The sequence below is a fragment of the Peromyscus californicus genome, unplaced genomic scaffold (genome assembly GCF_007827085.1).
Source record: "Peromyscus californicus insignis strain IS unplaced genomic scaffold, ASM782708v3 Scaffold_4__1_contigs__length_199733344, whole genome shotgun sequence".
NCBI classification, from domain to species: domain Eukaryota; kingdom Metazoa; phylum Chordata; class Mammalia; order Rodentia; family Cricetidae; genus Peromyscus; species Peromyscus californicus.
This window is the reverse complement of record NW_026294562.1, coordinates 22,953,458-23,070,116: the sequence shown is the minus strand read 5'-3', so window position 1 is coordinate 23,070,116 and position 116,659 is coordinate 22,953,458. Positions and strand designations below refer to the sequence as shown.

Below are 116,659 nucleotides of genomic sequence, written 5' to 3'. Positions count from 1 at the left end.
CATTGTGCCAATGGCTAGATATATTTATGCACCACCATGGTCATGCATATCTAAAATATTTCTTTGCTGTATTAAACATTTGGACATATTTTGCTCAACAATATAAACCTTACAGCTCCTTATTTTACTCTTTGGCCATTTATAAAACTAAGATAACAAAAAAAACTATCACTCACACATTTGGAATCAGAAAATATACGTTAAGCTTTTAGCTGAAGAAAGTTGTTTTTTTTTTCAGTGTTATGTAGTTCAATTGTGAAAGACCTTTTTTTCAAGGTAATGGGCCAGATAGAACTGTCAGTGTCTCACTGTTCATAGCTGGAAGAATTTAGAAATCAAAGTGACCATGTAATGGGCATATTTACTTCCCTGGCTTTACCATACATTCTTAAAGAAAAGTATAGACTTCTCCCTGTCTCACCAGTGCTGATGTAAACCTAGATAAGCACAATAGTCTATAGAGACAATAACAATAATTGACATCAACAAAACCTCACCAAACAGCACACCCAAGTAGGCACCAAGTATTCAAATGCCTGAGTCTAACCTCACTTGTAACTTAACCCACCTCTTGCATTTGACACCCTTCCTTTTACAAAAGCTTTCAGTTTAATTATGTCCATCACAATTTCTTGACTATGCACTGTGGCATTATACTGATAGATCATAATCACTACCATTCACAGTAAACATGAATCTAGTTAATAATTATATCATCATTGTATTAACATAGAAGTCAGAAAAGTTTGCTCAAGTTTTGTAATCTGGTTCAAAGACTACAAAAATAGCTGCAAAGGGAGCTAAGAAAACTTTGATAACCCAAGATTGTGGTTATCCTCATTATTTACAATGACGCAAGCAATATTTTGTTGCCCAAATCTTATTGCTCTAAAATCCCAAAGGATGTATTTGAATGAAACAGTCTCAGTAGATTTCTTTTCATGCCTGTAGTAATACTTGTTCTGGCACATTTCTAAGTCAGTATGATGCTTTGGACCAACATTTCCTTTTATAGAATATAAGAATCAAAGAAAACTTAGGGAGAGATGGGTGTCTGTGCTCACCTGGTCTACATTTTGCTTTTTTTTTTTTTTATTTTGCAATACAATTCAGTTCTACATATCAGCCATGGATTCCCTTGTTCTCCCCCCTCCCACCCCCCTCACCTTCCCCCAGCCCACCCCCCATTCCCACCTCCTCCAGGGCAAAGCCTCCCCCAAGGACTGAGATCAACCTGGTAGACTCAGTCCAGGCAGGTCCAGTCCCCTCCTCCCAGGCCGAGCCAAGCGACCCTGCATAGGCCCCAGGTTTCAAACAGCCAACTCATGCAATGAGCACAGGACCCGGTCCCACTGCCTGGATGCCTCCCAAACAGATCAAGCCAATCAACTGTCTCACCCATTCAGAGGGCCTGATCCAGTGGGGACCCCTCAGCCATTGGTTCATAGTTCATGTGTTTCCATTCGTTTGGCTATTTGTCCCTGTGCTTTATCCAACCTTGGTCTCAACAATTCTCGCTCATATAAACCCTCCTCTTTCGGAAGCTAATTGGACTCCGGGAGCTCCACCCGGGGCCTAGCCCGTGGATCTCTGCATCCAGATCCCTCAGTCATTGGATGGGGTTTCTAGCATGACAATTAGGGTGTTTGGCCATCCCATCATCAGAGTAAGGTCAGTTTGGACTGTCTCTCGACCATTGCCAGCAGTCTGTTGTGGGGGTATCTTTGTGGATTTCTGTGGGCCTCTCTAGCACCCTGCTTCTTCCTATTCTCATGTGGTCTTCATTTACCATGGTCTCCTATTCCTTCTTCTCCCTCTCTGTTGTTGATCCACCTGGGATCTCCTGATGCCCCAAGCTCTCTTTCCCTTGTCCCTCACCCTTCATTACCCCCACTCATGTCCAGGCTGTTCATGTAGATCTTACTAGTACATATTCATTACATGATTGACTGTATTTCATAATGCCATTTTTATTCAAGTATATTATGACTGTGACATTAAACACCCCTTTTTTGCCATGGTGGTGCCTCTTTATTCTGACTCCTAGTCATATTTCTCTTCTGAAATAGACCCTCTTCTATATCTAAGAAATAGCTCTCACTCAAAGGAATAAAAAGAAAGAGTTTATTCTGGAGCCAAATGTGAGGGACCATGACTGGGAAAACTGGGATGTTTCCACCAATACCTTGTTCCAACATGGGAACAATTTCAAAGAAAATCATAACGGAATACATTTGTCAAATTGTCTTTGGAAGCATTAGTTAAGGCGATTATTATGGAGAAATCTCAGGAACAGGCCTCAGATACTATCTGACATTCTTAGTATTTTTAGTTGGTAGAAGCTAGGGATCTGTTTATACATTCAAAAAGATTGCCTAGTAGTCACAAAGATGAAAGGCCATATAAAGAGTTGGGAAAAATGGTTGCAAAGGAAGCTGAGAAGGTCTGAGGTCATTTGATTATAGACTTGCAACATTCTAGACTCTTCATAACACTGAAGTTCTCTTTTTCTGAAAACATACATTTACTAAACAAACTTGGACTCAATATTATTATTTTATCACTTGGACAGCAGAATATTTTTCCCTAGGGCAAATGTAGATATATAAATAGTTATAAACAAAAATCACAGTGATTTTTTTTTCAGTTGTGCAACAGGATTAGAAAATAAGAAGAGAAAAACAGACTTTTTCATTGCACATGATAATTTCAGGTGAGCCAGCAGGTGCTCCGCAGTGTGGGGAGGTGGGCACACTTGCATAGTTCATGTGGCATCTGTTACCACAGATGTCCTATGGTGAGGCCCCACATTCTGAGAAGAGCTGAGGTCACCAAGGAGGTTTGGGCCTGATCTGTGTGGTCCAGGAGGGCCACAAAGACTCCTGCTCACTTCCCCTCAGTCACATAGGTAATGGTATATATTACATAAGCAACCAGAGCAAACCTCCCTGCCACCCTGAAATGACAGTGTGTAGTGGGATGCAAGGTTTTGAGGTTTGCAAGGCAGATTTGATGGGAGTGTGTCAGTTCTAATCAGTCAGTCAGCCTTCATGATTACCTCTACTTTCAAGGAAGTAGCACTCATGAAGAGAATCCTCTAGAGAGATACCTCTGTGGCATGCTGGGCTCTGACAACAAAAATAAAGAAAATAGTTGTATTACCACTATCATAAGTATCTACCTTGCTTTAACCCATAGAGAAATTTGAATCCAACATTTTAAAAATGAAAAGAAGAGGGAAGAGTAGAAGGAATGCAAAGACTTGATCAAATATTTCAGAGGTATGTTCTGAATTAGGTGTGTTTTGTGTTTGTGATTAATACTTTTAACATTTTATGAATCTGTGCTACAATGGTTGGTAATTTGTGACTTATTCAGATAGCTTTTCAAAGAGTGTCCAAAAAGGTTCCCCAGTGGTCGTATTCCCACAGACACCCGATTTGATTAGGCATCCTTGGACCAAGTTCAAGAACTAAAGGAGCCAAGTGAGAATCCATAATGTCCAACTGAGGTATAATAAAAAGAAAAGTTACATTCAAGATGTAAAGATCAAGGCTTCTCTCCATCACATCTACTTCCCTATAGTTATCCAGGATCAGTGGATACATTCGGGAGAAGGTGAAGTCAATGCCTTGGACTCTAAACCAGTACTGAGCTAGGCATGAAAACACTCCATTGCCCCATTCCCTTTGCGCGTCTGCATATTTACCTTCTGGAATACCATTGACCTACCAGCCATGGACTGTCACCACCACCCTTCCCAACTCCCTATGACCTGAAGAGAGAGGAAAACTCTACCTCTTGGGTGGAGCTAACAGAGAATCTTCCCTTGTTTTTGGTGTTTGCCACAATTCAATGAGATATAACAGACAGGTAATGATGTCCCTGTGCTTAGGGCAGAGCTTACAGATGGAGCCTCTTGAACTGCCATAGAGTCATGTGGGAACCTTTGTAGCCATGGGACAAACACACCTTACATCAATGACAGATTTTTTTGTGGTTACAAAATTACAACGTGTCTGAACCGTGTGTTGGTGGAGAACAAACTCTCCACAGGACTTCCCACACCATTCAGCCTCCAAAGCCAGAAAGCAAAATTTAACACACACATACTTTGTGGGGAAAGAAATAGCAGGTAGCAACAGAATGTATTATGAATGCCTGGCAGTTGTTCCTTTGTGGTTATTCTTCCAAGAGCCAGGCAGAATCCTACAGAGCCTGTCCATAAACTAGTGGCTGCAGAAAAGTTATGTGGAGACTACAATAACCCTAGAAGACAGATCACCCTCTGCATACACTCTTCCAGCTCATTCTGAACCACATATTGCTTATGGATTAGGACAAACCCGTGCTTGGGTCATTATTCTCCTGGTAGAATAGCTAAAGCACATAGTAAAGGACTGTCAGCAAATCTGGACATCAAGTGTGCACCAGGTAGTTCTGAAATATTAGATGATGGAAGTCTTCAGGAAAAGATAATCAAAACCACAGGAGATATCACCTTCTCATAGTACTGCTGTCTACTATTAAAAAGATGACAGAGAACAAGTGCTGGTGAGCTATGGAGAATAAGCATACACTGTTGCAGTAATGTTAACTATCACTGTCACAATGGAGAGCAGCCTAGAAATTCCTCAGAAATTACAACCAGAACTGCTCTATTGCCAGCAGTTCTAATGCTGTTATGTACCTACAGACAATAAAATCGGTGTATGGAAGAGACTCTACACTCCTGTGTGTATTGTGACACTTTTCACTAGAGAGTAGGAATGCAAGGGGCTTAAGTGTAAATCTACTACTGACAGATAGAGAAACTATGGTGCATCAATGATAGAGATCTGTGCTGTCATTCAGATTTAATCTCACTCATGCTGTGGGTGGAAATGAAAAGTGTCATGGTGAAGGAAGGAAGCCAGGCACAGAAAGACAAGTTTCACAACTACTCTCCTGTAGAATGAAAAGTTGAAAGTTGAAAGAGTGCAAATGTGTTGGCATAGACATACATGGAGGGTTTACAGAGAGGAAAAGAATAAGTGAAATGTTGTAATTATATTCTAATTTCAAAAAATAAAAAAGTATTTTTTAAAGTTGATGTTAATAAAAATTTAGAGTAAAAGTATAGTTAACTGAATTTTGAGAGAATAGAGGGAAGGCTCTGGAAAAGTTAATAATTAAGAGCTGCAAAGAGGTTTTCAAATGTTTGTGATAAAGTTACTGTATAATTACAAACAAGAAGAAACATTTTTCACTGTTTCACTGTAAATAAACACTAAACATTTGAGATGGAAATTTTAACTTTTTTTTTTATGTGTATGTTTGTTTGCCTGCTTGTCCATATGCTCACTATATTCATGCAATACTATGAGGGGCCAGAAGAGGGTGTAGGGTTCCTTGGTATAGGAAAAACAGGCAATTGTGAGCAGTCATGTGGGCCAAGCAGTCATAGAAAGATCAAATAGAACTCTAAAGGATATGCTAAATAAACAGAAAAGGATAACAAACCCACCTGAAATAGATTACATAATGCCCTATTAACTTTGAATTTTCTCAATGCTAATGAGAATGGGACAACTGCTGTGGAGAGACACTGGATAATAGAAAAAAACTATAGAATTAAATCAGCCTATATACTTTAAAGATGTGCTCACCTCAGAATGGAAATAAGGATATGTGTTACATTGGGGTTGAGGGTTTGCTTTTGTTTCTGTAGGAGAAGATAAACTATGGATACCATCAAAATTGATAAAGGTTCAATTTGAACAAGACAGACCTCTTAATTAGAAGAGGTGATAGTTCATCAACTAGTATGACCATCTAATTTAAACTAACTTATTACTACTAACAAATGCTTCTCATTTAATCAGATACAACTTACCAAAAGGGAACCTCCCCAAATTTAGGCTTGGGGAAAAGTTTTTGGTTTTGTCTTTCAGGAGGATGAAGACTAAGGAATCTGGAGAACACTGGACAAATGAGACACCTGAAGAAAAAGGACAAATGATCTAGAAAAAATGTCCCAAGAGAAAGAGTAAATTGGCCTATTGATATATCACATACAACATTTCATAAGTCTTCCTAAATGTTTGTTTCTGCTCTTCTCTACAAACACTTAACACAAATGGTCTTTTTGTAAAAGTCCTAGTTCAATTAAAAATTAAAACTGGCTTTGGAGTTGGAGAATGGCTCTCTCCTTCTCTAAACCCAAGCATGTTGTTAAAAGAAAAATGCAAAATCTTTGTATTATGTCAGAAGAAAGAGCCATCTGATATGGGCCAGATGAAAACAAAAAAATTAAGGGACTATTCTATTGCCACTAATCTCAATTCTTTAGTTCTATTTTGATTTTTTAAACTCTTTTTAAGGTATGATTTTTATATCAAAATTTATAAGATTAATGTATACATATTTTAAATGTTTGTTATGATATTAGTGGTCATATAAATGCTAAAAATTCTAGAAAAAGGCTTCATTTAGCTGCCTATACATGTTTTTGTGTTGGAGTCTCTATCAGTTTTCTTCAGGGAATCATGACCAGGCCTAATAGTGAATTTGAAGTGTCCAGAAAGATGATGGGCCCCACATGGAAAATAATAATACCTCTAAGGTGACAAACATCACCAAAAATCAACTTTGGACTACAAACTGCTCAGAACAATTTCAAGATGGTTAGCTGAAATGATCCAGCTTCACAGACTCCTTGAACAATGACTTGAGCTAAGCCCTGCACTTTCACATTATTCGGAGACTGGACAACAAATGCTACAGCTACCACTTCGGAACTTAATAATTAACTCAAAAATTTTCATTTCAAGATTCCCTAAAGATGCCTTTGCCCACAAATAGCAGGAAGTAATTTTAAGAACATGACACCCTTATTCCCAAGAGTTGGTATGGGTGGTTTTTATCTTTCAATGGGTTTTGGGTTTGGGATAGTTGTCATTGTTTAGGATGGTTGGTTACAAGTTGTTATTGTTAATGGTCAGAAAAGAGGCTAAGTAAAGGAGATTAAAGGTTCTTGTTTGAAAAAAAAGAAAAGAAAAGAAAAGTAAAGAGGATATATATGAGGTAGATTATTGAATCTACTCTGAAAAAAAGAGATATAGAAATGATAGAATAAAGGGTAGATTATTGAATCTAATCTAAAAAGAAAAAAGAGAGGATATAGATATGATATAGATAAAAGGTAGATTATTGAATCTACTTTTAAAAGGCAACTAGTAGTTTTAAACACTTTTCATTGGATTGGAGTTTTATATTTTGATACAAATTATATATATATATATATATATATATATATATATATTGAGATTGATATTGTTAGAAAATGCTGTATGTATATTTCTAGCCTTGCTAAGATATTGTACCTATACAGTTCATTTAACAATGTAATGCAATTTGCTAATCCTTGAATGTTGTTATTACCAACTATTAGGATATAAAGAAATGAAAGTTAGTAGTTAGACATTACAATCGAACTTGTAGTCATATTAGGTATGTTTTCAAGGTCAAGCAGAGATATATTTTAGACAGGTCATTTTCAAACCCTTCAGAGATCTACAGAATATGGCATTTAAAATGTTTTAATAACACAGGGTTTTCTTTTTTTTTATGACCATGAGACATGTCTGCTCCTGGCAGCACCAATCTATTTCAGAGAAGATATGGGCATTGAAGAAAATGCATATGGAGTTAACTTTCATTGTGTCAAAATTTAGCCACTGGGCAACAAAGTGCCCTCACATCAGCTGCTGACAGTATGCTATACAAAATGGACAAACAGAACACAAAACAAAGGACTACCAATCCTTGCCAAGATATGTGTGGTTGCAGCTTTGGAAACAGGTGTCCCCTGAGGACAGGACAATATGGCAACATTGCTGAAGTGGGTTTGCAATCCGGAAAAGGTAGAGTGCCCCTTTCTTTGAAGGTAGCTGAACAGGCAGTGTACTGATGGCTTCTGGTGTGCAATGGAACAGTAGCTGAAACAGTTATTCTTGAAGGAGTAACTAGGCTGATGGAGTCTAACCTCTCCATGGTAGACTGGCATTTAATAAAGGAGATGAAGCCACCGACAAGCTGAGAAGAGCAGGCAGCCAAATTCCAAAAACACCAGCAATTTCCAGAATTTAAAATCCTGAATCATGATATGACACTGGCGGAATTCAAGTTTATCTGGTACATGAACTACTCACACTGAATGTGAGGTCAAGCTCTAGGCCTGGTGTACATCCTACTTCCCAAATGAATCTGTCAGATACGCTAAGCCTGTAGGCCAAAGATGATGCCCCAACGTGAAGAGAAACCTCAGGTGACTGTCCAGGCAGCTGGCTGTTTCTGTCATAACTCATTTTTTAGAAGTTGCTTGTTTGCACTTCCTGTTTTACTACGTAATATTATTTCCTTCTCAGGTCTCTCAGGGAGTTGAAGATTAGCTAGTTATAGTTACAGTTTTTCTTATTAAGAAATTCAGAAAAGAAACTCACTAAGAGGTATTAAATATGTAAGTTTGAAAGACATCATAGGATAGTTTTCTGTTGGTAATATAAGTTAGGATAAAAAGTGAATTAGGTAAATTTTGGACTCACCAAAATAGGATAGATAATGGAATATTTTCTCTGAATTTGTCAAATACAAATGGACTAGACATTGTTGATGTATTTATTGCTTGTATATATTGTACATAATTATTGTACATATTGTATATAGTTTTTCTTAGTTATAACTTTTTAATTTGTTTTAGACAAAAAAGGGGAAATGTGGTGATATTTTATTTGTATGTTAATAAATAAAGCTTGCCTGGAGATCAGGGGGAAAAGGCCAGTCATTTTAAGTCAACAAGAAGTCAGGCAGCACACACCCTTAATCCCTTAGCAGGCAGAATCTCTGTGTGTTCAAGGCCCCACTAAGGAACAGAGACAAGCGTGGTGACACACGCCTTTAATCCCAGTACCAGCCATAGAGTTCTGGAGGTCTGTACAGACAGACAGAAAGTGACAGAGCTGTGTAGGAAGAGGAAGTGAGGTAGCTGGGCTAAGAGAGCCATTGAGAGAGCAGAACATCAAAGCAACAAAGGCATGGGTAGACAGGAAGTAACTTGCATTTGGAAGCTAAAGAGTTGATGAGGTAAAGTTGGCTTGTGATTTTCCCTATTTCCCTGATCTAAGGTTTTCACTCCAATATTTGGCTCTATGTTTTTTTTATTTAATAAGACCATTTAGAAATTCATTTACAGTGACTGCATATTCACTGTGGTGGGTTATGGACACTACACCAATCCAAACCAGAGGAGTAGTGTCATTTGGGAGACTCCCACTATAAATGCCTTCTCTATATGCAGTGGCATGGCATGACATACAGGATATACCTTGCACATATAGAGATGCCTCAAAAAGTCTGATTGACAAGAGAAAAAATATTATAATTCTTGAAATTAGCACATATAGCATTGGGTTGTGAACAGGTTGTATTATCAGTTATGAAGCTTTTGTTGTGGGTTATAAATCATGCACTTGAGGAGCTGTAATTCCTGAAAGAACTTGCCTGCATCAGGGAGGATTATGATAGGGAAAGGCATGCAGATCTTATCTACGATGTGAACCTCCAACTTGTCTGGAAAAGCTGAGTATGGAAGAATGAGGTAGATATGTTGGTTTTTTTATTTCATATTGGTGGGATTTAAAGAAAACTGTGTACAAATTTCACCTCTGTCAAAGAGACCATACTGGGACCCCCAAAGCTTGGAATATATGGGCAGAATCAGGAGTTAAAAAGGAAGTAAATGGTGTAAATGCAACAGAATATAGTCCTCAGGCATGATATCTAATGCAGGAAAAGGAAAGTCTATGATTTAGCATATAGGGGATGTAATAACAGCCCAATATCAGAAACTAATATTTAGAAAATACATATGAACTGCTTGAAGTTGGAAAGACGTTCAAAGAAATGAAATAACCTGTCACAGTCTAGCTCCCAAGACTATGTGACATGGAGATAGTGAACGGGATCAGTCTGTGTGCCAAGGAAGTAGAAAAAACCAAGGAATATAACTATATACCTCTTCTTCAAACAAAGGCTGCATAAGCTGAGGTGGTAGGAGGAAAATCAGTCCTTGATTGACTGAGTCAAAAGAATCATTAGTAACACTTATTTATAACTGGTAGTAGTCCACAAGAGAGAATTTGTGTACTGGTTACTTTTCATTGTCAAGATGACACAAATTTGAGTCTCTTGGAAAGAGGAAACCTCAGCTAAGTGAATTGGCTTGCAGCCATGCCTGTGAGGAATTGTCTTGATTACTTAGTGACACAGAGTTCCCAGATCATTGTAGCCAGCACCATCTCTAGGCAGATGGACCTGGGCTGTATAAAACTTCTAGCTAATGATGAACCAGTGAGGAAGTTACTAAGCAGTATTGCTCCATGATCTCTGCTTCAATTCCTGTCTCCATGTTCCTTCCCTGACTTTTATGGACTGCTACCTGGAAGTGTAAGCTAAAATAAACTTTTTCCTCCTCAAAGTTGTGATGGTCATGGTGTTTATTATAGCAACAGAAATAAAACTCCAAGCAGACAATAAAGGAAAGACAGTCATTGCAGGAGAGCTGAGCATGGGAAAGCCATGGTTTGGTGTCCAGTTTACCAAGCCAGATAGTATTATGTTCACAAGAGAATTAAGAAAGATTTTTCACCAAATAAGAATCTTTGTAGTAGTACAGGGCTTTAGTGGCTTGCTATGTTCATAGTAGATGAGATCTTTATGTGGTAGGAGAGGCCCTCACAGACCTGAATAGGTATAATTGGAACATAAATTGCATTTCTAAAGTGCAAAAGCAAAAAAAGGGTAATGAGAAAAGAATAGACCAGTCAAAAGGGGTATGTTACGGTTACTTGAAGGCAATGTATCATGCTATGTGTTGAGCTGGTGTTTCTAAGGGGATAAATGACAGAAAGCTGAATGCTGTGTTAGTGGAAGTCTTTCAAGACTTACCACCAATTCATGGAAGACAAGCATGATAAAATAGTCCAGATATAAAGACTAAGCTCTACCTAGGTGTGGGATGTTATCAACCTATAATATATAGTGTACATTTCTCCCCTGTAACTAAGTAGTGAAGACTGTTCAACAAGTCAAAAGCCCCTGAAGCAGAAATCTGTGTTCTATGAAATAGCCAGAAGGATCTTGGAGAAATATTGCAGATCATGAAGAACTTAATAAGGAAAAAGCCTCATCGATGCTGCTGCACCAAACATTGCTTTTTTGACTGAAAAATGGATACAAATCATGGGACATTTGCATTATGTTTTTGTTAATGTTTCTTTGAACCCAACCCCTTAGCTCATCAAGACCCATTAGTATTTTCTTAGAGTAGATAGTAGTAGGTCTTTAGAAATACGTTAAAGGATTTTTAACATTGTGATAAGCTTTGAATGCCTTGTAGATTTGTAAATTATTTAGAAGAACAGCAAAAACAGCAATTGTAGATCTTACATGAAGAAATCATACCTGGGTTGAAGTAGACATAAGGCTGTAAGATAATTTCCCAGTGTCAAAGATACATTACTTTATGTTACATCCCCAAGAATGATTGACTAAGGAAGTCTATGAAATCCCCCAGACATAAGGTTATTGCCACTGGTGTTGGCTGTGTGCTAGATGGTAAGACCCTATTTCTGAAAGCACCTCACATTTTTGGTACATGATGTGCAGAAATCTGATTGGAAGTGAGCTGGAAGTTTCTTCCTTTCTGGGCAGTTTTTATACTATTTGAAAGTACCAGACAGGCTTTTGGTGGAAAGCTGTCATCAATAATCATATTCAGTTATGGACCCCATGTGTGTCACCCCACCATACCAATTGATTTACTATATCATACCAATTGATATAATAATGAAGTGACTATTGTGAGTGCAACTAACTGCTTTCTGATAGGGTGTAAGGACTACTACACAGGAAGTAATTTACATTTGACTGTGTAAGCCAGGTCCTTCATCTGCTGCTTGGAAGACAGGTGGTAGGTCATGTCCGAAAGACAGCATTTTGCAACCTCTGTCTCAACACCTTGACTTGAATTTTTTGTGGGGTTTTGTTTTTGTGCTGAGACTTGTGCACTTGGTGTTAGCTGGGTGGATGCAAATGTGGGCTTGGAGTTGTGATCTTGGGTAACCTTTACCTGTCAGTGCTATGAGCTTAGGGGAGAGCTGGAGTGTTGGCCAGCATCTGTGTTTCTGAGGAACCCTCTCCTATCAGTACTGGGGGATAAGAAGAATGCAGAAGGGTGGGCCAAAGGCTCAGGGTATGGGGACCCTTCACCTAGGGATACTTTGGACTTGACGAACAGTGAAATTTCATTGTCTGTTTATAATAGGCAACAGTACTATGAAGAGTTAATATACCTCATTGTGGTTTTGATTAGTTCTTCTTCTATTTGTTTAACATTATTGTCTCACAGCACATGGTACCTTGTATTTATACTTGCCACAAGACTGAACTCTACAATAGACTGTTTCTACATTACCACTCGAGTGTGATCTAAAGCTGGTTTGTGTAATTACACAGTTGGTGGCCTATATTTCAGCATGAAATAGGATACTTAAAGAGGTAGAGGAACCTGAAAAAGAAAAAAAGATTATTGTTACTGTTGGAGATGAGAGAGCAAGTTGGCAATACTAGGATGTAGCTGAAGTTTTCCTGGTCCTGTCCGGCTCCCATGGCCCTGTGGCTTCTTGGACCCAAGTAAACACACAGAGGCTTATATTAATTAAAACTGGCCATTAGCTCAGGCCAACTATTGACTAGCTCTTACACTTAAATTAAACCATAATTCTTATTTATGGCTTAGCTTGGTACCTTTTCTCAGTTCTGCCTTCACATCTTGCTTACTCTGTGTCTGGCTGGTGACTCCTGACTCAGCCTTCCTGTTCCCAGAATTCTCCTCTCTGCTTATACTGCCTATGCTATACTTCCTGCCTGGCTACTGGCCAGTCAGCATTTTATTTATCAACCAAATCAGAGCAACACACATTCACAGCATACAGAAAGACATCCCCAGCACTAGGATGTACTACTAACACTGAAGACTTGAAGACATCACATACTTGAGCTATAGAACAAGGAGAAACTAGCATAATAATGATCTAGTAACTTTATCTCTGTTGCTCAAGGTTCTATACAAGCTGCAAGAGGAGAAAAGTAATCAATCTTATTCAACTGTGTATTATGCTGTGAGCTATAATAATGACTGCTTGGAAAGATGTGTCTACTGGTAAACAGTGGCACAAATGTTATGTGAATGTATGTTGTGTTTGGATTTAAGGGCCCCTTTGCTGTGGAATGGTCTGTATGTCACATGTGTTGCTGATTGGTCAATGAATAAATCACTGATTGGCAGTGGCCAGGCAGGAAGTATAGGCGGGACTAACAGAGAGGAAAATTGAGAGAACAGGAAGCTGGGGAGAAGAGACACTGCCAGCCGCCATCAGGATAAGGAAGATGTAAAGTACCGGTAAGCCACAAGCCACGTGGCAAGGTATAGATTAATAGAAATGGATTAATTTAAGCTGTAAGAACAGTTAGCAAGAAGCCTGCCACGGCCATACAGTTTGTAACCAATATAAGTCTCTGTGTTTACTTGATCGGGTTTAAGCGGCTTGGGACTGGCGGGTGAGAGAGATTTGTCCTGACTGTGGGCCAGGCAGGAAAACTCTAGCAACAAATGGCGCCCAACGTGGGGCGAAGAGATTCCACCTAAAAACTGAGAAAAAAAAAAAGATTCTAAAACGGAGCTAAAAACAGTTCCTAATTGTTTCTCTCAAATGAGCGGCAGCTGCCGGTTTGAGCTACTGGCGGGTTGCTGGCGTGCGCGCTCGACCTGCAGTATGACGGGAATGAGGCCTCTGCAAGTGGCACATTAAGCTACATTGTGGATTTAGCCTTTGCTAGTACAAAACAAAAGAGGTTTCTGGGCTACACGCTGCTTGGATAAAAGCATAGACCCACGATAGCTCCCAGAGCTGGCGAAAAACTACAGTACCGCCCGCCATGTTGGGAAGCTGAGGTGGGCGGAGCCAGCAGCCACAGCTGCTGCAGCTTAAAGCAACAGATTCACAATAAGACAGATTCAGATGTAATAGTTTAAAATGTGTGTAAAATATACGTAGGCTTAAAAGAGACAAAAAAAGGTGATATATACAATATAGAAACAAATACATGGTTTTAAAAAATAAAGTCTTTAAAGAGACAGTAAAATTAATATAAAAAATAAGCCACGTAGAAATGACTATTACACAGAGAGTCTGAATTGTGTTGTCTTTGGGATTCTTAACTACAGAGAGATATTTGATTGTAAAGGAAGCTGAGTTAAACCAGTACGCATATTTTAAAGATACTTTGACTTCAAAATTTGGATGTAAGGATATGTTGCTTTGAAAAAGAGTCTCTTTTGTTTCCACAGAAAGCAAGAGGCTATGGATTTGTTCCAGAGTAAGATACATCAGGTTTGACCAGCCAAGACCCCCTGAAAGGTCTCCGATGACACCATGGCCCAGATGATCCAACATCCAGAACCGTTTTAAGGCAACTGGCTCAGACGAATACACCCTCATGGACTACTCCATAATCCTAAAATGTTCTTTGTGTCCCCATAAGATACAGCGCCCCCCTCCAGCAGGAAGTAGTAAGAGAAGCTACGCCCAAATTCCCAAATATACCAAGCTGACTTTAGAGATGTGTAAAGGTTAAAACCTTCCTTTTTAAGAAAAGAAAAGGGGAAGTGCTGTGGAATGGTCTGTATGTCACATGTGTTGCTGATTGGTCAATGAATAAATCACTGATTGGCAGTGGCCAGGCAGGAAGTATAGGCGGGACTAACAGAGAGGAAAATTGAGAGAACAGGAAGCTGGGGAGAAGAGACACTGCCAGCCGCCATCAGGATAAGGAAGATGTAAAGTACCGGTAAGCCACAAGCCACGTGGCAAGGTATAGATTAATAGAAATGGATTAATTTAAGCTGTAAGAACAGTTAGCAAGAAGCCTGCCACGGCCATACAGTTTGTAACCAATATAAGTCTCTGTGTTTACTTGATCGGGTTTAAGCGGCTTGGGACTGGCGGGTGAGAGAGATTTGTCCTGACTGTGGGCCAGGCAGGAAAACTCTAGCAACACACCTTCAGAAGATGGAATCATTACTCAGCACACCTGTTAGTGCTAAGAACCTGTGACATGTTCATAGGCCCTCTGGGAGAATCCACTACTATTACTCTGCTAATGGGACATAGTATTAAGCCAATTCCTAACAAATTCTCATTATACCATAATTAAGTGAATCTCTCAACCCTAGTCATAGAAACTTCTTTTTGCACTAGATTTCAGTCTATACAGAGAAACATAACTGGTGAAAACACAGAGAATTTTTGACTGTGGGGTGCTCATCCCTAAATGAGACATCCATATCACACACACACATACACCTGCCAAGGCTCAGTTATCGATAGGTAACAGTGGGCAGAAATAGTGTAAGAGCTAGGGGTAGTAGACAACTACAATGAAACAGTGTTTTCCTGACACTATAAAGCAGTGACACATATGAACTCAGAGCAGTAGGAATAACATACATAAGACCTGACCAAGTTCAAGCCAGACAAAAATCTCAACTTGGAGGTGGGCAATGGACATGAAGCCCCACCCCTAGCTGAGAAGCTAGTAATTGCTAGCTTCTGGTGGAGGGATAGTTTTCTTTAAGGGTGTGGCCCCTCGTAGGTGTGACACACTACAGTTGATTGTCACATACCCAAGCCTTGATAGACAGCACTAATGGGAACCTATGGGTTAAAAATCCCAACACCATGAATGAGGACACAAAGTTGGATCTGTTTGGAATAAAGAGCAGATCTAGGAGAAGATGGGAAAAGAGGATAAGTATCATCCAATTATGTATGAAAATTTAAAATATATTTTTAAAAAGAGGGTAGTCTAGTCTCTCGGTTGGAGTAGTCACCAATCTGTGGTCAGATACTTTATGATTTTGCCTGGTAATAGACACAATAAATATGATGGGACCAACATTAACAGGCCCCAGACCTTAGCACAACTCACTTTATGATGGAAGTACCATTCAGACCATAAAACTCAGCACATAGACAGCACCACCTGCCAAAATAAAAACAAAGACCTAATCCATCAAGGGCCAAGTTCTAGGAAAGTATCTAAATGGACTAACTTTGCTTTTTGGCTTTTGTAGTTCCTCTTTTTGGCAACTGTTTTTGTTAACTGAAGTGTGTCAACCTAGTATATGCATTCTGTGCTTAAAATACTCACCCTGAGGAATGCTTGTAACTACCCTGGGATCCCAAACACCCAGTGTAGTCACTGGCTGGCTAATGAAGACCTGTTTCTATTGGCTCAAACTAATGTCTGAGCTGTCTTCTCTGGTGGATACTCTACAACAGTAATCTTTTATGTTACAACTTGGCACCCACTTCCCACTTTCTCCTCTAAAGGCAGTTACTGTGTATTGTGCTTCCTGAGGTTGGGGGAGGGATGGGGTTGGCAGCCCATTTGAAACCAATGCTGATGTTGTAACCCAACCTGAACCCTTAGGTCAGACCAGCTGAGAGACCAGCTCAGCACTGAGGAAGGACCAAGGCTATGCTGCTTGTGTGGTGATTACCTCTGAGGTTGATGTATAGCTCAAGATTTGAGCAGTCAGCCACAGTGATTCTCATGGGAAATACAAGAGGTTGGGGCACAGGTCTCTGTTCCACAGGCTCTGTCCCCAGCTAGAACTCTGGGCATAGAATCCATTAGGATTTTACCCTGTTAATATTTACCAACTTTCAATATAGTTCCGACATAACCCCTGTGCCTTCTAGTCTAGCCTACGTCCAGTAAATGTTTATTGCTTTGTTTATTTTCCTTGGGATTTTATGTCAACATGAGTAAGACAATAAATTCTTCTTACAGGGCAAGAAGACTTTGTGTAACTAAAGGTGTAAAGACCATTAAAATCAGACTTTTCTGACCTCCATGTAAAGAAGAGATGATCTAATTATTAACTAGATTCTAAAGATCATTAAAATCAGACTTTTCTGACCTCCACATAAACCAAAGATGATCTAATTATTAACTAGATTCTAAAGATCATTAAAATCAGACTTTTCTGACCTCCATGTTAAAAATTACTTTTTAAAATTATTTTATTAATTTAATTATTTTATTAATTATTTACTAAAGTCTTGCTTTGATTGTCACTGAGTAAATTCAATATTGAATCACAGTACACAGTCAAAGCTAATGGGTTCATTAGAACTGAAAGTCTTTATAGAGGGAAAAGGTTGGGATGAGCCTCAAACCCTGGCTCTACTGCCAGTAGTCTCTGTCTTACCAAAGCACTGAATCTCCAAGGCTCAGCTTTATATCCCTAGAGGGAATAATTTTGGCTTAGACATAGAAACATAGAAAGAATCAGAAGAGATACGGGTGTGAGCATTCCATGAAAATTCACAGAATCTGTATAATATGATTTCTGAAATATTATATAAATTAGCCTTAAAAGACAATTTTCTAGGTTAGTAAAGTGTAGGAATATCCGCTTAGTCAATTTAGAGCAAATATGAAGACATCTCTGCAAATTAAGCCCTTTGTTTTTGATTTGCCATTATAACTAAAATAATACATATCATTTCACTAATATTTGAATCTTTATGATAACTTTGTCCTTGAGTTCCATTCTGCACTCTCTGGTCATTTTATACTATGATTTCAAACATCTCTAAGTATCCATAATTTATTAAAGTCACACAATTTGCTCTGTATTTACCTTCCTTATTGTATAGTAAATATTTTTTTCTCTTTTTATACTTAACAGTTTGAGAATTGTGATGAAAAGTTTATGTCAACTGAACACAAGCTGGTCATCTGAATGGAGGGAACCTCAGTTGAGAAAATATCTCTGAAAGGTCTGGGTGTAGGCATATTCCAAATTAGTGATTGATGGAGGATGGTCCATCCCATTTTAGGAGATGTTGTCCCTGGGCTGGTGGTCCTGGGTTTTATGAGAAAGCAGCCTGAGCAAGCCATGATGACCAAACCTCCATATCCTCTGCATCAGCTCCTGTTTCCAGAATCTGATCCTGACCTACTTGTGTTTCTGTTCTGATTTCTTTAAATGATGAACAGTGATGTAGAAGTATAAGACAAGTAAACCCTTTCCTCTCCAATTTGCTTTTGGTCATGGTGTTTCATCACAGCAATAGTAACCCTAATTTAGACGAGAATGAAAGCTACAGGACAACTTCTCCAGTGGAGACTACAAAGTCAAGAACCCACAGTTCCTACTTTCTGTGTAATTATTTAATGTTGTTTTCTGTGCTCAGTTTACCAAACTAGATTCACCTCTGGAGTGAAATGAGGAGGACAATACCAATATATTTTTTAAAAAAGTTGTATGGCTGGTACCTTGTTGTTGTTTTCATGGGACTCCTAATAATAGGGGTGGTTGTGTCTGTGACTCTTGCCTTGGGAGTTTTGGAACTCTTCCCCCTGTCGGGTTGCCTTGTCCAGCCTTGTCTTATTGTAAATTTTTGTCATGTTTGGCTATCATCTGTTGGAGGCCTGCTCTTTTCTGAAGAGGAAAGCAGATGGGGAGTGAACTAGGGGAGAGGAAAGATGAGGGAGCTGAGAGGAGAGGAGGGAGGGAAACTGTGTCCAGGATGTATGGTATGAGACAAGAACCTATTTTCAATAATAAAAAAGTAATCTAAAAAAAGATAACAACTATGGCCATCAGAAAATCTCATTGAGCTCTATTTTTTTATTCTTCTATGAACTATGTGACAGTTCTCTGTCTTGTCACCATTGAACAAGTAATAATCTTGGTTTCCCATGACTGTGTTGTACAGTGTATAGGGAAAAGGGGCTGGCTAACGAAACCCACCCTGACCATGGAGTCCAGAATTATGGAAGGATGACTCAGATAAGGCCAGTGAGAGAAACATAGTTTAGCTCAGATCAGAGCCATCTCTGGCCCTGTCCAACTGACTTGTGAAACCAACCAATCGCAGAGCATGACAGCAGAATCCTGGCCCTAAGGCCCGGGACCAGGGAAGAAACACTGCCTGTGTTTGGGACCTGAGCCAGAATAATGAACACTTTATCTCTAAACCCAGAACTAAGGAAATATGCCCTGACTCTGAAACTAGTACCAAAATAACACTCTTGGCCCCTAGAATCAGAGTCAGTCAAAGAAAAGTGCCCTGGCCTTAGAGGTAGTGTTAAAAAGCCAAGAAAGGCCAGAGAAAGAAACACAGTTTGGACCTGAAATCAGGGCCATCTCTGACCCTTGCCCACCAAACTGGCCAATCCCTGGGCAGAAAAAAACTAACCAATCACAGTTGACTCCACCCCCTGGACATCCTATATAAACTGCCCTACCTGATCAGTTGTGAGCTGTTCTCTCCACCCTGGTAGAGGCAGCTACTCTCCTGGACTCCTCCTTCCCTAATAAATCTCTTTTGAGAAAGAGGTTTGGGTGAAGACCTTCATTCACTGGTGCACAGAAGAACCTTGCTTGGACATCCCATAATGGTTTGAACAAGGGGGAGCTGAACAGAAGAACCTTGCTAAGACATCCCATAGTGGATTGAGCAAGGGGGAGCTGAATAGAAGAACCTTGCTAAGACATCCCATAGTGGATTGAGCAAGGGGGAGCTGAATAGAAGAACCCTGCTAAGACATCCCGTAGTGGACTGAGCAAGAGAGAGCTGGTAACACTGAGCCAGAGATTGCAGCTCTCCAGGAGAGGAGCAGGATTGCTATATCCTGCAGAGAGACCATTCTCCATCACACCAGGTATAGCCTGACTTTCCTGAAGGGTCAAGAGACCCTTCCTTGCTGAAGCAGTTCCAGGCCTGACTCTCCTGAGAAGTTAGAAAACCTTCCTTTCCAAGGTTGGGCTGCTTCTTTGCAGTCCCAGTCAACAGAGCTGTGCTAAACAGCTCTAGGTGTCCAGGACACCTTCAGGGCAGAGCTGTTGTTCTGAGCAGCTCAAGGTGTCCCGGGTACCTCGTCCTCCAGGGCTGAACTGTCTCTTTGCAGTTGCAGCCATCACAGCTGTGCCACACAGCCCAAGGTGTTGCCTGACTCCCCAGGTAGTCAGGACACCAAACCCACAGAGTTGCAAAACTTACCTTTTGCAACCAGTTTACTAACATTTTTGGTGCAGCTTACTAACATTTTGGTGCTGAAACCTGGGATAGACTCCCTTGGTACCTGTGCTCTCCCCTATGGTCTGAGCCACACTAGGACTCTATCTCTCATCTCCAGTTCATCTGCAACAGACCAAACTTCCGGCTCCCCCATTGCTCAGCATTCCCTCCAACAGTGGCAATTAGCTGAGTTCCCCTTTTGGTCAGTGTAAACGTTTCCCTGGGTCTGAGGAAGTGACGGCTGAGTGTCCGGCACCCTTCTAGTACTTTAGTGGAGGTACCCCCAGTCATGGTCTTTAAAGCTACAGCTGGCCCTCTTCACCTGACCCCCCCCCCCCCATCCTCAGAGCTACAGTCAGGCAGTCTTAAGCATCCCTTCCTGTGCTCTCCCATCTTCCCACAAGAGGAGCCACGAAAGTTTCCCTTTTTAGCCCTTTCCTCTGGATGAGTCCTTCCCCCTAGAGCTCGGTTTTCTCTTGCCCTCTCGCTTCTACTGAAGCCCTGGTACTAGACACCCGAGTCTCTCTGTTAGCTTAGCCAGGTTAAGCTGGACCCCCATTGAGTTGGGTGAGGACCCTCTGAATGGCTTGGTCCCTGGCCAGTCCTCCCTGAGTCAGGGGATGCCTGTGACCACAGGCTGCAGTGACTGATTCCCTCCCCTCTCATCCATGGGAACCCTTCACTCCATACCCTCTTGGAATGCCTCCTAGAAAATCTCAAGCCTTTACACCTAGAACCTAATTTGAAAGGCCCTAAACTTGTTCATCTGTGCAATAAAGTTTGGTCTCATTATCCTTTAGATAATCAATCTAAATGGCCATATAACAGCACACTAGATCCCAATATTGTACAGGACCTTTACAACTATTGTGAGTGACTGGGGAGATGGAAAGAGACCCTATATGTAAAAGCCTTCTCTTACCTTTCCTCCAAGCCTTCTCTCTGTGCCTCCTGTTCCCCCACCCAGCTATTGCTAGCTATGAAGTCAGAACAGGATGAAACAATTTCTTTTGAACCAGCTAATGAGCCTCCGTCATATAAACTGAAGCCAAAGTCCACAGCTTCCTTTCTTCCAGTCCCTTCAGTTTCCCTTTCTTCCTCCTCAGAAACAGGTCATCCACCAGGTCAACTCTCCCTGGCACCCATTTTCAATTCATCAGCAGCCCCTAGTCCTGCTACTCATTCCCGCTCTACCTCCTATACCTCCCCGATCTACACCAGCCCCAGTTCTCCCTTTGTGAGAGGTTGCTGGGGTGGATGGTTTAGTCAGAGTAAATGTCCCCCTCTCATGATCTGAGCTCTTCCAAATAGAAAAAAGGTTAGGGTCCTATACTGCCAATTCTTCCACTTTTATTAAAGAATTCCAGTACATTACCCAGTCCTATGACCTTACCTTTCACTATGTCTATAAGATCCTTACCAACAATCTCCTCCCAGAAGAATGGGTGAGTATGGGATCAGGCTAGGGTCCATGCAGATGAACTCCATCAAACAGATAACCCCTCCCAGTGGGAGCTAGGGCAGTCCCAGACCAGGAGCCTGAATGGGATTACAATAACCCAGGAGACATCCTACCTAGGAATAGGTTTGTAACCTGCCTCCTAGCTGGTCTCCACAAGGCTGCCATTAAGGCAGTAAATTATGAAAAAGTCCAAGAGGTCATACGGGAGAAAAATGAAAATCTATCTCAATTCCTAAACCGCCTTACAAAGGCCCTCTTATAATATACCAACTTGGATCCTGAGACCCCTGATAGAAAACAACTTCCTATGACTTATTTCTTCTCTCAGAGTTTCCCAGATATTAAGGCAAAACTTAAATGTCTAGAGAAAGGACCTCTGACTCCACAAGCAGAATCCTTAACAGTAGCCTTTAAGGTATATCATGGAAGGGATGAAAAGACCCATAAACAAAAATACGTGATGATGGCTAAAGCTTCTCAGTGGGCAAAAGCAGAAACCCAAGCCCCCTGGCCTCCAAAGCCCCACCAATCTGTACGTTTTTGTTACAGATGTGGCCAGGAAGGCCACTGGGCATGGGCCTGTCCAAACACTCATAAACCATCAGGACCATGTCCAAGGTGCCATCAAGAAAGACATTGGAGTGTAGACTTCCTCCATACTAGGGACACACGTATATCAAGCCCAGACTGCCCTCCAGCCAGCCTCTTGGGTCTGGCAATGGATGACTGATGGGGCCTGGTGTCCCTTGGCCAGACCACTGCCATTTCTGATAAGGAGCCTTGGGTAGTCATCACAGTATCAGGGAGATCCATCTCCTTCTTCCTGGATACCAGGGCCACCTTTTCAGTCCTGACAAAATTTTGGGGGCCCACCTTACCCTCTTGTTCCTCTATTGTTGGAGTAGGGGGGCAATCTTACCAAGTTCAGCAAAACCCACCACTTAGCTGTATTTTTAGGGGTATTCCCCTCACCCATTCTTTCCTAGTGATACCAACCTGTCCTGTTCCCTTGCTAGGAATGGACTTTCTCACCAAAATGGGAACCTCTATTTCCTTTGCTCCCATGATCAGACTAAGCCCAGGGGCATCAGGCATTCCTCTCCCTCTTCTCCTTCAAACCACATCTGATACCCCTTTTCCTCCACCATCCTCACAGGTAGATCCCAAGGTGTGGGACACCCACAACCCTTCTATAGCCAAACATCAATCCCCTGTCATCATCCAACTGCAAAATCCAACCAAATATATAACGAGGGCCTAATACTCACTTTCTCTCCAAAGCCGTAGGGGACTTAAGCCCCTTATTTCTGACCTGCTAAGAAAAATCTTTTGCATCCCATCTTGTCTCCTTTTAACACTCCTACACCCAATGGAGCCTACTGCTTGGTTCAGAACCTCCAACTTATTAACTCAGCAGTAGTTCCCCTTCACCCTGTAGTACCCAATCCCTATACTCTCCTCTCCAGTATCCCCTCAGAAACCTCCCATTTCTCAGCTGTAGACCTCAAGGATGCCTTTTTTCTATTTCCCTGGACCCCCAGTCACAAAATATCTTTGCCTTCACATGGACTGACCAGATACCTACATCTTTACCCAAATCACTTGAACTGTCCTGCCCCAAGGATTCTGTGACAGCCCACATTTATTTGGCCAGGCTTTAGCTTCTGACTTACTCTCCTTGTCTCTTCCTAAATCAAAAATCATACAATATATAGATGATCTTCTCCTTTGTAGTCCATCCCTGCAGATCAGCCAGCAGACACCTCTACCTTATTAAACTTTTTGTCCAGTCAAGGATACAGGGTTTCACCCTCTAAAGTTCAGCTGTCCACTCCTCAGGTTACATATCTAAGATTAGTCATTACTCCAACTCATAAGGCCATAACCTTAGATAGAAAGCACTTAATCCATTCACTCACAGTTCCTACAACAAAGGATGAAATTCTATCTTTTCTAGGAATGGCAGGCTTCCTACGCTCTTGGATTCCTTCCTTCTCTCTTCTTTCTCATCCCTTATATAAAACAGCCCTTGACCACTCACATGAACCTCTTCTAGCCCCTGTTACCAAGCCATTTCATAAGCTTCAACAAGCCCTTATCCAGGCTCCAGCCCTTCACTTTCCAGACTTAACCCACCCCTTCTCCCTCTATGTTATGGAAAAGGAAGGATATGCCCTTCGGGTGATGGGTCATCACCTGGGAACTTCCTTTGCACCTGTTGCATACCTGTCAAAAAAACTTCTTATATGCGAGTCAAAGAAGTTAACATTTGGGTCACCCATTACTGTCCTTTCTCCTCATCACCTGTCACACCTTTTATCATACAAGGGCCTTCAAACATTACCTCCCTTCCGATTTCTCTCTCTTCAGGTAGCATTGGTAGAGAACACAACACTGACTTTTCAACCAATGTCCACCTCTTAACATTCCAAATCTTCTTCCCCCACCAGTCCTGGAATACTCCCCATCGCATTCATGCATTGAAACTCTAGAAGAGTTACTACCTTATCCAATACATATATAGGAAGGAGCATTACCTCAAGACACCTATACATGTATACAGATGGCAGTTCCTTCCTATATGAAGGAGTACGTAAAGCAGGATATGCAATCGTTTCAGACACTATAGTTATTGAAGCACAGCCTATTCCAGCTCACACCACAAATCAGCAGGCTGAATTAATAGCTCTAACACATGCTTGTCAATTAGCAAAGGGACAATCCCTAAATTTATATACAGATTCCAAATATGCTTTCCATATTCTCTTATCACATGCAGCTATTTTGAAAGAGCAGGGACTATTAATGACAAAAGGAGTATCCATAACCAATTAAGAACAAATCATGGCCATATTAGAGGCTTCTCATTTTCCCACAGTCATAGGAATTGTCCACTGTCGATCACACCAAACAAACAATCCCATTATTTCCAAGGGAAATAACCAAGCTGATGAGGAAGCTAGAGCAGCAGCTCTAGGAAGCTTGGATTCCTCTCACCCACCATGATATACTCTCATCTTACAACCCACCTCTTCATTAACATCCCCAGATACTCAACAAATTTTGTCCTATATCCACCAGATCTTTCACCCCAATACCCAGGCTCTGTCTCGCTTTATCAAAACTTATCTACAGCCTACTTCTGAGGATCTGTCCTTTCTAAAGAATATCACAGCTTCATGTAAAATTTGCCCTACCTCTGGGCATTGGATCCTACCATTTCCCCACTCACCAAGCCAGAGGATCCTTCCCTGGATCAGATTGGCAGCTCAATTTTACTCATATGCCCACAATTAGATGGTTCAGATACCTTTTAGTACTAGTAGACACATTCTCAAGATGGATAGAAGCCTTTCCTACCACTAATAAAAGGTCACAGACAGTTTCCCTTTCAAGGAAATTATTCCTCACTTTGGAGTTCCTACCTCCCTTCAATCAGATAATGGCCCTGAATTCACTTCTCAAGTCTCTCAAACTCTAGCTAAAGTCCTTAATATCCCATGGCATTTCCATATCCCTTACCATCCCCAGTCTTCAGGCAAAGTTGAATGAACTAATTGTTCCCTCAAAAACATTTTTACCAAACTCTCCCAAGAGCTTCATGATTGGATAAAGCTCCTACCATTGGCTCTCTTGCGATTAAAGGTCCTTCCCAAAAAAAACCCTCCTCATCTCCCCTTTTGAGCTCATGTATGGATGGCCAATTATGCCCCCTGGTCTCATGTCTCAACCATCACCTTTCCCTGATCATTTGCTTACTCCTTTGTTTTACTATCTCTGCACCTTTCTTTGGAATTTCACCCAGCATCATTTGCCTCAGCCTCTCCCCCTTCCCTCTCCAATTAACATTGGGGACCTAGTTCTCCTCTCTCCTCTGGGACACAATTCCCCTGCTCTTGCTCCAAAATGGACAGGTCCCCTCAGGGTAATCTTTACTACCCTTATTGCTGCTAATATTGCATTCACCTTTCCCATCTCAAGCCATTTATACCACCAACACAAGATGATCTTTTGATCCCAACATGACCTAGCCCTCTTAAGTTTCAGAGGATACCAAATTCGAACAGCCTATCTCTGATCTTAGAAGAATGAAGCCACATTCATCTGTCAAGATTCAAGCCCAACTCTATCAGGTCATGCCCCACCTCTTCTTATTCTGTTTCTTTCTACCCACCCCTATCACTAGTGAACTCTACATTTGGAGATTTGAGGCTCAGGAAACATATGCCCAGAAGTTTAACCAGACCACTCATGTGGTAGGGTTTGGGGACTGCTCACCTGCAGGTTGTCAAAAAGAGGTACTTGTCACTATAACACCAAAATTGATTGCTAGAAGTCCTGTCCCCTATGCTTATTTCCTCTATGATCAAACTAAAGAGTACTGTAAACACTGGTCAGGAAACTATGGAAGTTGCCCTTATTGGTCTTGTAAAAGACATTATGCACATTGAAGAAAACACTCCTCTTTTTATGAAGAATGGGGAATCTTTTACATCTGGATTAAGGACCCATGGCACCACAGATGGGACATGGGAGTCTTAGGTAATTCTCTTTGGCAAATAGTTCTATAGGACTGGTGGATTTTGTAGAGGAAATACTGCCTTTATTTTTCATATTGTTTGCATTTTTGCAGTATTATCTGAGCATGTTGACTTCTTTTGTTAGTTCTATGTCTGATATGGACAGAACAGGTTTGGATTGAATACAGAACATGTGGGGTAGGGTGGGCCTAAAGGTTGGAAATGACTTAGATGGAATGCAGTCAGATGGACACATAAAGATCAGCTGATATAAGCCTGGCAATGGTGGCACTTGCCTTTGATCCCAGCATTTGGGAGGTAGAGTCAGGCAGATCTCTATGAGTTCAAGGCCAGGCTGGGCTAAAGAGTGAGTTCCAGGAAAGGCACCAAAGCTACACAGAGAAATCCTGTCTCAAAAAACAAAAATAAAAAAACAAAAAAAGATCAGCTGATATGAAGAAAATGTGTCCTTGTCCAAGTTCGGTGTTAAGGTGTAGCTCTGAGGTTGTAGAGTGTGTATGCAGAAGATGATCAGGCTGAATTAACCTGTTCAACACTGGAGCAAGATATACAGGATATGGTTGAACATGGAGGCTGGAAAGGCTCAAGGGGCCTGTAGGTTGAGGGCAGATGAAGAGTGTGTTTTGGCCAGTGCCTGAAAGTTTGGATTCACACATAAGGAGTGTCTATACTAAATCAGGATACATGGTTTCAGAAGTGTGCAGACATGACCAGCTTTCATGTGGATGCTGGGAATCTGAACTCAGATATCATTCTTGTGCCATAAGTGCTTTCAGCTGCTAAACTGTCTACATAGTTCACTAATAAACATCAAAGAATTCATAAAAGTTAAGAATATAATGATATATGAAAATGGGTAAATTAACCAAAGACACATTATAACTATGACAAAATTTATGATTTTTATATGCATATGTACATAAATGTACATGTGATTTAAAAGGAATAGAAAGGATAAACAATGTGAAAGCCAGTCAAGAAATGCCACATATGCATAATAAAACACAGATATAAAGATCAGAGACAAAATGGGGAAAAATAGTTGAGGCCCACAAAATATTCAGGCATGATTGTTTTATATATTTTTTTAATTTTTAAAATTTATTTTATAATTTAATTTTACATATCAGCCACGGATTCCCCTATTCTCCCTCCTCCAGCTTCCCCCCTAAACTCCCCCCAGCTCATCCCCCCAGTTCCCATCTCCTCCAGGGCAAGGACTCCCCTGGGGATTCAGCTCACCCTGGTAGATTCAATCGAGGCAGGTCCAGTCCCCTCCTCCATTCGCCCAGGCTGGGCAAAGTGTCCCTGCATAGACCCCAGGTTCCAAACAGCCAGCTCATGCACTGAGGACAGGTCCTGGTCCCATTGCCTGGGGGCCTCCCAAACTGTTCAAGTTAATCAACTGTCTCACTTATCCAGAGGACCTGATCCAGTTGGGGGCTCCTTAGCTATTGGTTCATAGTTCATGTGTTTCCACTAGTTTGGCTATTTGTCCCTGTACTTTTTCCAATCACAGTCTCAACAATTCTTGCTCATACAATCCCTCCTCTTTCTTGACAATTGGACTCCCGGAGCTCCACCTGTGGCATGGCCGTGGGTCTCTGCATTCAATTCCATCAGTCATTGGATGAGAGTTCTAGCATGACAGGGTGTTTGGGCATCCGATCACCAGAGTAGATCAGTTCAGGCTTTCTCTGGACCATTGCCAGTAGTCAATTGTGGAGGTATCTTTGTGAATTTCTGGGGACCTCTCTAGCACTTTGCTTCTTCCTATTCCAATGGGGTCTTCATTTATCATGGTCTCTTTTTCCTTGTTATCCCTCTCTGTTCTTGATCCAGCTGGGAACTCCCTCTCCAGGACCTCTTGAAACTGAGAAGCTTTTGTAGAGCAAAGGTCACAGTCAACAAGACAAAGCAACAGCCTACAGAATGGGAAAAGATCTTCACCAACCCCACATCTGACAGAGGGCTGATATCCAGAATATATAAAGAACTCAAGAAACTAAACATCAAAATGCCCAACAGTCCAATTAAGAAATGGGCTATAGAGCTAAACAGAGAATTCTCAACAGAGGAAGTTCAAATGGCTAAAAGACATTTAAGGAAATGCTCAACATTCCTAATCATCAGGGAAATGCAAATCAAAATGACTCTGAGATATTACCTTACACCTGTCAGAATGGCTAAGATAAAAAAAAAAGACAGATTATGCTGGAGAGGATGTGGAGCAAGGAGAACTCTCCTCCACTGCTGGTGGGAATGCAAGCTTGTACTGCCACTTTAGAAATCAATATGACTCTTTCTTAGAAAATTGGTCATCAATCTCCCCCAAGACCCAGCTAAACAAATCTGGTGCATATACCCAAGGAATGCTCAATCATACCAAAAGGACACATGCTCAGCTATTTTCATAGCAGCATTATTTGTAATAGCCAGAACCTGGAAACAAACAACCTAGATGCCCTTCAACTGAAGAATGGATAAAGAAAATGTGGTGCATATACACAATGGAGTACTACTTAGCACAGAAAAACAATGATATCATGAGGTTTGCAGGCAAATGGATGGAACTAGAAAATATCATTCTGGGTGAGGTAACCCAGACTTAGAAGGATAAACATGGTATGTACTCACTCATAAGTGGATACTAGATATAAAGCAAAGGATAATCAGACAACAACCTACAACTCCAGAGAAGCTAACTAACAAGGAAGACCCAAAGAAGGACACATGGATCACCATGGGAAGGGGAAATAGATAAAATCTCCATGAGTAAAATGGGGATGAGGGGTTGGCAATGGAGTATAGGGGATAGGGGATGAGAACATAAAAGAATGGGATGATTGAACTGGAACAGGGATGGAGGAGGAAAGCAATGAAAGAGATAACATGATAGAGGGAGATATCATGGGATAGAGATAAACCCAGGGCTAGGGAAATTGCTAGGAATCCCCAAGGATGATCCTAGCTTGGACTACTAGAAATAGTGGAGAGGGTGCCTGAACTGAACTGGCTTACCACAGTGATCAGATTGGTGAATAATACCCTAACTGTCATCACAGAGCTTTTCTCCAGTGACTGATGGAGGCAGATGCAGACAGAGATCCACAGCCAAACACCAGGCAGAGCTCCAGGAGTCCAGTCAAAGAGAGAGAAGAGAGATTCTATGAGCAAGTGCATCAAGATCATGATGGGGAAACCTACAGAGACGACCAAACCAAACTAGAGAGAACTCATGAAAGTTGGATCAATGGCTGTGGAACCTACATGGAACTGGACTAGGCCCTCTGGATGGCGGTTGTGTAGCTTGATCTGCTTGGGGGCCCCCTGGCGGTAGCATCAGAATCCATCCCTGGTGCATGAGGGGGCTTTTTGGAGTCCACTACCTATGATAGGACACCTCCTGTAGTCTTCAGGCAGGGGGAAGGCTTGGACTTGACTCTACTAGATGTGCCTCCCCATGGGAGGTCTTGCCTTCTTGTGGGTGGAAGTAGAGGGTGGTTTGGGAGGGGGAACCAGAGGAGGTAGTAAGAGGGAAGAGGGGGATCTTTGATTGATGTGTAAAATAAATGAAAAATATTTTTAATAAAAAAATTAAAAATGCCTGAAGAATAGCAAAATAAATTATTTGCACTCTAGAAATATATGCTCAGCTATGTTCATAACAGCATTGTTTGTAATAGCCAGAACATGGAAACAACTTAGATGCCCTTCAACTGAAGAATGGATAAACAAAATGTGGTACATATTCACAATGGAATACTACTCAGCAGAGAAAAACAATGACATCATGAGGTTTGCAGACAAATGGATGGATCTAGAAAAAATCATCCTGAGTGAGGTAACCCAGACTCAGAAAGACAAACATGGTATGTACTCACTCATAGGAGGATACTAGATGTGGAACAAGGATGACTGGACTGCTACTCACATCACCAGGGAGGCTACCTGGAAAACAGGACCCCAAGAAAGACACGGGGATCGCGCAATGACAGAGAAATGGAAGTGATCTACATGAACAGCCTGGACCTGAGTTGGGGTAATGAAGGGCGAGGGTCGAGGGAAAGAGAGCTTGGGGGAGTGGGAGATCCCAGCTGGATCAACAACAGAGAGGGAGAACAAGGAATAGGAGACCATGGTAAATGAAGACCACATGAGAATAGGAAGAAGCAAAGTGCTAGAGAGGCCCACAGAGATCCACAAAGATACCCCCACAACAGACTGCTGGCAATGGTTGAGAGACAGCCCGAACTGACCTACTCTGGTGAAGGGATGGCCAAACACCCTAATTGTCGTGCTAGAAACCCCATCCAACTACTGAGGGATCTGGATGCAGAGATCCACGGCCAGGCCCCGGGTGGATCTCTGGGAGTCCAATTAGCTTCCGAAAGAGGAGGGTTTATATGAGCGAGAATTGTTGAGACCAAGGTTGGATAAAGCACAGGGACAAATAGCCAAACGAATGGAAACACATGAACTATGAACCAATGGCTGAGGGGTCCCCAACTGGATCAGGCCCTCTGAATGGGTGAGACAGTTGATTGGCTTTATCTGTTTGGGAGGCATCCAGGCAGTGGGACCGGGTCCTGTGCTCATTGCATGAGTTGGCTGTTTGAAACCTGGGGCCTATGCAGGGTCGCTTGGCTCGGCCTGGGAGGAGGGGACTGGACCTACCTGGACTGCGTCTACCAGGTTGATCAGTCCGCAGGGGAGGCTTTGCCCTGGAGGAGGTGGGAATGGGGGGTGGGCTGGGGGAAGGTGAGGGGGGCCGGAGGGGGGAGAACAAGGGAATCTGTGGCTGATATGTAGAACTGAATTGTATTGCAAAATAAAAATAAAAAAATGTAATGTAAAAAAAAAGAAATATATGCTCAGCAAACATCAAGATAAATAATAAAAACAATGTCAAGAAAATCACTTCTTTAATTGCTAAATTTCTTAAGAGACAGAACTAATATGATATAGGTAGAAGCATAGGTTGATAGACAGACGTAGGAAAGAGACAAAATACATAGATATATGAGAGATAATAGATAGATATATAAATGATAGATAGATGAGAGTTAATTTATCAAAGCAATTGTTTCACATGGTCTTAGAAATGAGAATTTCCTCTGTAATCTGATTGCAATAAGAATACTCAGGAAAACAGGTAGCAAGTTTGAATTCAAGTTTAGAGGCCTGAGAATAGTGCAGTAAAGTGTGTAGCATATCTTTACTAGAAAAATATATAACATTATAGTATATTATTGAGTATTTTTGCTCATTTTTAAAGAGCCACATTTTGTATACCACATGAATCTTTATATAGATTGAATAGCATGTCTGAATGTATTCTTATGCACTAATGTATGTGCAAACCTATCTCTGCAGTAGGCCCCAAGGTAAGAACTTACCAATGCCAGATAAAGTGGCTCCTTTGAGACTAAGACAGGAAGAGATAATCTGTACTGTCACTTCTCAGTTGATTATTTGTAATGCAGTGGGAAGGGAATGTAGCATCTAGAAATTATAGAAATGTGACTCTTCCTGGGACCATTATTCTTTTGGGAAGAGAAAAGACACATATAGAGCATATGGTTAGCAATAGAAAATGAAAATGCATGTTTAGGTCTAACCTGGGAACATCAAGTCAAAAGCATGTTTAAAACTTTATCTTTTATTGAAAATAGCAGCAAAGCAGGGCATGACCTGACCCTGCATGTGTATTCGTCCCTATGACTTGTCTTCTACAGGGTGGAGCTATTCCTGAACACTGTTTATTTGTTTCAAATACAAATACTTCCAGTGACTTTAAGTGATGCTCAGGCAGAGAGCTTTGGTACCACCTTCCTCTTCACATTCTGTTTTACACATATGTATGTGGGTGTGTAAATGTGTGTACATAATCTATTACATGTATGTGAGAGAATGTATATACATATACATACACATATGTGGAAGTCAGAGGTGAACCTTGGGTATTGTTTCTCAGGAGATGACAAGCTTGTTTTCTGAGATAGTGTATCCCACCAGGACACAAGTCTCACTAATTAGACTGGGTTGGGTTTCCAGCAAGCTCCCAGGATCTCTTGTTCTGTCTTCCCAGTGTTGGTATAACAAGTACACACCACAATGCCTGGTCATTATATATATATGCCACAGACTGGATTTAAATCTTCTGGTTTGTGTGGCAAGTACTTTAATGAATGAAATATCTCTCTAGCACCCTAGTTTGAATTCTCTATGCTTCACGATATGTAGACCAACGTGATGTGTTGGAAACTCTGTTTTCTTTCATTTTTTTTATATGAATAGTAAGCAAGTCTAAAAACAGGTATGCAAATCAAATATATTTATTATTGAAAACTTGCAGAAGAAAAATGACCATGAATTATCTTACTATATTAGTTATTTTACAAGGAAGTTCCTTTTTAACTCAAGACCAGATACACACTAGCACAAGGGATAATAACACTGTTGCAGAGGATAGAAAATAGCAATATATTTGTGCAGTGACTCCAGAAATTGCAGTGATTGACAGGTGTTTCCTGTGTCTTGACAGAATGGGAATACATGAGAGGGGAGGAAGGACAACCATGAGAGGTGGATGAAGGTCTAGAGGTGATTGCAGAAAACAACACAGCCTGGACCAGAAAGTCTGATCTTCTTTAGACAGGAATGAAGCAGATCTTGTAAGGGGGTGGCAGAGAGGCTAATCCATTGGCCACTGGGGTAATATTGATGTCCTTAGTGTGGAGCAATGATTTCAGCTTAAAGTTCTGTAAAATGGTTGTCAGGAACAGAAACAGCTCCATGCGTGCCAGGCCCTCTCCTACACAAATCCGTTTTCCTAGGGGGGAAAAAGTCAAAGAAGATTACTATTCTCATTAGTAAATGTGAGGATCACTGTGCTTGTAACTGACACAGGAGACTATGAATGAAGGGTAAGTCATTGGATGGGTGTGTGGATGGATGGCTGCATGAAAGGACAACTAATTAGGCAAAAATTAGTTGTGGTTATTCACATCTGCAATCAGACTGCCTAGGAGACTGAGGAAGAGGGATTCTGTGTTCATTATCACAAATAACAAAACCAGGGACAGAAACTGCATATCCAAAGGCAGCATACATACTGCAGGTGTGAACTCAATATTCATTGTTCTCATCATGAATGAGAAGGAACAGTGTTTCCGATCATCTTTGCAGAATATCCTGCCATACCTATAGTGTTTCCATCATCTCATGATGATCTTGAAGTTCCTGGAATTCTGAACTGCGTAAAAATGCTCTTATCTAATGGTTCATGAACTTCCTTTAAGGATACATGATTTCTTCTAATTCTCCATTACCAATGCCCTTTGAGGCAGCTAGGAAGTCATTTATTAGAATGTTGCTCCATTTTTGCCTTAATATATAAGGTTTGAGAGATATATATGTCCTGATTTATCCCCAAACCCCAGAGATCTGGGTGTCTTTCTCATTGTCCTAGTTCAACTGAAATATAAGTATTGTTCATTCACGCATTTACCAAATACACTTGAGACTCTTTGGTAATTTTCTGTATTTTTTGGAGACTTGTAATTGTATACTTGAGCATGGAGGTGAGTGACACAGCAAAAAAGACATGTTTTAAATTTAAAATGATATAAATTATGATGTCTCCATTTTCATGGTGAGTGAAGTGTAAATGAATTTTTGTTTCTTTGGTATTTCTGTAATGTAGCTAAAGGAAGATTAAACACACTCTACTCTTCAGCTTTCTCAGCTTTGAACAATGGATGAACAGTCAAAGACTCAGTTTCATAGCCTGACAGGAAAGAAATCTCTTTATCATGACATTGCATGGACACTGAGAGTCATACTCCTGATCATTACACGTCTACTGGCCATTAGGGTACCACTTGTATTTGGAAGGTTTCCTGTGTCCTTCCTGGTCCTAAAGCTGCTCAGACCCAAATAAACACACAGAGGCTTATATTATTTTCAAACTATGGTCACAGCAGACTTCTTGCTAGCTAGTGCTTATATCTTAAATTAATCCATAATTCTTATCTGTGTTTAGCCATGTGACTTGGTACCTTTTCTCAGTTTTTCTTTGTCATCTTGCTTCTTCTGTGTATAGCTGGAGACTTTTGACTCAGCTTCCCTCTTCCCAGAATTCTCCTTGTCTGCTTATACTTCCTGTCTGGCTACTGGCCAATCAGCATTTTATTTATCAACCAATCAGAGAAACACACATTCACAGCATACAGAAAGACATTCCACAGCAGCCACTGTGTAAGTGTCCACAGATTCTCATGTCACTGAGCCATGGAAATGAGTTTCTATTACCTATTGAGAAAGGCATGAAGTAGTCACTTTTCTTAAAGTTTCCATTCTTATCTAGAAAGTGTCCAGGGTCAAATACCTCTGGGTTGGGGAATTCCTTGCTGTCATGCAGCACTGATGACAGTGATGTTATCACCGTTGTTCCCTATAACAACACACAGAGAGAAATCAAGTTACAAAGAAATCATAGAGCTAAAACACATTAAAAAATAACCTAGTTCACACTCTGCTCAATAGTGAAGGTTAAATGCAAAGATCAATGGGGATATTTCAACACACAGAGCACATAATCAGCAGGGAAGAGGTCGAGGCAAGGCACAGTGGTGTGGTTAAAGTGCCATGCAGTGAGATTTCACATGAGTACTTGGACTAAACCTTCCTAGTCTCTCCTTCCTGTCCTTCAGATTGGACTTATGCTTCTCTGTCCACCAGCTGCTCTAGCTTATCACATCTATCTACATACTCCTCACATGAATCAGGTTCAAGATGGAATAACTCATTGAGTTTTTTATGGAATGGGAGATGGTTCATTGAGTACATTAGGGAAGATTTGGAAAGACAAATGCCACTCCTTTTTTTCATTTACAGAATCTATCTCTGTATTTGTATAAGGAGGTAAATGCAGAGCTGTGTGCCAGAGTAGAGGTGTGCAGTCTTGTATGTAATCTATTTATCTATACGAATGCACAGACACAAACACAGAAATACATATATGTATATGTATCAGAAAAGTAGGATGAGGACTCTTTGGGAGAAGGAAAGAAAGGAATGGAATCAGGAGGAGAGGGAAAAACATAAAATTAAACAAATTAAGATTAAAGTAAGATGATCTGATGGCAGCTAAATCAACAAATCTTCTGAAGATACACAGAAACTGCTGGGAGCTGGTGCTGGCAAGTTCTCTTTAACTAGTACACAAACTAACCTCATATCCTTTCAAAGTTTTTAGGAATGTGCTTTACAAAGCTCTTACAAGGATGGCCCATATATTATAATGTAGCTTAACTAAATATATTTAAAGTTTTAAAGCTAAAAAGAATATTATTGACATATATAAATTGTGTGAAAATTAAGTGTTAGTGCCAATAGGAATTGAAGGTATTATATTCATAACCAATTGTTTACATGTTGTCCATGATTGCTTCTCTGCTACAAGGACATAGTTTCTGAAGGCAGAACACAATTCCCTTGGCCTAGAAAGTCTTAAATCTACCAGAACAATAACGGCAAATATCATTGGTTCCTCCTTATCCTATCAATGGCTCCAGCCTGTTCAAAGAAATCACTTACCCTACTTGTCAGAAGGGAGAATCACCTGTGAAGTCATGCTTATTTCTCTACCAGGTTTTTCATAAAGGAAAAAAAATGGAATATTTTACTTGACTAGATTCAAAAGGGACCAGTCATATCATGATCCAGCAGCAGAGGGATAAAGGGAAATAAATTTAGCTGATATAACACTTGCCTCAAACTAGGCTCTAAACCCAAGGAAGCTAATAGAAGATATGTGCTGTGGTATGTCTTTCTGTATTCTGTGTGTATGTGTGGCTCTAAATAAAGCTGTTTTAGCCTATGGCAAGAAATCTTACAGCCAGGTGGGAAATCCAAGCAGAGATAATGAGAGAGGAAAGGCAGAGTTGAGGAGACACCAGCCACGGAAAAAGGAGCAACAAAATGCCAGCAGACTGGTAACACCATGGCCAAATGGCAACACATAGATTAATAGGAATAGATTAAGATGAAAGTGTTAGCTAGCCAGAAGCTAAAGCCATAGGCCATACAGTTTGTAATTAATATAAATCTCTGAGCAATTATTTTATAAGTGGTACTGGACCACTGATGGGAGAGATTCGTCCAGACTGTGAGGCTGAGCAGGACCAGAGAAACTTCTGGCTACAGAAATATCACTCTTTTCTTGTCCTTTGTTTTATTTACTATTTAGGTGGGTCTAAGGACATAAACAAGTTATGTATATTAGCCATTGACCTCAACAATCTTACCTCAGTAGTGTCCTGCAGTCAGAGCAGACTGGCAACATAATCCATATACTAAGTCTGTTATCACACAGCAAAATCCACTGCCACTGGCAAAGTTAGTTCTATCATCTCCACATGATATTAGTAACAGGAACCTAACCAATATCTTTTTGTCCCAACCCCACCCCCAAAAAATACAGGACTGCCCAGTAGAGAGCAACTTAATCCTTTCTGGATGATGTTATCACTACAAAAATTCTTCATTTTTCATCTGTAATATCTGGTAACTAATGATCAGTTTTTAATGTCTTTAAAGTAACTGGCAACTGAAATGAACTATGTACATACAAATCCACATCTGGGAACATTTTAACTTAGTTTTATGCAAATATCTCTGTTTTAATACAAAAAATTTAAAAATTTTAAGGAAGAAAACTTATGGGCTGAAATTTCTTTATATAGAAGTATAACACAACTCTTAAAAGGTCTTATTAATAAAAAAACTTCAGAGCCAGAGATTGGGGTAAAATCTGAAAGATGAGAGAAACAGAGCAAGCCACAGTCAATCCTGTTTTCAGAAATCCTCAGTCTAAAGCCTCTGAGTCATTACCCTGGAGAGTCTCAGTTGAACTGCTCTTAGTTCCTATCTCCTCTCACCTTACATACCCTTATCCACCCAGCCATGTCACTTTCTGAGATTAAAGGCATATGTGCTTTCCAAGCAAAAGCAGGAGATCTCAAATACTGGATTAAAGGATTTTGCCGCAGCTGCCTGACTCTGTTCCCAGTGTGGCCTTGAACTCACAGAGATCCAAATGGATCTCTGCCTCCCAAGTGATTGGACTAAGGGTGTGTGCCACCACTGTCTTGCCTCTATGTCTAATCTAGTGGATGTCTCTGTCCTCTGATCCCCAGATAAGTTTATTAGGGTACACAATATATTGGGGTATACAATATATCACCACATTTCCCCTTTTCTGTCTAAAATAATAAAAGGTTATAACTAATATAAGAAAAACTATATACAATAAGTACAAGTATATACAATATATACAGTCAAGAATTATATTAACAATGTCCAGTCCATAAACATTTGACATTTTCAAACAAAAAAATCCATTATTCATCCTATTTTGGTGAGTCCAAAATGTTGTACCTATTTCACTTTCTATCCCAACATGTATTACCAACACAAAACTGTCTTTTGATGTCTTTCAAGCTTATACACTTTACACTTCTTAGTGAGTTTCTGTTCTGAATTTGTTAACAAGGAAAACTATAACTATCTAATCTACAACTCCCTCAGAGACCCGAGAAGGCAATAATAAGTAAACAGGAAGTGCAAACAAACGACTTCCAAAAAATTTGAGAAATGACAGAAACAGCTGGCTGTCTGGACACTCACCCAAGATTTCTCTGCAATGTTGGGGCATGCATCTTCAGCCTACAGGCCTAGCACATCTGACAGACTCATCTGTGAAGCAGGATTTTCTAAAGAGCCTTTCTACCTTGTCTTAGCAAGGATTGACAGTCCTTTCTTTTGTGTTCTGCTTGTCTATTTTGGATAGCATACTGTCAGCAGTTAAGGTAAGGGCACTTTCTTGTCTAGTAGCTAACTTTTGCCACAAATCAAGTAAACTCCATGGGGGGTTTCTTCAGTGCCCATTATCTTCTCTGAAGTAGATTGGTGCTGCCTGAAGCAGACATTTCTCATTGTCATAAAAAAAAGAATCTGCAGTGGTTCACAGGTGTGGTACAGAAATCCACATGAGAGACAGGCCCGGCGGAGGCAGGGACGCCTTTAATCCCAACACCGGGGGAAGAAGCTATCTCCATGGGACAGAACCAGAACGGATCTGAACACTCTGTCTGAGGCCAACCCAGGGCCCAGCTGCTGATCCTGTGAAAACCAACAACTTGGAGGTGTTGGTGAGACTACCCTGCTCAGCTGAAATCCATCCAGGAGAGGATTCAGATCCCTACAGTTTGAAGTCTGAGGAAACAAGATCAGCTGAGGAGGAGTTGACGAATGAGCAAAACGTGACCTGAGAACACAGAAGAAGGTGCCACCCAGCCACCGAACAAGATCACCAGAATTATAAGTATATACTTCACTGACTGAGATCAGCTGCTCACAAAGAAACAGCCCAACAGCACCAATCTAACCAAGAACTCCTAGTGAACCAAGACTAAAAATTAGAACAAGAGAGGCACTTTCAGACACAGACATGGCCCTGCACTGAGCAGAGGAAGAGATGAGTAGACACCAGTGTAAAAATACAGGCAACAACATAAAGACCTATATGACAACATCAAAACCTAGTGATTCTACACCTGCAAGACCTGAACATACCAAGACAGATGAAACAGAAGAAATCAATCCTAAAAATGACTTTAAGAAGATGATAGAGGCCCTTAAAGAAGAAATAAAAGATTCCCTTAAAGAGGAAATAAAAAATTCCCTTAAAAAGGAAATGAAAAACTCCATTAAAGAGGAATTAAAAGATTCCCTTAAAGAAATGGAAGAAAAAATGAACAAAAAATGGAAGAAATCAAAGAAAGCCAAGAAAAAGCAATTAAATAGAGGAAAGAAACATTCCAAGATCTGAAAAATGAATTTGAGAAAATAAAGAAAACACATGCTAAGGGAATGCTAGAAATAGAAATCCTGACTAAACGAACAGGAACTACAGAAACAAGCATAACCAACTGAATGCAAGAGATGGAACAGAAAATCTCTGACACTGAAGACCCAATAGAGAAAATAGATGCATCAGTCAAAGAAAACACTAAAGACAAAAAAGTCATAACACAAAACGTCCAAGAAATTTGGGACACCATGAAAAGACCAAACCTAAGAATAATAGGGATAGAAGAAGGAGAAGAATACCAACTCAAAGGCACAGAAAATATATTCAACAAAATCATAGAAGAAAACTTTCCTAACCTAAAGAAAGAAATACCTATGAAGATACAAGAAGCTTACAGAACACCAAATAGTCTGGATTCTAAAAAAAGTCCCCTCCCCACATAATAATCAAAACACTAAACACACAGAACAAAGAAAAAATATTAAGAGCCGCAAAGGAAAAAGGCCAAGTAACATATAAAGGCAAACCCATCAGAATAACACCAGACTTCTCAATAGAGACTATGAAAGCTAGAAGGTCCTGGACAAATCTTATGCAGACATTAAGAGACCATGGATGCCAACCCAGACTATTATACCCAGCAAAACTCTCAATCACCATAGGTGGAGTAAACGAAATATTCCATGATAAAACCAGATTTAATCAATACCTGTCCACAAACCCAGCCCTACAGAAAGCACTAGTAGGGAAAATCCAACCCAAAGAAGCCAAACACATCCATGAAAACTCAGGCAATAGATAATCCCACACCAACATACACCAAAAAAGGACAACACAACACAACCACAAAAAATAACAAGAAATAACAATCACTGGTCATTAATATCCATCAGTATCAATGGTCTCAACTCACCTATAAAAGACACAGGCTAACAGAATGGATAAGAAAACAGGACCCATCCATCTGCTGCATACAAGAAGTTCACCTTAGCTTCAAAGACAGACACTAACTCAAAGTAAAGGGCTGGGAAAAGGCCTTCTAAGCAAATGGACCTAAGAAACAAGCTGGTGTAGCTATCCTAATATCTAATAAAATAGACTTCAAACTAAAATCAATCAAAAGATACCAGGATGGACATTACATATTTATCACAGGAAAAATCCACCAAGATGAAGTCTCAAATTTAAACATTTATGCCCCAAATACAAAAGCACCCACATTCATAAAAGAAACACTACTAGGGCTTAAAACGCACATCAAACCCCACACATTAGTAGTGGGGGATTTCAACACCCCACTTTCACCAAAAGACAGATCTACCAGACTGAAACTTAACAAAGAAATAAAGGACCTAACAGATGTTATGACTCAAATGGACTTAATAGATATCTACAGAACATTCCATCCTAACACAAAAGAATATACCTTCTCAGCACCCCATGGAACCTTCTCAAAAATTGACCACATGCTTGGCCACGAAACAAATCTCAACAGATACAAAAAAATTGGAATAACCTCCTGTATCTTATCGGACCACCATGCCTCAAAGTTAGACTTCAACAACAACAAAAATTATAGAAAGCCTACAAACTCATGGAAACTGGATAATGCCCACCTGAAACATCAATGGGTCAAGGAAGAAATAAAGAAAGAAATTAAAGATTTCCTAGAATTCAATGAAAATGAAAGTACAACATACCCAAACTTATGGGACACTATGAAAGCAGTGCTAAGAGGAAAATTCATAGCTCTAAATGCACACATAAAGAAGATGGAGCAATCCCATACCAATGAATTAACAGCACAACTGAAAGCTCTAGAACAAAAAGAAACAAACTCACCCAGGAGAAATAGACACCAGGAAATAATCAAATTGAGGGCTGAAATCAACGAAATAGAAAACAAGAGAACAATACAAAAAAATCAATGAAACAAAGAGTTGGTTCTTTGAAAAAAATCAGCAAGATAGACAAACCCCTAGCCAAATTAACCAAAAGGCAAAGAGAGAGCACCCAAATTAACAAAATCAGAAATGAAAAGGGAGACATAACAACAGACAATGAGGAAATCCAGAGAATCATCAGATAATACTTCAAAAACCTGTACTCCACAAAAATGGAAAACCAGGAAGAAATGCACAATTTTCTGGACAAATACCACATACCAAAATTAAATCAAGACCAGATAAACCATCTAAATAGATAAATAACCCCAAAAGAAATAGAAACAGTCATCAAAAGTCTCCCAACCAAAAAAAGCCCAGGACCAGATGGTTTCATTGCAGAATTCTACCAGACTTTCAAAGAAGAACTAATACCAATACTCTTCAAATTGTTTCACACAATAGAAACAGAAGGAACATTACCAAACTCTTTTTTATGAGGCTACAATTACCCTGATACCCAAACCACACAAAGATGCAACAAAGAAAGAGAACTACAGACCAATCTCCCTCATAAACATTAATGCAAAAATACTCAACAAAATATTGGCAAACCGAATCCAAGAATACATTAAAAAAATTACCCATCATGACCAAGTAGAATTCATCCCAGTGATGCAAGGATGGTTTAACATACAAAAATCTGTCAATGTAATACACCATATAAAGAAACTGAAAGAAAAAAAAAACACATGATCATCTCATTAGATGCTGAAAAAGCCTTTGACAAAATCCAACACCCCTTCATGATAAAGGTCTTAATAAGATCAGGAATACAAGGAACATTCCTAAACATAATAAAGGCAATTTATAGCAAGCCAACAGCAAACATCAAATTAAATGGAGAGAAACTCAAAGCAATACCACTAAATTCAGGAACAAGACAAGGCTGTCCACTCTTCCCATATTTATTCAATATAGTACTAGAAGTTCTAGCTAGAGCAATAAGACAACAAAAGGAGATCAAAGGGATACAAATTGGAAAGGAAGAAGTCAAACTTTCACTATTTGCAGATGATATGATAGTATACATAAGTGACCCCCAAAACTCTACCAGGGAACTCCTACAGCTGATAAACTCCTTCAGTAAAGTGGTAGGATACAAGATCAACTCAAAAAAATCAGTAGCCCTCCTATACACAAATGATAAAAGGGCTGAGAAAGAAGTCAGAGAAACATCACCCTTTTCAATAGCCACAAATAATATAAAATACCTTGGGATAACACTAACTAAACAAGTGAAGGATCTTTTTGATAAGAACTTTAAATCTCTAAAGAAAGAAATTGAAGAAGATAACAGAAAATGGAAGGATCTCCCATGCTCATGGATAGGTAGGATTAACATAGTAAAAAATGGCAATCTTATCAAAAGCAATCTACAGATTCATCGCAATCCCCATCAAAATCCCAACACAATTCTTCACAGACTTGGAAAGAAAAATACTCAACTTCATATGGAAAACCAAAAGACCCAGGATAGCTAAAAGAATCCTATCCTATAAAGCAACCTTTGGAGGCATCACCATCCCTGACCTCAAACTCTACTATAGAGCTATAGTAATAAAAACAGCTTGGTACTGGTATAAAAACCAACATACAGACCAATGGAATCGAGTTGAAGACTCTGACATTAATCCATGCACATATGAACACCTGGTTTTTAACAAAGAAGCCAAAACTATAGAATGGAAAAAAGAAAGTATCTTCAACAAATGGTGCTGGCATAACTCTATGTCAATATATAAAAGATTACAAATAGATCCATATCTGTCACCATGCACAAAACTCAAGTCCAAGTGGATCAAGGACCTCAACATAAATCCAGTTACACTAAACTTAATAGAAAAGAAAGTAGGAAGTACTCTTGAATGCATTGGCACCAGAGACCATTTCCTAAATATAACACCAACAGCATAGACCCTGAGCACAACAATTAACAAATGAGACCACTCGAAATTGAGAAGCTTTTGCAGGGCGAAAGACACGGTCAATAAGACAAAAAGACAGCCAACAGAATGGGAAAAGATCTTCATCAACCCCACATCTGACAGAGTATTGATCTCCATGGTATATAAAGAACTCAAGAAACTAGACATCAAAATACTAAACAATCCAATTAAAAAATGGACTAAAGAGTTAAACAGAGAATTCACAAAACAAGAATCACAAATGGCTGAAAGACATTTAAAGAAATGCTCAACATCCTTAATCATCAGAGAAATGCAAATCAAAACAACTCTGTCAGAATGGCTATGATCAAAAACACCAATGACAGTCAATGTTGGAGAGGATGTGGAGCAAAGGGAACACTCCTCCACTGTTGGTGGGAATGCAAACTTGTACAACCACTGTGGAAATCAGTATGGCGGTTTCTCAGAAAATCAGGAATCAAACTACTTCAAGACCCAGCCATACCACTCTTGGGCATATACCCAAGGAATGCTGATTCATACCATAAAGATACATGCTCAACTATGTTCATAGCAGCACTATTTGTAATAGCCAGAACCTGGAAACAACCTAGATACCAGTCAAATGAATGGATGAAGAAAATGAGGTACATATACACAATGGAGTACTACTCAGCAGAGAAAAACAATGAAAGCATGAAATTTGCATGCAAATGGATGGAAGTAGAAAAAATCATCCCGAGTGAGGTAACCCAAACCCAGAAAGACAAACATGGTATGTACTCACTCATAAGTGGATTCTAGATATAAAATAAAGAACAATCAGACTACAACCCACAGGAAAAAAAATCTATGTTATCAAAATATCTTAAATGCTATATTCTGTAGATCTCTGTAGTGTTTGAAGATGACATATCTATCTAAAATATATTGCTGTTTGACCTTGAAAACATACCTAACACGACTACAAGGTTGATTGTAATGACTAACCACTAACTTCCATTTCTTTATATCCTAATTAGTTTGTGACAATAACTTTCAAGGACTAGCAATTTGCATTACTTTGTTAAATAAACTGTATAGGTACAATACCTTGAACAAGATTAAAAATATATGTACACTATTTTCTAAAAAAAATCAATCTCAAATTTGTATCAATAAACAGAATTTGCATACAATATACCAAAATCTAAGTGAATGTAAAATATTTAAAACTAGTAGTTGCTTTCTAAAAGTAGATTCAATAATCTACTTTTTATCTTATCATATCCATATTCTCTCTTTTTTGAAGTAGATTCAATAATCTACCCTTTATTCTATCATTTCTACATCTTTTTTGAGAGTAGATTCAATAATCTACCTTTTATCTTATCATATCTATATCCTCTTTTTTTCTCTTCAGAGTACTAAATTCAATAATCTAATCTTTATTCATCATTTCTATATCATTTTAGAGTAGACTGAATAATCTACTCTTATCTATATCCCCTTTTTTCCTTTTCTTTTTCTTTTCTAACAAGACCTTCAATCTAATTTCCTTTGTTTATCTTTTTTTCCTGACCATTAACAATTAACAACTTTTAACTATGTTAACAATTAACATTAACAAATAATCAACCATCTTAAACAATGACAATTATCCATAACCCATTGAATGACCAAAAACCATCCGCCCCACCTCTTGGAAATGTGGGTGTCGTGTTCTTAAAATTACTTCCTGCTGTCTGGGGTGAAGGCATCTTTTAGCAATCCTGAAAAAATTATTTTTGGGTTAGTTGCCAAGTCCTGGGAGAGTTAGCTGTATCATTTGTCCAGTCTCTACATAATGGGAAAGTGCAGGGCTTGTCTCAAGCTCTTGCTCATGTAGTCTGTGAGGCTGGTTCATCTCAGCTAGCCATCTCAAAATTGTCTTGAAGAGTTTGTAGTCCAAAGAAGATCTTTGAGTGGTGTTTCAGCGTAGTGGTATTATCATCATCCTGATTGAATCGTCATTGCAGCTATCTCAGCCAGCCATCTTGAAATTGTATTGAGCAGTTTGTAGTCCAAAGCTGATCTTCAGGTGGTGTTTACTCTGTGGTTTGGAGCAATACCAATTGTATCTGTGGCAAAATCATGTCTCAGTCAGTCCTTAGTTTGCAATACAACAGGTTCCATTCCTCTTCATCAAGATATTCTTTGATTTCCAATATCTGTGAGCAATAGCTGGCTTTCCTTGGGTACTAATAATCTGCACATGAAGATGGGCAAGACTGCTTGCTGTCGACAGAGTGAATTTGACCATCCCTTGCACCGTAACTGTGTATTTATTCAAGTAATCAAAAACGGTTCCATGCTCATGGTAATCCAACATCAGCCACAGCTGAGTCCATGTGCCATTGTCTTTGCTGTCTGCTGCTATAAAGCCTAGGATGTTTTCGTGGTGTGACATCACAGTCTGATAAATCTCTGCCTCTCAGAAACACAAATGCTCTTCCCTAGAAGAGAATATCTTCACAGCAACTTCTTCTTCCTGACTCTTGCTTCACCAAGCTTCTCCAAACCGACCTTTGCCAATGCTTTCTTATAATACAATGGTACTGGCAATTGTTCTTTGAAAAAGCAGAGGTAAACCCTTCATCCCTGGTAGCAGCATCGCTGCCACCACCAACACTATAAGAAGCAGCTAGCAATGCAGAGCAGCAGCTACAGCCTCCATGATCCTGCTGCCACTGTTTGTGGCCCAGCCTAGTCCCGGTTGCAGTTTCTCCTCAGAAAGCCTCCCATGTTGGCCTCAAACTTGGCATCCTCCTGCTTCCACCTCCTTCAGCAAATCCTGCCTGAGTGTACCACCACAACCAGTTGCATGCAGCTTGGGCCTGAGTTAAGGACTACAAGGCCAAAGGCAAGTGGCTTTTTTGTGAATTTGTGCCACAAAGCAATGTGAGATAGAGAAAATACAATGTACATATGTGTTTATAACATATATAGTCAGTGATCAAAGGGTAAACGATACATAGAACAATTTAATGGGTGCAGAGAACAATCTTGAAAATAATGTCCAGATTTTTGTGAATAAAAGTCATCTCAAAGTAAATTTCTGTGGGTCATGCTCACACATAATTGACTCCACAATAAAGTATCTCTTATAGCACTACAAGAATCAGGCCAAAAATTTTCATCTGAGCTACACAACTATCAGTGTATTCCAAAAACATCAAACTTGATAGGGAGATATTAAATTTATAATTCTTCATCCTAATCAGAAATGAGATAAGTGGTACCCATTGCACCTGGGTCTATTCATCATTATGCTGCAATTCACCAAAATGAAGAGAAACTATGACCACAAGAATATGAAGAGTACATAGAAAAGTATTATTCCACATAACAACTTCAAATTCCACATACATTTAAAGATACCTCATTAGAAATAATAAAATTCACATGTCTAGATAAAAATAAGACCAATGAAACAATTACATCAACTGTTTCCATTAAGCAGATAGAAAGAATAGCAGAGGCAGTAGAGAAATAATAACAAAGACATTTACCCAGATATATCTGTACCTGCAGAAGATTTGCCCTCCAGATCGTGAAGCAGTATAAGGCACCAGCAGCACCAGGTGACACAGAGGACTGGAACTGCACTGTGATCTGGGGGCATCAGGAGCACAGAGGTGCAGCAGAGAAGAGACAAGCTTACCTTGGGGATGAGGTAGTTCCTGAACTTAGTGTCACAGGTCACTGCATGGGGCAGGTTGTTGGGGAGGAGGTCAATGAATCTCTGGACCTCATGAATCATGGCATCTGTGTAGGGCATGTGGCTCCTGTCCTGCATGCAGGGGCTGCGGTGTCTGCCAACCACATGATTAATCTCTTCCTGGACTTTAGCTGGTTGGTCACAATGAGAAATGAGGGAATTGGACAAAAGTGACATGTTTGGCATAATGGTAGGTCATACACATCATAATATAAGTGTTTCAAAAGTGTTATAAATGTGCATTTTTCATTCAGAAATAAAAGTATTTATTCATGTATTTATAAAGAAATGCTGTGTTGTGGATTCATATCATCATTCTATATAGATATTATAAATAAGCATATACTTATTATTTAGTAGACATAACAGCATATAAGATATAAGTAATTAAAAGTATCAAATAAAACTAAATATAATTAGTCAACATGCTTTAGTCTGTGGTAAAGAACATTAGAAGTCAGATGTTAGATCTGTATCTAAGTACAATATTTTATTACATTCACATTCATATGTGTATATATGAACATGTGTGTTGCATGTGTACAATTTGAAAGATTCTTCTTTTTGGTTCCCACACCCAGTAATGAACTAGTTCAACCTCTTTAGATATTTCTGAAATATATTCATATTTGTAAAAGTTTCTTATATGCCCCCATATGTTCAACATTTATGACTTTCCCATATAGGAGATGAAAATTTCAGTTACATCTACATCATCTACATAAACAAATACATACTAAACACACACACACACACACACACACACACACACACACACAAACACACATGCATACTCCCTCTTCCCCCTCACTTCATTAACAATATCATATTAGAACCTCATGAAACTGAAAAACTGTACGGCAAAAGATACCATCATTAGGACAAAACAACAGGCTACAGAGAAAGACTTTTACCAACTGCACATCCAATTGATGGATACGATCCAAAATATATAAAGAATTCAAAAAATGAGATATCAAGAAAACCCATAACCCAACTAATAAATGGGGTACAGATCTAAGCTGAGAATTCTCAAAAGATTAAACTCAAATTGCTGAGAAAAACTTAAAGAAACTTAGAAAAATGTTAAAAACCTTAGTCATCAGGGAAATGCAAATCAAAACTACTTTGAGATTTCATCTTACACCCCTCAGAATGGTAAAGATCAATTTTTTTAAAAAGTGAAAGCTCACACTGCCAAAGAAGTAGTGCAAGAAGACACTTATGCATTGTTGGTGGGAGTGCAAACCTGTACAGCCACTATGGATATCAGTGTGACAGTGCATCAGGAAGAAGAGAATCTACCTCAAGATACAGCTGCACCACTCTTGGGCTTACACCTGACAGTTGTTCCAGCCTGTCACAGAAACACTTGCTCAACAATGTTCATTGCTGCTTTATTCATAATAGGCAGAAATTGGAAACAAAGTTGATGTCCCTAAACAGGAGAATAGACTTTTTTTTTTTTTTTTGGTTTTTCAAGACAGGGTTTCTCTGTGTAGCTTTGTGCCTTTCCTGGAACTCACTTGGTAGTCCAGGCTGGCCTCGAACTCACAGAGATCCGCCTGGCTCTGCCTCCCGAGTGCTGGGATTAAAGGCGTGCACCACCACCGCCCGGCTAAAGAAATTTTTTTTTTTTTTTTTGGTTTTTTCGAGACAAGGTTTCTCTGTGTAGCTTTGTGCCTTTCCTGGAACTCACTTGGTAGCCCAGGCTGGCCTCGAACTCAGATCCGCCGGCCTCTGCCTCCCGAGTGCTGGGATTAAAGGCGTGCACCACCACCGCCCGGCGAGAATAGACTTTTTTAAATGGGGTACATTTTTACATTGGAGTGTAACTCCGCCATTAATAGAAATCATGAAATTCTCAGGTAAATGGATGGGACTAGAAAAAAAAATGACCCTGAATGATGTAATCCAGACTCAGAAAGACAAATATGGTACCCATTCATTTACACGTGAATATTATCTGTTAAATCAATGATAACCAAGCTACAATCTGTAGAACCACAGTGGTTAGATGTAAAGTAAGGGACTATGGAGGACAGATAGATCTTGTTAGGACGGGAGATAGAATAGATAGTTATGGATATATTGGGTTGACACTTGAGTGGGGAGAGGATACAGGGACAAGGGATGTAATACAGGAAAAGAGAGATAAAATTCAGGGCCATTTGAGGGATAGTATGGAACCTTAATACAGTAGAAAAACTTTATATATATATATATATATATATAAAGGTGATCTAAATGATATCACCAAGAGCCCCGACTGAACATCCCTTGTCACCAAAATGAATCTTCCAGTACCAGGGTTAGGTTACATCTAATTGAATTGTTGTTCAAAGGAGTTCCATAGAAATCTCAACAAACACAGGCTGTTGCCAAGATAATAAATTACTCACCACACACTGACAGCAAAGCCCCATTGCTGAAGCAACACCCACATAACACTGTGAACATGGAGAAGTCAAGCTGATGCCTACATTAGAACTTTCACCCCCATGTTCCAGCATCTTTGGTACAGGAATATACTCTGCATACTGTCAAAAGAGAAACATAAACCCCAACCCAACAACAAATCCTTTGATCAAAAATGGTGTCTTGCCTGCAAGATATGCTAGGGTAATGGTGGCATAAAACTTGTTGGAGTAACCAACCAAGACCTGATTTAACTTAAGGCCCAGTCCATGATATAAAATCCATTCCTAAAACTGCTTGTGGGCCAAAAATGGGACCCAGGGACCTATGTTAAAATCAAATACTCTGTTTTAGAACAAAACATTAACAATAGGACACAAAACAAAATCAGCAATAAAATGACTCCTAACAACATTCTGCTATACTCGTAGATCACTGTCTTGTTCAGCCATCTTTAGAGAAGCTTCATTTTGCAGCCGATAGCAACAAATACAGAAACCCTCAACCAGACATTATGCAGAAAGTAAGAGACCTTGGACTACTTAACACTAAATGGAATGTTTCCATCAAATCCCTCCCCTCAGGGATGAGGGAATCCTGTGGAATAGGAGGCAGAAAGAGTGTGAGAACCAGAGGGCATGGAGTATATTAAGAAAACAAGGCCCCATAAAATCAAAATAATCAAAGGACATATGAACTTACAGAGACTGAGGTCACATACACAGGTCCTGCACAGGTCTGCACTAGGTCCATTGCATATATATTATGGCTTCCAGTTTAGTGTTTTTATGAGATTCCTTGATGTGCAAATTAATGGTTCTCTGTTTCCTGTGCCTTCTCTTGTGTTCTTTTCCTTTGTATGTTTTGTCTAATTCTGGTGTTATATTTTGGTTGTGTCATGTTATATTTATTACATTGTATTATATTATATGTTATTTTTACAAGCCTGCTTGTTTTCTGATGAGAGACAGAAAATGATATCTGGAGTGAGAGTAGGTTGGGAGGAATAGGAAGGAGTAAAGTGAGGGGAAACTGCAATCATGACATACTACATGAAAAAAAAATCCACTTTCAATAAAAGGGAAAAGCAGCAGATTAGATTATACTTTGTTATACCTATATTGATTGTTAGATTAATTGTAATTACATAACTATTATTCATTATCATGAAATTACAATTATTTTCCACTATTAGCATCTTCTTGATAAATTGATACCTTTTTATTTGTTTGTAATTTCCATTTCTTGACTTAGATTTATACTGGAAATTTAGGTAGATATTTTTAAGAGCTGGGAATATATACTCAATTAAAAGGGGGCATTAGACTATAGATTGTTTCTCTTTATCCCTTATTTTTTGATAAACACCTACAGCACCCACAAGGTAAATGTTGAATTGGAAACTTCCCAGACCTGGTACCCAGCAACCTCTCTGATACTCTTTCCCTCCCACAAGAGCTATTCAGGCTCCTGGATCCCATGATTAACTGTGACTTTACTTTAATAATAGGATGAAAAACATTCTCACAAATTTTATGAAAAAATGGAAAATTGGACAAAACTATGGCAAACCTGGAGCTCTCATCTTCCTTTTATTTTAGAAACTTATAAGAAACCAGCTGATCCTGAGAATTCTGATGTAGTCTCAATGAGAATAGTTTATATGAGATTCAGGGATCTCCCTGAAGGGTTCCATGTTTCTGTTCAGGCCTGAACTCCATGTGTGTGTCTTGGGTGAATGCTTTGAATCTATTCTGAATAATACAAGAAAAATATTTTCTATTGATGTGGTGAAATAAGGAGTTATAATTTATTCCTTTTGTCTGGAAGATAGACTCTGCTGTTCACATTCATGGAATAAGGCAGATAAAGGGATCTGAGAACCAGAATTCTGGGACTCAAATGTCCCTGGGCTACTCTTTCATCCCTCTGCACTGCTCATTCCCTATCAATTATCAATGTCTCAGGTTAAGAGCTTCTTAGACTCAGTTGCTTTTAAGAATTTTATTTTCCTGGAGGGGAGTCAACTGCTGAATAGGAATAGGAAGAGAACCTCAGCAAGGTCAGCATGCTGTACACAACTTTATTCTCTACATAAACTTCTATTCCTTTGGAACAGGAGTCTTTACTGGTCTGTAGATATAGATCCACAACTTGCTTGTCTTACTACATGCATGTTGATCTAACATTAATGTTTCAACATCATTTTTCTTGCTCTATACTTTTTTTTCATTCCTCACACTATTTTTTCAGTAATTGCTGAAGCCTCCTTGTCTGCATATTGTTATCTCTTCCTATCCTAAAAATATAAATTTTGATTCACTTTTGTGCTTTATCATGTAGTAGATATTGGGCACAGGAGGGAAGGTGTGTTTCATATATGCTGGAACACTGGATCGGTTTTAGAATACAGTGTAAAAAATATTATTGGTACAGTTGAAAAAAATCATTGTTTAAAAGAAGATTAAGGAAATGGACTTATGAAGTGAAAAAATTCCTTAATCTAAATTTTCTGCATTAACGGAAAACTTTTGTAGAGAATCTAAATATTTTGAACACTTCTCAGAATGCACATTTTCTCAGCCAGAGTCAGTACATTCTAGGCTTTCTGCTTATGCTTCCATGAGGTAAGTTTTCTTTTCTCCACCCCAAAGTTAGATGCATCAGAATGAGGAAAGGAAGCTGAAAGGTTTTAGCTGATCTGAAGACATGATATTTGAGAATAAAAGAACATGTATCCACAGGACAATGTATACTGACCACTCCCGTCGTAACTTACCTTCCAGAGAACTCACACACTGATCAGAATTTGATTGCTTTTCCTAAAATCAGAGTCTCTTTCTGTTAGTCATGCTGTTCTTCACAGCCAGTGAGTGACACAGAAGGTGAAGAACTGAGACTTCTCTAAGAATAACACACAGGACACTAGCAGAGACTTCCAGCATCTTATAGGAACTTTGTGCATCACTATCTGAGTCCTCACCTGTGACATGTGGGTGCTTCAGCAGGAGCAGGAGAGCATATCTCAGCGTTGTGCTTGTTGTCTCTGTCCCAGCAGCAAACAGATTACTCACAGTTGTTGCCAGATGTTCAAGTGTAAATTCTGATTGTTGATTGTGGTTTTCCTAAGAATAATTTGATGTAATAATCTGATAAATTCTTTATCAGCACATCTGATTACAATGGCTCTACAGTTTGCAGAGTTTATATATTTGTTACTGAAAGTGTAAAAGTTAAAGTAAAACTCTGTAGCTCCCATTCCTTATGGTTTTTATAACTCTATAGAAATTCACTGAGCTGCATAGACTGGCGGTCTAGTTAACTTGACATGAACATTTATTCATTTGCAATTATTTTATATTATAACTTCTACAAAATGTTTGTTTTACATTGTTGCCACCAAAAATCTTGGAATGTAGAGTAGAGGAAAAATTAACATACAATTTCAAAGACAATGGCATAGATTTTTATAATTTTTGATTTCACCCTAATTCCTTAGAAGCCTAACTTTTGTATTGATGTGATTATCTGCACATAAGTGTGTACAGTTTTGTACTTTTATGCCCTAAAAACATAAGCAAAACATTTTATTTATTAATTATTTTCTCCCATCAAAATCACATGAAGAAGAATTGTGGTATGTCTAATTTTCAGATATGCAGATTCATGCATAAAAATGAAGGCCTGTGTTCTTTAAATGGTGAAGAACAGTGGATTCTTGGGAAGCACATGCATTTTGATTCTATGTCTGGGAATTCTCTATTAAACTAAGATGGGTCATTAATAAGATTCTTTGTCCTTAAGTTAAGTAAAACCATTTTTTTTTAGCACATTAGTAACTAGATTTCCTCTTACTTTTAAAAATTAGCAATCTTTGCAGTGTAGCCCACGTTTTTTTATCCATCCATTCATCCATCCATCCATCCATTGAAGACTTCTAGACTGATTTTCTCATCGATTTGAGAAATACAGTAGGAAACAAACATGAAGGTGCAGGTGCCTTTTCCATATGCTGATATTCTTTGGATGTAAGCTCAGAAGTAAACACTTGGGTCCCATTATAGACACAGAGATGGAGAGAGTCTAGAAGACCCCTTACATTGTTTTCCACAATGGCTGTAGCAATTGACACTCTTATCAACGTCATATTTAGTGTCCTTCTCATTCCATTATCACCAGCAGTTTTTTTCTTTGAAAAAGTTCCAAAATTACTACTGTAGTGTCAAATCTCATTGTGATATTATTTGTCCTTCCAGTTGGAAAATGGAATCCATAATTTTATTGGTCATTTGAATTTACTCTTTGAAGGATAATATCTAAAACTATGGTGGAACTTAAAATGAATAACAAAAAGATATGAAAATGGCACAGTGTAAAATACTTTAAGGACTATAAACTATGACCAAGTGGTAATTACCCCCAAATTCTATGGTTACTGAAAAAAATCAGTCACCATACTATTACTCTGTGGTGATATATTATGTACTCTAATATAGCTTGCCTGATGATCACAGGACAGAGCCAGCCACTAGATTAGAAACAGAGCCAGGCAGAGGTGGCACACACCTTTAATACCATCACTTGAGATCTCATGCCTTTGCTTGGGAAGCACATGCACCTTTAATCCTAGGAAGTGATATGGCAGGCCAGAGAAAGCAATATAAGGTGTGATGAAGCAGGAACTCATTCTCTTAAGACTGAGGATTTCATAGAGGTAAGGATGAGTGACTGGTTGTTCAGCTTCTCTATCTTTCAGCTTACACCCTCATCTGGCTTTGGGTTTTGTTACTAAAAGACAATCTAAGTTTTGAACAATATCAGGCATCCAACTTGTAGAGCATGAATTCACAAAAGCTGCTTAGCTGTGGCCTTGCAGGCCCTGGCTTTGGACAAAATTGAAGAAGTAGGAAAGAAAATTGAGTCATTTCCCAAAGTTATACAGGACCCAGAAGAAACCTACACTGATTTCTTATAAAGACTGACTTCATAAGTAAATAGAATGATACCAAATTCAGAAGCAAGACAGAGAGTAATTGAATCTCTGACTTTTGAAAATGCTAAACACAATACAAAAGATTGTTAGGCCATTAACGGCAAGATCAGCACCCTTGGAGGAATGGATCCAAGATCCAGTTACTATTGAATCTCATGACCATGATAATACTTGGATAGGAGAGGTGATTTCCAGAGGTTTGAAGAAAACTAGTAATGTCAGATGTTTTAATTGCAGTAAACAAGATCACCTAAAAAGGAACTCTAAACAGGGCATTCCAAGAAATAATGTTTTCTCAAGGAATAATCCCAATAGAGCATCCCTCCCTTCTAGATTATGCAGAAGATGTGGCAAAGGGAGATGTTGAACTAACGAATGTAGATTAACAAGGGACAACAAAGTAATCATTGCTTTTGCTATTGGAAAATTCCCTGAGGAGCCTCTTGCTGTGGGCAAATGTGTTGCTCTGATTGGTCAATAAATAAATCACTGATTGGTCAGTGGCCAGGCAGGAAGTATAGGTGGGACAAGGAGGAGAATAAAGCTGGGAAGTGGAAGGCTGAGTCAGAGAAACACTGCCAGCCGCCATGATGAGAAACAGCATGTGAAGATGCCGGTAAGCCACGAGCCACGTGACAAGGTATAGATTTATAGAAATGGATTAATTTAAGCTGTAAGAACAGTTAGCAAGAAGCCTGCCACGGCCATACAGTTTGTAACCAATATAAGTCTCTGTGTTTACTTGGTCGGGTCTGAGTGGCTGTGGGACTGGCAGGTGATAGAGATTTGTCCTGACTGTGGGCCAGGCAGGAAAACTCTAGCTACAGCCTCTCTCTTGCCCCACATCAAATTCCATTCAATCCTTTCCTTAATTGTGGAGAAAACTCCTTCCCAGAGCAATTGACAAACCTAATGCCTATTGTGTAAAAAAACCATTCAATAGATGATAGAACAGCTATAGAAAAGAAATAACAAAAAATTCAGGAAAGACCATAAATCAAAATTGATACAGATTAGATTGGAAACTCCCCAAAGTTCAGCTTGGGGAAGGGTGTTGTTTTTTGTCATTTCAGGATAACAAAAACAACCATCTTGAGGAATTAAAAGACTTTTGGACAAATAAGCATCCAATGAAAAGGGAGAAATACCTGGAAAAAATTACCAAGAAAAGGAATAATCTGACCTAATGCAATCTCTGAAGTATGGATGATAGGACCCCAAAACAATGATTCCACATGGACTATGATAATGACATTAAGCTGACAAACACCACCCAAAGATCAACTACACACTGCTCAGGGCAATTTCGAGATGGCTAGTTGAGATGATCTAGCCTCACAGACCACACAAGCAAGGACTTGAGACAAGCCCTGCACTTTCCCATTATGCAGAGACTGGACAACAAATGATACAGCTACCTCTCCCAGGATTTGACAATTAACCCAAATTTTTCTGTTCAGGATTCCCTAAAGATGCCTTTGCCTGACCCCACACACACCCAGATAGCAGGAAGTAATTTTAAGACTATGATGTGCACATTCCCAAGAGATGGAGTGGGTGGATTTTGGACACTCAATGTTTAATGGATAATTGTCATTGTTTATTATGGTTGGTTACAAGTTGTTAATTGTTAACAGTCAGAAAAAAAAGCTAAACAGAAGAAAATGAGATTCAGGGTCTTTGAAAAAAAGAAAGGAAAGAAAAAAAGAAGATATAGATATGATAAGATAAAAGGTAGATTATTTGTTTGGCTATTTGAACCTGTGCTTTATCCAACCTTGGTCTCAACAATTCTCACTCATATAAACCTTCCTCATTTTCGCCAATTGGACTCCCAGAGATCTACCTGGGGCCTAGCCATGGATCTCTGCATCCAAATCCCTCAGTAGTTGGATGGGGTTTCTAGCATGACAATTAGGATGTTTTGCCATCCCATCACCAGAGTAGGTCAGTTTGGCCTGTCTCTCAACCATTGCCAGCAGTCTGTTGTGGGGGCATCTTTGAACTATGAACCAATGGCTGAGGGGTCACCAACTGGATCAGACCCTCTGAATGGGTGAGACAGTTGATTGGCTTGATCTGTTTGGGAGGCATCCAGGCAGTAGGACTGGGTCCTGTGCTTATTGCATGAGTTGGCTGTTTGAAACCTGGGGCCTATGCAGGGTTGCTTTGGCTCGCCCTGGGAGGAGGGGATTGGACCTGCCTGGACTGAGTCTACCAGGTTGATCTCAGTCCGTGGGGGAGGCTTTGCCCTGGAGGAGGTGGGAATGGGGGGTAGGTTGGAGGGAGGGTGAGGGGGGCCAAAGGGAGGAGAACGGGGAATCCATGGCTGATATGTAGAACTGAATTGTATTGCAAAAAAAAAAAAAGTAGATTATTGAATCTACTCTCAAAAAAAGATGTAAAAATGATGAATAAAGGGTATATTATTGAATCTACTCTGAAAAAAAAGGACAGGGATATGATAAGATAAAAAGATAGATTATTGAATCTACTTCTAAAAAGCAACTCGCTTTAAATATTTTACTTTGAATTGGATTTTTGTATATTGTATACAAATTATGTATATTGATACAAATTTGAGATTGATTTTCTTATAAAATACTGTACATATATTTCTAAGCTTGTTCAACGTATTGTACCTATGTAGCTCATTTAACTATGTAATATAAATTTTTAGTCCTTGAAAGTTATAATTACCAACTAATTGGGATATAAAGAAATGCAAGTTAGTAGTTATTACAATCAAACTTGTAAGTCATATTAGGTATGTTTTCAAGGTCAACCAGAGATATAGCTTAGATATACAGGTCATCTTCAAACACTTCAGATAGCTATAAAATATGACATTTAAGATGTTTTAATAACATAGATTTTTTTTGTGACTATGAGACATGTCTCCTCCTGGCAGCACTAATCTACTTCAGAGAAGATTGTGTGTATTGAAGAAGATCCAATGGACTTTACATTCTTTGTGGCAAAAGTTAGCCACTGGGCAAAAAAAAAAATTGCCTTTGCCTCATCTGCTGACAGTATGCTATCCAAAATAGACAAGCAGGACACAAGAGAAATAACTGTCCAATCTTGCCAAGAAAAGGTAGGAAGGCCCTTCAGAAAATTCTGCTTCACAAATGAGTCTGTCAGATATGCTAGGACTGTAGGCCAAAGATGGATGCCCGAACGTTGCAGAGAAATCTTGGGTGACTGTCCACACAGCCAGCTGTTTCTGTCATTTCTCACGTTTTTTGGAAGTTGCTTGTTTGTACTTCCTGCTTACTCAGTTAATATTATTTCCTTCTCAGGTCTCTGAGGTGGTCGAAGGTTAGATAGTTATAGTTTTCCTTGTTAACAAATTCAGAACAGAAACTCACTAAAGAGGTGTAAAGTGTGTAAGTTTGAAAGACATTGAAAGATAGTTTTCAGTTGGTAATACATGTTAGGATAGAAAGTGAATTAGGTATAACATTTTGCCCTCTCCAAAATAGGATAGATAATGGAGTATTTTATTAGAATTTTTTGCATGTTTATGGACTGAACATTGTTAATATATTTCTTGAGTGTATATATTGTATATACTTATTGTACTTACAGTATATAGATTTTCTTATATTAGTTAAATCCTTCTTTATTATTTTAGACAAAAAAGGAGAAATGTGGTGATATATTGTGTACCCTAATAAAACTTGCCTGAGGATCAGAGGAGAGAGCCAACCACTAGATTAGACATAGAGGTCAGGCTGTGGTGGCAAATACCTTTAATCCCAGCACTTGAGATCTCATGCCTTTGCTTGTAAATCACACATGCTTTTAATCTCAGGAAGTAATATGGCAGCTTAGAGAAAGGTATATAAGGCATGTGGAAACTGGAACTCACTCTCTTTAGACTGAAGATTTCATAGATGTAAGAACTAGTGATAGGGCCCCAGACCCCATCCCTGGGCACCAGCCACTCCAGGGAAGACCTGCCCAACTCGGCCCCAGGTTCTGGCCACCGGGCAGGTTCCCTGCTAGCCCCACCGGGAAGGATCCCCTTCTCCAAGACCCCTGGCAGACCCTGCAGTCTCCACGCCCTGCCCCCACGCCCATCCGCCTGAGCCCCAAGCCTCTTCCTGAGACTTAGAGGCCGGCCCCCAGCTCCCATCTTGCTCCGGACTTCCCTTTTGGAACACTGACTTCCCTTTTGGAACACTGGTCTGTCTGAACCAAGTGTGCGGATAAGGCCAAGAACGAACCACAAGGAGATGGGCAGACGTCAAGGCAGAAACATATACAACAAAATGAATAGCAATACAGCATCACCAGGCCCTAGCCCTCCTCCAACACCTAGACCTGAACATCAGAAATTGGAAGAAGCAGAAGAAAACAGCCTTATGAATGACATCATGAAGAAGCTAGAGGCTTGCGTAGAGGAAAATACAAAAAAATGTGAAGAACGCTGTAAACAACTAGAGGAAAGGGCAAACAAATTAGAAGAAATCAATAAAGTCCTGGAAGAAAACAATAAAATACTGAGAGAAAATCAAGAAAAATCAATGAAACAAATGAAGGAAACAGTCCAAGACCTGAAAAGGGAAATAGAAAAAATGAAGAAGACACAAACAGAGGGAATGCTGGAAATAGAAAATCTGAGAAAACGATTGGGAACTTCAGATGCAAGTATAATCAACAGAATGCAAGAGATGGAAGAGAGGATCTCTAGCGTTGAAGATACAGTAGAAGAAATACATTCATCAGTCAAAGAAAACACTAAAACCAACAAAGTCATGAACCAAAATGTCCAAGAAATTTGGGACACCATGAAAAGACCAAACCTACGAATAATAGGGGTCGAAGAAGGAGAAGAATACCAACTCAAGGGCACAGAAAATATATTCAACAAGATCATAGAAGAAAACTTTCCCAACTTAAAGAAGGAAATGCCTATGAAGATACAAGAAGCTTATAGAACACCAAACAGACTAGACCCCCAAAAAAAGTCCCCTCGCCACATAATAGTTAAACAACTAAACGTACAGAATAAAGAAAGAATATTAAGAGCAGCAAAGGAAAAAGGCCAAGTGACATATAAAGGCAAACCCATCAGAATAACACCCGATTTCTCAATGGAGACTTTGAAAGCCAGAAGAACCTGGACAGATGTAATGCAGACACTAAGAGACCATGGATGTCAACCTAGACTAATATACCCAGCAAAACTTTCAATCACCATAGATGGAGTAAACAAGACATTCCATGACAAAGCCAGATTTAAACAATACTTATCCACAAACCCAGCCCTACAGAAAGCACTAGAAGGAAAATTCCAACCTAAGGAAGTCAGATACACCCTCGAAAACACAGGCAACAGATAAAGCCACAGCAGTAAACCCCAACGTATAGAAGTACCCACACATCACCACCAAAAAATAACAGGAATGAACAATCACTGGTCATTAATTTCCCTCAATATCAATGGACTTAATTCACCTATAAAAAGACATAGGCTTACAGAATGGATACGAAAGCAGGACCCATCTTTCTGCTGCATACAAGAAACACATCTCAAATTCAAAGATAGACACTACCTAAAAATAAAAGGCTGGGAAAAGACTTTCCAATCAAACGGTCTTAAGAAACAAGCGGGTGTAGCCATCCTGATATCCAGCAAAATAGACTTCAAACTAAAATCAATCAAAAGAGATCAAGAAGGGCATTACATACTCATCACAGGAAAGATCCACCAAGATGAAGTCTCAATTCTGAATATTTATGCCCCAAACACAAGGGCACCCACATATGTAAAAGAAACATTACTAAAGCTTAAATCACATATAAAACCCCACACGTTAATAGTGGGAGACCTCAACACCCCACTTTCACCACTGGACAGATCTCCCAAATTGAAACTTAACAGAGAAATAAAGGACTTAACTGATGTCATGACTCAAATGGACTTAATCGATATCTACAGAACATTCCATCCTAACAAAAAAGAATATACCTTCTTCTCAGCACCCCATGGAACCTTCTCTAAAATTGACCACATACTTGGCCACAAAACAAATCTAAACAGATACAAAACAATTGGAATAACCTCCTGTGTTCTATCAGACCACCATGGTCTAAAGTTGGATTTCAACAACAACAAAAACTACAGAAAACCTGCAATCTCATGGAAACTGAATAATACCCAACTGAATCACCAATGGGTTAAGGAAGAAATAAAGAAAGAAATTAAAGACTTCCTAGAGATCAATGAAAATGAAGACACCACATATCCAAATTTATGGGACACTATGAAAGCAGTACTAAGAGGGAAATTCATAGCACTAAATGCCCACATAAATAAGTTGGAGAAATCTCACACTAGAGACTTAACAGCATACCTGAAAGCTCTAGAACAAGCAGAAGCACAGTCTCCCAGGAAAAATAGACGCCAGGAAATTATCAAAGTGAGAGCTGAAATCAATAAAATAGAAACAAAGAGAACAATACAAAAAATTAATGAAACAAAGAGTTGGTTCTTTGAGAAAATCAACAAGATAGACAAGCCCTTATCCAAACTAACCAAAAGACAGAGAGAGAGCATCCAAATCAACAAAATCAGAAATGAAAAGGGGGACATAACAACAGACATTGAGGAAATCCAGAGAATCATCAGGTCATACTTCAAAAACCTCTATTCGACAAAACTGGAAAACCTAAAAGAAATGGATAACTTTCTGGATAGGTACCACATACCTAAGTTAAATCAAGACCAGATAAACTATTTAAATAGTCCAATAACCCCTAACGAAATAGAAACAGTAATTAAAAGTCTCCCAACCAAAAAAAGCCCAGGACCAGATGGTTTCAGCGCAGAATTCTACCAGATCTTCAAAGAAGAGTTAATACCAATACTCTCTAAATTGTTCCACACAATAGAAACAGAAGGAACATTACCAAACTCCTTCTACGAGGCTACAATTACCCTAATTCCTAAACCAAACAAGGATGCAACAAAGAAAGAGAACTACAGACCGATCTCCCTCATGAACATTGATGCAAAAATACTCAATAAAATACTGGCTAACAGACTCCAAGAACACATCAAAACAATTATCCACCATGATCAAGTAGGATTCATTCCAGGGATGCAAGGGTGGTTCAACATACGAAAGTCCGTCAATGTAATACACCATATAAACAAACTCAGAGAAAAAAACCATATGATCATCTCACTGGATGCAGAAAAGGCATTTGACAAAATCCAACACCCCTTCATGATAAAGGTATTGGAGCGATCAGGAATACAGGGAACATACCTAAACATAATAAAGGCAATTTACAGCAAGCCAACAGCCAACATCAAATTAAATGGAGAGAAACTCAAAGCAATTCCACTAAAATCAGGAACGAGGCAAGGCTGTCCACTCTCCCCATACTTATTCAATATAGTACTTGAAGTTCTAGCCAGAGCAATAAGACAACATAAGGAGATTAAGGGGATACAAATTGGAAAGGAAGAAGTCAAGCTTTCCCTATTTGCAGATGACATGATAGTATACTTGAGCGACCCCAAAGATTCCACCAAGGAACTGATACAGCTTATAAACACCTTCAGCAACATAGCAGGATACAAGATCAACTCAAAAAAATCAGTAGCCCTCCTATATACAATGGACAAAGAAGTGGAGAAGGAAATCAGAGATACATTACCCTTTACTATAGCCACAAATGACATAAAATACCTTGGGGTAACACTAACCAAGCAAGTGAAGGACCTATATGACAAGAACTTTAAGTCCCTGAAAAAAGAAATTGAAGAAGATGTCAGAAAATGGAAAGATCTCCCATGCTCATGGATAGGCAGGACTAACATAGTAAAAATGGCAATCTTACCAAAAGCAATCTACAGATTCAATGCAATCCCCATCAAAATACCAACACAATTCTTCACAGACCTGGAAAAAATAATACTCAACTTCATATGGAAAAACAAAAAACCCAGGATAGCCAAAGGAATCCTGTACAATAACACAACTTCTGGAGGCATCACGATCCCTGACTTCAAGCTCTACTATAGAGCTACAGTAATAAAAACAGCTTGGTACTGGCATAAAAACCGACATGTGGACCAATGGAATCGAATTGAAGACCCTGACATTAATCCGCACACCTATGAACATATAATTTTTGACAAAGAAGCCAAAAGCGCACAATGGAAAAAAGAAAGCATCTTCAACAAATGGTGCTGGCAAAACTGGATATCAACATGTAGAAGGCTGCAAATAGATCCATATCTATCACCGTGCACAAAACTTAAGTCCAAGTGGATCAAGGACCTCAACATAAATCCAGCTACTCTGAACCTGCTAGAAGAGAAAGTAGGAAGTAGTCTTGAACGCATTGGCATAGGAGACTACTTCCTAAATAGAACACCAGTAGCACAGACTCTGAGACAAACAATCAATCAATGGGACCTCTTGAAACTGAGAAGCTTTTGTAGAGCAAAGGATACGGTCAACAAGGCAAAGCGACAGCCTACAGAATGGGAAAAGATCTTCACCAACCCCACATCTGACAGAGGACTGATATCCAGAATATATAGGGAATTCAAGAAATTAGACATCAAAATGCCCAACAGTCCAATTAAGAAATGGGCTATAGAACTAAACAGAGAATTCTCAACAGAGGAAACTCAAATGGCCGAAAGACATTTAAGGAACTGCTCAACATCCCTAATCATCAGGGAAATGCAAATCAAAACAACTCTGAGATACCACCTTACACCTGTCAGAATGGCTAAGATCAAAAACACTGAAGACACCTTATGCTGGAGAGGATGTGGAGCCAGGGGAACTCTCCTCCACTGCTGGTGGGAATGCAAGCTTGTACAACCACTTTGGAAATCAATATGGCGCTTTCTTAGAAAATTGGGAATCAATCTCCCCCAAGATCCAGCTATACCACTCTTGGGCATATACCCAAGAAATGCTCAACCACACCATAAGAGCACTTGTTCAGTTATGTTCATATCAGCATTGTTTGTAATAGCCAGAACATGGAAACAACCCAGATGCCCTTCAACTGAAGAATGGATAAACAAAATGTGGTACATATACACAATGGAATACTACTCAGCAGAGAAAAACAATGGCATCATGAGGTTTGCAGACAAATGGATGGATCTAGAAAAAATCATCCTGAGTGAGGTAACCCAGACTCAGAAAGACAAACATGGTATGTACTCACTCATAGCAGGATACTAGACATGAAACAAGGATGACTTGTCTGCTACTCACATCACCAGGGAGGCTACCTGGAAAACAGGACCCCAAGAAAGACACAGGGATCACCCAATGACAGAGAAATGGAATGAGATCTACATGAACAGCCTGGACATGAGTGGGGGTAATGAAAGGCGAGGGTCGAGGGAAAGAGAGCTTGGGGGAGTGGGAGATCCCAGCTGGATCAACAACAGAGAGGGAGAACAAGGAATAGGAGACCATGGTAAATGAAGACCACATGAGAATAGGAAGAAGCAAAGTGCTAGAGAGGCCCACAGAAATCCACAAAGATACCCACACAACAGACTGCTGGCAGAGGTCGAGAGACAGCCTGAACTGACCTACTCTGGTGATGGGATGGCCAAACACCCTAATTGTTGTGCTAGAAACCTCATCCAACTACTGAGGGATCTGGATGCAGAGATCCATGACTAGGCCCCGGGTGGATCTCTGGGAGTCCAATTAGCGAGAATGAGGAGGGTTTATATGAGCGAGAATTGTTGAGACCAAGGTTGGATAAAGCACAGGGACAAATAGCCAAATGAATGGAAACACATGAACTATGAACCAATGGCTGAGGGGTCCCCACTGGATCAGGCCCTCTGAATGGATGAGACAGTTGATTGGCTTGATCTGTTTGGGAGGCACCCAGGCAGTGGGACCAGATCTTGTGCTCATTGCATGAGTTGGCTGTTTGAAACCTGGGGCCTATGCAGGATTGTTTGGCTCGGCCTGGGAGGAGGGGACTAGACCTACCTGGACTGAGTCTACCAGGTTGACCTCAGTCTGTGGGGAAGGCTTTGCCCTGGAGGAGATGGGAATGGGGGGGGGGGGTTGGGGGGAAGGTGAGGGGGACGGGAAGGGGGAGAACAAGGGAATCCGTGGCTGATATGTAGAACTGAATTGTATTGCAAAATAAATTAATAAAAAGAAAAAAAAAAAAAAAAAAAAAGAACTAGTGATAGGCTGTTCTGCTTCTCTGATCTTTCAGCTTTCACCCTCATATCTGGTTTTGAGTTTTTTATTAAAAGACCACTTAAGATTAGAAAAACATATCTCATTATTAGAACAAAACAAATAAGGGATATGGTCATTGTAGTTGACAAAAAAAGCAGTTGACAATTGTTGATACAAACATTCATGGTATAAATACTTAGAAAGTATGGCTAGAAGACAAGGAATGTACCACAAAGAACATCTAGGAACATCAAAAATATAAGATACATTGAGTTACAAAGGATCAAAAGTTTAGTCTAAAATTAGTATGGAAAAAAAATCTAAGAGCATGTACTTTTGAACTATTTGATGTAACACTAGAAATCTTCATCTTAAAAATTAAACTAATAAATGAAATAAGGAAATCCAAATTAGAAAGGATAAAATACAATGATATTTATGAAGGAATGTGATAAAATACGTAGAAAATCACATGTAATTCAGAGTTGGATAAAACCAATTAAAGCTAATAAATGATTGTAGTACAATTTCAGGACAACAAATAATTAAGTCCAGTTATGACTCTATACAGCAGAAAGTAATAATGTGAAATGAAATCAGGGCAATAATCAAATATACAATAGCTGCAAATGCGTGAAAGACCTAAGAATGCACATTCAAAGACATAAAGGATGCACACGCTTGAACCACTGCTAGTGACAAGAAATAAAAAGTATCCAAAGAGATGGAAAAGCACCCCGTGTCCAGGAATCAGAAGACATAGTAGTGGTAAAATGGTAATAATATTCCTCAGAATGACCTAATGAGTCACTTTCATATGCACAGAAATTCTAATGGGAAAACAAATCTTCAAATTCAAATGGCACTGTGAGGAAGGTCTGAGTCCTCAAACTTCAAAAATGAAATTACTATAAATAGATGGGTAAGGACATTCCATATTCATTAAATAAATATTCACCAAGGGATATTAATTCTAAACATTTATGCACCAAGCACATGGGCACCCATTCTCATAAGACACATTATTAGATATAAAATCACAGACTGACCAAAACTTAGTGACAACAGGTGACTTAAATTCCCCACTTCTGTCAATACATAAGTCATCCTGACAAAAGCTAGAGAAAAATATGGAGCTAAATGACAACATCAATCAAATGTACCTAAAAGATACCACAGAACCTTCCATCCAAGCACTAAATAATGTAATTTCTTCACAGAAGTCCATAGAACTTTCTCCACAATTGACCACATAATAGGACACAAAGCAAATCTTGAATATAAGAAAATTGAAATTATATCCTATATATTATCTGACCATTAAAAGGTAAAGATAGACACTAATAACAATCAAAATGACAGAAAGGACACAAACTCATGAAAATTTAACAGCACATTAGTGATTGGAAACATTAATAGAGAAATAAAGAAGGAAAATGAAACTTTCCTAAAATTGAATGAAATAAAAATATAACATGTGGCCGGGCAGTGGTGGCGCACGCCTTTAATCCCAGCACTCGGGAGGCAGAGCCAGGCGGATCTCTGTGAGTTCGAGGCCAGCCTGGTCTCCAAAGCGAGTTCCAGGAAAGGCGCAAAGCTACACAGAGAAACCCTGTCTCGAAAAACCAAAAAAAAAAAAAAAAAAAATAACATGTGAAAATCTGTAGAAAACAACGAAAAAACTCCTATGAAGATTATTTATAGCACTAAGATCTACATACAAAATGTAGACTTCACATAATAATAATTTAATAGTGCATGTAAAGGCCTAGGAAAAAGAAGAACAAGCAACACCCAAAAATATTACACAGAAAGAGATAGCAGAAATTAATGCTAAAAATAATGAAATGGAAACCAAAAAAAAGAAAGCAAACAGTAAGAACTTTGTTAACAAAATTGGCAAACTTTTAATCAAAATAACCAAAGAAAAGAGAAAAGACCCAAATTAATAAAATCCCAGATGAAAAATGTGAACATGAGTTGGTAAGGCAACAGAGGAAATAGGAGAGAGAGAAGTTACACTAAAGGCCCTTTGAAAAACTTATGGGAAACTCCTGCTATAGTAACTTCAAAAATACCTATCCATATACATCATATACATGTCCTAGGACCAGACATCTTTTTGAGCTGTTGACCAACAGACTCACGTAGATCCTTAAGTGTCACAGGTTGTTGCCAGTATTCTTGGTTACTCGCCAGAACTTGATGGTAAACTCCTATTTTGATGACACTATATATTTGAGTCATAGACCCTGAAGAAATCAAGCTGCTACTCATTTAGAAGCCTCATCCCTATTGGCTAGTATTTGTGGTGCTGGAATGTGAAATGTGTGCTACTGGGAGAGAAAAATTACTCTCAGTCTCACACAGATATGAACCTGCAAGTTACCACAATGCCTGGCCTGGTAAGTCATGCCCCCTAGTGCAGTAGTTACACCAATGTCATGAGAGCAAACAGCCATTTTCTGGTGGGATTTAAAGTCCACTTCATTAGATAGGACCCATATCTGCCACTGTTAAAAGGGCTAAAAATTGGTGGTCAAATCTATTATTCTAATGGATTAATGGGCATAGTGTTAATTAATGGGCATAGTGATTCCTAATGACATACTACTATATCCATAGATTAGAACTCTCTTACTTTTCATCAGAGTAGCTTCTCCTCACAGGGGATGACAATTAATATAGAGACACCCAACTGTTCAATGCACAGAGAATAAGGCATTGTGACAAGCTCACTCAGAAATTTTAACATGCTCCTCCCCAGAAGGTTTAAGCATCTTTGTGGAAGAGGAAGCAGAAATGTTGTAAGAGCCATCAGTGATCAATAACATCAAGGAAGCAGTGTTTTCTGGACATAAATGGACAAATGAACATAAGAACTCACAGTGACTGTGACAGCCTGCACAAAAACTGTGTAGGCTTCACCAGATAAAAACCTAGCACAAAGTAGGGAAAGGAAATATGAAATCCCACATCTAGCTGATTAGCTCCTGAGAAGGGGAGAGTCAATTTCCTTCAATGATGTGACACCTGGTAGGTTGATCACATGTCAGGCCTGAGGCTAGGTGAGCAACAGAAACTGGACTCAATGAGGATAAAAGGGAAATAAAGAAATCACAAAGTTCGGTAAAAAATATGAGAGGATGGAGAGGAGGTTAATGAAAGTTGAGGGATATGTTTAAATTATATCATAGGAAATTCTCAAAGAATTAGTAAAATCTTGCAAAAAATAAAATAAAACAAATGCATCAAACATAAAACAATGTTTAAAAAATCTTATTGCAGAGCTACAGTAATGAAAGTAGTGAAGTATTGACACACAAATCAACATCAAAACCAATAGAGCTTAAACACCAAGGAGTTAACCTAAACATCCATGGCCAAAACTTTTACAACTGAGTTCCAAGACTGCTCCATCTAAAGGAAGAGTCTTCACCATGATGATGGAACAGCAGGATAACTACATGAAAAGAAGGATGCTGGAAGAGTAAACTAGGCATAAGCCTCATTCCTTATGATTTGGACTCATAGATTTCAGAACAAAGGACCAAAAACCCAGATGAACCAGACTTCATCCATTAAAAATGCTAATGTGTTTTGGACATAATTAAGAATGTGAGAGAATTGGACACAGCCAGTCCCCAGGAACCCCCACCCAATTCTGCCCCAGTTGCTAGCCTGCAAGGAAAACTCCCATGACCAGGCTCCTCCACCAAAACTCCCCTTTGGACTCTGAGATCTACAAGACCCACATCCTACCCCAATACCCATCTGCCTGAGACTCAAGTAACTTCCTGAGACAAGGAATTTTCCAGATCCCATTTTTAGGGAAAAGGGGCTTGCTAAAGAAACCCACCCTGACCCTGGAGCCCAGAATTAGGGAAGGATGGATCAGATAAGGTCAATGAAAGAAACATAGTTTAGCTCAGATCAGAGCCATCTCTGCCCCTGTCCAACTGACTTGTGAAACCAACCAATCACAACCTGGGTGTGGAGTTGACTCCATGCCCTAGACTTCCTGTGAAAACCGCCCTGCCTAGTCAGTTAAAAAGGAAGGCTGTTCTCTCCACCCTGGTAGAGACAGCTACTCTCCTGGACTCCTCCTTCCCAAATAAACCTTTTCCTCAAAAGTTTTTTGGGTGTGAATATCTTCATTCACTGGGGTAGAGATCCTTGCTGAGATGTCCCCCAGTGGAAAGAACAAGAGAAAGAGAGCTGAAACAGCAGGGCAAGGAGGAGCTGAACAGAAGATTTTTGTAAGACGTCCCTCAGTGGACAAAATTATAACTAACACTGCCGGAGGAGACTGCTACATTTCTGCAGGAGTTTCCTGTTTTGCAGAGTGAAGCATAAGAAGCAACATTTTAGGCTGGAGAAGCAGAGCTGTGCTGGGAAATCCACTTAAGTGGGGGCTGAGCAAAGCTCAGCTGTAGAGGCTCCCCAGGAGAGTAGCAGGATTGCTATATCCTGCGGGTATACCATCCCCCATCACACCAGGTATACCTTGACTTGCTGGAAGAGTCAGGATATCCTTCCCTGCTGAAGCAGTTTCAGGCTTGACTCTCCTAAGAAGTCAGAAAAATCGCCCTGCAGGGCTGACTGTCTCCTTGCAATTTCAGCCTTTACAGCTCTGCTACACAGTTCCAGGTGTCCTGGACACTTTCAGGGCAGAGCTCTTGTTCTTAGAAGCTTGAGGTGTCTGAGACATCTCGCCCTCCAGGGTTGAACTGTCTCCAGTTCAGCCATTAGAGCTGTGCTACACAGCTGCAGGTATCTGGGACACCTTCAGGGTAGAGCTATTGTTCTGAGCAGCTTGAGGTGTTCGGGATACCTTGCTCTCCAGAGCTGAACTGTCTCCTTGCAATTTCAGCCATCAATTTACTAACATTTTGGTGCTGAAACCTGGAGACCAAACCCACAGAGTTGCAAAATGTGCAATTTACTAACACCATTGGACTAAGAGTAACTTCCTGAGACAAGGAATCCACCAGTTCTCATTGGACCACGAGTGGCTTCCTGAGACACAGAATCTGCCAGCTCTCAATGGACCAAGAGAGGCTTGCTGAGACACAGAATCCACCAGCTCTGACTGGACTAAGAGCCCTGATAAGACCAAGAGAATTTCCCTGAGTCACAGAATTAGCTAGCATGGATTGCGCCCAGAGCAGCTCCCTGAGATACAGAATCTGCCAGCTCCAATTAGACCAAGAGCTCACATTGGACCCAGAGGGGCCACCTGAGACACAGATACAACAAGCACAGAGTAGACCAATAGCAGCTCGTTCAGACACAGGCACCTCTTGCATTGATTAGAGGAAGAGATGGGCATACATCAGTGAAAAAATACATACAACAACATAAAGAGCAATATGGCATCACCAGAACCTAGCCCTCCTCCAACAGTAAGACCTGAACATCACAATGTAGAAGAAGCAGAAGAAAATGACCTTAAAATAGCTTCATGAGAATGCTAGAGGCCTTTAAAGAAAAAAATGAAAAATTCCCTTAAAGAAATTGAGAAACAGATAAACAAAAAATTGGAAGAAATCAATAAATCCCTTAAAGAAAGCAAAGAAAACCATGAAAAAGCAATTAAACATGTGAAGGAAACAGTTCAACATCTGAAAATTGAAACAGAAACAATGAAGAAGACACAAACAGAGGAAATGCTGGAAATAGAAAATCTGAGTAAATAAACAGGAAACACAGATGCAAGCATAACCAACCAGAATCCAAGAGATGGAAGACAGAATCTCTAGTGTAGAGGATACAATAGAGCAAATAGATTCATCAGTCAAAGAAAACACCAAAGCCAAAAAAGTCATAACACAAAAGGTTCAGGAAATCTGGGACACCATGAAAGGCCAAAGCTAAGAATAATAGGGATAGAAGAAGGGGAAGAATACCAACTCAAAGGTACAGAAAATATATTCAACAAAATCATGGAAGAAAACTATCCCAACTTAAAGAAGGAAATACATATAAAGATACAAAAAGCTTATAAAACACCAAATAGTCTAGACTACCCCCCAAAAATCCCCTCACCACATATTAATCAAACCATTAAACATACAGAATAAAGAAAGAATATTAAAAGCAGCAAAGGAAAAAGGCCAAGTGACTTATAATGGCAAACCTATTAGAACAGCAGCTGACTTCTCACTGGAGACTTTGGAAGCCAGAAGGTCCTGAACAGATGTAACGGTAAGAGACCATGGATGCCAGCCTAGACTAATATAACCAGCAAAAATTTCAATCACCATAGATGGAGTGAACAAGACATTCCAAGACAAAACCAGATTTAAACAAACCTATCCACAAATCCAACCCTACAGAAAGCACTAGAAGGAAAATTCCAACCTAAGGAAGTCAGATACACCCATGAAAATATAGGCAATAGATAACCCCACAATAGTAAATCCTAAAGACGAGAAATTCACACAGTACCACCAAAGATAACAGGAACTAAGAATCACTGGTCATTAATATCCCCTAATATGAATGGATTTAATCCACCTATAAAACAACACAGGCTAACAGAATGGACACAAAAGCAGGACCCATCTTTCTGCTGCATACAAGAATCACATCTCAACTTCAAAGACAGACACTACCTCAGAGTAAAAGGCTGGGAAAAGTCTTTCCAATCAAATGGTCTTAAGAAGCAAGCTGAGATAGCTATCCTAATATCTAACAAAATAGACTTCAAACTAAAATCAATCAAGAGAGACCGAGAAGGACATTACATACTCATCACAGGAAAGATCCACCAAGATGAAGTTTCAATTCTGAACATTTATGCCCCAAATATAAGGGCACCCACATTTGTAAAAGAAACATTACTAAAGCTTATATCACACATCAAACCCCACACATTAATAGTGGGAGACTTCAACAACCCACTCTCATCACTGAACAGATCTGTCAGATAGAAGCTTAGAAATAAGGGACATAATTGATGTTATGACTCAAATGGACTTTATTGATATCTACAGAACATTCTACCCTAACAAAAAAGAATATACCTTCTTCTCAGCACCCCATGGAACTTTCTCTAAAATTGACCACATGCTTGGTTATTGGTGAAATTATTAAGGCCACTCCACGTAGTTAAAAGGGAGGTTTTTTTTTGTGGTGTAACTTACAAGTGAATGGATAGTTTACAGAGTCTGGAAAAGGTGTAGCGCAGTCCAGCGGTGTTCTCCGGAGAACTCTGCTCAGTCTACCTCCTGTGTCCAGGGTCCAGGAACCAAGAGAGCCAGCACATCTGGATCTCGGGTCTCCAGGGTCCTCCCTTGGCCCCACCTTGTAGGCGTGACAGTTACCGAAGCCTCAATGCAGGTTGGAACTTCCAGATCAAAGCTGAAATGGCTATCCACTACATCTCCCCCTTTTGTCTAAATAAGAAGGTTCTAACCTAATACAAGACTATATACAAAGGAATGGTTATCAAATATTGTCCAGGAATAATGAGGGATAATGACCTAGATAAGATGGAACTACAACCAATGTGAACAATATCAAGCAAGAAACACATACTAAAATCCAGAGAAGTCTAGCGAATAGGTAAATGGCATGTTACAAAGATCATTCCAAAAGGTGTCCTATCCTAAAGAACCAGAATCTAATACTTAATACGTTCTATCTAAGATTATGTATATATATATATATATATATATATATATATATATATATATATATATAAAGTTGTAACTATAACTGCTAGTCTTCAATCCCATCAAAGACCTGAGAAGGAATATAATGGTACCTGAGAAATGGTAGATGGACAGAGCACTTGTTGTGTATTAATGAATATGAGACTTGTGCTTTCCATCTGAGGAGTAAAAATCACCAATGACTTTATTTTCAATAAGATAAAACCTCAAAGTTATACTAAACATCTATATAAAACCAAGACTTCCTCAAAACCAATTCTATATGAAAGTATCAACAGTGCAGACTCGTCATTTGTTGAGTGAAAATGTGACTCATAACAGTGTAGACGCAGCTCTAGATTTTAATCCACATATATATATATATATATATATATATATATGCCTTGTGTATGACAACTGTATGAAAATAGTCTCAAAAATAAAGACAATACTTGAGAAATGAAGCAACCTGTTTTCCCTGATTTCACGTCCTATTACAGGGAAAGTAAGTCTCTGATGCTTCATAAGTACTTCCTAAGTTCAGGATGGCCTTAACCATGCATAATCTCCACCAGTCCTTTGAAGTTTCCAACAGTTTAGCTGAACAATTCACCCCTGGAAGAGTTGCACCCTATGGTCAGGAATGCTTATTGATGTCCTGACTTTTCTAAATCTGGGAGTTTTCTGACCAGAGCTTGGTGGTTCATTTTGATGTTAGCAAGGAGTCCCCTTTCAATACCATCAGACCCAGTATAACTGATCTCTTCACCACTCAGAGTGGTCATATGCCCTCCAAGGGCTTTTAGGATGGCATTGCCAGCACATATATCCCACTTTTTGATGTACATCATGTGAATATATAGATCTGCTTTTTCTTGACTCATATCAGGCACATCGAAGAGTGCTAAAACTTTATAACCAGCACCACCAGCTTGGATGATTGACGTCTGGTTTCCAAAGGTCTGCAGAGCAACCTGTTTGACCATCCCTGCATGAGAGCAAGACACAATGATCTTTGGTGTCTTCTCATTGTAGGAAGAACAGGCTTTCACATTTGAACCACCATCTATCATTGCCCAAGCTGTATATTCAGAAAATGGCTTATAAATAACTCCTAGCACAGGTTTGCCATTCACAGCTACACACACCATGGTAGTGACATACTTTTGAAGATCCTCTTTGTTTCCTGTGTAGCATCAAGCAGGTCAATCCAGACAGTCACACTTTCTGTGGGTACCTCCTTAGGAGCAGCTATTTCCTTCAGGATGTCCTCAGGCATCTTACGATGCCATACAATGACCTCCTTGTCAGATGCATCCACGTGTTCCTCAGTATTTATCTGCACGTTAGGGAAGGCCGTCTTGAGCAGGTAAAACATCTTGCTGTTGGACAGCATGTCGCGGCTGGTCATCTTGTCCTCGGCACCCTCCCGCGTCTTCCCCTTGGACTTCTCGTGGAGGTCGTTGCTCTCGCGGACCCACCTCACCTCATCGCTGCCCGCTTGGCCACCAGCACCACCACAGCCAGCACGGCCAGCATCTTGGCGCAAGTCCACAGCGCTCCCATCAGCTGTGCCATGCCTGCCAGCTCACTGCCCATGTGGAAGAGGCTGAAGTGGCCGGCCAAGAAGCCCGAGTAGAGGTGGTAGAGCATCTTGAGCCCCTGCCAGACATTCTACAGGACACTAAGAAAAATGACCAAGAGACTCTAGCCCTGTGGGCTGAAGACAGATGCCCCAACTTTACAAAGGAATATTAGGTGACTGTCCAGGCTACCAGCTGTCTCTGTCTATTCTGCAAGACTCCTGAAAGTTGCTTACATCCTTCTCCCATTTCTCAGGTAATATTATATCCTTCTGAGGTCTTTGATGTAGTTGAAGCTAGATAGTTACAATTTTCCTTAGTTATGACAAAAGATAAGTTGGATATAAAACCTTAGACTCACAAATATAAGATAGATAGGATATCTTCTTTAATTTTGCCAAATAAACTAGTTATTATAGATAGACTAGATATTATAACTATAATTCTTGCTTGATAATTGTTTTGTTATCTGTAATTTTACTATGCAAAAGTTAAAACCTTCCTTTTAGAAAAAAAGAAAAGGGGAAGTGCTGTGGGATGTTCTGTATGTTACATGTGTTGCTTGATTGGGTAATAAATAAAACACTCATTGGCCAGTAGCCAGGCAGGAAGTATAGGCGGGACAAAGAGAAGATAATTGGGGGAAGTGGAAGACTGAGGCGCCACCATGACAAGCAAGATGTAAGGTACCGGTAAGCCATGAGCCACGTGGCAACTTATAGATTAATAGAAATGGGTTAATTTAAGATAGAAGAAGTAGATAACAAGAAGCTTGCCATGGCCATACAGTTTATAAGTAATATAAGTGTCTGTGTGTTTATTTTATAAATGGGCTGTCGAACTGCCGGGGCTTGGTGGGACCCAGAGAGAAAACTCTCCAGCTACACTTGGTCACAAAGCAAATCTCAACAGATAAAAAAAATCAGAATAACCTCCTGTAGTCTATAAGAGTACCATGGTTTAAAGTTAGATTTCAACAACAACAAAAATTACAGAAAGCCTACAATCTCATGGAAACTGAATAATGCTCAACTGAATCGCCAATGGGTCAAGGAAGAAATAAAGAAATTAAGACTTCCTAGATTTCAATGAAAATGAATGTACTACATATCCAAACTTATGGGACACTATGAAAGCAGTGCTAAGAGGAACATTCATAGCACTAAATGCCCACATAAAGAAGTTGGAGAAATCTCACACTAGTGACTTAACAGCACACCTGAAAACTGTAGAACAAGAAGAAACAAAGTCACCCAGGAAGCATAGACACCAGGAAATAATCAAATTGAGAGCTGAAATCAATAAAATAGAAACAAAGAGAACAATACAAAGAATCAATGAAACGAATAGTTGGTTCTTTGAGAAAATCAACAAGATAGACAAGCACTTATCCAGACTAACCAAAAGGCAGAGAGGGAGCTTTCAAATTAATAAATAAGAAATGAAAAGGGAGATATAACAACTGACAATGAGGAAATCCAGAGAATCATCAGGTCATACTTCAAACACCTGTACTCCACAAAATTGGAAAATCTAAAAGAAATGAACAATTTTCTGGATAGGTACCACATAGCAAAGTTAATCAAAACCAGATAAACTATTTAAATAGACCAATAACCCCTAAGGAAATAGAATCAGTCATTAAAAGTCTCCCAACAATAAAAAGCCCAGGACCAGATGGTTTCAGCACAGAATTCTACCAGATCTTCAAAAATGAGTTAATACCAATACTCTTTAAATTGTTCCACACAATATAAACAGAAGGAATGTTGCCAAACTCCTTTTATTAGGCTACAGTTGCTCTGATTCCCAAGCCAAACAAAGGTGCAACAAAGAAAGAGAATTACAGACCAATCTCCCTCATGAATATTGATGCAAAAATACTCAATAAAATATTGGCCAACAGACTCCAAGAACACATCAAAAACACTATCCACCATGATCAAGTAGGCTTCATCCCAGAGATGCAAGAATGGCTCAACATACAAAAGTCTGTCAATGTAAGACACCATATAAACAAACTGAAAGAAAAAAAAACACATGATCATTTCATTAGATGCTGAAAAAGCCTTTGACAAAATGCAACACCCCTTCATGATAAAGGCCTTGGAGAGATCAGGAATACAGGGAACATACCTAAACATAATAAAGGCAATTTATAGAAGCCAACAGCCAACATCAAAGTAAATGGAGAGAAACTCAAAGCGATTCCACTAAAATCAGGAACAAGACAAGGCTGTCTGCTCTCCCCATATTTATTCAATATAGTACTTGAAGTTCTAGCTAGAGCAAGAAAGACAAGAAAAGGAGATTAAGGGGATACAAACTGGAAAGGAAGGAGTCAAACTTTCACTGTTTGCAGATGATATGATAGTATATATAAGTGACCCCAAAAATTCAAGCAAGGAACTCCTAGAGCTGATAAACTCCTTCAGTTATATGGCAGGATACAAGATTAACTAAAAAAAAAATTAGTAGCCCTCCTATATATACATGATAAACAGGTTGAGAAAGAAATCAGAGAAGCATCACCCTTTGCAACAGCTACAAATAATATAAAATACCTTGGGGTAACTCTAACTAAGCAAGTGAAAGACCTGTATGACAAGAATTTTAAGTCTTTGAAGAAAGAAATTAATGAAGATATCAGAAAATGAAAAGATCTCCCATGCTCATGGATAGGCAAGATTAGCACAGTAAAAATGGCAATCTTACCAAAAGCAATCTACAGATTCAATGCAGTCCCCATCAAAATCCCAACACAATTCTTCACAGACCTTGAAAGAACAATACTCAAATTCATTTGGAAAAACGAAAAACCCAGGATAGATAAAATAATCCTGTACAACAAAGCCACCTCCTAGGCATCACCATCCCTGACATGAAGCTCTACTATAGAGGTATAGTGTAGCATGAATCTTAAAAGGTCTCATTAATAAAATCAAACCTGGTACCAGTTATTGGGGTGAATGCTGGAAGATCAGAGAAACAGAACAAGCCACAGCTACCTCACCTCACCAATTCCTCAGCTGATCCTGTTTCCTCAGACTGGAAGCCTCTGTGTCCTCATCTGAATGAATCTCAGTTGAACTGCTGCTAAAAGCCTAAAAGCTTAACCAGGCTCTAGTTCCTGGTCCTCATATTTTGAATACCTTCTGCTTCCTGCCATCACTTCCTGGGATTAAAGGCATGTGTCACCATAGCTGGCTATTTCCAGTGTGGCTTTGAACTCAGAGATCCAGACTGATCCCTGCCTTTGTAATGCTAGGATTAAAGGTGTGTGCCACAATTTTCTGGCCTCTATATCTAGTGGCTGTTCTGTTCTCTGACCCCAGATACATTTTTAGGGTGCACAATATTTTGGGGAACATAATCAAGATCGATTATTGAATCTACTTTTAAAAGACAATTACTAGTTTTAAATACTTTACATTGGATTGGATTTTTGTATATTGTATACAAATTACATATATTGAGATTGATATTGTTAGAAAATGCTATATATGTATTCCTAATCTTGTTCAAGATATTGTACTTATACAGTTCATTTAACAATGTAATACATTTTGCTAATCTGTGAATGTTATTATTACCAACTATTAGGATATAAAGAAATGAAAGTTAGTAGTTAGACATTACAATCAAACTTGTAGCAGTCATATTAGGTATGCTTTCAAGGTCTAGCAGAGATATATTAGAAAAACAGGTCATCTTCAAACCTTTCAGAGATCTACAGAATGTGACATTTAAAATGTTTTAATAACTTTAAAAAAATTTTTTATAACTATGAGACATGTTGGCTCCTGGCAGCACCAATCTACTTCAGAGAAAATATGGGCATTGTAGAAACTGCATATTGAATTAACTTTCATTGTGGCAAAAGTTAGCCACTGGACAACAAAGTGTCCTTGATTCAACTGCTGACAAACAGGACAAAATGGACAGATGGGACATGAAACAAAGGACTACAGATCCTTGTCAAGACAAGTGTGGTTGTGGCTTTAGCAACAGGCATCCTGTGAGGCCAGGACAATATGGCACCATCGCTGAAGTGGGATTGCAATCCAGAGAAGGTACAGTGCCCCTTCCTTTGAAGGAAGCTGAACAGGCAGTGGACTGATGGCTTCTGATGTGCAGTGGAACAGCAGCTGAAACAGTTATTTTTGAAAGAGTAACTAGGCTAAGAGAGTTTAACCTCTCAATGGTAGACTGGCATTTAATAAAAGAGATGAAGCCACCCACAAGCTGAGAAAAATGAGATGTGGAGAGGAACAGGATGCTGAGATGAAGCCACCCACAAGCCAAGAAGAATGGACAGCTGAATTCCAAAAACACAAACAATTTCCAGAATTTAAATCCTGAATCATGGACAGGACACTGGTGGAATTCAGGTGTTTCTGGTACATGGACTACTCTCACTGAATGTGAAGTTGAACTGTAGGCCTTGTGTACATCCTACTTCACAGATGAGTCTGTCAGATATGCTAAGCCTATAGGCTAAAGATGATGCCCCAACGTTGTGGAGAAATCTCGGGTGACTGTCCAGGCAGCTGGCTGTTTCTGTCAACTCAAATTTTTTTGGAAGCTGCTTGCATGCACTTCCTGTTTTACTAGGTAATATTATTTCCTTCTTGGGTCTCTGAGGGAGTTGAAGGTTAGATAGTTATGGTTATAGTTAGTTGAAAATTAGGTAGTTATAGTTATAGTGAGTTGAAGATTAGATAGTTATATTTATAGTTAAAAATTAGGTAGTTATAGTTATAGTGTTCCTTGTTAAGAAATTCAAAAAAGAAACTCACTAAAGAGGTGTAAGTGTATAAATTTGAAAGACATTATAAGATAGTTCTCTGTTAGTAATATAAGTTAGGATAAAAAGTGAATCAGGTACATTTTAGACTTACCAAAATAGGATAGATAATGGAAAATTTTCTCTGCGTTTGTGAAATGCAAATGGATTAGACATTGTTGAGTTACTTATTGCTTGTATATATTGTATATAGTTATTGTACTTATTGTATATAGTTTTTCTTATATTAGTTACAACTTTTTTCTTTTTATTAGAATAAAAGGGAGAAATGTGGTGATATTTTAATTGTGCTGAAATGTGATTTTATTTGTATGTTAATAAAGTTTGCCTGGAGATCAGAGGTCACATAGTGACGTCACAAAGCGAGCCATAAGCAGAATCAGATGGTGGTAGCACATGCTCTTAATCCAATCACATGGCAGGCAGAGTCTCTGTGTGGTTATGGACACAGCCAAGTGTGGTGACACGAACCTTTAATCCCAGTACCTACCATAGAGACCTGAAGGTTTGTATAGACTGGCAGTGATGAGGAAATCATGTGGCTGGGCTTAGAGCCAATGAGAAGGCAGAACAGAAAGGCAATAAAAACAGAAGTTAGCCGGGCGGTGGTGGCGCACGCCTTTAATCCCAGCACTCGGGAGGCAGAGCCAGGCGGATCTCTGTGAGTTCGAGGCCAGCCTGGTCTCCAAAGCGAGTTCCAGGAAAGGCGCAAAGCTACACAGAGAAACCCTGTCTCGAAAAACCAAAAAAAAAAAAAAAACAAAACAAAACAAAAAAAAAAACAGAAGTCAGACAGAAGAAGCTCTCTCTGGGGAAGCTACTGCTGATGGTAAGCTAAAGCTAGTCGTGGCTATTGCTCTGATCTCTTTGGCTATTACCTCTGTATTTGGCTCTGCATGTCTTATTTAATATGACTGTTTAGAAATTCATCTACAGTATAGTAATAAAAACAGCTTGGTATTGGCATAAAAACTGATATATGGACCAATGGAATCGAATTGAAGACCCTGACATCAACCCATACATCTATGAACACCTGATTTTTGACAAAGAAGCCAAAAGTACACAATGGAAAAAAGAAACCATCTTCCACAAATGCTGCTGGCATAACTGGATGTCACATAACTGGATGTCAACATGTAGATGATTGCATATCTATATGTAGAAGATAGATCCATATCTATCACCATGCACAAAACGCAAGTCCAAGTGGATCAAAGACCTCAACATAAATCCAGTTACACTGAACCTAATAGAAAAGAAAGCAGGAAATAGTCTTGAACCATTGGCACAGGAGACCACTTCCTAAACATAACACCAGTAGCACAGACACTGAGAATAACAATTAATAAATGGAACCTCCTGAAACTTAGAAGCTTCTGTAAGTCAAAGGACATAGTAAATGTGACAAAATGACAGCCTACAGAATAGGAAAAGATTTTCACCAACTCCACATCTGATAGAGGGCTGATCTACAAAATATATAAAGAATTCACAAAACTAGACATCAAAGTAACTAACAATCCAACTTAAAAAAAGGGGGGGGGGCTACAGAGCTAAACAGAGAATTCTCAAAGGAAGAATTTCAAATGGCTGAAAGACATTTAAGGAAATGCTCAGCATCCTTAATTATCAGGGAGATGCAAATCAAAACAACTCAGAGATACCATCTTACACCTGTCAGAATGGCTAAGATCAAAAACACTGAAGACAGCTTATGTTGGAAAGGATGTGGAGCAAGGGGAACACTCCTCCACTGTTGGTGGGAGTGCAAACTGGTATAGCCACTTTGGAAATCAGTATGGTGGTTTCTCAGAAAATTGGGAATCAATCTTCCTCAAGACCCAGCTATACCACTCTTGGGCATATATCCAAGGAATGATCAATAATACCACAAGAACACATGCTCAACTATGTTCATAGCAGCATTATTTGTTATAGCCAGAACCTGGAAACAACCTAGATTCCCTTCAACTGAAGAATGGATAAAGAAAATGTGGCACATATACACAATGGAGTACTACTCAGCAGAGAAAAACAATGACATCATGAGGTTTGCATGCAAATGGATGGAACTAGAAAATATCATCCTGACTGAGGTAACTCAGACTCAGATAACAAACATGGTATGTACCCACTCATAAGTGGATACTAGATATAAAGCAAAGGGTAATCAGGCAACAACCCACAACTCCAGAGAAGCTAACTATCAGGGAAGAACCAAAGAGGGATGCATGGCCTGCCCTGGGAATGGGAAATAGATGAGATTTCCATGACTAAACTGGGGATGAGGGGTGGGCAATGGAGGGTAGAGGATCGGGGATGAGAACATAAGGGAATGGTATGGTTGAGCTGTAACAGGGATGGAGGGGGAAAGCAATGAAAGAGGTAACGTGATAGAGGGAGATATCATGGGGATGAAGAGAAACCCAGTGCTAGGGAAGTTGCCACGAATCCCGAAGGATGATCCCAGCTTGGACTACTAGCAATTTTGGAGAGGTTGCCTGAACTGAACTGGCTTGCCCCAGAGATCAGACCAGCGAATACCCTAACTATCTTCACAGAACTTTTCTCCAGTGACTGATGATGGAAGTAGATGCAGAGATCCATAGCCAATCACTAGACAGAGCTCCAGGAATCCAATCAAAGAGAGAGAAGAGGGATTCTATGAGCAAGTACATCAGGATCATGATAGGGAAACGTGCAGGCATGACCAAACCAAACTAGAGAGAACTCATGAAAGTTGGATCAATGGCTGTGGAGCCTACATGGGACTGGACTAGGCCCTCTGCATGGCGAGACAGTTGTGTAGCTTGATCTGCTTGGGAGGCCTCCTGGCGGTAAAATCAGAATCCATCCCTGGTGCATGAATGGGCTTTTTGGAGCCCACTACCTATGATAGGACACCTTGTGCAGCGTTGAGGCAGAGGGAAGGGCTTGGACTTGCCTCTACTGGATCTACCTCTGGGATGGTTTGGGAGGGAGATCCTGGGGGCGGGGCGGCGTTTGGAATAGGGGGAATCTGTGATTGGTGTGCAAAGTGAATGAAAAATTTTTCTTAATAAAAAAAGGGGGAAAAACCAAACAGGTATCTTATGGTCGTCTGTAGGAAGACCAGCTTTGACCTCCCACCTTTTGAAGGGTTCTTAGTTGGAGGAGAGAGGAATTAAGAAATGGCAGAAATAGAGACCTAGACAATGAGAAGAAAGACAGAAACACAGGATAGCTTTGGGAGGGTCTGGGTCAATACCCAACAGCCTTGTCCTTTATTCAAAAGGGCTTTTTATAATATGCCAAGGGGAGAGGCAAAAGACCTCCCCCTTGCAAGATCAAAGCACATCATGCAGCCAAGTGCAGACTCTTCCAAACACCTGGTAAACACACCTGTGGCCAAGTCATCTCCTTACACAGCCCTGCTGTGTAAAGCAAGCTCAGATTCTCTGACCCTGAGTAATTTGGGCTCCCACAGTATCTAAAAATAAATAAATAAATAAATAAATAAATAAATAAATAAATAAATAAATAAATAAATAATAGATAAATAAAAATGGGAAAAAGCCAAAGAAAAAGCACAAGAAACATACAAGATGCTGAGACACACATATCTGCAAACATAGAACATAAATGAAAACAAAATCAGGAACTGAATATATAAGCAAAATATCTGTAAAAACAAAATAAAACCAACTCAGACAAAGCATTATGAGACAAAAAAAAGTCCAAAAATATCTGGAGTTTGTTTTGTACTGGCCATCTACTGCTGAGCTTGGGGCCTGCCTTTAAGTAAGTATGGTTTATATGCCCAGTGAGAGACTGTTGAAGAAACTAATTATTCCTTTTCAAGTAGTTATCAACTGACAATATCTTCTAGGTTAGGGATGGAGAGTATGTCTATTTCCCCTCTCATCACTGGGTCCTCTTCTAGCTTAGACCTGTGCAGGCACTGCGCATGCTGCCACAGTCTCTGTGAGTTCCCTGTACATCAGTCCTGTTGTGTCTAGAAGGGCGTTTCCTTGGTGTCCTCCATCCCTACTGCTCTTACAATCTTTCTGCCTCCTCTAGCATAGACTTCTCTGGGCCCTGAGAAAAGGATTGATGTTAAGACACTGGCATATTTCCAGGTATGGGTTATTATGAATAAAGCTGGTATAAACCTATTTATTTTAGACACAGGGGCTTGCTATGTAGTCCAGGATGGCCCTGAACTCAACATCATTCTTTGTTAGCTGCCTCAGGTGCTGGGTTTACAAGTGTATTCCAAGAGGCCAGGTATGTGCATATATTTCTGTATTAATATGAATTTTCACTTTTCTGAGATATATAGGTTGTTCACATATTTCTCTTTCCTCTCTCCCTCCCTCCCTTCCTCCCTCCCTCCCTCCCTCCCTCCTTCCCTCCCTCCCTCCCTCCTTCCTTTCTTCCTTCCTTCCTTCCTTCCTGTCTTTCTTTTTGAGGTAGGTTTTCACTGTATAGCAGAGGCTGGTCTAGACCTCAATATGTAGGCCAAGATGGCTTTGATCTCACAGAGATCTCTTGCCTCTGCCTCTCAAGTGCCGAGATTAAACGTGTGTACTTTTTTTTTTTTTTTTTTTGGTTTTTTTGAGACTGAGTTTCTCTGTGTAGCTTTGCGCCTTTCCTGGAACTCACTCTGTAGCCCAGGCTGGCCTCAAACTCACAGAGATCCACCTGGCTCTGCCTCCTGAGTGCTGGGATTAAAGGTGCGCGCCATCACCACCCGGTAACGGTGTGTACTTTTATGCCTAGTCATTCATACTTTATTTTTTAAATTTAATTAATAATTTTTTTGAGACAGGGTCTCACCATATAGCTCTGGCTGTTCTGGAACTCATTGTGTAGATCAAGTTGGCCTTGAACTCACAGAGATCCTCTTCTGCCTCTGCTGGGATTAAAGATGTACACCGACTGGAGGAAGCACCAAGACATGCCTGGTAGGGGGCGGCAGAAGCAAGCATGTGCTGGAGAGATGGGCGAGAAAGAGAAGCTTAGTGGATTGTGTGCTATGAAGAGAGGCAGAACTGGAGAAGCGATGGCAGTGAGGAACAGCCTGAGGTGACAGCCCTGCCCAGCCACCTGAGACTACCATCCAAGCCCAGCTTCAGGGCTTTGAGTTGGCCCACACTACTTCTTCCCTGGAACTGTGAAGGGGCCCGACCTGTGGATACATAGTTGCAGGATCTTCATGACTGAGGCAACAGCAGGATATCTGAGAGTCTCTATGAGGGTCCAGTGTTGATGTTGTAGCAGAAGTCAGAAATAAGCGAACTAGCGTAACGACTCATCGCAATGACCATTCATAAGTAACGTTGTTTGGGTAAAAGGGTATGTTGTGTGACACACCATAACTTCCAATGCCACTACAACAAAAATGTGATGGAGATTTGGGAAAGACAGAGGCCCCGAATGGGACCTTTCCTTCCTTTCTTTTCTTTTCTAATTTTTATTTATTTATTTATTTTTATTTACTTTTGTGGGGGAGGCGACAAGGGTGAAGGGTGGATATGGAGGGACTAGGACATCAGTGGGATTGGGTGCATGATGTGAAATACACAATGATCCAATAGAAAATTATGTTGTTAGTTTAAATAAAGTACAACCTTGTGCCTGGAAAAAAAAAGAATGTGAAAAGCACAACCTACAGGATGGAGATATGTTTTGATGCCATTTATATGAAGAGATACATACACAACTCCATAAATCCACAGCAAGCAAACCAATAGGCAAAATATTAGAATAAAAATTCTCTGAAGACACAGATAGGCCAAAGAGCACCTAAAATAATGTCCACTTTCACTGCTTGTTAAGAAAATACCCATCAAATCTGCCACTTCACACTCACTGGGTTGCTGTGAATAATAAAGTTTCAAAATTACACCTTTTGGCAGCTATTTGGAAAACAAGGGATCACACAGATATGAAATAGTGTATTAATGTGAAATTTGTGTAGCAGTTGCTCAAAAAAGAAAGACAGAAAGGAAGATACTATCATTTGACTCAGAAACCCAAGTCCTGGGGATATAGACAGAGGAAGTAAAAAAAGCTATGAACTAACATGTCCACATATGTTCATATATATAGCTTAGAGGAGTCACAGGAAGAAATAACACAAATATCCATCTATGAGTAATAAGTGCAATGTGCTATTAACACATGAAAATGAAGTCTGCTGCAAAGAAAGGAGAAAGTATTGAAACAAGATGAACTTAGATCAATGTCCAAGATTTTATGCAAGTGCAAGGCAGAAATTGAAAGCCACATATACTGAGTCAGTTTAGATGATCCATTCATCATAGGCAAATCTATAAATGCAGAATCACTAACAACTACTACAGATGGTGTGGAGAGGTGGCGTGTTTTTTTTTTTTTTTTTCTTTTCATTGTAATGGAATGCTTTCCAACTAGAAGGAGCTGGTAGTTGCAGTGTTTTGTAATCATGTGATGTACCACCGTAAGTTAAACATGGTTACAGCCCTGAGATATCACTTTACATTCAGTGGTCTTTGTGAACTGGATCTTACAAATTTAAAAGGTACAAACTAGATAAAATAGTCTGTCAAAAGAAAGCACCAACATCAGAGGACTCAGATGCCAGGATATTAAATACTGTTACTCAGTTGCAGTAATGAAGAACTCAGGGTAGTAGACTGCTAGCAAAGGACAATGGAAGATCAGTGGAGTAGAATCCATGCCCACAACAAAACCCAAACATCTATAGTCAGCTCGTTTTTACTGAGTCCCAAGGAAATCCAATGGAAAATTGTCTTTTGAATGAACTACACAATGCCAATGCAGATCATGTTGACAGGATCCTAGGTAAATACCAATCCTTAACCCCTTTGGTGAAAAGTAACTTGAACTTACACTCAAAGCCTTACTCTTCCATACACCCACTCTTTCCCACCACATACCTCTCCATACACCACTCAGTGCTTCTGAAATTAACTCCTGTATTTATCATTTTAAAATAAACACTATGGCCAGATCAATTTTAATCCACTAGATACACAGAAAATCTAGCCATACTATGTGAATTTATGATGCCAATTTTCACACTGCCGTGATACTTGGTTATTTTCTACCTGATTAGAATTTTTTCGAATCTTACCTGCCCTTTGTATTGTTTTTCTCCTCAGCTACACTTTTTAAAGAACAAAGGGAATGTGTTCCAGTTAGCAAATTCCCTTTATTTTTATCAGTATCTATATGGTGCATCCCAATCATAATAAATACTAAATACTAAAACTGTTTTTCAAATGCTATTGACTTTAAACCATCTCCGACAAACATTTCAGTGTTCAATTAACCACAAAATGCTGAAGCAATAAAATAAATTAATATTAATATTTTACCTGCTTTTGTTTAGTCAGGTAATAATCAATGAAGTCCCGAGGGTTGTCAACATTCAATGATTCCTGATGATCTTTTATTTTCTCCAAAAGATAATTTCTGATATAATCAATATTTTTCAATACCGTGTGATGACTTCCTGGACAATAGTCAATTAGTGAAGGGAAATTATTGCAGACCTACAAAATCAGAACAAGAATTTTGTGTTAAGGTGAGTTGTTTTACTTTTAATCGTGTGTGTGGTGTGTGCATGCGTGCATAACTGTGTGTGCCATCTATGTGTGGGTGCCTTGGAGGCCAAAGCTATCAGATCCCCTGAAGCTAGTAGTTTTGAGCCACCTAACATGAATGCTGAAAATTGGACTCAGGTTCTTTGGAAGATCAATGCACACTCTTAATCACTGATCTATCTCTCCAGCCCTTGCCAAAGAACTTTTTAAATGAACAGATATGAGGAAATGCACTTATCTATAATATATATCAAGCTCAATTTGGATTTCTAGATTCAGACATGAATGAAAAATGGTGTCCAGTATAAGGAAGAGGTATTTTATTTCATGCATGTACCAATTCTATGTGATAGTAGAGAGATTTGGGGGAGAAATTACTGTACAAATGATCAAGAATCATAATCATAATCAAGTTCCCACATTCATGAATCCTTTTTAGTATAAAGCATATTATGAAAATTCACTGATGGCTTATACCATTTATTCCCAACTATTTTGAAATATATGGTGCAATTTTTTTTTATATATTGGCACAAGTGAAGAGAGTTGGATGAATTATTTATAGTAAAGTAGCACATGAATATTTAACTCCTGTAAACCAGCCTATGATATGAAATGAGTATTCAGAAGTGGGTGAGGCTCCAAAAGGCTTTGAAAGCAAAAGTGTATCATAGCCCTTAGGGGTTTCTCTATGTTCACAGTCATTCTTTCTTTAACTTGCTTTTTATTTATTCTTCGTGTCCCTCACATCATGCCTCTCAATCCTACCTACCTCCTCTACCCCTCTTGTCTACCCTCTGCCCTTTCAACACCATCCAAATAAAATAAATAAAATTTAAGAGAACAAAAGAAAAATCACTCGTCGAAGCTGCAGTGTGACACAGTGAGTTATGCAGTAATTCTATTATCCACATGTCTTTACTTACAAGTGTTCACTGCAAACTGTCATTGATCTGGCTCAAGGCCTCTGTTTTCTGTTACACTATGAATACTGGGTGTTCAAAGGGAGTCTTCTTGGATATCCTGCCACTGCCCTGCACTGTGAAGATCTTCCAGCCCTAGGTCTGCAGGACTAGCCCCTCCACATGCTCTAGCAGATCACAGATGGGGTGGATGTTGGGGTGGGCCAACTCATAACCCTTTTTGTGAGCCTGGGAAGTTGCAGTGTTGGCCAGTTCTCCGCCATCCTCAGGCCTAAGGTGATCTCTCTGGCATTGCCCTGGCTAGTTCACCCCTTTAGAAATGAGCTGCTTTCATGCCCTCAGAGTTGGCTTTCCCACACCTACACCATCAGGGCCAGCTCTACTGTGTTACACAGGCAAGGTGCAGGGGCCACACTCCTGAGTGCTACAGCTGGTGAAGGGCAGGACAGCTCTCCTACTATTATGACCTCAAAGCCAGCCCTCCACCTGCCACAGGCTGTAAGGGGAGGGAGAGAATCTCTTCCCCACCCACACCACCATAAGGCAGATGAGGGGAGGGGCCAGATCTCTCATTCACATTCTCTGGGCTGGTTCACACTTAGCACCCCTGACCCTACATCAATATGTTCAGACAGGTCAGCTCTTCTGTTGTAGGTAGAGTTTTCCTGCCTGGCCCACAGTCAGGGCAAATCTCTCTCACCTGCCAGTCCCACAGCCGTCAGACCTGACCAAGTAAACACAGAGACTTGTATTGGTTTCAAACTGTATGGCCATGGCAGGCTTCTTGCTAACTGTTCTTTCAGCTTAAATTAATCCATTTTTATAAATCTATACCTTGCCACATGGCTCGTGGCTTACCGGCATCTTCACATGCTGTTTCTCATCGTGGCGGCTGGCAGTGTCTCTCTGACTCAGCCTTCCACTTCCCAGCTTTATTCTCCTCCTTGTCCCGCCTACACTTCCTGCCTAGCCAATGGCCAATCAGTGTTTTAATTATTGACTAATCAGCAACACATTTGACATACAGAACATCCCACAGCACTTCCCCCCTTTTTTTTAAAAAAAAAAAGGAAGGTTTTAACCTTAACAAAGTAAAATTACATATAATTTGGGAATTTGGGCGTAGCTTCTCTTACTACTTCCTGCTGCAGGGGGGCGCTGTATCTTATGGGGATACAAAGAAAATTTTAGGATCATGGAAAAGTCCATGAGGGTGTATCGTCTGAGCCAGTTGCCTTCAAACCATTCTGGATGTTGGATCATCTGGGCCATGGTGTCATCAGAGACCTTTCAGGGGGTCTTGGCTGGTCAAACCTGATGTATCTTAATCTGGAACAAATCCATAGCCTTTGGCTTTCTGTGGGAACAAAAGCAGAGTCTCCTTTCCAAAGTAACATATCCTTATATCCAAATTTTGAAGTCAAGGTACCTTTAAAATATACATTTTGGTTTAACTCAACAGCTTTTACAATCAAATGTTTTTCTGCAGTTAAAAGTCCCAAAGACAACACAATGCAGATTCTCTGTGTAATATCCATTTTTACATGGCTTATTTTTTATACTACCTTTACTGTCTCTTTAAAGACTTTATTTTTTAAAACTGTGTATTTGTTTCTATAACTCTATATATCATCTTTTTTGTCTCTTTCAAGCCTACGTATCTTTTACACAATTGTAAACTATTACATCTGAATCTGTCTTATTGTGAATCTATTGCTTTAAGCTGCAGCAGCTGTGGCTGCTGGCTCCATCCACCTCAGCTTCCCAACATGGCTACGTTTACCACCAGCTCTGGGAGCTATCGTGGGTCTATGCTTTTATCCAAGCAGTGTGTAGACCAGAAACCTCTTTTTTTTGTTTTGTACCAGCAAAGGCTAAATCCACCATGCAGCTTAATGTGCCACTTGCAGAGGTCTCATTCCCGACAAACTGCAGGTCGAGCGCGCACACCAGAAACCCACAAGGAGCTCAAACCAGCAGCTGCCGCTCATTTGAGAGACAATTAGGAACTGTTTTTAGCTCCGTTTTAGAATCTTTTTTCTCAGTTTTTAGGTGGAAACTCTTGCCCCACGTTGGGCGCCATTTGTAGGTAGAGTTTTCCTGCCTGGCCCACAGTCAGGGCAAATCTCTCTCACCTGCCAGTCCCACAGCCGTCAGACCTGACCAAGTAAACACAGAGACTTGTATTGGTTTCAAACTGTATGGCCATGGCAGGCTTCTTGCTAACTGTTCTTTCAGCTTAAATTAATCCATTTTTATAAATCTATACCTTGCCACATGGCTCGTGGCTTACCGGCATCTTCACATGCTGTTTCTCATCGTGGCGGCTGGCAGTGTCTCTCTGACTCAGCCTTCCACTTCCCAGCTTTATTCTCCTCCTTGTCCCGCCTACACTTCCTGCCTAGCCAATGGCCAATCAGTGTTTTAATTATTGACTAATCAGCAACACATTTGACATACAGAACATCCCACAGCATTCTGTGCTACTCAGGCAAGGTGCACAGCCCACTTTTCCAGGTGCTGAAGCTGTTAAGTGGGAGGGTCAGCTCCCTCACCCACCACAGACAGCAGGGGGAGGTCATCTTTCTCTTTCCCTCATGACCACATGGTAGATGATGGAGGTGTGGTCAGCTATCCCAGTCTCACCCCTTCAGGGCCAGCTCACCCATGCCTCTGCCAACAGGGTCAGCTCTACTGTGCTACCCAGGCGAGGAGTACTGCTGTGGGATGGTCTGTATGTGCTCTGATTGGTCAATAAATAAAACACTGGTTGGCCAGTGGCCAGGGAGGAAGTATAGGCGGGACTAACAGAGAGGAGAATTGAGAGAGCAGGAAGGCGAAGGGAGACACTGCCAGCCACCGCCATGACAAGCAGCATGTGAAGATGCTGGTAAACCACAAGCCACGTGGCAAGGTTTAGATTTATAGAAATGGTGGCAGGTGACAGAGATTTTTCCTGACTGTGGGCCAGGCAGGAAAACTCTAGCTACAAGTATGGCCTGCTTAACTTAACTGAGTGCTGCACCTGGTAGGGGTGTAGGTTACCTCCCTATTCTGCCTCAGTCTGCAAGGAGTGACTAAAGGTGGCATCTCTATCTCAACCACCCCACCATATGACAGATAATCAGTGGGTCCAGCTCTCCCACACTCACAACTTCTGGGTTGACTCACCTATACCCCTGCCAAAAGTGTTGGCTGTACTCAGCTACCCAGGCTAAGTGCAGTCTGCTCTCCTCAGTACTGCAGCTGGTGGGGGCAAGGGCAGATCTCCCACCTGCAGTTGGAGGGGCATCTCTCCCCTGCCCATGCTACCATATGTCAGATGAGGGACAGGGTCAGATGGCTAATGTCACATCCTTGGGGCTGGCTCACTCTAACCCTGTCAATAGGATCAACTCCACTCTGCTGCCCATAGGAGGTAGAGGCCCTGATCTCCCTAGTGATGCAGCGAATATGTGGGCAGGGCCAACTGTGCCGTTCTTTCCTCTTGGCCTTTAGTGATATCAAGAGCCACAGACATCAATACAGACCATGGCTGCAATAGGGACATGAACCCAGACATGGACCCTGGCAGCAGCAAAGGCCCAGATATCACCATGGCCCTGGGTAGCAATCAAGTCACCCACCCCACACCACTGCTTACTGCTTCACCTCTTTGGATGTGCCTCTGTCCACAGGACATGAACCATTCCATCTCTCTCTTTCCCATATCACACTACACATTTGCTCACCATTGTACTGCCCAACTGCCTGAAGCCCTATTGCACTGGACAACCCTGATCACAGGCATTCTTTATGGATTGTTCAGTAGATGCCAGTTCAGCCTAAGACAATGCTGAGAACATGTGTGTGGGCCACACAACATTAAACTACTCGTCTTCTCATTTCTACTTGTCATCTTGTCAACTAGGATACCAGCTGACACATCAAACCATTGAAACTACTCATTGTTTCCTAGCAGATTTCATTGCCATTAATATTCTTATTCCTTGAAGAGAATATTCTTTATAAACTAAAATATTCATGCCTAGTAATATGATGAAGATATGTTTAATCACCAAAAAGAGGATAAGAATTATGTTTAGAAGAATGTCCTGTGAACAACTGACCAAACTTCTAGATGTTAATGCACATCAATAATACACTATACAGACAGTTCTGTGGACATCAGATGGATAGGGATCTAGCAGGCTTGAGCCAACGTGGCATTTGCCTTTCAGTTTTGCTATTTGTATAGCAAAGTGTTTAGGCCTGACTTCCAGATATTCTTTCCATAATATATTATACAGAACTGTGGTATCTGGGCTCCTCACTTCTTGGTCTATATTGAATTTGAACTATGAAAATGAAAGATTATATGTATGTTCTAAAAAGGAAAAGATCTTGACTTCACCTGCAACCAGGGGGAGCTCAGAATCTTGAAATTCTCATCCAGTTTTTTCATCAAGTTAAGAAAATCCTGATCTTTATAATCAAAACGATTCTGGAAAATAATGGAGCAGATGACATTGCATGGAGCACAGCTCAGGATGAATGTGGGATCACAGGGTGAGCCTGGATAATTAGAAACAATTAGAAAAATACCATTAAAATATACAAAGAAGACATTTTGTTTTTGTTAACATGTAAAGAGTCTTTAGAAATTTTCAACCATATCTTTTCTAATATTCTCCTAACAGCTAAGTATTCATTATATATAGAATGCACATATCACTTTTACCTTAACCTTGAGGTGGCCTCAACATTACTACTTAAATAAGAACAGATTGTATCTGTTATACCAATTTTTACACTTAACTATCTGGTACTTGAAAGAAAACAAAAGATTTTATAAATCTAAAATTACTAGTATTCAGAACAGAATTGTTTCTCACTGGAATTCCTAATTATCATATAACACTGGGATTTAAATAGAGGAGTGTACACCTGGAAGATCTCCAGCCACAATGAGTAACCAAGGAAGCAAGTATTGATCCAAGGAAGGAGGAAATGGCAACACTACAGGTGAGTTCTGGTATGAGAAGAAAAAATGGGGAGAATTCCTCCTGGTTTCAGGACAATAATGTGTAATCTCAAGAGCGGCCACTCCCATGTGGATTCGTTTGCATCACTAAATAAAAGGAAAGATTTTACTGTACAGTTAAATTCCAAGAGGGGGAAACAACATGACGGTGGTAATAGAGACTTCCCTTTTCTCATTTCATCATTTAAAACAATGCATTTTGCTCCATAGGAAGTAAATTTGAGAAGTAGACACAAAGTATAACAAGGTCAGTGCTAGACAGATAGCTCTGCGTTCAGAGTACTTGTTGCTGTTTTAGAGAAACAAAGTTCAGTTCTGAGCACCCTCCTGGTGGCTCATAACAGTCTGCAACCCCCAGTTCCAGGGGAGTCTGACACAATTTTCTGACTTCTGTGACACCTGGCACATAAGTGGTGCACACATGAATGTGAAGGACAACATTTAAAATAAAATCTTTTTATTTATTTATTTTTTTAATTTTTACATACCAATCGCAGTTCCCCTTCCCTCACCTTCCCCTGCCCCATCCCCTACCTCCTCTTCACCCAATCCCCCATTTACTCATCATAAAGGGTAAGGCCTCCCTTGGGGAGTCATCACAGGCTGGCATACCAAGCTGAGGCAGGACCAAGACCCTCCCCCCTGCCTCAAGGTATCCAGAGCTGGTATCCCACCATAAGGAATGGGCTCCAAAAAGCCAGTTCAAGCATACAGAATAAGTCCTGATACAACTACCAGAGGCCACAATTATACACATAAAACAAAAATAAATGATCTTTTTAAAGTATAATAAAGAAGGCTGGGGGAGGATGCAATAGGAAAAATGGAAATGGGGTGGCCAGAAAGGTGGTGGTAGGTGAGCATGTTTAAAGCACAAGGTACACTGCTATGAAATGCCTTTATGAAGCCCAGACTATATCCAGCAAAAATGTTTATTTTTTAAAAGAAGTAAATGATGATTATGTTCAATCAAACTCTACACAGCTTATTAGCGCAAAAGTGTGGTTTGCAGTTTTGTAAACATTTTCCAATCACTATTATCAAATTGCTATGCTGATATAATGCTTAAAATTTGTGTATCACATATATGTATATTACAGGTCAAAAACGCATAAGAATTTTTTTTTCTAGATTTTATTATTTGTATGCATGTGTTTAAGTGAGTGTGTGTGTGTGTGTGTGTGTGTGTGTGTGTGTGTGTGTGTGTGTGTGTGTTTTATGTGAGAAGGCTAGGAGAGCATGTCAGATCTCATGGCACTGCCTGACATGGGAAGTGGTGGCACACACCTTTAATCCCAGCACTTGGGAGGCAGAGACAGATGGAACTCTGTATCTGAGGCCAGACAGGTCTATAGAGTGAGTTCCAAGACAGTCAGAACTACACAGAGAAACCATGTGTGATGTAATGTCTCCCACTTTATCTGCAGTTTTAGTGATTTGGTCCATCTCTCTTTTTTGGCTAAATTTGAAATTTTTAAAAATCTGGCTAATCTTTTCATAGAATCAACTCTCCATTGATTCTCTGCATTTTTGTTTGTTTGTTTTTACATCATTAATTTATTTCGTCCTTGATTTTTATTATTTCCTCCTGTTACTTTCTCTTTATTGTTTTGATTTGAGAAAAGCACAGCCCTGGTTTCCAGGAATTTATTATGTAGACCCTGCTGGCCTCAAACTCATAGATATCTACCTATCTCTGACTCCTGAGTGCTAGGATTGAAAGCATGCACTGCAACACCCAGCCTTCTTCCTATCTAACTTCTTATGGTATTACTTGTTCATTTTTGTGAAGATTTTTTTGGTGCATCATTAAGTCATTGATTTTAGATTTCTAAAATTTTTGATATAGGATAGCTCTCATAGTGCTGGAAGGTGCTATGTGAGCTACCAGAAGAGAAAATTAATGATCAATATCACCCAGACATAAACTCTGCAAGTAACAACAGTAACTTGCCTGACAAGACATATCAACTGGTGCCACAGTGAGCATTAACGATGTGGAAATTGCAAACAACATTCTTTTTTCATTTAAGCCTGTTCCATGAGATAAATCCCATATCACATCAAGGCTCTATGCCTAGATGTGTCAATCACCTTGGGGGAGAATGTACTATCACTCTGCTGAATTGGCATAGTATTAATCAATTCCAAATAAATTACAGTGGTATCTATTGATTCATGCATCTCTCAACCCATATCATTCAACTCCTATTTGCAGTAGATGATGATTAACACAGAGACCCACAGTCACTCAAGGCACAGAGCAAAACAAGACAATGGTATGCTCAGCCATAAATGGGACATCTGTAACTCACTGCTTCTTCCTAAGGCTTATGGATTATCATGGAAGAAGGGACAGAAAAAAGGCAGAGGTGTTGTGTGACATAAAGGAAAAAGTGTATCCCTAACACATCAAGGCAGCTGCACATGTAACTATAAAACAATTGTGACAACATTCACAAGACCCATGTAAGTTTAAGAAAGATCGAATCACAGTATGGATAGAAGTGGCAACAAAGTCCCACCAATAGTCAAGAAGCTAGTGGCAGTATTTAGCTTTTGAGAGAAGGTGACTCAGTTTTCTTTAAAAGTGCAGCCCCTAGGAAGTCAAACATAATCCAGAAGAAAACCACACATACAAGATATTTCTTAACCACCATCAGAGAAGCTTCTGTTTACAGTAGATGATGATGAACACAGAGGCTACAAAGGGCAAAGTTGCAAAGAAAAAGAGATTCCAAGTGTTCATCCCCAAAAGTAAATTATGTACTGCACCCTTTCCTTAGAAGACTCAGGTGTCATTGAAGAAGAGGGGGCAGAAGGAGCATAAGAGCCAGAGGTGGTGGATGACTACAAGGAAATGATGTCTTCTGGGCACAGCAGGGCAGATGCACATCTGATCTAACAGAAAATATGACAGTATGCAGAAGACCTGTGAAAGCCAAAGATAGAAAAAAATCCTAGCATGAAGATGGAAGTTGGGCATGATGTAATACCCCTAATGGAGGTGTTATTGGCAATTATTAGCTTCTGGAAGAGGAAGGGTCAATTTTCTCTAAGAGTACAGACCCTGATAAATCCACCCTGATACTTTGGTGGAAAGTCACATATACAAGAATGTTTGAACAGCACAACTTGGCCTTTGTGGAAAAAATTAGAAAAGAAATGGTCAGGAAGAAAAAGGTGAGTGGATGTAGGAAGAAGTGTAGGAGGGAGGCTGAATGTGATCAAAAATGAGACAACTTTGTAGGGCTAGTGAAGTGATGGACCTTATGAAAGAACCCACTACCGGGTTTGCTTGACCAGCGTAATTCTTTACTATATTCTAAGTCATATCCTTATATGCATAGGTAAGTGTAGCTACCACCCCTTACTAAAGAGATCTCTTTTTACAGCAAATGGAGTCCATCCTAGAAAGTTACAATCGGATATAATGCAGGCACCAACAGATTATGGGGATCCCAGCCTCAACAGACACAAATACATCCCAACTCCTACATCTATGACTCAGGAAACATCACAGAAGATGAGGCAGAAAGATTATAAGAACCAGAATATCAAGAAGTCTTCTATAAAACAATTTGTTCTAGAAATGGCTGCAAAACAAGAATGGAAAAATGGCAAAATCAATAGATGTGCTAATAATGTGCAAAAGAAAAAATTTCACCTAGTCCTTCCCCTAGACAGGAAACTCCACACAACTAATGACTCCTGGGATAAGGATAATTATCCTCTCCAAAGCTTAAGCTCTTTTGTTGGTGGTCCAAGTGCAGAGTGGTCAGCCCTGAAATCATGTATTTGATATCCCACAACAAAGAGTACTCAAGAGATTTTACATGTATGTGTGCATGTATATACATATATACAATAATAAAGAAAAAGAGACGCCAGGCTATGGTGGCACACACGTTTATTCCCAGCACTCGGGAGGCAGAGGCAGGCAGATCTTTGTGAGTTCGAGGCCAGCCTCGTCTACAGAGCGAGATACAGGAAAGGCACAAAGCTACACAGAGAAACCCTGTCTCAAAAAAAAAAAAAACCCAAAAAAAGAAAAAGAAAAAGAAAAAGAAAAAGACTATCAACTTGAGAGTGTAAAAGGCATGGGAAGGGACAAGGGAGGGCATTTGGAAAGGGATAGAAGGAGAAAGAGGGAGGAATTATGTAATTCTATTTCAATTAAAACCTATTTTTAAACAAGTACTAAAGTCTGAAAGTACTAACAAAAATTTTATTAATCATACATATCAAGCACAAAGGAGGTTTGGTGGATATTAAATAAAGAGACAACACAAAGTAGGGTAGAGAAAAGTGGAAGTGTATCTCAGAGGAGTTGGTAGCTGATCACAATCAAAATACATTGTGTAAGAGTCACAATGTAATAAAAAATTTAAACAATTAGCAATACAATTTTGATAACATACTATTGCAGACACAATAATTGATGCATATTTTATTAACTCGGCTAAGAAATGAAATCCATAAAGCACATCATTGTTACCCCAGACTATAAAAATTGGCCTAGAAGAATCCCTGTACTGCCCAGTTAATTTGCTCAAACCTCTGAAATCCAAGAAAATGAAAACGAATATCCTCTGAATGGGCACTGTCACCGTTATCAATAGCACTTATTCAGTGGTGAAATAATACACAAAGAGAAATTACACTTGTGCTAATGGAAATCCATAGTTCTGCAGTTCAGTAGAAAATTAACATGAAACATATATTCATTGTTTCTGATGTAAAAACAAAGAAAAATTTACAATAGGATATTATCAACGTGACCTACACACATACCTAGACTAAGATGTAATTGCATAAACCTACACTTACCATTGGTTTTCCTCAGTACCTCCACAAGACACTGTGCTTCCTCTTGAACACGGTCCTCAATGCTCCTTTTACCCATGCCCAAATTCCGCAGAGTCATGACTGAGAAGCGCCTTATCTCTTTCCATCTGCTCCCATTGCTAAAAACAATACCTGAAAAATGGTAAAACACTAGAAATAGATTCTAGGAACAGATGAGAGATCTGATGGGTGGAAACCACAGAGAGGTCCAAAGTGTACCTAAGGAAGAAGTCCACTCCTCCTTTCATCTTCACTTCCACTGTGAACACTGTGCAGCACACATATGAACATGTACACTTACTTACCAAGGCCTTTAGTAACTCTTTCTGCCACTGGCAAGCTTCCTCTTCCAGCAAACTCCTCCCCATGATCAATCAGAGCTTCCTTCACTGCTTCATACCCATGCAACACCACAGTGGGCTTCCTGCCCAAGTACAAGGTGAACACAGGGCCATAGACATTTGAAAGCTAGAAATAGAAAAGAAAAATGTAAATACTAACAAAAAAGTCACTTTAATCTCCATGGAGTCAACACCATTCACACTGGTATTATCAGTGTTTTATTGGTATTTTAATATTTTTTTTATTCAGGCAAAACTCAGCTTCAAAAGGTTCTGAAGCCCATTTTTATCACACTATGGTTATTATAGTTCTTGATCACCTACAGTGAACCTTGTAATGGCTCAGAGCTAAGGTAGTTGTTATATAAGTATTACAATGAGCTTTCACACCAAAACATTCAGCAGGACGCTGGCCACCAGAACTCCATGTAGGCCACCCACCTGCCTACTGACTGCCCCACTCTCTCAGTGCCTATTCACCCTACCACAATCACCCCTCCCATCCTACCTACCATGTCCCAGTCCCCCAACTCTGGCAGAAATGCCCTGTTTGAACAGAGGCCACTCCACTCTGACCTACAGAAGTCAAGCCTACAGATGTGGAGACCCTCTCCTGAAACACAGGCCACTCCAGCCAGAAGAGCAGAGAAGAAACAGAAACCAAGGAACAAAACACCCATACTAGGAAACACATACTTCTTTATTTACAGATTTAATGCTATACATCAAACTCCTGATGCCATATTTACAGGTTTAGAAAAACAACAGAAGACTGCATAAGGGGCCACAAAGAACCAAGAATAGTCAAGGCACTCCTAAAGATAAAAAACACTGTTGGAGGTGTATCAATATTGGACCTCAAATTATATTATAGAGCTATAGTGATATACACAGTCTGATAATCACAAAAAATAGACTCACAAGTAGACCAATGAAATAGATGAAATAATGCAGAAATACAGCAAAAAAGCAAGGCCCACTTAGTTTTGAAATGTAAACTTGTAAGTCATCACAAATGATTCTGTTGAGCAGTCCAGACTTGGCAACTGCTACTACAAACACAGAGAGTGGACACTACGAAAGCTGCACCACAGGCATGCAATATTTCCTGGAAAAACAGGCCCTTCTCTGGCAGCGTTCTTAGCCCCAGACTTAGGTTTTGCAAAAATTAAGACTGGATATAAATATGACCAGATACGCTGAAATTTTGGGTTCTTTCTTACATGTCTTGTTTTATTCCATGTCTATTGGTATTTAGTTAAATTAGGCATCAGTTTGTTCTTTAGAGTCCAGCATCAAATAGATAACCTCAGTGAAAATACATGTCTAAAGTTCTACCTGAGTAATTGAATAAAATATTACTCACTATTGACCTTCAACCAAAAATAATGGAAAAGGCTGCTTTGGGGGTGTTTTTTAAAGATAGGAAATATTCACAAATTTTGCAATTTTGTGACTTTTTTCTTTTTTTATAAAATACAATGAAATGAAATTCTTTTCACCTGAATCCTTTTTCATTACTGAATTCCTGACAAGATACAGCTGTAAAAGTCATGAGGTACACAATACACTGCAAGAGTTTTGACTGTAGGATTATTTACAGCAATATTTCCTTTTCTACTAGCTTTTCATTTAAAGTAGCTTTCAATTTATCTTCTTTATCAAGGTATTGGAGGAGCACAAAGAATACTTACATTGGTCAAGGATTGGCTGATGTTCTTTGCATCTATCTGGAGGAAATTGCCAATAATTGGGAGAGGAGTAGGGCCAGGAGGGAGCTTTCTTCTCTCAGAGCTCTGTCTCCAGAGTGAGAGGAGAAGCAGACAGGAGAGACTGAGCACCAGGACTACGACTGGATCCATGGACACCCTTCTCACCGACACAGCTGTGATCAGACAGCAGGGAGCTTTTGTAACACTACCTGCTGAATCAACATGTTCCTCATTGAAACGTCATTGACTGATCAATCAGATAACCTTTAATCTCTTTCTCAAGTACACTTTGTGCTTTTGATAGAGAAAAATAAGTTTTCTTTACCCTTGTCCTTCTTTACAGGGTACCCATCTGAATTTCTGGTTTAATGGTACTGATTGGTGTCCAAATAGTCCTAAAAAAATAAACAAACATATTATAATGTACAACTATTCTTGAGAAGCAATAGATTAATATTGAGATGGAAGAAAACTCCTCAACCTTTACATTCTCAGATTAGTGACCAGTGACCAGGTAGGAATTTATAACTTATGGATAGTTTGTATATTCTATGAAATATATTTTTTAACAAAGTCTTAACTATGCAGCTTAGGTTGACCTCAAACTGACAATTCTGCTACATTGTACCAATGGCTAGAAATATATTTATACACTATCATGGTCATGCATATCTAAAATATTTCTTTGCTATATTAAACATTTGGACATATTTTACTCAACAGTGTAAGCCTTACAGCTCCTTATTTTATTCTTTGGCAATTTATAAAACTGAGATAACAAAAAAAAAACTATCACTTACACACTTGGAATTTGAAAATATACATTAAGCTTTTAGCTGAATAAAGTTGTTTTTCAGTTTTGTGTAGTGAATTGTGAAAGACCTTCTTTTTTTAAGTTATGGGACAGAAATAACTGTCAGTGTCTCACTGCTCATAGCTGGAAGAATTTAGAAATCAAAGTGACTATGTAATGGGCATATTTACTTCCCCGGCTTCACCATATATTCTTAAAGAAAAGTATTAGAATTCTCCCCATTCCACTGGTGCAGATGTAAACCTAGATAAGCACTATAGTCTATAGAGACAATAACAATAATTGGTATGAACAAAACCTCACCAAACAGCACAACCAAGTGGGTACCAAGTATTCAAATGCCTGAGCTGAAGAGGACATTTTAACTTTACCCATGTCTTGCATTTGACCTCCTTCCTTTCGCAAAAGCTTTCATTTTAATTATATCCATCACAATTTCTTGACTATGCACAATGGCACTATACTGATTGATCATAATCACTAACATTCACAGTAAACATGAATCTAGTTAATAATTATATCATTATTGTATTTATGTAGAAGTCAGAAAAGTTTGCTCAAGTTTTGTAATCTGGTTCAAATATTACAAAAAATAACTACAAAGGGAGCTAAGAAAACTTTGATAACCCCAAATCATGGTTATGCTCATTATTTACAATGACACAAGCAATATTTTGTTGCCCAAAACTTATTGCTCTAAAATCCCAAAGAATGGATTTGAATAAGACAGTCCCAGTGGATTAATTTTCATGCCTGGAATAATACTTATTCTGGCACATTTCTAAGTCAGCATGATGCTTTGGACCAACATTTCTTTTTATAGAATATAAGAATCAAAGAAAACTTAAGGAGAGATGGGTGTCTGTGCTCAACTGGTCTACATTTTGCTTTGCTTTTTAAGAAAATAACTGTTGGTGATGAATGGAGTATAACTAATCACTGTAACTCAATCAAGATGAATTGACTCTTAGGAAAACATTTTATTGATCCTTCATTACATTTTGTTTGTTAGCTTGTCTCTTCTTTCATCAACATCACATAATTAAAAATATTTTGATATTTTAAAGAAAAAGTTACTAGTACATATTCATTACATGACTGAATATATTTCATCATGCCATTTGCATTCAAGTATATTAAGACTGTGAGATTATAAACACCCCTTTTTTTGCCATGGTGGTGCCTCCTCATTCTAACTCCTATTCATATTTCTTTTCTGAAATAGTTCCTCTGCTATGTCTAAGAAATAGCTCTCACTCAAAGGAATAAACAGAAATAGTTTATTCTGGAGCCAAATGTGAGGGAGCATGACTGGGAAAACTGGGATGTTTCCCCCAATACCTTGTTCCAACATGGGAACAATTTCAAAGAAAACCGTAGTGGAATATATTTGTCAAATTTGTCTTTGGAAGCATTATGGAGAAATCTCAGGAACAGGCCTCAGATATTATCTGACATTCTTAGTATTTTTAGTTGGTAGAAGCTAGGGATCTGTTTATACATTCAAAAAGATTGCCTAATAGTCACAAAGATGAAAGGCCATGTAAAGAGTTGGGAAAAATGACTACAAAGGAAGCTGAGATGGCCTGAGGTCATTTGATTATAGACTTGCAACATTCTAGACTCTTCATAACACTGAAGTTCTTTTTTTCTGAAAACATACATTTATTTATTTATTTATTTATTTATTCATTTATTTATTTATTTTTATTTTGCAATACAATTCAGTTCTACATATCAGCCACGGATTCCCTTGTTCTCCCCCCCTCCCACTCCCCTCACCTTCCCCCCAGCCCAGCCTCCATTCTCACCTCCTCCAGGGCAAAGCCTTCCCCGCTGACTGAGAGCAACCTGGTAGACTCAGTTCAGGTAGGTCCAGTCCCCTTCTCCCAGGTCGAGCCACGCAATCCTGCATAGGCCCCAGGTTTCAAACAGCCAACTCATGCAATGAGCACAGGACCCAGTCCCACTGCCTGGATGCCTCCCAAACAGATCAAGCCAATGAACTGTCTCACCCATTCAGAGGGCCCATTCCAGTTGGTGACCTCTCAGCCATTGGTTCATAGTTCATGTGTTTCCATTCGTTTGGCTATTTGTCTCTGTGCTTTATCCAACCTTGGTCTCAACAATTCTCGGAGGAGTTGGAGATCCCAGCTGGATCAACAACAGAGAGGGATAACAAGGAATAGGAGACCATGGTAAATGAAGACCACATGAGAATAGGAGGAAGCAAAGTGCTAGAGAGGCCCACAGAAATCCACAAAGATACCCCCACAACAGACTGCTGGCAATGGTCAAGATACAGCCCGAACTGACCTACTCTGGTGATGGGATGGCCAAACACCCTGATTGTCGTGCTAGAAACCTCATCCAACTACGGAGGGATCTGGATGCAGAGATCCATGGCTAGGCCCCAGGTGGATCTCTGGGAGTCCAATTGGCGAGAACATACATTTATTAAACAAACTTGGACTCAATATCATTGGTTTTTTTTATTTTAATTTTAATTTTGCAATACAACTCAGTTCTACATATCAGCCACGGATTCCCTTGTTCTTCCCCCTCCCGCCCCCCTTACCTTTCCCCCACCCCACCCCACATTCCCACTCCTCCAGGGCAAAGCCTCCCCCGCGGACTGAGATCAACCTGGTAGACTCAGTCGAGGTAGGTCCAGTCCCCTCCTCCCAGGCCGAGCCAAGCAATCCTGCATAGGCCCCAGGTTTCAAACAGCCAACTCATGCAATGAGCACAGGACCTGGTCCCACATAGGGCCCAGGTTTCAAATAGCCAACTCATGCAATGAGCACAGGACCCGGTCCCACTGCCTGGATGCCTCCCAAACAGATCAAGCCAATCAACTGTCTCACCCATTCAGAGGGCTTGATCCAGTTGGGGACCCCTCAGCCATTGGTTCATAGTTCATGTGTTTCCATTTGTTTGGCTATTTGTCCCTGTGCTTTATCCAACCTTGGTCTCAACACTTCCGCTCATATAAACCCTCCTCATTCTTGCTAATTGGACTCCCAGAGATCCACCTGGGGCCTAGCCATGGATCTCTGCATCCGGATCCCTCAGTAGTTAGTGTTTGGCCATCCCATCACCAGAGTAGGTCAGTTCGGGCTGTCTCTCAACCATTGCCAGCAGTCTGTTGTGTGGGTATCGTTGTGGATTTCTGTTGGCCTCTCTAGCACTTTGATTCTTCCTATTCTCATGTGGTCTTCATTTACCATGGTCTCCTATTCCTTGTTCTCCCTCTCTGTTATTGATCCAGCTGGGATCTCCCGCTCCTCCAAGGTCTCTTTCCCTCGACCCTCCCACTTCATTACCCCCACTCAGGTCCAGGCTGTTCATGTAGATCTCTTCTATTTCTCTGTCATTGGGCGATCCCTGTGTCTTTCTTGGGGTCCTGTTTTCCAGGTAGCCTCCCTGGTGATGTGAGTAGCAGTCCAGTCTTCCTTGTTCCACTTCTAGTATCCTCCTATGAGTGAGTACATACCATGTTTGTCTTTCTGAGTCTTGGTTACCTCACTCAGGATGATTTTTTCTAGATCCATCCATTTGTCTGCAAACCTCATGATGTCATTGTTTTTCTCTGCTGAGTAGTATTCCATTGTGTATATGTACCACATTTTGTTTATCCATTCTTCAGTTGAAGGGCATCTAGGTTGTTTCCATGTTCTGGCTCTTACAAACAATGCTGATATGAACATAGCTGAACAAGTGCTCTTGTGGTGTGATTGAGCATTTCTTGGGTATATGCCTAAGAGTGGTATAGCTGGATCTTGGGGGAGATGGATTCCCAATTTTCTAAGAAAGCGCCGTATTGATTTCCTAAGTGGTTGTACAAGCTTGCATTCCCACCAGCAGTGGGATTTTCCATGCTCATGGATAGGCAGGACTAACATAGTAGAAATGTTAATCTTACCAAAAGCAATCTACAGATTCAATGCAATCCCCATCAAAATACCAACACAATTCTTCACAGACCTGGAAAGAATAATACTCAACTTCATATGGAAAAACAAAAAACCCAGGATAGCCAAAAGAATCCTGTACAATAACACAACCTCTGGAGGCATCACGATCTCTGACTTCAAGCTCTACTATAGAGCTACAGTAATGAAAACATCTTGGTACTGGCATAAAAACCGACATGTGGACCAATGGAATTGAATTGAAGACCCTGACATTAATCCGCACACTTATGAACATATAATTTTTGACAAAGAAGCCAAAAGTGCACAATGGAAAAAAGAAAGCATCTTCAACAAATGGTGCTGGTGCTGGCATAACTGGATATCAACATGTAGAAGGCTGCAAATAGATCCATATCTATCACCGTGCACAAATCTTACATCCAAGTGGATCAAGGACCTCAACATAAATCCAGCTACTCTGAACCTGCTAGAAGAGAAAGTAAAAAGTAGTCTTGAAGGCATTGGCATAGGAGATCACTTCCTAAACAGAACACCAGTAGCACAGACACTGAGAGAAACAATCAATCAATGGGACCTCTTGAAACTGAGAAACTTTTGTAGAGCAAAGGATATGATCAACAAGGCAAAGCGACAGCCTACAGAATGGGAAAAGATCTTCACCAACCCCACATCTGACAGAGGACTGATATCCAGAATATATAAGGAACTCAAGAAATTAGACATCAAAATGCCCAACAGTCCAATTAAGAAATGGGCTATAGAACTAAACAGAGAATTCTCAACAGAGGAAACTCAAATGGCTGAAAGACATTTAAGGAATTGCTCAACATCCCTAATCATCAGGGAAATGCAAATCAAAACAACTCTGAGATACCACCTTCCACCTGTCAGAATGGCTAAGATCAAAAACACTGAAGACACCTTATGCTGGAGAGGATGTGGAGCTAGGGGAACTCAATATTATTGTTTTATCATTTAGATAGCAGAAAATTTTCCTAGATATATAGAGATATAAATAGTTATAAACAAAAATCACAGTGATTTTTTTTTAGTTGTGCAACAGGATTAGAAAATAAGAAGAGAGAAACAGACTTTTTCATTGCACATGATAATTTCAGGTGAGCCAGCAGGTGCTCAGTGGTGTGGGGAGGTGGGCACACTTGTATAGTTCATATGGCAACTGTTACCACAGGACATCCTATGGTGAGGCCCCACATTCTCAGAAGAGCTGAGGTCACCAAGGAGGTTTAGGCCTGACTCGTGTGGTCCAGGAGGGCCACAAAGACTCCTGCTCACTTCCCCTCAGTCACATAGGTAATGGTATATATTACATGACCAACCAGAGTAAAACTCTCTGCCACCTTGAAATGACAGTGTGTAGTGGGATGCAAGGTTTTGAGGTTTGCAAGACAGATTTGATGGGAGTGTGTCAGTTCTAACCAGTCAGTCAGCCTTCATGATTACCTCTACTTTCAAGGAAGTAGCATTCATGAGGAGAATCCTCTAGAGAGATACCTTTGTGGCATGCTGGGCTCTGACAACTAAAATAAAGGAAATAGTTGTATTACCACTATCATAAATATCTACCTTGCCTTAACCCATAGAGAAATTTGAATCCAACATTTTAAAAATGAAAAGAAGATAGAAGAGTAGAAGGAACGCAAAGACTTGATTAAATATTTCAGAAGTATGTTCTGAATTAGGTGTGTTTTGTGTTTGTAATTAATTCTTTTAACATTTTATGAATCTGTGCTACAATAGTTGGTAATTCTTGTGAGTTATTAAGACAACTTTTCAAAGAGTGATAAAAAAGGCTCTCCATTGGTCATATTCCATAGACACACTATTTGATCAGGCATCCTTAGACCAAATTCAAGAATTAAAGGAGCTAAGTGAGAATCCATAATGTCCAATGGAGGTATAATTAAAAGAAAAGTTATATTCAAGATGTAAGGCTCAAGGCTTCTCTCCATCACATCTACTTCCCTATTATTATCCAGGAGCAGTGGATTTGGAAGAAGGTGAAAGTCAGTGCCTTGGACTCTAAACCAGTACGGAGCCAGTCGCGATAACACTCCATTGCCCCATTCTTTTTGTGTGTCTGCATATTGACCTTCTGGAATAACATGGACCTACCAGCCATGAACTGTTACCACCACCCTCCCCAACTCTCTGTAACCCTAAGAGAGGGTAAGACTACCTGTTGGGTGGAGCTAACAGAGAATCTTCCCTTGTTTTTGGTGTTTGCCACAATTCAATGAGATAGAACAGACAGGGAATGATATCCCTGTGCTTAGGGCAGAGTTTACAGATGGAGCCTCTTGAACTGCCATAGAGTCATGTGGGAATCTTTGTAGCCTTGGGACAAACAAGCCTTACATCACTGACAGCTTTTTTTGTGGCTATAAAACTACATGTCTGAACAGTGTGTTGATGGAGAACAGACTCTCCATAGGACTTCCTGCAGCATTCGGGCTCTAAAGCCAGAAAGTAAAATTTAACACACACATACTTTGTGGGGAAAGAAATAGCAGGTAGCAACAGAATATATTATGAATGCCTGGCAGTTATCCCTTTTTGGTTATTCTTCCAAGAGCCAGGCAGAATCCTACAGAGCCTGTCCACAAACTGGTGGCTGTAGAAAAGGTGTGTGGGACTACAACAACCCCAGAAGACACACCACTCTCTGCATGTACTCTTCAAGTTCATGATGAACCACACACTGCTTATGGATCAGGATAAACCTGTACTTGGGTCATCAATCTCCTGGTAGAATAGCTAAAGCACACAATACAGGAGCGTCAGCAAATCTGGACATAAAATATGCACCAGGTAGTTCTGAAATATTAGGTGATGAAAGTCTTCAGGAAAAGATAATCAAAACCACAGGAGATATCACCTTCTCATAGTACTGCTGTCTACTATTAAAAAGATGACAGAGAACAAGTGCTGGTGAGATATGGAGAATAAGCATACACTGTTGCAGTAATGTTAACTATCACTGTCTCAATGGAGAGCAGCCTAGAAATTCCTCAGAAATTACAACCAGAACTGCTCTATTGCCAGCAGTTTTAGTGCTGTTTTGTACCTACAGACAATAGAATCAGTGTATGGAAGAGTCTCTACATTACTGTGTGTATTGTGACACTTTTTACTAGAGAGTAGGAATGCAAGGGGCTTAAGTGTAAATCTACTACTGACAGATAGAGAAACTATGGTGCATCAATGATAGAGATCTGTGCTGTCATTCAGATTTAATCTCACTCATGCTGTGGGTGGAAATGAAAAGTGTCATGCTCATGGAAGGAAGCCAGGCCCAGAAAGACAAGTTTCACATCTACTCTCCTATGGAATGTAAAGTTGAAAGTTGAAAGAGTGCAAATGTGTTGGCATAGACATACATGGAGGGTTTACAGAAGGGAAAAGAAAAGGGGAAATGTTCTATTTTTTATAGGTGATGTTAATAGAAATTTAGAGTAAAAGGACAGCTAATTGATTTTGAGAGAATAGAGGGGAGGTTCTGGGAAAAGTTAATAATTAAGAGCTTCCAAGAGGTTTTCAAATGTTTGTGATAAAGTTACTGTATAATTACAAACAAGAAGAAACTTTTTCACTGTTTTACTGTAAATAAACACTAAACATTTGAGATGGAAATTTTAACCTATTTATTTTTATGTGTATGTTTGTTGGCCTGCTTGTCCATGTGCTCACTACATTCATACAATACTAACAGGGGCCTGAAGAGGATGTGGGGTCCCTTGGTATTGGAAAAACAGGCAATTGTGAGCAGTCATGTGGGCCAAGCAGTCATAGAAAGATCAAATAGAACTCTAAAGGATATGCTAAATAAACAGAAAAGGGTAACAAACCCACCTGAAATAGATTACATATTGCCCTATTAACTTTGAATTTTCTCAATGCTAATGGGAACGGAACAACCACTATGGAGAGACATTGGATGACAGAAAAAAACTACAGAACTAAATCAGCCTATATACTTTAAAGATGTGCTCACCTCAGAATGGAAACAAGGGTATGTGTTACATTGAGGATGACTTTTTTTTGTTTCTACAGGAGAAGGTAAGCTGTGGATACCATCAAAATTGATAAAGGTTCGATTTTAACAAGACCTCTTAATTTGAAGAGGTGATAGTTCATCAACCAATTTAAACTAAGTTATACCAATAACAAATGTTTCTCATTTAATCAGATATAACTTGCCAAAAGGGAACCTCCCCAAAGTTAGGCTTGGGGAATGGTTTTTTTTGTCTTTCAAGGGATGAAGGGTAAGGAATCTGAAGAACACTGGACAAACTAGACACCTGAAGAAAAAGGACAAATGATCTAAAAAAAAATTGTCCCAAGAAAAAGAGTTAATTGGCCTATTGGTATGCCACATATAAAATTTCATAAGTCTTCCTAAATGTTTGTTTCTGCTCTTCTCTACAAACACTTAACACAAATGTTCTTTTTTAGTCCCAGTTCAATTAAAAATTAAAACTGGCTTTGGAGTTGGAGAATGGCTCTCTCCTTCTCTAAACCCAAGCATGTTGTTAAAAGAAAAATGCAAAATCTCTGTATTATGTCAGAAGAAAGAGCCATCTGATATGGGCCAGATGAAAACCAAAAAATTAAGGGACTATTCTATTGCCACTAATCTCAATTCTTTATTTCTATTTTGGTTTTTCAAACTCTTCTTAAGGTATGAATTTTATATCAAAATTTATAAGATTAATGTATACATATTTTAAACTTTTGTTATGGTATTAATGGTCATATAAATACTAAAAAATTCTAGAAAAAAGACTACATTTACCTGCCTATACATGTTTTTGTGTTGGAGTCTCTATCAGTTTTCTTCAGGGAATCATTACCAGGCCTAACATCGAATTTGAAGTCTCCAGAAAGATGATGTGGCCCCACAATGATGATTCCACATGGACAATAATATTACCACTAAGGTGACAAACATCACCAAAAGATCAGCTTTGGACTGCAAACTGCTCAGAACAATTTCAAGATGGTTAGTTGAAATGATCCAGCTTCACAGACTCCTTGAAAAAGGACTTGAGATAAGTCCTGCACTTTCACATTATTCAGAGACAGAACAACAAATGATACAGCTACCACTCCAGAACTTGATAATTAACTCAAAATTTTTCTTTTCAGGATCCCATAAAAATGCCTTTGCCTACAAACAGCATGAAGTAATTTTAAGAACACAATATGACACATCCACCCAAGATCCCAGCCTCTTCCTAAGGCTTGGAAACGAACACCCAGCTCTCATCAGGCTAGAGAGGAGGAGATGGGGAGACATCAAGGCAGAAGTACATACAACGACATAAAGATCAATACAGCATCACCAGAAACTAGCCCTCCTCCAACAGCAAGACCTGAACATCACAAGGTAGAAGAAGCAGAAGAAATCAAACTTAAGAATAGCATCATGAAGATGCTACAGGCCTTTCAAGAAAAAATGAAAAATGAAATTGAGGAAACAAAAAAGTAAAAGAAATCAATAAAGAAATTGAGAAAAAGACAAGCAAAAATTAGAAGAAATCTATAAAGAAATAGAGGAAAAGACAAATGAAAAATTGGAAGAAAACAATAAATCACTTAAAGAAAATCATGAAAAAGCAGTTAAACAGGTGAGGGAAACAGTTCAAGACCTGAAAAGGGAAATAGAAACAAAGAAGAGGGCACAAAGAGAGGGAATGCCAGAATTAGAAAATCTGAGTAAACAAGCAGGAAACACAGATACAAGCATAACCAACAGAATACAAGAGATGGAAGAGAGGATCTCTGGTGTAGAGGATACAACAGAAGAAATAGATTTGTCAGTCAAAGAAAATATCAATGCTAAAAAGTCATAACACAAAATGTCCAAGAAATCTGGGACACCATGAAAAGACCAAACCTAAGAATAATAGGGATAGAGGAAGGAGAAGAATACCAACTCAAAGGCATAGAAAATATACTCAACAAGATCATAGAAGAAAACTTTCCCAACTTAAAGAAGGAAATAGTTATGAAGGTACAAGAAGACTATAGAACACCGAACAGACTAGACCCCTCAAAAAGTTTCCTCACCACATAATAATTAAACAACTAAACCTACATAATAAAGAAAGAATATTAAGAGCAGTAAAGGAAAAAGGCCAAGTGACTTATAAAGGCAAACCCATTAGAATAACACCCGATTTCTCAACAAAGACTTTGAAAGCCAGAGGGATCTGGACAGATGTAATGCAGATGCTGAGAGACCATGGATGCCAACCTAGACTAATATACCCAGCAAAACTTTCAATCACCATAAACGGAGTGAACAAGATATTCCAAAACAAGACCATATTTAAAAATACCTATCCACAAACCCAGCCCTACAGAAAGCACTAGAAGGAAAATTCCAACCTAAGGAAGTCAGATACACCCACAAAAACACAGGCAATAGATAACACCACAGCAGTAAACCCCCAAAAAGAGAAGTACACAGATACTACCACCAAGGATAACAGGAATGACAATCACTGGTCATTAATATTCCTTAATATCAATGGACTTAATTCACCTATAAAAAGAAACAGGCTAACAGAATGGATAGGAAAGCAGGACCCATCTTTCTGCTGTATACAAGAAACACACCTCCAATTCAAAGATAGACACTACCTAAGAGTAAAAGGCTGGGAAAAGTCTTTCCAATCAAATGGTCTTAAGAAGCAAGCAGGTGTAGCCATCCTAATATCCAGCAAAATAGACTTCAAACTAAAATCAATTAAAAGAGATCAAGAAGGACATTACACACTCATCACAGGAAAGATCCACTAAGATGAAGTTTCAACTCTTAACTTTTATTACCCAAACACAAGGGCGCTCCCATTTGTAAAAGAAACATAACTAAGGCTTAGACAACACATCAAACCCCAGTAATTAATAGTGGGAGACTTCGATAACCCACTCTCACCACTGGACAGATTTGCCAAATCGAAACTTAACAGAGAAATAAGGACTTAACTGATGGTATGACTCAAATGGACTTACTTGATATCTATAGAACATTCCAAACTAACAAAAAAGAATATACCTTCTTCTCAGCACCCCATGGAACCTTCTCTAAAATCAACCACATATTTGGCCACAAAGCAAATCTCAACAGATACAAAAAAATTGGAATAACCTCCTGTGTTCTATCAGACCACCATGGTTTAAAGTTAGATTTCAACAACAACAGAAATTACAGAAAGCCTACATTCTCATGGAAACTGAATAATACTCAACTGAATCTCCAATGGGTCAAGGAAGAAATAAAGAAAGAAATTAAAGACTTCCTAGAGATAAATGAAAATGAATATACCACATACTCAAACTTATGAGATGCTATGAAAGCGGTGCTAAGAGGGGAATTCATAGCACTAAATGCCCACACAAAGAAGTTGGAGAAATCTCACACTAGTGACTTAACAGCACACCTGAAACCTCCAGAACAAGAAGAAGCAAAGTCACCCAGGAGGAAAAGATGCCAGGAAATAATCTAATTGTGAGTTGAAATCAATACAATAGAAACATAGAGAACAATAAAATGAATCAATGAAACAAAGAGTTGGTTCTTTGAGAAAATCAACAAGATAGTCAAGCCCTTATCTATAATAACTAAAAGGCAGAGAGAGAGCATCAAAATTAATAAAATCAAAAATGAAAAGGGAGATATAACAACTGATGATGAGGAAATCCAGAGGATCATCAGGTCATACTTCAAAAACCTGTACTCCAAAAAATTGGAAAATCTAAAAGAAATGGACAATTTTCTGGATAGGTACCACAGAGTAAAGTTAAATCAAGACCAGATAAACTATTTAAATAGACCAATTATCCCCAAGGAAATAGAAACAGTCATTAAAAGTCTCCCTCCACCCCGCCCCCACAAAAAAAAACCCAGGACCAGATAGTTTCAACACAGATTTCCACCAGATTTTCAAAGAAGAGTTAATACCAATACTCTTCAAATTGTTCCACACAATAGAAACAGAAGGAATATTTTCAAACTCCTTTTATGAGGCTATAGTTACTCTGATTCCCAAACCAAACAAAGATGCAACAAAGACAGAGAATTACAGACAAATCTCCCTCATGAACACTGATGTAAAAATACTCAATAAAATATTGGCCAACAGACTCCAAGAACACATCAAGACAATTATCTGCCATGATCAAGTAGGCTTCATTCCAGAGATGCAAGAGTGTTTCAACATATGAAAGTCTGTCGATGTAATACACCATATAAACAAACTGAAAGAAAAAAAACCACATGATCATCTCACTAGATGCTGAAAAGGCCTTTGACAAAATCCAACACCCCTTCATGATAAAGGTCTTGGAGAGATCAGGAATACAGGGAACATATCTAAATATAATAAAGGCAATTTACAGCAAGCCAACAGCCAACATCAAGGTAAATGGAGAGAAAATCAAAGTGATTCCACTATAATCAGGAACAAGACAATACTGTCTGCTCTCCCCATACTTATTCAATATAGTACTTGAAGTTCTAGCCAGAACAATAAGACAACAAAAGGAGATCAAGGGGATACAAATTGGGAAGGAAGTAGTCAAGCTTTCAATATTTGCAGATGACATAATAGTATACATAGGTGACCCCAAAAATTCAACCCAGGAACTCATACAGCTTATAAACACCTTCAGCAATGTAGCAGGATACAAGATTAACTCAAAAAAATCAGTAGCCCTCCTATATACAAATGACAAACAGGCTGAGAAAGAAATCACAGATATATTACCCTTTACAATAGCCACAAATGATATAAAATACCTTGGGGTAACTCTAACTAAGCAAGCAAACGACCTGTATGAAAAGAGCTTTAATTCCCTGAAGAAAGAAATTGAAGAAGATGTCAGAAAATGGAAAGATCTCCCATACTCATGGATAGGTAGGATTAACATAGTAAAAATGGCAATCTTACCAAAAGCAATCTGCAGATTCAGTGCAATCCCCATCAAAATCCCAACACAATTCTTCATAGACTGGGAAGAACAATACTCAACTTCATATGGAAAAACAAAAAACCCAGGATAGCCAAAAGAATCTAGTACAATAAAACAACCTCTAGAGGCAACATGATCCCTGACTTCAAGCTCTACTATAGAGCTACAGTCATAAAAACAGCTTGGTACTGGCATAAAAACCGCCATGTGGACCAATGCAACTGAACTGAAGACCCTGACAATCCACACACCTATGAACATATGATTTTTGACAAAGAAGCCAAAAGTGTACAGTGGAAAAAAGAAAGCATCTTCAACAAATGGTGCTGGCATAACTGGAGTCAACATGTAGAAGACTGCAAGTAGATCCTTATCTGTCACCATGCACAAAACTTAAGTCCAAGTGGATCAAAGACCACAACATAGATCCAGTTACTCTAAACCTGATAGAAGAGAAAGTAGGAAGTGGTTTTGAATGCATTGGCATTGGAGATCACTTCCTAAATATAACACCAGTATCACAGACACTGAGAGAAACAATTAATCAATGGGACCTCTTGAAACTGAGAGCTTTTGTAGGGCAAAGGACATGGTCAATAAGACAAAATGGCAGCCTACAGAATGGGAAATGATCTTCACCAACCCCACATCTGACAGAGGACTGATATCCAGAATATATAAAGAGTTCAAGAAATTAGACATGAAAATATCCAACAGTCAAACTAAAAAATGGGCTAAATAGCTAAATAGAGAATTCTCAACAGAAGAATCTCAAATGCTTAAAGACATTTAAGGAATTGCTCAACATCCTTAATCATCAGGGAAATGCAAATCAAAATGACTCTGAGATACCATCTTACATCCATCAGAATGGCTAAGATCAAAACCACTGAAGACAGCTTATGTTGGAGAGGATGTGGAACAAGGCGAACACTCCTCCACTGTTGGTGGGAATGCAAACTTGTACAGCCACTTTGGAAATCAATATGTTGATTTCTTTGAAAATTGGGAATCATCCTCCCTCAAGACCCAGCTATACCACTCATGGGCATATACCCAAGGAATACTCAATCATACCACAAGAACACATGCTCAACTATGTTCATAGCAGGATTATTTGTAATAGCCAGAACCTGGAAACTACCTAGATGCCCTTCAACTGAAGAATGGATAAAGAAAACGTGGTACATATACACAATGGAGTACTACTCAGCAGATAAAAACAATGACATCATGAGGTTTGCAGGCAAATGGATGGAACTAGAAAATATCATCCTGACTGAGGTAACCCAGACTCAGAAAGACAAATATGGTATGTACTCACTCATAGGTGGATACTAGATGTAAAGCAAAGGATAACCAGACTGCAACTCACAATTCTAGGGAGGCTGCCTAGTAAAGAGTATTCTAAGAAAGTCACAGGGATTGCCCAGCAACAGAGAAATGGATGAGATCTACTTGAGCAAACTGATTCTATTTCCTTAGGCATTATTGGACTATTTAAATAGTTTATCTGGTCTTGATCTAACTTAGGTATGTGGTACCTATCCAGAAAATTATCAATTTCTTTTAGATTTTCCAGTTTTGTGGATTAGAGCCTTTTGAAGTATGACCTGATGATTCTCTGGATTTCCTCATTGTCTGTGGTTATGTCTCCCATTTCATTTCTGATTTTGTTAATTTGGATGCTCTCTCTGTGCCTTTTGGTTACTTTGGTAAGGGCTTGTCTATCTTGTTGATTTTCTCAAAGAACCAACTCTTTGTTTCATTAATTCTTTGTATTGTTCTCTTTGTTTCTTTTTTTATTGATTTTAGCTCTCAATTTGATTATTTTCTGGCATCTCTTTCCCCTGGGTGAGTTTGCTTCTTCTTGTTCTGGAGGTTTCAGGTGTGCTGTTAAGTCACTAGTGTGAGATTTCTCCAACTTCTTTGTGTGGGCATTCAGTGCTATGAATTTCCCTTTTAGTACTGCTTTCATAGTGTCCCATAAGTTTGAGTATGTGGTATATTCATTTTCATTTATCTCTAGGAAGTTTTAACTTCTTTATTTCTTCCTTGACCCATTGGAGATTCAGTTGAGTATTATTCAGTTTCCATGAGATTGTAGGCTTTCTGTAGTTTTTGTTGTTGTTGAAATCTAACTTTAAACCATGGTGGTCTGATAGAACACAGGAGGTTATTCCAATTTTTTTGTATCTGTTGAGATTTGCTTTGTGGCCAAATATGTGGTTGATTTTAGAGAAGGTTCCATGGGGTGCTGAGAAGAAGGTATATTCTTTTTTGTTAGTTTGGAATGTTCTATAGATATCAAGTAAGTCCATTTGAGTCATACCATCAGTTAAGTCCTTTATTTCTCTGTTAAGTTTCGATTTGGCAGATCTGTCCAGTGGTGAGAGTGGGTTATTGAAGTCTCCCACTATTAATGTGTGGGGTTTTATATGTGATTTAAGCATTAGTAATGTTTCTTTTACATATGTGGGTGCCCTTGTGTTTGGGGAATAAATGTTCAGAATTGAAACTTCATCTTGGTGGATCTTTCCTGTGATTAGTATGTAATGTCCTTCTTGATCTCCTTTGATTGATTTTAGTTTGAAGTCTATTTTGCTGGATATTAGGATGGCTACACCTGCTTGCTTCTTAAGACCATTTGATTGGAAAGACTTTTCCCAGCCTTTTACTCTTAGGTAGTGTCTATCTTTGAATTGGAGGTGTGTTTCTTGTATACAGCAGAAAGATGGGTCCTGCTTTCCTATCCATTCTGTTAGCCTGTTTCTTTTTATAGGTGAATTAAGTCCATTGATATTAAGGAATATTAATGACCAGTGATTGTCATTCCTGTTATCCTTGGTGGTAGTATGTGTGCACTTCTCTTTTTTGGGGTTTACTGCTGTGGTGTTATCTATTGCCTGTGTTTTTGTGGGTGTATCTGACTTCCTTAGGTTGGAATTTTCCTCCTAGTGCTTTCTGTAGGGCTGCGTTTGTTGATAAGTATTGCTTAAATCTTGTTTTGTCTTGGAATGTCTTGTTTACTCCGTTTATGGTGATTGAAAGTTTTGCTGGGTATATTAGTCTAGGTTGGCATCCATGGTCTCTCAGCATCTGCATTACATCTGTCCAGGTCCTTCTGGCTTTCAAAGTCTTGGTTGAGAAATCGAGTGTTTTTCTAATGGGTTTGCCTTTTTCTTTTTTTTTTTTTTTTTGGTTTTTTGAGACAGCATTTCTCTGTGTAGCTTTGTGCCTTTCCTGGATCTCGCTCTGTAGCCCAGGTTGGCCTCAAACTCACAAAGATCCACCTGTCTCTGCCTCCCGAGTCCTGGGATTAAAGGCGTGAGCCACCACCACCCGGCGGGTTTGCCTTTATAAGTCACTTGGCCTTTTTCCTTTACTGCTCTTAATATTCTTTCTTCATTCTGTAGGTTTAGTTGTTTAGTTATTATGTGGTGAGGAGACTTTTTGAGGGGTCTAGTTTGTTTGGTGTTCTATAGGGGCTTCTTGTATTTTCATAGGCATTTCCTTCTTTAAGTTGGGAAAGTTTTCTTCTATGATCTTGTTTAATATGTTTTCTGTGCCTTTGAGTTGGTATTCTTCTCCTTCCTCTATCCCTATTATTCTTAGGCTTGGTCTTTTCATGGTATCTCAGATTTCTTGGACATTTTGTGTTATGATTTTATTGGCATTGGTATTTTCTTTATCTGATGAATCCATTTCCTCTATTGTATCCTCTACACCAGAGATCCTCTCTTCCATCTCTTGTATTCTGTTGGTTATGTTTGCATCTGTGTTTCCTGTTTGTTTACTCAGATTTTCTATTTCCACAGTTCCCTCTGTTTGTGTCTTCATTGCTTCTATTTCCCTTTTCAGGTCTTGGACTGTTTCCCTCACCTGTTTCATTGCTTTTTCATGATTTTCTTTAAGGGATTTATTGCTTTCTTCTTTTTTATTTGTCTTTTCCTTTAGTTCTTTATGGATTTCTTCCCATTTTTTGTTTGACTTTTTCTTATTTTCTTTATCGATTCTCTCCACATTTTTGTTTATCTTTTCCTCAATTTCACTTTTGATTTTTTTCTTGAAAGGCCTCTAGCATCATCATGATGCTATTCTTAAGGTTGCTTTCTTCTGCTTCTTCCA

General features: G+C 39.5%; 1 protein-coding gene across 3 annotated transcripts; it reads right to left on the bottom strand.

Annotated features, from left to right (window-relative positions):
• Positions 1-32,854: 32,854 nt before the first annotated feature.
• LOC128094919 (cytochrome P450 2C25-like) lies at positions 32,855-98,929 on the bottom strand. 3 transcript variants are annotated; one of them, XM_052713521.1, is made up of 9 exons: positions 98,762-98,929; positions 97,032-97,194; positions 96,709-96,858; positions 91,249-91,409; positions 85,705-85,881; positions 52,075-52,216; positions 46,617-46,804; positions 34,518-34,659; positions 32,855-33,036 (listed from the first exon to the last, which is right to left on the bottom strand). In XM_052713521.1, the coding sequence occupies exons 1-9, from the start codon at positions 98,927-98,929 to the stop codon at positions 32,855-32,857; spliced, it is 1,473 nt and encodes a 490-aa protein (XP_052569481.1). The 3 variants fall into 3 exon arrangements, with proteins under 3 accessions (XP_052569481.1, XP_052569483.1, XP_052569482.1); XM_052713523.1 differs by lacking the exon at positions 85,705-85,881; XM_052713522.1 differs by lacking the exon at positions 96,709-96,858.
• Positions 98,930-116,659: the final 17,730 nt, after the last annotated feature.

Excerpts from the sequence above, each read along its gene's own strand:
- LOC128094919 (XM_052713521.1), bottom strand. The coding sequence starts at position 98,929 with ATGGATCCAGTCGTAGTCCTGGTGCTCAGTCTCTCCTGTCTGCTTCTC. Across the intron at positions 52,217-85,704 it reads ACCTGACTAAACAAAAGCAG|GAAAACCACAATCAACAATC; the intron begins GTAAAATATTAA and ends AATTATTCTTAG. Across the intron at positions 46,805-52,074 it reads GAAGCACCCACATGTCACAG|CTAAAGTCCAGGAAGAGATT; the intron begins GTGAGGACTCAG and ends GTGACCAACCAG.